This window comes from Chelonoidis abingdonii, chromosome 8, assembly GCF_003597395.2.
Source record: "Chelonoidis abingdonii isolate Lonesome George chromosome 8, CheloAbing_2.0, whole genome shotgun sequence".
Taxonomy (NCBI): domain Eukaryota; kingdom Metazoa; phylum Chordata; order Testudines; family Testudinidae; genus Chelonoidis; species Chelonoidis abingdonii.
In genome coordinates this window covers 29,197,687-29,341,398 of record NC_133776.1, presented here as the reverse complement: position 1 = coordinate 29,341,398, position 143,712 = coordinate 29,197,687, and the positions used below count along the sequence as shown (strand labels likewise).

Sequence of the window (143,712 nt, the reverse complement as noted above, 5' to 3'; positions counted from 1 at the left end):
ACTAGAGAAACTTGGCCACTGATCTTGTGATTTGATACTATGAATGACAAAGACTAATTTTTGGGTCTAGGAAAGAGAATGAGAAAGACTATATAGGCTGGTGCTTAGAGTACTCGCCTAGGATGTGGGAGACTCCCGTTCAAGTTCCTGCTCCAAATGACTTTTTAATTTATAAAAAGTGGAACAGGAGAGACAGAGAGACCCATACCAGAATCTCTCATAGTCCAGTGTTAGGGCACACTCCTGTAATGTGGGAAACTCAAGTTCAAATCCCTTCTCCACATCAGGCAGAGAAGATCTCCCACAACACAAGAGAACACCCTAGCCACTGAGCTAAAGGTTTAAGAGAGGCTTTCCTCCTTCCCTCGCAGCTGTTTTGTGAATCTAGATATCCAAAGGCCAAAATTAAAACCTAAAATCATTTTGACTCCCTAATTCAACCCAAACAAAATTTTGTTTGGTTTTTCAGAATTGACAACAAGTGGGAAAAAAATCCATTATTCACCCAGCTCTATTCTTCATACATGCCTTCTGGGCATTATTCCTTAGACAGCACGTTTGCAAGTTGTTGTAGATGGTCTGCAGTTCACTTAGGCCCCAGTTCAGGAAAGAATCGCTACTCAATCATCTGCTTACGTGTTGGCCTAAGTGCCAGTGATTTAAGCCAAGCACGTGCTTATGTGTTGTCCTGAACAAGGATTTTTCCTGAATCAAGGACTAAGTGAACAAAAAAACCTGGGTTTCAAGGAAATCAAACATGTTGGTTGGTAAGTCAGTCCCTTCCTTATTTGCTGATCATGTAAAATGAAGCTGGGATAATAGCATTATCTTAAATAGTTTGATTTGGCTGCACTCTCATCAACTTTTATAAAGATGATAGAAAACTGCTGCTGCTATGGACTTTTAATTTGCTACTGAGGACTTATGAAAAAATCTGACATTACTTTTTCAAAACCATTTTGAGATCTTCTTTCTGAACTCAGATTAATTTAAGAGCATTCTAAAATAAGTCTGAACTTAGAGCCCAGCATCCAAAATAAAGTTAGGTTTTCTGGATAAAGCTAAAATGAAAACATTTTTTAAAAAAATGTAGTGTCGTAGTACAAAAATAAAGGTTAATACTGCAATTACCATGGTGTAAAATATTTTACCTGTCAGTATCCATCTTCTCTGTGCCTCCAAATTTAATGCAGCTTTAGTTTGCTGAGCATTTGGGTTTCGAATAGTGTGCCCCTCATCCAACACCACTCTCAGCCACTTTAATCTGTGTAACACGCTATCGCCTCTGCTCTGAAATACAATTTCATTTTTGAACCTGTAACTCAAATCAAAATAGATCTTTTTGCAACTATGATAAATCAAGTCATAGACCTAACACAAAGCACAAGTGAGGTAGATTCATTAAGACAGATTTCTAATAGTAGAAAGTATATTCATTTTTATCTTACTTACTCAAAGAACAGTAAAATGAGGAATGCAAGGAACCCACTCTTTAGGATTTAAAGAATTCCTGGACATATATACCAAGTGCCTAGGACTAAGAGGATGCAAAAGGGTGACCAGAGCAAAGGCATGGAAGCCAGAGCAGAAAGCAGAGGAGTGGGAAGGGTTCTACATGATGCTAAATTAAATAGAAGGGGCCATTTCAAAGATCTGATACCCAGATATTTTAAAAGGACTGAGATTTGTATGAAAACAAACCTAGTCAAATGCATGGATTCACATATAACAGCTATTTTATTCAGGAAATTAATACATCTCTCAATAAAACAATCAGTTTTTACGTACTTTCATAGACTATGCATAGGGCCCCACCAAATTCACGGCCATGAAAAACACATCACGGACCATGAAATCTGGTCTTTTGTGTGTTTTTACCTAAACTATATAGATTTCATGGCAGTTCTGCGTTCAAAGCTGGGATCTCAGCCAGCAGCCACCGCTCTTCACCTGCCCATCTCTGAAGGCCGTGGTGGGGCCAGCAGCAGTGCAGAAATAAGGGTAGCAGTATTGCAACCCCCTCCACAACTCCTTTTTAGGTAAGGACCCCTACAATTACAACACAGTGAAATTCAAATTTAAAAATAGCTGAAATCATGAAATTTATTATTTTTGAAATCCTCTGACCATGAAATTGACCAAAATGGACTGTGAATTTGGTAGGGCCCCAACTATGCAATTCAAAAAGCTTTACTGAAGTGCCATGGCTGTGTAAAATTAAGCAGCAGAGAGGGTTGGAACCTTTAGATCCACTGCAGAGAGCTCTCCAAATTGAGCTATCAGAGAGTAACTAATAGCAGTACTATGTGGTCATCCTTAGTGTGCATCAGCACTAGAAGGGGATGGGACATTTTGCTGGAGGGTTTCACAGATTTTTTGCTGACATCAGAGGAAAGGTGAGACTCAGGAATCTTGGGTTCCATTCTAAGCTCCTGAGAGGAGTATGCTATATACCGAGAACAAACACTTCTGCTTAATTCCCTCCCTCCGCCCACCGCTGCCCTTCAACCTCAACCTCTTCTGCCCTGTCCCAGTCCGGTCTTTTTTTCATCAGGGCTCCTTGCCCCAGTCCCATTCTCTTTGTCTACCCAGTCCCAGTCCCCTTGCCCAGAAAATCCTTGCCTCACCCCTCAGGGCTCCCCATCAGTTATTCCCCTCCCTCACTTTCATTTCCCCTGCCCAACCTAGTTCCCACCCATCCCCAGCTTCCTGTCCCCAGTCTCCTTGCTCACACAATCCTCTGTCTCTTTTCTACCCCAGCCTCCATCTTCCCCTTCCCCCATATTCCCCATTCTGACCAGCCTCCAGGGCTCCTCATTCAGTTTTAGTGTCCCCCATCCCCCCAGCTCTTTGTCCCAGGTCTCTTTTCCCAACCAGTGCTTGTTCTACCTTTGTTTCCTAGTTCCTTGTCAGATCAGTCATCCCTCCCATCTTAGAGCCAATGGGGGAAGGAGATAAGTCCCAGTCTCTCCCTCAAGCTCTTCATCCAGTCTCAGTCTCTACCCACACCTATATTTGCTGCCTCTCAGCCCACCTGCCCCACTCCACTCTTAGTCCCAGTCTCCTTGCAAAGCTAGTCCCAAATTATCAATTGCCCACCCCACCCCAAGTCCCAGTTTTCGCCTTCCCTCCAGTTGCTTGTCCTAACCTGCTCTCCGCTCAAGTCTGATTTTTGTCCCCCATCTGCAGCTGAACCAGGAAGCTTCCTCCTCCATGCTGCCAGAGGACTGAGGGGTCACTGACAGCACTAAAGGTACACACTCCCTGCTCTCAGTTCAAATGCCCAGATCTAGCACAGCCCACTGCTACTCAGAACTGAAATTGTAAGGAAAACCCTGCTCAGCCCCAGGCTAGATCAAACCCAATGCAGTCAGAATCTGTGGGGAATTTAACTGCTAAAAATAATACAATAGACACATTCAAAGAATGCCTCCCACTCTTCATAAATAGCCATTTTGGGTTTGTTTGGTTTTAAATCATCAGATACAAAAAGTTGCTATACAGACATCTAGTATTTTACTTACTCCATAATCACTGGCTAAAATGTTGTAGGTTGTTAGTATTATGTCTTGTTTTGAAAGAAATGCTGGGTCTTTGCTACGGTCAGGACCATAATAAACATATATATTCAAGTGAACATCTGGCCTGATATGTTGTTCAAACTGGTCCTGAAAGAAAAGTCATTAGAGAAACTGCGATTAATCAAATGTTGCCACATAACTATACTCCTTAAGGACGGCTTACAAAAACAACTGTAGATTCTGTTCCGACTCTGTGGCATACTGCAACTACCAATGGTGGAACACAGGACAGACATAACAAAGTCAATTTTGTTGGAGTAAGAGAGGCAGAGGGAACTGTAGCAGCCAACTTAGTTACAGCAAAAACAGAACCAAAAACAAAGCAAAGCTTCATAGTCACAAGTAATTGTACTGCAATGGAGTTGAGGAAAGGGATGGAGGGAGATTTTTTTATTTATTTTTACACACACACGTAAAATAAAGCTACAATGGCATTTCTAAATAAATAAAAAAATAAAATGAAAGAATGACAAGTTAAAAATTAGTATTTCTCATGTTACTAACATTTTATTTAAAATGAAATATTTTCAAGATCTACTTTTCATCATTAGTGTTTAATTTTTGCACCTCTTTTAAATAAAATAGTTAATCTTCACTTGTCACTTTCATTTTTGTTTCTGAAGTGTTTCACCTTTGTGGTTCTCCAGCACTAACACTATGTTGCAGAATTTGAGCTACTGACAAAAAGAAGGGGTAAAGTCTAAAGATAAACTGATTTCAATAAAAAGTATCTCACAGTCCTAGGACGCAAATATGATATATGGAGAGAGTACTTTAATCTCCCTCACTCTGAGTTCTCCACACAAAGCTTCATTTGTTGAGTTTTCTGCAAGTTTCTCCATTACTGAGTAAGTATTAGGCAGCATTTTTTCTGGTAACTTTATTACAGTAACTTCACAAAATAACCAGAATCTAGAGAAGGAATTATAGCTAGAGCTAGGCAAGACTTTTCAGATAAATAGTTTATTCTCCCTATAAAAATTGCAGTTTCAGTTGATTCAAAACTATTTGCAAATTTGTCTCAGTTTCAAACAATGAAATAAAAACACTAGTTTCAAATACCATATCCACAGTCCAATTTTGTAGTTTTACAAAAAGAAATTTAAACAGACCAACAAAAAAAAACAAAAGCTGAAAAAGCAAGAGTATTTTCTCTCATCTCTTTTCTGTTATAATTATCTTTGTGTTGTAAAATCCATTGGCACAAAGCTTTGACAAAGACATAATTTTTAAGCTGAGTGTCCCTTTAACATGTTTACAAACCACAAACTCCTCTCCTGCAGTAAAAATGGAGGGTGGAATTGTGAACCTGTGTGGAACCCATTTGCTCAATAATGACTCTCCTCACAGGGTGACCAATATTTGTAGCTCTTTAATGGACATGAAATCAGTGAATAAAAGCCATTTAGTCTCATGGCACTACTATGTCACTTCAATTTGTTCTAGTATCAAAAATTACTAGGGCTATCAAATGATTTAAAAAATTAATCGTGATTAATCACCCTGTTAAATAGAATACCATTTATATAAATATTTTTAATGTTTTCCACATTTTCAGATATATTGATTTCAACTCCAACACAGAATATAAAGTTTACAGTAACACTTTATATTTATTATAAATATTTGCACTAAAAACAGTATTTTTTCAATTTACTTAATACAAATACTGTAGTGCAATCTCTTTATCATGAAAGTTGAACTTACAAATATAGAGTTATGTACAAAAAATAACTGCATTCAAAAATAAAACGTCAAACTTTAAAGCCTACAGGTCCACTCAGTCCTACTTCCTGTTCAGCCAATCGCTCAGACAAACAAGTTTGTTTATATTTGCAGGAGATAATGCTGCCTGCTTCTTGTTTACAATGTCACCTGAAAGCGAGAACAGGCATTCGCATGGCACTGTTGTAGCTGGCATTGTAAGATATTTATGTGCCAGATGCGCTAAAGATTCATATGTCCCTTAATGCTTCAACCACCATTCCAGAGGACGTGTTTTATTGCTGATGATGGATTCTGCTCGATAATGATCGAGACCAGTGCAGACAAACGCATGTTCATTTTCACCATCTGAGTCAGATGTCACCAGCAGAAGGCTGATTTTCTTTTTTGGTGGTTTGGGTTCTGTAGTTTCCACATTGGAGTGTTGCTCTTTTAAGACTTCAGAAAGCATGAGCCACACCCGTTCCTCTCCGATTTTGGAAGGTGCTTCCAATTCTTAAATCTTGGGTTGAGTGCTGTAGTTATATTTAGAAATCTCACATTGGTACCTTCTTTAACTGCAGATTTGACAAAATGTAAAGTGTTCTTAAAACAAACAACATGCTGGGTCATCATCGGAGACTGCTGTAACATGAAATACATGGCAGAAAGCGGGTAAAACACAGAGCAGGAGACATACAATTCTGCCCCAAGTTCAGTCACAAATTTAATTAAAGTTTTTTAAAAAAAGAAAAACAAAAAAACAAACCAAAAACAAAAACACAGGCGTCATCAGAATGAAAGCATGTCCTCTGGAATGGTGGCCAAAGCACGAAGGGGTATACAAATGTTTAGCATATATGGCACGTAAATACCTTGCAAAGCCGGCTACAAAAGTGCCATGCAAACATCTGTTCTCGCTTGCAGGTGACATCGTAAATAAGAAGTGAGCAGCATATCTCCTGTAAATGTAAACAAACGTTTCTCGTAGCGATTGGCTGCACAAGTAGAAGGACTGAGTGGACCTGTAGGCGCTAAAGTTTTGCACTGTTCTGTTCTTGAATGCAGTTATAAAAAAAAAATCTTCATTTGTAAGTTGTGCTTTCATGATAAAAAGACTGCACTATGGTACTTATATGAGGTGAACTGAAAAACACTCTTATTTTTACAGTGCAAATATTTGTAATAACTTTATAAAGTGAGCATTATGCATGTTGTATTCCGTGTTTTAATTGAAATAAATATATTTGAAAATGTAGAAAAAATCGAAAATATGTAATAAATTTAAATTGGTATTCTATTGTTTAACAGTGTGATTAAAACGGTGATAAATCGCGACTCATTTTTTTGAGTTAACCAAGTGAGTTAACTGCAATAAATCAACAACACTAAAAGTTACCTATTTTTTGAATAACTGCTTTATTTCAAAATTAGAAGAAGCAGTAACTTTTAGTCAAATGACATGTTACTGGAGCAATGTTATTTGTACTGTCATAATTAAGATTCACAATATATTCAAGAATTAACATGATAATGTAAAACCTACAATCCAGTTGCTTAGGACAGAGAGCGGACATATGATTAGTGTTGTTCTGGGACCCTCTTCAGAATCATTTTTCTTAACAGACTGTACACTTCCAGTACCTGAGAAAATAGAAGTGACACTTAGCAGGATAATCATTTACCTTAATCCTTTATTCTGAAAGCTTATAACAAATACAACACTAAAAAAAAAAAAAAGGAGTAGTTCCTGTAGTCCTTTTGAAGGTCCCCATCAAAATAATGTAAGCTTCACAGGATAAAAACACATCTGTATAGTTTTTCAGTTTGAAAAGAAACTGAAATTCATAAGGCTTGTGTTTATTTCTTCATTACCTTTTTTCTTTGCTTTCTTTTTTAATGGAGCAGATGGAGATGCAAGAGCAGATGCAAAGCCTGTGTCTTCTTGGATAATACAAGCAGCTGCTGCCAAAAGACCACATCCAAAATGTGTGCATGGGTAGGTATATTTTTATTACATTTATGTCACACTAAGTGAAAACTGTTAACCAAATAAACTGGTTCTCTCACTGTTTTATAGGTAGCTACTAACATGGAGTAGCTATCAAAGGGACAGAATCTACTGGCCATTAGGACATATGATTTAGCACAAGTTTCACTCCAGGAGCACATACATACATACAATACTTTAGACTTGTTTACACAAACACTTAGCTCACATCTAGCTTGGGTGTAAACCTACCCTCTGCTAGCCTGCCATGAACTAAGTGCCTATGTGGACCCTGCTGCCGAGCACTAAAAGTTCCCTAGTGTGCTGTGATTTACTCGTTTCAAAGCAGCATAGATCAAAGTGCACTAGGGAACTTTTAGTGCACGCCAGCTGTGTCCTCACAGACATGTAGTGCAGGCAAGGTAGCATGGGGTAGATTTACAACCCAGCTTGCTGCAAAGTGTTTGTGTAAATAAGCCCTCAATACAGAGTACCTATAGTCTTTCGGATTTTCTTCCATGCGGGGTATTTAGTTTGACAGATAACATATGTTCTTGTACTTTTAGATTACCATCTAAGCATTTCATCTTGTAATATAGCTTTGCCTTTCAAATGCGCTTTTTCTGTCTCTGTGCCTACATACTACTGCATGCTTGTCAGAATCTAAAGCATCTCATGTTTCCTCGCTACACCTTCCAACATCCCTTCCCTTTTACCACTAAGGAAAGGATTCTCTTCAAAGCCTGTCACATCATCACTTACTTCTTCAGCCAGAAAAGCTGTTAAGAAACATAAGCCCAGAGAAGGAATGCATCATTACCAGGCTAGCTCAATAGCCCTTTCTTAAATAAGAGTTCAAGGTTCTACTTTTAATAGATAAATTTACTCTTATAGATAGTTAAACCGAGTTACATGCTCACAGGATTAAACACATGTCTGCAGGAGTTTTACTGAAACATTTGTAACATAGATTATTTTCTTGACAAGAAGTTGGTCTGAAGTATCTTCTAGTGTACAATTTCTGCTTAAATTTCTGGTATGGAAACATACTTATACTCCAAAGAAACATACTTTTACTTCTTTTTCTGGTTACTGGGAGATCTTTTTCACATTTGGCTGAAAAGAAAAAACAAACAATTGATTTTTAAAAACTGAATTAAATTAATTCTATTTTAACCCAAGTATTTAAATACAGCTTACTTCTTGTTTGTTGTGGTAGCCACTCTTCAGATTCTTCTGAGTCACTGCTTACTGTATATTTGGGTTTCTCAGCTTTAGCTCTAAAATATCAAAATAAAAACACTTCGCAATTATACTAAAACGTAAAGAGCATGTTTTAGCCACACAGACTAACATGCAATGGATATGGCCAATATGTTTTGAAAAGTTCCTCTGAGGGTGGGGGACAAAACAAAACGTATTCTGTTCATTGTTGTACTTCAATAGGCAAAAAAAATTCTGTAGACAGACTATTTTCTCATAAACGTTAAAAAAAAAAAAAAAAAAAAAGATCTTTACACTAACCAATAAAAAGAACAAGCTGTGCCATGATGAAATGGCATGAACACAATAATATGTTTCAAACACAAATCAAGCCAAAAGCTGTCCCTTTTGTCTACAGAACAATGCATCTAAAGCAGTGGTTCTCAAACTTCATTGCACTGTGACCCCTTCTGACAATAAAAATTACTACATGATCCCAGGAATGGGGACCAAAGACTGAGTCCACTCTAGCCCCACCACGAAGAGGTGGGGGCCAAAGCTGAAGCTCAAGAGTTTCTGCCCTGGGTAAGGGTATGTAATCTTAGCCCTGGGCGGTAGGGCTCAGGCTTTGGCTTCAGCCCCAGATGGTAGGACTCGGGCTCTGGCTTCGGTCCTGGGCCCCAGCAACTCTATCACCACCCTTGACAACCCCATTAAAATGGTGTTGTGACCCACTTCGGGGGTCCCGACCCAGTTTGAGAATCCCTGATCTGAAAGTATACTTGAAACACTGACAAAAACTACTGGAATTTAGCCCAACATCAGAATTTTATGTCAAGTTTTTTTAAATAATAAATACAGAATTTCGGATTCATTTTAATTGTGAAGTCAATACCTGGCACTGCTATCATGCCTGTCGCTCAGTCTCAATCAGTGGTTTTTGATACTTCCCACCTTATAATATACACTACAACATATTTCTGACAACTGTAAGCTGCAGGTTGGGAAAGAAAAAGGAATACTGCTGCTAAGGACACTGGCAGATAAACTAAGCAATCTAACCTCGTTGTTTACATTCTTTTAAAAAAATTCAAAAATGGGAATCAAAACATCATTACTACAAGAATGGATTACAGTTACCACCTTTGATACTATTACACTGACAAGATGGACAAAAACAATTGAGAATGTAGACAAGAGTCACTTAGGAAAAAAGTCCATGATGGGCAGAGGAGAGGACACCAAACACTTACCACCTAGATAAGATCATCCTTACTCCAGTCCGACGGATGTAAAAACCAGGAATGGACTGCATCTTCTAATTTCTTGCTAATCTCTTTAACTTTATTCAAATGTCATGTAGTAAGCCAGCAAAGAGAAAAAAAGTGTGTTTCAGGATATTACCTTTTTGGTCGGGAACTAGAATATTGTGACTGAATAGTTTCACTCTTCTTCTTTACATTAGAAATGTTGGGCTCCACATTACAGCTGGTCTCTTCAGGAGAGAGAGAAAAAAAAAGTAATGAAAAGGAAAATATGGTCTTTTTGCCTGAAAGCCAAGCTACCTGAGAGCTACTTGATAAATGAAACTAGTACAAATTTAGATCACAAATAATGTCCTCAATTCCTCAGAGTGAAATTAGCATAACTGGCATTTTGAGTCACAACTGCAAATGTGAACTAAAAATACCATGAAGATTTTCCTAATATATTTCCAGCCATCTAAAATGCTGACATAGTAAAACAACCACTCACCATCTTGCCCAGCTAAATTTGCATACAAAAAAAGTGTTAACGACCGTGTGATGCAATACACCTCTGCATTCCCACCCTACACACTATTGTAATAATCATCATAGTAGGTGTGCCTTTGTAAGATATCATTTGAAAACTCATACTTTGCTGGTCAATATAATGACCTAATAAAATACATGCGGGAACACTGTATGTGAATTTAGACTACCTGTGTATGATGTTCAAAACTCACGTTCCACCAAAGCGGTCAAAAAGTCCTGTCTTGAACAAAGGAGTGTATGTTTGCCTTAATTTGCAGTTAAGTAGTAAACAAAGTCATCAAGTAGGAAGGGAAAACAAAGAAAGCTCAAACAGGTAGGAAAAAACAGCGGCAAACATCCTTCCACACAGACTCTTTGTCTCCTAGTTCCCAACTGGAAAAAAAATTTCAGGAGAAGCGTGAGGAATTGAAATTTCAAAAGAAGGGGCAAACACCCCAAGACTCTCACTCTTTCTCCCTGTCTGTCTCTGACATCACACCTAAGTTGACAAAGGAAAACAGCCATTGGACTCTGGGGGGCATCTGTACCTGAAGAGTTTGGTCAGTAGCCTTGCTGGAAGCATGTGTTGAGAAATTCTGCTTGAATTTAATATAGTTTGTTAAGTTAAAACACTTACTAGTGCCTATCCTGATTTTTTTTGTAACCATTTCTGACTTTTATGCCTCATTACCTGAACTCACTTAAAATCTCTCTCTTCGTAGTTAAACTTGTTTTATTGTTTCATCTAATCCAGTGTGCTGAAGCATCTGGGTAACTCTATGTAAGATAATAAGCTGACATATTTTTCCCTTAAAGAAAGAACAGACTTAATATATTTATACTGTCTGGGTGTAGGCTGAGCAGTACAGGACATATATGTTTCTGGCGGGAAATCTGGGACTGGGGGTGTGTTAAGGTCCCCCTGCAGTATAACCAAAGCTGGTGAGAACCAGTGGGTAAAAAGCAGGCTGCAGTTACACACGATACTCAGGTCATGGCTTGAATGGTGGAAGGCTGTTTGTGAGCATCCCATTGTGAGTAGGTGGGAGCTACTTCAGCAAGGCATTGTAAGGCACTCAGGATTGCAAGCCAGGGGTGACACAGCCCTCCACTGATCTGAATTGTACCCGAGAATGTCACAGCCTGGTTCTAACTGACATAGCTTTGACTTAGAATTTCAAGCTAAAGATACGAACTAGCTTTCTAATCAGATCCTGAAAAGTATCCTAATACATTTATTGGCTTTTGTGGGTTTATTCTAGACTCTTTATTTTAAAATTACTTTTGAAACAGATGACCCTTTTAATGTTAAGCTTAAAAAGAATACAACATTAAGGATGGGCCTGTATTTAGATACTATTTAATTTTTTTTAAATCATAATTTAAATGTCCAAGAATAATGTGTTATTTAAGTATCATATAGACAATCATGTAAGTTCATACTTAAATACAAAGCACTTTGAGAAACTCAACTTGTTCCAACAGACCACAACAGAGAAGACCAAAAGGACTCAGTTCACATACCAAGAGACAATTAAACATTATTTGACCAAGTACAGTATCAGAGTGTGGCTCTATCCAAAGCAGGTTTATTATATTAGAAATGGTGGTTAGTACAGGTTTGGTATATCCTTGTTACAAGCACTGTTTACACTGAGAGGAGAACAAATATTGTGAAATGGAGAAATATGAGACCAATATTGAGCTGATGAAGAGCTAGGAAGAAGAAATAACTAGAAATGATTTACAACAGAAAAAAGTCTTTCCTCTATAGCAGGACACAGTGACCTTTACCTTGTATTAAAGCACAGAATAATAAAACCTACATTTGTGTGCAAGATCAAGGCATAAAATTGGGTCTGACCACATTATTGTAGTAGACCCAAGTTCAAAAAAACTTATATGACACAAGGAGAAAATTCATGTAAATACCATATGGATAGCAAGGACAGTCCCAACAAAGCTATGTCAGGACAGAGTACTTCCAAGATGAGGGTTATTCTAGCTGCAGACTTGACTAATTAGGGATGTCTGAGTTTCTGGGTTACCTAAAACTAGTTAAAGTCAACAGAAACAGAGAGATATGTTGCAATGGATCCATAAGTAAAAAAGTAAACAAGGTCATCTTAAATAATTTTATCTGTTGGAGAAAAAATAAACTAAGAGAATTCCCAAGAAGAATATACATAAAAGTAAATTCAAGAGACAAAATGTAGTAGGATAGATCTGGCGGAGGAAAACTGAAGCACCTGAACTTGCAGAAGTAGTTTTGGCGTAAGTGTAAATAGTACTCAAAAATGTGTGCACTTAAATACCAGCAAATAAAAGGTGCATCAAATAAACGGTGAAGAAGAAGCATGTACTGTATTTCTGCTCTCTCCAACTCAGTAACTTTCCTTTCACGAGTTCAACCAAACAAATGCAGCAGTGCTACACTTTTACATTACTAAAAAACCCTCACAATCTTGGGGAAGAGAGTGGAATAACAAATTACTTTGACAAGTCAGATGGCCTCCATATGGCTCAGTTTAAATATGTATTTTATTACTTCTCCTAGAGCTACTGAGAGGCTTAACTAATTTGCAAAGACCTTTCACGTCCTCAGAGAATTGCTATTGTAAGCAGACTTGGTGAAAACTCAGGATTTCTGATTCTTCAGAAATTTTGGCATTTCAGAATTTGGTATGGAATGAAGCCAAAATTATCAATATTGCTCACAAGCTAGAAATTCTAAAAAGATATTGTTTTTTGGAAACACTGCCTTATGATGTTTCTGAAACAAAATTTGCTCTCGGGAACCACAGCAGAGCTAAAACTGAGAAGAACAGCGATTTCATCCAGCAGCTGCCAGAGTGACCAGGATCTGTGGCTCCAGGATAACCACACCATACTTACTGCCAAGGGGCGGGGATCCCAGGGCTTCCAAACTCCAGGGGAGCCAACTAACCCATGAGTCTGGGATCTCTGATCCGAGGCATTATGCATGGCAAGGTTACCCCGGAGCTACAGACACTCAGAACCCAACCCAGGACTTCCAGGCTCCCAGTTCTGTGGCAATAATCCTGGGATCTCTCATGTCTTCCCAGCTCCCTACCACAGAACTGGGAACCTAGGCTGAGAGCCCTGGCAAAACCCCAGTTTCTTAGGGCTTCCAGACTCTGCGCTGCAGAGCCAGGACCCAAGCCCTGGTTAGAGTCAGGACTTCCAGGTCTGCCAGGCTCTTCGCTGCGTAGGAGCCTGGAAATCCTGGCATAGGAGAGCTGCCCCAGAGCCATGGACCTTGCAAACCCCAAGGTAGCCCACATGGTGGGGCTCCTCAACAGCCTGGCTGGCAAGCTTGCAGGGTTCCATCAGGCTCTGCCAGAACCCTGCTTGTGATCTGGCAAAAGTTCATCGAACTGGACTCATTTTTGAGAGCAATTTCAAGTTTGATGAACCGACATTTTCCAGTTTGGTTGGAAAATTTCCAACTAACTCTAATTGTAATTGCATATTGCTCTTCTAATAATAGTGTTGTTGTATACTACTGAGTTAACAGACTTAGCGCTAGCACGTATTATTCATAATTCAAGTACTGTTGTGTCCTTTCACATTTTCACTGTTACCTTTCAAAAGTTCATGTCCTTCATTTTTCACACCAGTGACAACAGATTCCTAAGGAAAAATAACAGTTTATTCTGTAATGTAGTAACAACTAATAGTGTAATATGGTAGTTACGGGTTTCATCTGTCTACTTTTTTTTTTTTTTTTTTGCATTCAAAAAGATTGATTTAGTGCTAATACATTTACATTAATCAAAAACTTTAAAAGTTCTGAGTTTCACACATTCATATAGTAAAAAAAAGCAGATTCACCAAAAGGGAACTGTAGACAGGCAGAAAGAGAACTTCAAATTACACAGGTATATTGGAAGGAAAATAAACCACTAAGCTTTTCGGACTATTCTGAGCCCAAATACAAAGCATTGTGATGCAATCAAGCTTAAAAAAAAAAAAAATCCTAATTCCTGTACAGATTACAATAAAATAATCAGACAATGCTCACACTTACTTTTTCCACGGCATAATTAAATCAATGTATGGGAAAGGGAGTGAGTGCAGCAAAACTGACATTTGGATTAGATGATCCAAGAGGACCTTCTCAATCCTCCCTCCCTCCCCACCCTTTTTTTAAACTATAGGGTAAGAAAGTGTTCCACAAAGTAAATAAATCTGAGGTGTTTTCCCCCCACATTCAGACCCTCTGCTTCATATTTTTAGATATAGTCTCTGCAATGCATGGGAACTATATAAATGAGTCCTTAGAAGAAAACACACACTTATTTGAGTATTCATGACAAAAAGTAAAATTTAAAAGAAATAGGACCGTTCTATTTTATTTTATATGAATTAACCTAATAAAAATGTACTTTATTCAAGTTCTATGACCTCTAAGTTTAACTCTTCCCTGGAGTACATCGTTTCAAAGTTCAAACACACAGACTATTTTGTTTCAAAAATATATTTAAATTAAGTCCTCTAATTATATCTGACCTGGTGGTGTAACAAAGTAAGAAGCAGAATGGTAATAATATCCAGTGATACAAAAGCATAAAAAGCTCATATCAACTATAAAAATGACGAGGTAAGGATTTTTGATTACTTGCTAGAAGAAATTATTTCACACAAAAAACAAGAGTCATGGAGTGCCTATTTTTTTTTTTTTTTAAATACATCTCACCTTATGCAACTGATCGCTTTTAATCTTTTCAACAGGAAGAGGTTTGCCATCATGAAAGTTGGTAAGAATCAATGCAATTGTTGCAAGTGTTTTACCCTAGATAAAATGCAAAGGATAGAATTTATGGTTTTTCCAGAGATAAGTCAAACTGTATTCAAATTCACTAAAGCACTACACATAGTTACCAGTCCCATATCATCAGCCAGTATTCCTCCAAGAACAGTTTCTGGTCGTTCTTTTTCAGCAAAGTTTGTAAGTGTATTATAGTAGAAGCTATTTTTCTCTTCCCAAAACAATGGCAACTCCTTACTGTTCTCACGTGAAACCATCCAAGCTAAAGCCTGCTTTTGGTGTGGAAGTAATGGTGTTCCAACAGCCTATAAGTAAAAAAAGGTGATGTTATACATCTTTCACATGAAATAACCATTTTCCCATTGGGAAGGGAGAGGGGAAATAACATTTGGTTAATTGCTCTCTTAAAAAACTTTATTTAAATTAACTGATATTTAGGACAACTCATTATTCTAGCATGACACTGCTAAATTTTGAAGATATGTATAGATGTTTATATATAAAATGTGTAACAGAATTTAAGGCTTGATTTAAAAACCTACATAAGACTTTTTCAATAGAACAAATACCTCTGCTCCTTCCATTTCATGAGTTTTATCGTCTTCTTTCAGATCTTCAAACAATTTGTCAAACTCACTTTTAAGCTGCAATGCATAAACACAGAAGCTGCAATTAAACTCAACTTCTACGTTAAATAAATACTTGATGACAGAACAGATGCCAGTCACATGGCCATATGGATACCCAGATCTCCAAATGACTCCTCGAGCCACTAGAATCTGTAACTGCTGCTACTGGGGAGGTAGGTAACAAACAACATGTGGCAATGTGAAAAAGCAGAAGTAGTGGGGGAACAGACCCATTCATATCTAACCTTGGCACTAAAATGTGCATTAAAATAGGGTGAGGTATACCGGTACAGCTATGTGAAAAAATCTTCACAGTGCTAGGTACACTTGGCCAAATTTAGACTTGAAATGGGTGCAATTCAAATGATCTCTGTGAAACTCTTTAGCTCAAACCAAGGCTTTTCATGGCTCGATAATTTAAATGGACAAAGTCAAGTAAAAAACAACAATAGTGAGCAAAATATCGACAAACGTGCCCTTTAAAAGATCTGTTTCAGAGGGGGGGAAAAAAAAGACGGTTACTCACCTTTGTAACTGTTGTTCTTCGAGATGTGTTGCTCATATCCATTCCAGTTAGGTGTGTGCGCGCTGCGTGCACATTCGTCGGAGAAACTTTTACCCTAGCAACAGTCGGCGGGTTGGCTGGGCGCCCCCTGGAGTGGCGCCGTTATGGCACCGGATATATACCCCAGCCGACCCGGCCATCCTCCAGTTCCTTCTTGCCGGCTACTCCAACAGTGGGGAAGGAGAAGTGGTTTGGATGGATTGAGCAACACATCTCGAAGAGCAACAGTTCACAAAGGTGGAGTTAACTGTCTTTCTTTTCGAGTGATTGCTCATATCCATTCCAGTTAGTGATTCCCAAGCCTTACCTAGGCGGAGGGGTCGGAGTTGATGTTGGCAGCATGCAGAACCGCTGTGCAAAGCTGCCGATATCTCTAGACTGTTGGACCAGAGCATAGTGCAGGCCAAGGTGTGGACCGCATGGACCAGGTCGCTGCGCGGCTATCTCCTGGAGAAGCCGGAAGCAGATTGAATGAAGCTTGAGCCTGGTTGAATGCGCAGCTGAGGTGGCCTTGAAGGGACGATAGCCAGTCATGCATGTCGCGTATGCACGCTGTTACCCAAGAGGAAATCCTATATTCTGATTTGGTAGACCTTATATCCACTTCCCTGACTGCCACGACAGCTGGGAGACTTATTCGGACGGACTTAGTCCGTCGATATAAAAGCGAGGCCTGCGGACATCTAAGGAGTGGTAACTGCTGCTTCCGTCATGAGGTGAGGCGTTTGGAAAGAAGACCGGTGAGGAAGATGTCCTGCTTGGTATGGAAGGCACACGTACTTTAGGGTAGGGAAGCTGAGATAGATGTCGCACTGTACCTTGTCCTTGTGAACGAAGTAGTACGGCGTCCACCGTGAGCGCCGAAGTCGGAGACCTTTTGGCCGATGTAATGCCAACAGAGACTTTTTTCGCCCGACAGGTTACAGGACGACAGCATTGCCATGGCTCAAGGTGATCATGAGTCTGTTTCGGATAACTGAATCAGGGAGGGCAGAGCGTCTAGCTGGTGGGTAGAGGCGCTCTGGCCCTTAATAATCTAGTGACCATGGTGGTGGGAAAACACGGAGGGCCACCCTCTCCTGGATGGAAAGTGGAGCATAGCCGCCAAGATGCACCTTCAGAGAGGATGTCGCCAGTCCTGCTGTTAAGAACCAGAGTATCTCAGGACCGTGGAATCGAGGCCTCGAGGAGTGATCCTGTGTGCCACCACAAGAGAAATTTTCCTTGCCAGGTACGTGGTCGAGTGGAAGCTTTCTGCTACTGAGGAGCATATGCTGTACCAGAGCGGACGGGAACTCCGCTGGTTTAGCCATGCAGAAGCCACAGCCATGAGATGCAGGGTTGCAGGTCTGGGTGGCGACCTGCAGGTCCTGTGTGATCGAGGTCTGGAAAGGTGGGGGAGGGAAACTGGACTGCCCTGCGACAGGTGAGCAGGGGTGTGTACCAGTGGCTAGTCTTTTTATGGGCCACCGCAGCGCATCCAGGATCGATGCGCTCTGTCCCTGCGGAGCTTTTATCAGACCTTGTGACCAGAGGGACTGGTGGAAGGCGTATGCAGGTTGTTGCCCCACGAACAGGAGGATCGGTCCAGTGATCGCTCCCGGTGAGAGACCCTGAAAGGAGCCAGAATCCGGCACTTCCTGTTCGAGAGGAGAGGCAAAGAGGTCTCATGAGCAGAAACCCCCCCTCTTGGAAGATCGAATGGCTGACGTCTGGTTCTTATCGACCTTTCGTGACATAGAGGATCAGCTCAACCGATTCCGCCAGATCGAACCCCCGGGAAAGACGCCACCAGGAGTTCTATCGAGTGCGTGCTAACAGAAAAGTCCCTGTCGAATGGCTTTGCGACACAGGGGAGAAGAGCGAGTCCCCCCGTTTGCTGATATAATATGTGGCTGTTGTGTTGTCTGTGAACACAGAGACACAACGGCCATGCAGATGTTGTTGGAACGTCTGACATGCGAGGCAGACTGCTCTCAACTCCCGGACGTTTATGTGGAGCGTCAGCTCCTGCAGCGACCAAAGGCCCTGTGTACGAAGGTGACCTAGGTAAGCCCCCCAACTGAGGGATGACACATCCGTCGTTAAGGACAGCGAAGGCGGTGGTGGATGGAACGGTATCCCTGCACATACCAGGGAGGGAGTTAGCCACCAAATCGAGAGAGCGTAGGGTGCTCGGGGGAACTGTCACCAGGACGTCTATAGGGTCCCTGTCCGGGCGGTAGACTGAATTGAGCCAAATTTGAAAGGGGCGCAGGCGGAGCCTGGCATATTTGGTCACATAAGTACATGCTGCCATACGCCCCAGTAGGCCAAGACACGTGCGAGCCGAGGTGGTTGGGGAGGTCTGCAGACCTCGAACGATCGACGCAATCATCTGGAAGCGGGGCTGAGGGAGGTAAGCCCTGGCTTGAGTGGAGTCCAGCGTCGCCCCTATGAAGTCCAGCCTTTGTGTGGGGACCAGAGTGGACTTCTCGGCATTGAGGAGCAGCCCCAGCCGGAAGAATAGGTCCGTGATTATGCCGACATGCTGTCGGACCTGAGTCTGGGAGGCTCCCTTGATGAGCCAGTCGTCCAGATACGGAAATACCTGTATTTGTTGACGGCGGAGGTGGGTGGCGACGACGGCCATGCACTTCGTGAATACCCTTGGGGCCGTGGAGAGGCCGAAGGGGAGGACCGTAAATTGGAAGTGCTGGTGGTTGACCACAAAGTGAAGATACCTCCTGTGTGGAGGAAAGATGGCAATGTGGAAATATGCGTCCTTCATGTCGAGGGCGGCATACCGGTCTCCAGGATCCAAGGACGGGATAATAGTCCCTAGGGAGACCATACGGAACTTCACCTTGACCATCCACTTGTTGAGGCCTCGCAGGTCTAGGATAGGCCTGAGGCCTCCCTTGGACTTGGGAATCAGAAAGTAGCAGGAATAAAACCCCTTCCCTCTCTCCTCTGATACCTCCTCTATAGCTCCTGCGGCAAGGAGAGACTGCACCTCTTGTAAGAGGACTTGCTCGTGAGAGGGGTCCCTGAAGAGGGACTGGGATGGGTGGTGGGAAGGCGGGGATGAAGCAAATTGGAGGTGGTGTCCTTGCTTCACCGTGCGTAGAACCCAGAGATCTGAAGTCAGTTGGGACCATGCCTGGAGGAAATAGGAGAGACGGCTGGAGAAGGGAGGGGAAGGATCCTGTCTTGAGACTGGTACGCCGTCCTCGGGCCCACCTTCAAAAGTTGGACTTAGGCCCCGGAGGTGCTTTTGGGGGCCTGTGGTTTTGACCCCCTTGGGGTCCGGACTGGCGTCTACGGCCACCCCGCCCGCGCCTCCTACTGAAGTCCTGCCTGTGCCGAGGCGTAAAGTACGGGCAGTGGGGTTGAGGTCTGAAGGGTCTACGTTGGGTCATGGGGGTATGCATGCCCAACGAGCGCATGACGACCCTGTTGTCCTTCAAACTCTGCAACCTGGGGTCAGTCTTCTCCGAAAACAAACTCTTGTCATCAAAGGGTAAGTCCTGGCTGCTGTATTGGAGCTCGGGTGGAAGGTTGGAGACCTGGAGCCAGGAGATACGACTCATGGTAATACCGGAGGCCAGAGTTCTGGCTGCCGAGTCGGCCGCATCGAGGGACGCTTGGAGAGAGGTTCTGGCCACCTTCTTCCCTTTCTCCAGGAACGCGGAAAATTCCTGGCGTGAATCCGGGGGCAGTAGTTCAGTGAACCTACCGACCTCCGCTCAGGTGTTATAGCTGTAACGGCTCAAGAGAGCCTGCTGGTCGACCACCCGGAGGTGCAGCGCCCCCGCTGAATACACCTTACGACCCAGGAGGTCCATCCACCTAACTCCTTGGATTTTGGGGCTGGTGCCTGCTGGCCATGGCGTTCCCTTTCATTGACCAACTGGACAACTAATGAGGACGGAGGAGGATGAACATATAAGTACTCATACCCCCAAGAGGGTACCATGTATTTCCTCTCAACTCCCTTTGCTGTAGGGAGAATGGAGGCTGGGAACTGCCATAAGGTGTCGGCAGTGGCCTCGATAGTCTTAATAAAATGGCAGAGCCACCCTAGTGGAGGCATCCGCAGACAGGATGCTGATGACGGGGTCCTCGACCTCTGGGACTTCCTCCACTGGGAGGTTAATGTTGAGTGCCACCCTGCGAAGGAGGTCCTGATGGGCCCTGAGGTCTATTGGCGGGGGCCCTGATGACGAGGTCCCTGCCACAGCCTCATCCGGAGAAGAAAAGGATGATTCTCCGGGGATGAGAGGGTCCTGAATGGCCTCTTGCTCCTGGGGCGGTTTCTGCTCTAGCGGTACCGGGGAGTCTGGAGGGTGGGTCATCTGCTCCTCCGTCTCAGCTGGAGGGGGACGGGTAATGGTGGCCTCTGGTGCCCGATGTTCTGAGGCAGCAGAGCGGGTCTGGACTAAAGGGAGCACCTTGGGCTTGATGGTATGCCCAGGGTGTCCAAAAGGACCACTGTTGAGGTCCCATGTCCTGAGACCGGACGTCCTGGAAGACCCCCGTAGGCATCTCCTTATCACGGTCCTGGTCGTAATAACTGTCCGCGTGGGAGGACACCGACGTCTGCCTGGACGGCCATGGTGGAGCAGAGAAACCTGGAGCAGAAGTCCTGATGGACCTTGCTCCCCTCTTCAGCGGGGACCGGTGCCGGTATTCAGATCGGTACCGAGATTGAGACCGGGACCTGCGACCGGTGCCGGGAGGTTGACCGGGATCTCGAGTCCCTGCGGCGTGATCGGCTCCGGGAGGTACGGTGCCTGGGTCGGTGCTGGCAACCAGAGCGGTGCCGCGAATATCGAGGCAGAGAACAAGAGTCCAACCGGTGCTGTGTAGAGGAACGGTGCCGGGACTGCGAGCGGCGTCTAGAGTGGGAGCGTCATCTTGACCGGGAGCGCCTGCGGGACCGTGACCTTGAGCGGTGCCAGTCAGCTGAGCCGACAGACGGCAGTCTGGTCAGGGTCGGCTTGCCCATAGATTGGAATACCCGCACCGGCAGTGCCGGGGGTAGGGGCAGTGCCGCATCAGTGATGGCAATCAAGTCCCTCGCCGCCGAAAACGCCTCCGGTGTAGACGGCATAGTGAGCTCTACCACAGCGGGCGCCGGGGAGCTATCAGGCGCCGGACTCGACGGCCCTTGCGGGGCAGGAATCGACGGGGCCGGTTTAGGCGGTGCCACAGCAGGTATCGATGCCGGGCAGTCCGATTTAGGCGCAGTCTCTGGCTGTGATGCGGATGTTGCCGAAGCAGCAGGAGTCTTACTTCTTCGACCTCGGGGAGAGAGAGCAGTGTGGAGTCGATTTCGGTGCCGGCGGTGGCCGGTGCCACGGTAAGAAGAAACCGGAGGATGGCCGGGTCGGCTGGGATACAAATCCGGTGCCACAACGGCGCCACTCCAGGGGGCGCGCAGCCAAGCCGCCGAATGTTGCTAGGGTAAAAGTTTCTCCGACGAACGTGCACGCGGCGCGCACACACCTAACAGGAATGGATATGAGCAATCACTCGAAGAAGAACCAAATACTTCAGTGCTCATGAAAAAGGACTAATCCTCACTTTCATGAGCACCAAGTTCACTTTTTTTAAAGTACATATTTTCAACATAACTACCTACCAAAAAAAAAAAAAAGCCACCACAAACCTGTTCTGTTGTCATCTGCACAGCAGCATGTCCTGGAGCACTATAGCTTGGTCCAGCTCTCCCAGAAACCCAGCTAGATCCAAAACCAAATTCTGAACCTGTGTTCCATTTAGAACAACACACACAGCAGTTAGAGACTTGGCTTGCTCAGATGAATAAAAAACAAACGGGGAGAAAAAGGCACCATATCATCTTATCAGTCAACTATGTGCAGTAGAAACCAAGAGTTTTTACCAACTAATGGCTATTTGTGACATATGGGAAATGACTACGAGCGTAGTTCCTTGTGAAGAGTCCTATTGCTTACCAGTTAGGCATTTTTATTCTTACGTTTTGTAATGTTTTAGTAGTTTAACAATTCAATGCACAATTAGATCAACAAAAAAAGGAAAGAACTGCATAAGGTTATGCAAGTATAACATATCAAAGCATGACTTGTTGATTTCAAGAACCCTGGTACAAGGGGTTGGGGAGGGGGAAATGTTGACACGATTACATTTCTGTTATAACATGGTTTGATTTTTCACCATGCAAAAAGATGAAACTCTGTTCCACTCACATTAAGATCAGGACTATAGCACAGTTTCTTTCATCTTTGTTTTAAATATATTAAAGCACTTAATTATATCTACATGCTCAACAATTTTACAAAAAACACAACTTTACTAATGTCAACATTGTATATTCATCCACCTTTAAATTATATACCAACTCTATGATTTATCCCAGTCAGGAACAAGGAAAAGAAATGGGCCTAATACTATGCCAAAAGCCAACAGGCTCTTTTGCACACCTGCGGGGAGGCAATATTTTGCGTCAACACTATGAAAAGAATTAGCATGAACACTTGACTCCCTTTCTTTCACAAGGAGGTTAGTGATACCAACACAATTTCCAGGTCATACCCAGGCTGAAAGATAAAAGGATTTTTTAAAAAAAAAAAAAAAAAAAAAAATTCCAGAGGATAACAAATATGCTTTGCCACAACCTTCAATCACTTTTCATGTCTACAAAGTCAAAGAAAAAAAACCTACATTATAGCACAGATGGAGCACAACTGCACATTCACTATGAACTCGGATCTGGCCACTTTGGGGCTGGTGATGTTCCCAATGAATCCACAGGAATATTACATTGACTTCACTAGGAGCAGGATCAAGCCTTTAGAGTTTCTTCTAACAACTGGGGTTTTGCAAAGCTCATCTTTAAAATATTTTAAAGACAAAACAAACAAATCTATAACTTACTTTTTGAAGGAGGAGCCAATTTAAATCCATGCATTTTCAATTTATCTAGAACAGTTTGCTTATTTTCTTCTTTTCCCCAAAAACTCATTTGTACAGGCATAGTAAAGGCATTCTTTGCTCCATAAGGGACAACCCTAAGAAAAAAAGGAACATACCTCTCACTTAAAAAGTAAAACATTTTATAGAAGACTCCAATAGAGAAAATACATAATTAATACTCCCATGAAATAAAGAACTTGTTATAGTCATTAGAACATTGAAACAGTAAGTCACAAGTTCCACCAAGGAAGCAGACTCCTAAGAAAACTATCAGGCATATATCTATATAGTGAGATTCCTTTATTGTCATTCTGTGTGTCATTATGGAACCCAGAATTTCCATCGCGTCAGTGTAAATGGTAGCTGTTTCCATACAAGCACGGTTGAAAATTCTTTTTGTTCAGACAATCATCAGGTTGAATCATCAATGAGATTGGTGGTGTATTACCAATTTGTTTTAAGTTCTCAGCCATTTTGACTTTATGAAGTATACCTATGTGACATACAGCTAGAGTAAGGCAAGTATTTGTGCCATACCAAGAGTCCCTAGACCATGATGATATCAGAGGGAACTCAACCAACCATTGTTCTACAGCTAATTTTCATGCAACAATCTCAATTGGCTATATGAGGCAAACTGCACAGACGGTGGACTACTTGGCCCAAGTGCTATATCCATGCAACAGCACAAGCTTTCAGCTTCTACCTCAATATTAAATACGCAATGGGCCAGATTCTCATTTGTACAAAGGCCTGTTTTACACCACTATGGCAGCATATAACTGTGCTTAAACTAACTTTATGCTCATTTTAAGCCCCTTTACCCTACCAGAATAGTGTAAAGTGCCCTTAGCATAAGTAACAATAAGGCTCATAATACAGTCTTTTTATATGATATTAATACATTACAGATGGAGCAGTTAGTTCCACCAAATGTTACAGTTGCCTATAGCTTTCAATTATAAGATCCTGTTTTAGTTACTTTTAACTTTTTTAAACTTTACCCACTCAGGCTGAAGTTTTCCTTGTAAGATATCTGCCTGGGGCTGAATTTTTCTGGAATATTTCAGCAAACACAGTTCACCTGCTCCTCAAATTAGTTTAGGGGAAAATAACACATTATTTTGTCCATGTTTAAAAAAAAAAATCTTACAAATATTTCATTGGGGAGCTCTAGCACTTCCATGTTTTGGAGCAAGGACTTGAAATTTAGCAGGAAGCAAAAAACAGAGCTAGGGATATTTTTAAATCAAAAAAAAATTCTTTTTTTTTTTGGTGAGGGGGCAAAAAAAAACACACATTTGACAAAACCTTTTACAGATTCATATCAGTTCTATCAAAGTTGGTCATGTTAAAAAAAAACACTAGAAATGAGAAAAAAGTTAAAACATGACATTTTCTATGGGAAATTTTTCAAGTTATTTGGTTCAAATCACCTTTGTTTCAAAAATTTTACAAAAATATCAAACATTAAAATTCGCTTGAAATCAAAACAAAAAGTTCTGTTTTAGCTTGTCCTAAACATTTTATTTGACCCAACACATTTTTCCCCCCACAGTTTTCTGGAATTGCCAGTGAACCAAAAAAAAAATAAATCTGTTGTTGGCACAGCTCTAGAAGAGTTCCTTTTGCTATCCCCCATGACAAAATGTCCAAATTTAGCCAAGTCAGAAACCTACAAAAAAAACTCAGTTCCCACAAGCTCAGCAGAGGTATGTTAGAGGCTGGCACCATTATTAACAAGGTTTCCAGAGGATGCTATTCGTGAAGGACAAAAACAAAAATGACCCAAGAAGATGAGTCTGCAAAGAGAACAAAGCTGCAATTATTGTTAAAAATAGTGCGGGTGGGAGCTGGGATGGGTGAGGAGAATGGAGAGCAATCACTTGTACAGGACAGTTTACACTTTAAGAGCTCAAAATCTGAAGACAATGTCCAAATTTAATGAAAACCTAAAAAACGATTTAAATAGTTTCAGGATTTTTCTACTCATCTCAGCATGTGTTCTGATTTTTGAATTCTTGGAGTCTGGCACCAGTCACAGAAAAATGAGATTAGCAAGAATTAGCCAGGACTGTAAAATTGTCATGAAAATTTGGCAAGAAAACTTTTACATCAGTTTAACATTATATAATTGCTATTTAACATTTTTCTGATTGTTACTGCGAATCAAATCAGAATCAGAAACTGATTCACAGCCACCTATAATTAAATTTAGCAAAAAAAAAAATAAAATAAAATCACAATTTTGCCTGTGTTACAAATTGTCATTTTCCAATAAGACAGTTGCTCAGAAATACTAATTTTATTGTATGCACACGCTGAGAAAAAACTTTTTGCCACATTCACTTTCAGGAAAAAAAAAAAAGGTTTTTCTTTTACAATAAGTCTGCATAATGTATTAGAATACAGAATTAGTTCAAAATTTTCCCACAGAAGAAAAAATGTCAATGAAAATTTAATCTTTTGTTTTTGTTGAAATTTTCCACGGAAATATTTTAATTTTCTGAAAATACTGAAAGATTTCAGCCAAAAAAACTTTCTGGATTGGAACAAATATTTTGATGAACAAAAAAGTTTCCCATGGAAACGAGACTTTTTGGGGGGGAGGGGAATCATTTAGTCAAACATCCATGTTTTCCATCAAAAACAGTTTCAAACAGAAAATTTTTCACCAGCCCTACTAGAATCCTTTAAAAAGAGCCAAACCAATGAGTAAAAATTACAAATTAAGCTTTTGTCAATTCTACTCTCACTGATGCCTCTAGAATTTGTCATTCGCAGCAGAAAATGAACTGTAATCTGGATGGTTCATAAAGGGAGCCTATAGCCTGCAGCTATGACACTTAAATTCTGTTATGGCAGCCATCAGTGTTACTTTCAGTAATCTCAGCTAAAAGGATATATACTTTCATTGTTGCTACATAAAATATACTAAAAATATTAAAATTGATATTACCTTATAAAAATGAAGCGAAATATTTCATCTGCCCACTTACCCTTCAACTATTGCTAGCTTGTTGTCCATGATATACGCCAAGGGCGCTGCAAGTTCTTTTTTGATATGGCCTACCTGGTTTCCATTCACATTGTTTACTTTTACTGCATTTTTATCATAGAGGTTATTGGGCTCTCTCTGAAGTGCAACCATTTCATTATTGTTAACCTTTGGGGAGAAAGAAAAAAAGAGAGCACAGACTTGTTTAGTTACAAGTTATTTACAGAAATATCTACATGTATAGCCATTCTGAAGCTAAATTTAAAGATTATTTTAGCATAATAGGCTGTTTTTACCTCTAATAATTCTTTATTCAAAATACTAAGAACTTTAGAAATTAGTAAGAGGTGGACTTCAGAGCCCAAGCTCCATCCTGAGCAGCTACTTCAAAGTACTGTCTGCACAACTATTTTTTGAGCACTGGCACAAACCCTGCTAGGCCAAGTCTGTCAACCTGGATTGGTAGGTTCGCTGCCTGCGGGCTGGTTAGACAGACCCTATAATACTTCGTACTTATTCAATACTCCTCATTTGCAGAATTCATGGCTCGTTACAAAAAGCTAGTAAATATCATCATTCCTTTTTTACCAGTGGAGAAACTGAGGGAAAGGTATGTTAAGTGACTTGCTTAAAATCACATGGGCTAGATATACAATCCATGTCTCCTGGCTTCCAGTCCTATTGAAGTGCTATATCATCAAAAGTCTCCATCCACCAACACTGTAAAGACTGTGGCCAGCAGGACTGAGCTAGGATGTTTGCATAGTCCTAAATGAGTGTACAACTGAAGAGAGCAAGAAGGGGAGGGCACTATGAGAAAGGAAAACACCTTCCCTTCCATTAGGGTCAACTTCTTGGGGCCTGCTCTTATCTTACCTCCAGCCAGCTCCTGAGTAAATAACTAAAGCAGATCTAAGAGATACCTTAACAATCCTGAAATTTAAATTGCACGTTTAAACTACTGAATTCTTTTAGAACTGTGTAGAATCTTAAATGCACTGATATGAACAAATGAATGAGAAAACCCTAGGACTTGTCAGAAAATACTGGAAAGCTGTGCAATTTTAACAACGAAAGGGCAAAATGTTCAATTTTTTTCCACTTTCCAACTACCTCTGCTTAGTAGCACTTTATTATTCATACTGCACTTACAACCCCTGTGTAATAACGTAGTCCAACCACATTTCCTCGCAAGGTTCCAAATAAAACAGCTGAATCTGTATCTTCATCTGTCCCAGGAATGTCATCTGTACATAGAAAGTCTTCTAACCCAAACTGGGAAGAAAAATCACGAGAGGTATAATGGGAATAGGTCCTATCTCCTCCAAGATGGGTAGACTGTAAGTATTTCCAGGCAGAATCTCTGCAGAAAGACAGCATAGAAGTTATTTGACATTATATTTTAAAATGTAGTCTGAATGTTTCAGTTACTCTTGATCCCCTTTTATAAGTCTCTATTTAATTTTCCCTTTTATAGTGTGAATATATATATTTCACATCTTTATGTAACCATTCTATCTTACCTGGCAATTTTCACCTAAGTTATATCCTTAAAAAAAAAAAAAAAGTCTCCAGGACATTATAGTCTCACATAAACAACACATTGTCAAATTATTTTTACTATTTAACTGACTAGAATACAATCTTCAAGCACTCAGAAAAAAAGAGTCAACACTGTAGAGTAGGAGGTTTGAATTGCTTTTAGGGCAAGACTGAGCAGCAGGAGCTTGACTGATGTTACTGCTTCAGAATTTTTTCTGCTGAGTGGAGGATCAAAAGAGTAAGGGGCAGAAGAGAGTAATGTCTCATACAACAGAGCACCAGAATTCTGAGTTGGTTCCTCATGCTCAGAGGTTTATAATTTTCTGCTGAAAAAGGATACAGAGACTCTGCCATGGCAAAAATGCTTTCGTTTCATTCTCCAGAAAGGGCTGGAAAAAAAGGGCAACACTGCGTTTTTAATAGAATACTGCCCTAAACTTCACTGGCCCCCCATATTCCTAACTTTGTCAAAAGTCATAGAGAATATGCACAAACATGATGTTTTTCCAACCTTAATATAGTCCCACATAATAAGCACTTTACAAACAGTTTATTTCGCATGGGTTCTCTCAAAAAGCAGAGTGGCTCTTCTCATTGATAATACCTGATCACTTCTGCCTGACATCACATTTATGGACTGTCAGAATCCACAAGACAGAGCAAGAGGAAAGTAATATAAACAAATTATCATCTGCATTAGAAATCTACACTTTTCAGGTGAGATACAATGAGGTACAAAGCCAAACTGTAATAAGTCACTTGAGTTGCTTTATTGAATATAGTACAGTTCAAGTAGTGAAGTTACTTTTATAACACTTCTGAGACAACTACTCAATCTCGGCATATATAGTTATACTGGATACTCACAGTAAGAATCTTCACCAACCAGATGAAGTTTCTTTCTTATATTCCTTCTCTCTTATTATAAAGAGAAATCCTCAGTAACGCCTCAGTATATTGAACTTTTTGGCTAACTCATAAAAACATCTGTGACCATGAAATACATGTATTCACATCAATATAAAGAAAAGCACTAACACTTGCTGATCTTTACAAAAGCAACACAAAAATGAGTGCTCAGTGCTTTGGAAGGTGGTTAACAGTTAATAGCATAGCACATTATAACTTTGCACAGCAAGACCTTCCTGCACAGTCGTATTATTTACTTAAATTATCTTAAACTACTGTCAGTGAGTGTGACTAGGCTTCCAAATGTTGTGTATTTGGAGCTTTGTCTGGATCAACTTTGGTTTCTTTTGCACGTCATTCTAAAATTAGAGTAATCCATGGTTAGGTAACAACCACAGAATCAGACTCACAATTTAGCCAGGGTTTACCACAAAGTCACCTAAGCTTTGCCCACCTGAAGGCTATACTAGCAACTTGTCAATTCGAAAGCCACATCTATGTTGTGCCACATACCTTCTATGTTCTTATAGGACTAAACTGGCATTACATAGGTGTGTGACGGGGAAAGTGAAATAAGCAACCAACTCCACCAGCTACTGGCTTGACATGGAAGGGAACACATACCATACCCGTATAAAGGGTGGCTGAGCAACTGGTTCAAGATGTACTTGCTTCCTATGGAACTCCAGGTGAATCATCCATAACTCCTGCTGGGACTCCTGAAGCAGCACTTTCCTCTCTATATACACCTCTACCTCCATACAACGCTGTTCTTGAGAGCCAAAAAAATCTTACTGTGTTATAGATGAAACCGTGTTATATCAAACTTGCTTTGATCCACCAGAGTGTGTGGCCCCGCCTCCTCCAGAGCACTGCTTTACTGTGTTATATCCAAATTTGTGTTATACCAGGTCACGTTGTATCAGGGTAGAGGTGTACTAATTCAAGTAAGATGTGCTTTAAAGGAACAATCCTGCCCTGATCTGGAAATGTGGTGGTAGTGGAAAATAATGATCTAAATGCATTAATGTAATGTGTATAACTTAAGTGGGATGCCGGGATTTAGGGAGCACTAGAGCCCAGCTAAGAAGAAACAACAGCGGTCACAGAATGGGTATGGAAGGATGGAAGAGACAGGCATCTCACACCAGCAAGAAATGGTTGCTCTCTCTCCATTATAACCATCACATGTTCTCAACACTACAAATGATAACTGTCTCCATAATAGCCCGCTAACCCACTCTGGCCCAGGGTGCCCAGCTCCACCAGCCATCCCAGCCCAGGGCACCCAATCCACCCTCTCAACTCCACCAGCCAACCCAGCCCAGGGCACCCAGCCCCAACCTACCCCCTCAGCTCCACCAGCCAACCCAGCCCACGGCACCCAGCCCCAACCTACCCCTTCAGCTCCACCAGCCAACCTAGCCCACGGCACCCAGCTTCAACTTACCCCTTCAGCTCCACCAACCTCCCCGCCACCGGCCCAGGGCGCCCAACCTCAACCCATCTCCTCAGCTCCAGCAACCCCAACCCCAACCCCAACCCCACTGGCCCAGGGCGCCCAACCCCAACTCACCCCCTCAGCTACAGCAACCCCATCCCCCGGCCCAGGGCGCCCAACCCCAACCCATCCCCTCAGCTCTAGCAACCCCACCCTCCGGCCCAGGGCGCGCAGCTCCAATCCACCCCTTCCCCCAGCAACCGGCCACGCTGACCCCAGCTACACGAGCCCTGTCCCGCCTTCCCGTCCCAGCCGCACGCCGGGCCTCACCTCATGAACATCCAAGCCATGGTGCTGCTGGGGGCCGCCGCACGGCGAGGGTGCAGGCCCAGCGCCCGCCAAGGGACCCACAGACGAGCAGCCCACCAGCGACTTCTGTGCCAAGCCCACAAACACCAGTGCACAGCTCAGCGCTACCAGTCTGACCGACAACACCAGCACCAATCCCACCCAGGGTTTCACAGTCACCAGCCAATGAGAACAGGGCTGCGAAAAGGGGCGGGACTTTCCTCATGCGTTCTCTGTGCGACAAGAACAGAGCCGATGAAGAGCCGACAAATTACCCGTCGTGCGTTGCGCAGTGTTCCTCCGCCTCCCTGCCACTGCAGTTGCGAGGCAGCTCCAGACGGGCTGGTTGTTAATGAATCTGCTCTTCACCGTAAGCGGCCACCCTGGTACTGGCAGCTCTGTCCGAGGTGGCCTTCGGCTGTCTCCGTGTCCCGACACAACAGTCATGTTGCAAAGCGTGCAGAGAAGAGCTACTACAGGAGTCAAGGTCGTCTGGCTGTCCTGCCTCCTAGTAAAACAACAAGGAGTCCCACTTGGGGGGGAGTGGCACTGTTATGTTAAAGAAAGTATAGAGTCAAATATAGTAAAAATGTTGAATGGAACGGTGCCAGAGAATCTCTATGGATAGAAATTCCATGCTTGTATAGTAGGCCTGTACTACCAACTGCCTGACTAGGATGGTGATGGTGATTGTGAAATACTCAGATTAGAGAGGCTACAAAGAGAGAAACCCCACATTTGAGGTGTCCTAGGTTCAGTATGTCTCTATCTCCACTTTCACATTACAATTATTCTGGTAGTAACCCACTTGATGAGCAAACCCCACAGGATTTTTGGGTGCTGCAGGGATCTTTAGCTTAGGTACGAGGAGCGTTGTTGCAGACTGAATGAGGAAGCCAAAAAATACCCATGAGGGAGAGAGAGAGGAGGAAACAGTTTAATTATGAAAGTTATTTATTGCCAGGTAATAACCATAGGGGAGCCAAACAAACAAAACAGTTATAATATTAAATCTAACTTACATTTGATTATAGAAGTCAGGTTTAGAAAGCTATAACTTATCATACGAGTCAGGATCAGAAGGTTATAGCTAGAGAGAAAGAGGTGGGTTCTCACCACTCTGTAAAGCTTGAATTGATTGGCAGTCCCAGGTGGTGGTGGTAGCTCAGGGTCCAGAATGCTAGGGACAGGCAGAGCCCCCAGCACAATCAGTCAGGAGAAGGTGAAGTCTCAATTGAACTGATGCAGATTTTGGATCCAGGCATCAGAACACTTACTTGAGCATGGGTAGAGATTTTTGTAGGGAAACAACAATGGTTCAAGGGAGAACATTAGATTTGTTTATGGGTAAACTGATGGCTCAAGGGAGTATACTAAAGTTGTTTTGTTCACGGTAGACAATAGGAACTGATCATTCCTGGCTATGGGTGGTGTTCCTTGGAGGGAGCTCACAATGCAATTAGGGAGCTTCACTATTTTGGATACCAATAAAGGATTTATTACGAGAATTGGTCTGATAACTACTGAGCTGGGTATGTGCAGGTGTGGGTTCATTGATATCTGGAGCAGAGATCCCCTATCATGCAGTGCTTTCCTGCTTTTCTTGTCCCAGAGTTCTGTGCAGTTCTTGCCTTGGAATATCTGTTCTCCATTCTGTATTTTAATGGAGATGCCTCCCTGTCCCACCATCAACACAAATGAGGCTAGGGGAGTTTCCTTAATCCTGTCACCCTTGTCCCAGGAGTTTAGGTGTGTCTCCCACTGCCTTTTCATTGCTTTTTGTAAGTCTTCTGATTGGTTTTGGCTGAAGCAGAGGCTGTTGGGGGGAAGGTCTTTTGTGAGTCACACAGGCTGGGTACTGCGCCCTGGTTCCCCAAGAACGCAGAGCTGATAGGTGACAATGTAGGGGGGAAATTAGAAAAGCTAAGGCACAAAATGAGATTAAACTGGCTAGAGATATCAAGAGTAAAAAGAAACGTTCTACAAATACATTAGAAGCAAGAGGAAGACCAATGACAGGGTAGGCCCATTACTCAATGACTCTGTGGGGTGTGAGGGTTTGAGAGCCTGGGCTCCAGTCTGAGCCAGGAAGTCTACACAGCAATGAACCAGCCCTGCAGTCTGAGCCCCATGAACCCAAGTCAGCTGGCACAGGCCAGTTGTGGGTTTTACTTTGCTGTGTAGACATACTCTAGATAATCAAGGTGCTAAAGGAATATCAGTGAAGACAAGGCCATTGCAGAAAAGCTAAATGAGTTCTTTGCATTGTCTTCAATGCAGAGGATATGAGGTAGATTCCCACACCTAAGCCATTCTTTTTAGGTGACAAATCTGAAGAAGTGTCTCAGATCGACGTGTCAGTAGCAGAGGCTTTGGAACAAATTGATAAACAGTAATAAGTCACCAGGACCAGAGAGTATTCACCTACAAGTTCTGAAGGAACTCAAATATGAAATTGCAGAACTAATAACTATGGTACATAATCTATGCTTAAAATCAGACTCTATACCAGATGACTGGAGGATAGCTAAAGTAATACAGATTTTTTTAAAAGACTCTGAAGGCAATCCTAGAAATTATAGGCCAGTAAGCCTAAATTCAATACCAGGAAAATTGGTTGAAACTGTAGTAAAGAACAGAAATATCAGAAACAGAGATAAACATGATTTGTTGGGGAAGAGACAACATGGCTTTTATAAAGGGAATCATGCCTCACCAGTCTATTAGAATTCTTTGAGGGGATCAACAAATGGACAAAGGTGATCCAATTGATACTGCGTACTTAGACTCTCAGAAAGCCTTTGACTAGGTTCACATCAAAGTCTCTTAAGCAAAGTAAATACTCATGGGATAAGAGAGGAGGGTCCTCTCATGGATCAGTAACTAGATAAAAGACAGGAAACAAAGGTTAGGAATAAATGGTCAGTTTTCACAATGTAGAGAGGTCCCTCACAGATCTGTACTGGGACCTGTGCTGTACAGAATATTCATAAGTGATCTGGAAAAGGAGATAAACAGTAAGATGCCAACATTTGCAAGCAATACAAAATTATTCAAGACAGTTAAGACCAAAGCTGACTGCGAAGAGTTACAAAGGGACCTCACAAAACTGGGAGACTGGGTGACAAAATGGCAGATGAAATTCAACATTGATAAGTGCAAAGTAATGCACACTGGAAAACATAATCCCAGCTACACATACAAAATGATGAGGTCTAAATTAGCTGTTACCATTCATTCTTTGAAAACATCTGCTCAATGTGCAGCAACAGTCAAAAAAGCTAAGCAGAATGTTAGGGAGCATTAGGAATGGGACAGATAATACAGAAAATATAATGCCATTATATAAATTCATGCTACACCTACACCTTGAATACTGTATACAGTTCGGGTTGCCCCATCTCAATAAAAGTATATTAGAATTGGAAAAGGTACAGAGAAAGGCAACAAAAATGATAATGGGTATGGAACAGCTTCCATATGAGGAAAGATCACGAAGACTGGGACTGTTTATCTTAGAAAAGGGACGAATGAGGAGGAACATGATAGAGGTCTATAAAATCATAAATGGTGACAAGAAAATGAATAGGCAAGTATTATTTCCCCCTTCACATAACATAAACCAGGGGTCACCCAATGAAATCAAGGCAGGAGGTTTAAAACTAACATAAGGAAGTACTTCTTCACACAACGCATAGTCAGCTTGTGGAACTTGTTGCCAGGGGATGTTAGGAAGGCCAAAAGTATAACTGGGTTCAAAAAAGAATTAGATAAATTCATGGAGAATAGGGCCTTTGATGGTTATTTATCAAAATGGTCAGGGATGCAACCCCATACTCTGGGTATCCCTAAACCTCTGTGTCAGAAGCTGGATGACAGGGAATGAATCACTCATAATTGCCCTGTTCTGTTTATTCTCTCTGAAGCATCTGGCACCAGCCCATAGGCCCCAACTCCATGGGTGCTACGGGGCTAGAGCACTCACTAGGAAAAATTAGCAGGTGCTCCACACGCACTCGCAGCCAAGCTCCCCCCACCATCTCCTCGCCTCCTCCTCCCTCAAGCATGCCTCGTCCCCTCTTCTTCCCCTCCCAGTGCTTCCCACCCGCCTCCTAACAGCTGTTTGACAGTGCTTAGGACTTTACCGGAGGAGTGGGGACGCAGCATACTCGGGAGAGGAGGCAGTAAAGAGGCAGGGCAGGGGCGGGAACTTGGGGGAATTGGGGCGGGGCAAGGGGAGAGGGGAAGGGCAAGGCCAGGGGCCGGGGGGTGGGTGTCAAGCACCCATGGGGCAGAGGGGAAGTGGGCGCCTATGCGCCAGCCTCTGTTAGAAGATAGGATACTGAACAAGATGGATCATTGATCTGACCTAGTATGGCCATTTTTATTTTCTAAAGTACTTGTCTCTTGCAGGATTGGACCTGTTGACAATAGTTTTGTTATGGGTGCTCCAAGAAGTGAAACTGAACTGAAGCTGGCTACCACTGCTGCCACAGGTGTAACTGAATGAGGTGTAATTTGAATCTAAAAGCTATCACTGTAATTGATTAATGATGAGGAGAATGCAGACACAACCAGTTTTTTGTTTCGCAACACAAGACTAATTCAAAATAAAAAAAAAAGAGAGGAGAGGAGGGACAGTGGACTTTTTAAAAGCTTTTTTGGCTGCATACTGTATAATACCCCACCATTCAAGGATACATGAGATTTCAATAAAGAAACTCAAAGGATGCTTTCTGAGGTTATTAAGGAAATAATGCTATTTAGTGAAACAGTGGGTCTTTTGAAAGGGGGATCTATAATGTAACCGTCACTGATAAATCTTCCTGCTAGCTAGGAGAAAGTCACAAATACAAAATTATGGTTTTTCTCATCTGTTTATCCATTAAAGTGTTCCATTGGTTCATATAAGGATTATCAATTGGACAATCATTCTAAGTAGTGAAATTAATACATCAGAATTTGTTGACTGTATAAGGTTTTTCACAATAACTTCAGTTCTCTGTTACAGCCAAAAAGAACATTGACAACAACTAAAGTCAGACTTTTTTTTAAAGCTAAAAATTATTCATGCAATGAATGGCTTAAACAGCAACTCTCAGGAAGGACAGTTTGAAAATGGAACTACTCTGCCTTTTAGAAGCCAATTTAGATGAGTCAGGGAGCACACTGATGTTTCAAATAAGAAGGTTGCTTTCTGGACATAATCCTGTTCCCACTGAAGTTATTGGCAAAATTCCCATTTATTTAATGGTTTACCATCAAGGTCTTCAAATTCATCTCCACTTTGTTTATTAGAAATTTTCAGGTCACAGATACTCCAGCAAATTTCAACTAGCGTTTGTGCCTAGAAGCATGCAAGAAAAAGTACATCCATATGGGAGATCATAAGTATGTCTGCATATTTGTCACAGCCCTTTTAATAAAAAATTACAAAGCTCTCACAGAAATTTAGTAAAAGTTAAAGGTTACTAATTTTACCATGACTGCTCCCTGAGTTTTGATAAAGATTACCCTCTTCCTCACCCAACGAGGGGGCTGGTTACCTGCAGCAGCACCCTTAACCACTGGCTCCACTGCCACAACCTTAATCCTGGCCTGGTGCAGAGGGGAAGCCCCAGAAGCTTGCAGAGGGGTGGCTAGTGTCCTGTGGGGCTGGGCTCAGCACCCCATACTTACCCCCACTGGCAACTCCTGTGGTACCCATGTGGGCTGGACCCAGTGACCTGCCCTGGGCATTGCAACCTGGCTCGCAGGGTTACAGTGCTGCTCAGGTTTGGCCCACCCCCATTGTAAGAGAGGGTGGATCAAGCCTAAATTGTTCTGTGAGCAGAGAACTGGCCCCATCCCTATTGGGACAGGAGCAGCAAGAGCCACTGCTTTGGGGTGAATATGACACACAGAAAAAAGTCAGACAAATGGGAAAATCACACGATCCATGACTCTCCTCCCTGCGTACCCCTGTGACAAATCTGAAGCCCTAATGAGGCTGCTTATTGGAGATGGACAGAAACATTCTGATAAAACATTTTTTCCATAGGAATTTACTGATTTGTCAAAATTGGAACATTCTGTGGAGATGGTTTCAACAAAGTTCTGATGGAAACCAGGCAGGGTCTGACAAAACCCTGCCGCCCAGGTGGGGCCTGCCAGGCAGGCAGGTTTCTGTCACAAACCTGCCTGGTTTCCTGCCAGTTCACCCACCTTCTTGGTGGCTCTCCTGACAAAGTGTGGGAGAGCCTGGGCTTTCTGGCTCCTTAGCAGATCCACCTGGGAGACTGATGGGGAGTCAAAAGAGAGCCCTGGGTTCTTGGCCAATCCCAGTCTCTCCTGTGGTAGGGAAGAGGAAAAGAGGAGCCCTGGAGAGGGGGCAGTAGCCCACAGGACCTGGCTTTTCACTTCCCAGAACCCTGGGCCACCATCACCTCATGCCATCTCCTTTCCCACTTTCATTTCCAGGAGCACTTCAGAAGGAGAAATGGCAGTTTGGTGAGAACGTGGCAAGTAACCTGGGCCCCCTCATTGGGATACTTCTGGCTGTGGCTTTGCCAGGATCCCAGGGCTTATAGGATCTGGGGCCCTGAGGCAGCCTGCCATGCAGACTGTCAAAAACCTCCATGAATTGGAATTACCTTTCTCTACCCTTCTCCACTGCTTAACATGCTATTTATGATTACCTTGTGCTGTTCCCATATGTTTGTTGTAGCCACCTGTTGCGTTTCCTCTCACAACCTCTTCTTGTAAACTCTTTGTGGCAGGGAATTTATTTTTAATACATATTTGTACGGTGCCTGGCCCAACAGGAATGCGGCCTCTAGATGCTGTTACGATACAAATAATAATAATAATAATAATAATAATAAAACAGTAGCACAGGCACCAACTTTTGTTTTTCTTAGTGGGTACTCCACCCCCACTCCACCCGAAGGCCCTGCCCCCACTCCTCCCCTTCCATTGAGGCCCTACTCTTGCTCCACCTCATCCACTCCGCTCCGCCCCGCACAAGGCCTCTCTTTGCTCCACCTTTTCCCGTCTCCCTCTCTGCCTCCTCCTCCGATGCCCCCCGCCCGTGTGCGGCTCTCTTCTCTCAGGCCCCTCCCGCAAGGCCTCCCCACCTGCCTGCTACTTGCTGCTCTCTGCATTCCCCTGAACGCTTTCCACGAGGAGAACAGATGGATGGCCTACCAAACAGCTGATCCTCTGCCTCCCTGGGGCTCGCCCGAACAGCTGATCTGCAGCCAGCATCAGCACCAGCCCAAATAGCTGACAAGTGGCCAGCCCCAGGCCCCACCAAAACAGCTGATCGCCAGCCAGCCCAGAGGCTATGGTTGCCAGGCATCCAGTTTTTGACCAGAACGCTTGGTTGAAAAGGGACCCTGGCAGCTCCAGTCGGCACTGCTGATCAGGCTGTTAAAAGTCCGGTCAGCAGCGCAGCGGGGCCGGAGCTAAGGTAGGCTCCCTGCCTGCCCTAGCTCCACACAGCTCCGGGAAGCAGCTACCAGGTCTTTGCAGCCCCTAGGTGCATGGGAGGCCAAGGAGGCTCCACACGCGGCCCCTGCCCCTAGTGTAGCTCTGCAGCTCCCATTGGGCAGGAACCGTAACCAATGGGAGTTGTGGGGGCAGCAACTGCGAGCACAAGGGCAGTGCACGGAGCCTTCAAAGCTGCCCATGTGCCTAGGGGTTGCACTGCAGGGACCTGGCGGCTACTTCCTGAGAGCTATGGTAGGCGCCACCGGGACCCCGCACTGTTGGATTAGGTTCCATTCTGTTGTGTTTCCCTCAGTTGCCATTTTGGATTTATAAAAGAACAACTAGTCCTCCATATTGGGAACCCTCCTTCATGGAACATTGGCACCTTTTTCCCAAAAGTGGGAAAGGTAGGGTCATGTGACAGCCTAAGTCTGTCCAGCAACTGCAGACTACTTAAAGGTGGTGCGCCCATCACTCTGGGCTGTCCATCAGAGTGGCAGTCAATCTCCCACATACACAGCCTGCAGTTATCAGCCCCAGAGCAGACCAGGATTTGGGTGAACCCTCTGCCCCATCCCGCAGCTCTCTCTCACACCCCAAACCCCTCATCCCCGGCCCCACCCCAAAGCCCACACCCCAGCTGGAGCCCGCACCCCCCCCCCAATGCACCCTAACCCCCTGCTCCAGCCCAGTGAAAGTGAGTGAGGGTGGGAGAGAGCAAGCGACGGAGAGAGGGGGGATAAAGCGAGCGGGGGCAGGGATGAAGCGAGCGGGGGCAGGTTCTTGGAGAAAGGACAGGGCAGGGGTGGACCTCAGGCAGTGGGGAGGGAAGGGGTGTTCAGTTTTGTGCAATTAAAAGTTGACAACCCTACCAAAAGCCCGCCCAAACAGCTGTGGCTGGTGGGTGCTGAGCATCTGCTATTTTTTCCCAGTGAGTGCTTGAGCCCCGGACCACCTACGGAGTTGTCACTTAGTGATAGTAGGACTGTAAGGCCAAGCCCCCCATCTGGAATGACCAATGCAACACACAGGAGTGCACATTCCACACTGTAAAGGAGTGTAGTACACTTCACAGCTGTTTAGATACATCCAGTGCTCTGAGGCATTGTACTTGTCATTGTGCAATGAATGAACTGTAGCACATCAGTAGACCCATTTAAGAATAAAGGATAAGGATGCAGGGATCCAGAGTCATTTTCAGCTCTGTTGTTTTTAGTAAAGTTTTATTGACACTTTCTCTGGAAAATACATGAAAGCAGCTGAAACAGTTTCAAGGTTGCTCCCCAGCTACAGCGGATATGTTGAAAACTCTCTCAGTCAGACTCATTTGCAAAAAATGGAAGTAAAGTAATGGTGGACAAGGACCAAATTATCATTATTTAGGCCAAAGAATTTATATTTTTGAGTGCGGGGTGAGGGGGAAGCAAAATCAGGACTTAGGTAAATTTACTTTCAAGTTTTAATAAATGAAAAATATCTCCTCTCTCTCCTTGGTTAATCTAGTCCATTTCATACACATAATTCCCACAAGATGGCACTGCTGTGTACTTTTTCCTTCTACCAATGCATTTATTGCCTAAAATCTGTAATTACTTTGGCCGCGTCTACACTACACGATAATATCGAATTAGCTAAAATCGGTTTCATAAAACTGATATTATAAATTCGATTTCACGCGGCCACATTAGGCACAGTAATTCGGCGTTGTGGGTCCATGGTCCGAGGCTAGCGTCGATTTCTGAAGCGTTGCATTGTGGGTAGCTATTACGTAGCTATCCCCCAGTTCCCGCAGTGTCCCCCGCCCCTTGGAATTCTGGGTTGAATCACTGTCGCGGGTGGTTCTGGGTAAATGTCGTCAGTCATTCCTTCCTCCGGGAAAACAACAGCTGACAATCTTTGCGCGTTTCCCTGATTGCCTGGCAGACGCATAGCACGGCAACATGAGCCCGTTAGCTTTTTTTTCCGGCACCATATGATGTATGGATGCGCAGACAGAGGCGATACTATCCAGCGCTACAAACAGAGCTTCTTTGCTGTGCATGTAGAGAGTGGTTACAGTCTTCTGTGCGCTCTCTCCTAACTGCGGGAGAACAGCTGGCAATGAGTGCGGTTTCTCTCCCCTCTGTACTGTCCACTGCTATGATGAGTGCCCTGGTGAGACTCGGACCGGGGGCGCAAACAAAATTGGGATGAGCTTCCCGAGTCAATCTCCTTTATGGTTTCTAAAATGGTGTGTGCCTAGATAAGGGGCAAGTGATAAGAGGACAGTGTATCAGGACAGCTGCTCGTGTGTTTATTCAGGGGTGCTGCCTAGCAACCAACCCACCTGTTGCTTCCTCTCCCAACCTTCTGGGCTATCATGGCAGTGTCCCGTGCGCCATTTGTGTTGAAGTTATAAGAATGCAGGAATAGAACAGAGACTTGTTAGTGAGATAGAATGATGGGGAGCAGCTCGGGCATGACAGTCCAGGCGACAATAAGGGTGCGGGGGAGAGGTAGCCAGCATGCTGCTGCTTGACAGTCCAGGAGTACTCAGAATCTTTCTTATTACAAGGGAAGGAGTGCTGATTGAAGCTCAGCCCCAGTTGCTGTGAGGAAGACGGTTTACAAGCATTCTGTACCATTCTACTGGGAATAACTGGAGTCAATTCCATTTTTTTACTAGCTGCCGCCCGGCCAGCTATCGTAAGGCAGCAGAGACTCACGGGCTGATGGCGCGATGGATATAGTCATATTGCCCGTTACACGGGGAGGGAGAGGAAGCATGTACTGCTTTTCACGCTGGCTGATCACGTCTACACGCAGATCTTAACATAGATGGTGCTTGAAGAAGTCAAGAATTATTTCTTTCCCTTTTCTTGTCACATGGTCGGGGGGGGGAAGAACTGAGGAGCTATTCCCTGAAACCACCAGACACTGTCGTTTGACTAAGAATTGGGGCTCAGCCAGAATGCAATCTTTTTCAAGGATTCTGCTGTGGACTGTGGGATAGCTGGAGATCCTCAGTACCCTCCCTCCCTCCTATGAGGTCCATTTGATTCTTTGGCTTTCCGTTAAACCTTGTCATGCAAGCACTGTGTAGCCTGGAGATTTTTTTCAAACGCTTTTGGATTTCGTTTCTGTAACGGAGCTTGATACAACAGATTTGTCTCATACAGCGATCAGATCCGTATTCTCCGTACGGTCCATGCTGGGCTTTTTTGGATTTGGGACTGCATCGCACCGTGTGATCAGAGTCCATGCTGTGGCAACAGGAATGTATAACAAGTTTCGCGGGGTTTTCCTGTTTACTGCCACCCTGTCTCCAAGTTCAGATTGCTGTCCAGAAGCGTGTCAGTGTGAACTGTGTGGATACGCCGGAGGAATAGCGTCGATTTCCGTCCCACTACCCTGAATCGACTTATGTTAATTATCGATTTTAGCGCGCTATCCTTCGTCTGGGAGGAGTAAGAATCGATATAAGTGACATCTTTATATGATATAAGAGCGTTCTGGTCAGGGTTGTTTGTGGGCAGGGGAAAACAGGTACCATGTTAATCACTTTGACGCTGTTTTAATCGATTTAAACACGTAGTGTAGACCAGGCCTTTGTCTTTGATCCCAGTCTTTGATCCCCTCTAAGCGTTTCCTTAAACCAGATTTCTTTTTCTTATTTTATCATTAGCATATACTGTCTTATTTCTGTTTGATCAGTGACTGTGTCCCCATGCTAATCAGTGCCTTATAGTGATTAAAAAGTAGGAATCCAACATATCAGAACTTCTCAACAAGCATGACTGCAGCAGCAGACAAATGAAATAATACTGCACTCCAGTTCTCTTTACTTCCAAATCAATATATGTGATACTAGTAAGAGCATTTCACAGTAAGCGTATCTCTTCAACGTATCTCTCTCTCTCAAATAGAGAGTGAAACTCTGCTAGGCAGATGTAATATGAGGAAAACTGAAGAAACTTTCCAGATAGTAACGATTCAAGAAATTTCTACGTTAACAAAACTGACACTGATGTAACTATGTTGATGTAATTAGAAAGAAGGCCTGTCTCAAAGTTAATTAACTTTATCTGAGGGTTCTCTCTCTTTTTGAATTCACTTCACTTCCTTGCTTTGAGTAGATTGAGACTGATTTGGGCATTAGGTAAATATGAAGTTTACAACTGAACAGTTACCACCAACTATCCAAACTTTGTATTTTATTTCTTCAAAATCTCTGTTCCATCCCTGTCCTGTAGTTACTAATTTGGACTAGATTTCCTATTCCTTGTGATGGGCTTGATCCCAAGAAATTTAACCAATGGGAATTCATGAGGACTTGCAGGTGCTTAGTACCTCTGGAGGTCAGGTGAAGTTTCAGCACCCATTTGAAAATGCTGGGCTCTATGACTGGTCTCTGAATACAGTAGTGCCAACAGCTGGATGAGAACTCAGGAATGTCAATTTCCAGCTGCACATTGAATCCACAGGACCAGTCCGCTTTTTAATTTCTGGTACTAACACTCAGCTGAAATATACTACAGTTTGAAAACAATAATAATGTATTGCCAATACTGCTGGGATGCCAAGACAATTTTCCTTTAAAACTCATTGGTATTTTGGTGAGAATAATGTTTACACTTCGATTGTCAAATAAATAATGCAAAAGAACTCGGAATCTTATAATTTAGGAATTCACTGCTTCTTCCTTATTTGAAGTTATGGGGATCATTTGGAGGCACAGTGGGAACTCCAAGAGGCAATGTGCTGGGAACAAGGATAATGCCTACTGGAGTAACATGTAGCATGGCCATTTCAACATCCTGTGACAGTATACAATACGTGTTGCCCTGGAATAGAGTTGAGAGTGATGGATTGTGGCCCTTTCCCCTAAGGCTAACATCAGGTCAAACGTATCAAACCTGGCTGATAACTTTGTCCATACTACTCTGCTCTATTACACTGAGAGTTCCCTCTCGAAAAGTATAAACTAATTTATTTTTTATAATTTTATAGTAAAAATGAGAAAGTAAGGAATTTTTCAATAATAATGTGCTGGGACACTTTTGTATTTTATGTCTGATTTTGTAAGCAAGTAGTTTTTAAGTGAGGTAAAACTTGGGGGTAGGAAGATAAATCAGACTCCTGCAAGGGGTACAGGAGTCTGGAAAGGTTGAGAACCGCTGGCTTAGAAGATTGCTAATAAGATATGAAGCCTTTTACATTTAGATCCCCGATTTATATCCAGCCCACATATATAGTGACTATAAATTGTTGTCAGCTGATGGCTGTAAAATTAGCTGGTGTTTTCATCCAAATCTTAGTGGACTGGAGTTCACACCACTGAACTATCATTTAATTTGGCACTTCGACCACATATCAAGCATTATTTTTTTGTGAAATAAAGAGCTTTATATACTGTAATAGGTAATTTAAACAAACAACCTCAATATGTTTCCCTTTCAAGATGGCTACTGAAAGGTTAGATCCTGGTTCATCTCCTAGAATAGACTACAAAGACTGTACCAGTCTTGGTATGGATAAGTATGCTATGGGCCTGAATCATCAGTACACTCTGGATACTTTGAGTCACTATAATGATGCAAAGCAGCCACAAACCCAGATAAATTGACTGGCCACCAGAGCAGCACAAACTAGTTGTAGTGTATTGGTGAGCTGTACCCAATGTACATGTGATTTATGTATATGTGTGCACTCCCAATTTTAAAAATGTCCACACTAGAAGACTGAAAAGCAAGCAAGTTAATAAGCAAGTTCTATATTAACAATATAGAACAATAACAAGGTGACACTTTGTTTTTAGATGCCCTGCATCCACATAGTGCCTTAATCAGAAACACATGGGCCAGATTCTGAGTTAGTGTTAATCAACATAGCAGCTTCTATGGACTTCAGTGAAACTTTCTAGTGACTTCAATGGGATTATGAAAATTTATTCACTTCAGCTGTGGCCAGTGCTTACTGGAAACAGCTAAGGATTCATCTTCATTTGTTTGTTAAAGCAACTTGAGAGGTAAACTGCAATATAGCAAATACTCTGTTATGTTGTTTTTTCTGAAGAGCAGAAGGATGTGGTGGACCAATGCCTTTACGCAGATAATTCTGACATAAGGGTGTTTGCGATAGATTTATTCTATAAACTAAGCTCATCTGAAGCAGTCCCTTCAAATTTGCTATCTGAAAATTAAGGTAAAGTAATTAATATTTTAATTCATATTTAATTTTAAAGAGTTTAACAAGAACATTAAAATTAGCTGAGCACTAATTTTAACCTAGTCTGATAAGTATTTCTGCTAAAAATAAATAGAAAAGATCAAATGCAATGTACTGGTTGTCTTATAGCAGAAGACATAATTCTGGGATTTAGTGATGAATATAAATAAATATGATGATCAAATTATTAACATCTGAGTATAAAAGGAAAAATATGTAAATATAATTTAATTACATGAAAACTACATGGGACTTTTGTTAATTGTTGTACTGAATAATTCCATTCTCCTGTTGACTACCTATAGCACATTCCAAAAATAGTGTCCCTATATCATGGATAATGATATAGTAATCAGAAATAAGTAAATTCTACTTAATAGCAGAAATTAACAATACTTAAAGTCATGTTATTGACTATAAGGGAAATCTATCATAAAGAGCCATATTCTGCTCTCCATTATACTGACGTAATGCTGCTGTTAGGTGTGAGCAGAATTTTCCCCATTACTGTATTGCAAAAATTGCTATATAATTCTTGCAATTAGATTAATATGTCTGAGTACTTGTGTTTTAGTTGTCATCAGTTAACCTTTAGTTTCCTTTCTATTTAAAACTGCACCTACATTTTGCATCAAGATCTAGATTATATGGTAAGAGAGTTTAATATGTGCAAACTGATTCTGAATCAGTAGTTTCCATTTATTATTAGTACTCAGATTTGTAAGGGATCCACAGTACCACAAGATCAGCTCCAATTTTAGCTTCATAAAGGAAGACATGCACATAGTCTATATTTCACACTGGTAATCATCAAAAACATGATGTTTCCTGGTTTACTGTAATTGACTTTATTAATGACATTTGTGGTGTTCTCTCTACTTGAAGGGCTAGACTGTGGTGTTTAAGCCACATCTCTGTTTACAGAGCTGTGCAGAGCCAAAATGCCCAGAAGGAGCATTGGAAAGGATTGGCGGATGGTGCAGATTAGCCCCTTTTGGTATTGTGGGCAATGCAGAGGGGACTGGGCCACTGAAACTCCTTACTTGCATACAATCTAGCACAGAACGGAGAATATTATGACCATAGTCATATTAATTATGGTAAAACAGTAATTGTCACATATTTTTGCCTTTTTTCTCTTTGTGAATTGTCTATGATTTTTGCAAATTTATTCATAAATTAAAAATTAGTTTCCAAATACCTGTGGTAAATAATGTGTGCTCTGTAAGAAAGCTGCAGTAAATATTCAATTGTGATATTCAAAGTCTGAGAGGTGCTGATAATTTTTGATTGAAGGGATAAGTCACGAGTAGTATCTTGTCCCAAACTTTTGTCAAAATGAGTGAGATAAGAGATTGATGGAGAGATAAGGGTGATTGTGTCACCAAACATGTTACCCCCTAGGATGATATCTCAGAAATGATGTTATGACCTAAGCTTTTGCATTTCCAGGGTCTGGCCTTACCCCTTACATCACCTGACCCACAACTCAAAGGCCCACCTTACCTAGTGAGGGAAACCAATAGGATTTGGTGTATGGCCCCAGATCCCTAAACCATTGTCTGATACGTTGCACCACTCATAGAAATAATAAACAGATGCTAAAACAGTGACAAAGCTAACATAAAAAGAGAGAGGTTTAAAATATATGAAAAGAAACACCCATCTGTATTACCTGCACACATTCATATGTGATGTTACAGTACTTTCAGAGAAATAAAAAGAAATGTTATCATATCCCCATACATACATGCAAAGCCTATATACACTGTTCTGCATGTATACAGGACATACGCAAGACATACCCTAAAGTACAGAGACAGGCATATTTGTTTTTCACTAATTTTTAGAGAAAAAAACAAAAATGTGCTAGCTTAAAAGAACTATATGTGAGAAATATACATTTTTGTTTATTTTCTGATTTGCTACCAGTGCTACACATTATCTAACTTTAGACTAAAGCTGAGTAACGATGGAAAATTCAGGCTTTGTTTAAACTTTTTTCGGTAAAAGAGGTGATAACATTTTTGACTGTTCACACTACCCACAGTCCCCATTTTGTAAATTAAACCTGTAACTCTGCCACAATTTAAGTTAGTCATAGACAGAAATACACACAGGCATCTTATTTTATTGTGTTTTCAAATAATAGAATGTAATTTTATAAAAATGATTAAACTTGGATTTAATAAGTAAAATAAAAATAATGTTAGAGAGCTATGGAAAGCTTCTTTTTGTAGTTGGGTAGCAGCAAATACAAACAAAACATTATCAATGTATCTTAAATGCTTTAGCAGTACATATTTTGCATTATGAATGTATTTGGCTCATTTAGCGAAATACAAATTACAAATATAAAGCATGAGCCCCATAGTACAAACTTCTCACAAACACATATCTCACATTAAAATACATACCCGCAGATAATTTGTTTAAAAGGAAAACTGAGGCCAGACTGCTTACAAGAAAAAGCTGACTTTCTTCTTGACTTCTTCAGGGTTGTCAAAAGACCTCCTTGCAAGGCTAAATCTAGCCTAATACTTCTTGTCTACAGACACTGAGTCAGTGTGAGGTTAAGTTTTGGGCCCATAAACTGTGAGCAATGCACACAGGTTTACAGACCATCTTCCTCTGCTCACCCTCTCTCTTTACACAAAAGTCACATTGGATTAACATTTCAGAAACATGGGGGAAATTGCACACCAGTTTTTGTGCAAAGTTAATGCATTATACGGAGAGGCTTTACCAATTTTGCAAATACATACAGGGCCCATATGAACATCAAGAGCAAACCAGTACAAGTTCGCCCAAACAGAAACACAGGAAATTAAGTTAGACATAGACATCCATAGGAGTACAAAAATGCCACTTGTAGATATACATGATTTTATAACAATGATTTCAGAAAAATAATAAATTTACACAAATTAATTTAAAAACAGTTGCACCAAACCCTTTGGTTTTCCTCTGCAGGTAAGTGGGGTGTGTTTGGTTAACACTTAGATTGAAACATTCCTTTACTACAAACATCCATTTTTTCATTTACAGATCTTTTTGCAAATATTTTAAAGCACCTTTTTTCTTTCTTTTAACTTTAACTTTTTCATGCTTTTAGCTGTATTTCTTTCTCATTTCTATGGGTTGTGCTGCTTATCAGTCTATTGGTTTCCCTCCCTAGGTAAGGTGGGCCTTTGGGTTGGGGTTCAAGTGGCAATAGGATTAGCCCAGACCCTGAAAGAGCAACAGTTTAGCACCATTTCCAAGACATTGTCATTTCCTGTGAAATCATAGCCAATTACATCACTTCTAGTGAGGATGTCATCCTTATCTTCTCTCTCCATCAGTCTCATTTTGTCATAAATTCGGGGAAAGATACTACTATTGCATGATATGAACAAACATAACTGAGAATCTGGTTTCCAGCGTGAATACTTGAAATTTCAAGTTAGAAATTTGCTCTCTATGAATATTTGCTGATATTTTCTTGAAATTGAATTCAATTATTCTACTAGTGAATACATTCACTAAAATATTCAAAAGGAAATTTACACAGTGGAGGTTATGAACAGAACTGAAATTAATTTTGTTTTTGTGATTTTTTACTCAGTTTTCTGAGGTATTCACTCAGCTCTAGTTTACCTTTAAATGAAGAACACTTAATATCTACAATAAGGAAGTTAGGTGCCCTATGCTCTTTGAAAATCTCACGAGGCATCTAACTACATTTAAGCACCTAACTACATTTAAAAATCTGGCCCTAAGTCACATTTTCAAACATTAATGAGACTGGGGCATTTAATATGCTACAGCAGTACACTGCAGTGCTGTAACTCTACCAATATAGGGCTTCAGCGTAGATATGCAGGACAGCAATGGGAGAGGTTTTTCCGTCACTGTAGTTAATCCAGCTACCTGAGAGGCAGTAGCTAAATTGACGTTAGATTTCTTTTGTCAACCTAATGCTGTCTACACTAAGGTTAGAGCAGCATAGCTACATCTCTCAGAGGTGTGAATTTTTCAAACCCTTCATAGATGTAGCTATGCTGATGTAAGTTTTCAATGCAGACCAGCCCTTAGGTACCTAAGTCATTTTTGAAAGTGACACTTAGCCACTTTTGAAACTGTTTACCCTTTAATATGTTATCTATTTGGAATATAGGAATATAGTGTTGTTTAATCTTCTTTGTATGTTTTAGAAGAGAAATGAATGCCAACAACTCCAGCAAGGAATGCGTCTTTGAGCATGTTGATACCATAATGAAATATCTCCAGCTAGTGATCTACATACCTACTTTCATTCTTGGTTTGATTCTCAATTTGCTAGCCCTATGGGTTTTCTGCTGCTTTTGGAAGAAATGGACAGAATCATCAATCTACATGATAAACCTTGCTCTTATGGATCTTCTTGTTCTTTTCTCTCTTCCTTTCAAGATGTACTACTCCATACAAGAGGGGCGGTGGTTCTTGTGCACATTTATGGAATCTCTGTATTTTGTCAATATGTATGGAAGTATTTTCCTTATTGCCTGCATTAGCTTGGACAGATATATTGCTATCAGGCACCCTTTAAAAGCTCGGATTTTCCGATCCCCTAGGAGGACAGGCATGATATGCTGCTGCGTTTGGGTTATAGTTTGGCTTGGCAGCATCCCCATACATAACTTTAAAAACACTGATAAGTTCAACTGCTTCCACAATATGTCAGAGGAGACATGGAGCATGCCAGTCATCTTTTCTGTTGAAATCTTTGGATTTCTCATCCCATTTACTGTGATGGTTTATTGTTCTGTTAAGATCATCCAGACTCTTCTAAAATATAACAACCAACAAGAAAAGAGGGCTGAGCAAGTTACCAGTGTATGGATCATTGCAGCCAATCTCATAGTGTTCATGGTTTGCTTCACACCAGTCCATCTGGGAATCTTTCTACAGTTCCTGGTAAAGCGGAACATCATTGTGGACTGCAGTGTAAAACAAAGTATTAGCCTCTTCATTCAGCTGGCGATGTGTTTAGCCAACATCAACTGCTGTCTGGATGCCATCTGTTACTACTTTGCTGCAAAAGAGTTTCGCAAGAAAACTTACTTCAGGGATTTAGCAAAACCATTTTCTGTCTCTCAGACTAGCGTTAGATGATTGAACTTCATGCTAGAGAATAATGTCGTTTCCTCAGATAAAACTTGTCAAATAGATATCTGACAAAACTGAAGTTTATTGCTTTGAAGTAAGATTACTGCAGTAATCTTGTGTGTGTGCATGCATGTATTTAGGGGGAGTGACAGAATGTGGGCATGCATGCAAATGTGTGTGAGAGCGCATATGGACATAGAAAAATATTGTAAGCATTGTAAAACTGAACATCCTTCTTTTCTTTGAAACAAAACAAAAAAATGTAAAAAAAAAAGAACAAAAACAAGATGGCTCAGAGGCATAATAGGAAAGAATTTTGTCATCTCAAACTGTAAAATGTCTGTTAAAAATCTGAAATAAACTTGCTAAAGTAGAAGAATCCTTGTAGTACAAGTGTCCACTGAAATCACTCATTCACCCCAAACCTACCCTTACTGAAATAAACAAAAACTGTTAGGGATGGATCGAAAGCAGAACTATTTATCTGAAGGTCTTCTCCATCTTTGGAGGTAACTGTGTGCACAAATTAGGCATGCATTTTGAGTGTGCAGTTGTGCACTTGGCTTATTAAAAAACCACAACTTAAGAGTCCAGTCAAAATGTAGTCATCATGACCACTATAAGTTATCTGGTCCTGGCTTCTTAGAGTGACAATTTTCAGAATATCCAACAGGAGCAACACTAGTTTGGGATTTGTGAATGTTTCATTATCACAACTTTTCAAACGAGCGTGGGATGTTTTTGCCATTTTGACATGAATTGCCCATGTGAAAAAATGAGACTAGTGCTCTTATTGAAACATCATATAAAAGGAATTGTGGTATAATCTAACTTATTTATACTTAAGGCAAAGATATAGAACAATACATACAAGAAATTTGCTGCCTGCCTTTGCATTGTTTAACTTTGATAAGAGTATTATAAAGGCATATGACTCACGCTGCTATAATCAAAGAGACTTTCAGTGTTTAAGTTATGGTATTTATTTTTCATGACCTTTTAACCCCATCATAACAATTTGCTCTTCCTGACTATTCACATAAGAAGTTTTTAGTACTTGGAGTAAACCAGTTTTTTTCAAATTTGAAAAGAAATTGATTTCCCTGAAAGGGCACAATTGTACTGTTTTTAAAAGAAAATTGTATAGGCAGTTGATCAGTTGTATTGTCTAACTGGATGCATGCTGTAGCTGTGTTTATTTATGCCTCTATCGGATGCATATATGTTTGACCTAAGATGCATTAGCCAATACTAGAATGACTATAACTATACGTACAAAGAGCTCTATTGCACACGAAGGGCTCTATTGTAACTTGCATTTGGGGCAGATGGGAAAGCTTCTCTGCAGTGGCGGATCCCAGAGATAAAATGTGGCTTTCTTTGTGCTGCAGTTTCAGAAACTCATATTCTTGAGGATATTATGAGTCATTTCTGCCTCCATCAGCTATGTTACTTAGTAAATTGTCAGCTAAAGATTTTTGTGGGCAATAGGGTATTCTTATTTTTTTTTAATTAATACATATCTTTATTTTAATTATAGGTTAGAAAACCATATCTTCTTTGAATTTCTTGGGATGACTCTCCAATGTCATAACACTTGTGGGCTCATTTGCATCCTTCAGACTGTATTACTGCTTTCAATGCCTGTACTGGACATTTTCTTTTGAAAACAGTTTTAAAAATTAGATTTCATTCTCCAGGACGAAAATGGGGACTCACAATTGTGGCAGTAGAACACAATTGAATCACCAAAAATAAACTCACAAGAAGAGAAGAAGAGGCCACCAACTCCACAAATTTCAGACAACTAAAAAAATAATGGAAAATAATTTCTAACTCTATAATTTCTTTCACCCTAACCACTTTATTTCCTGGAAAATCCCATGAGTTCCATTACTCCTCTTTCATACTATGTAATTATCTGACAACTTATATTACAATTTAAATAATTTAGCACTCTTTTAAAATAAAACATAACATTTTAAAAGTTATAGTCATAGAACAATATTGATCCTACTTTAAAAAGTCTTGTTTATTTTGAAAATTAAATTGAGAACCATCTGTATGAAAATTCATTTTTTGTTTTTTCTTCAAGAAGATCCTTCCTAAGTGTTGCTGATGTAAGTAACAAAGATACTGGAGGCTCTTTGTAACTAGGAGAAGCAAAACTGAAGAAATTCAGTGTTTCTCAGCCTAAATAAATAAATAAAATCCTCTGGCAGTCAGGAAGGACAATCTCTGATGCAAGGCCACTGATCAGAGCTAATGCATGTGATGTCAGAGCCACTGCAGAAGGGTTCTGTTTAGTAGATTTTTTTTTTTTCACTTATCACCAGAGTAGCAATACCTGTTAGGTTTAAGGGGGATAGGTGCACAGATTCAACAGGCCAAGGAAGGAAATATTTGGTTGTTCTCACAGTTATAGGGAGAATCTTGACTTCTGGAGCCTGCCAACACCAGAAAGAGTACAGGCTGGACATCCATATATTCATACCACTGGCCAGAGAGTCCAGGTTGCGCTCTGTCCCTCAAATGCAGATGGAAGTATGCAGGGTGCAGAAGTCCATAATCAGAGGACACTCTTGAGGAGATTAAGAGAACTCTCTGTTCAGATATGCAAGGATTGTGTTTCTATCTGTAGTGAGAATTCAATTTAATTTTTAAAATTAAAAAAATTGTGGTCTGTCTACTTCAGAAAATTGGCAATAAAAATAGCATCATGGGATTGTGTCTGAATGTTTTGCTGATCAGATTTGCTCTGTGAATAAAAATATAGTTTTCCTATTTGCTAGTCTACAATTTCAGGGCAAGATCTGAAAGTCAAGCTGGGTTATTTCTTTGTTATTGCTGATCATCGCCAATATGAAAGATTTTGCTGACCCAAGATACTTTTATATAACTCCCTTGTCTTCAAATTATGTCTTCAGTCACACACGTAGATGAAAGCAGAATGTGGTCTGGATTTATTCAGAAATTCATAGCAGTGCTGACTATTTATGACCAATAGGAATTTAGAATATTCAAGCAGATCTGGTAGTACTATTCAGCAAGGAGATGCCATTTTGGCATCATCACTTTTCAGAGATGAACTGTACTTTTAGAAAAATAAAATCAAGATCAGTCTTTGTAGCTAAACTTTCAATTGTTTTAGTTATTATTTTGAGTGTAGTTTCCTTTAATGTAAATTGTTGTTAATGATTGAAAATCTTATGAAAAAATTAAATAGAGAAGCTCCAACCCCTGAAATCTACAACTACTATTTGTAAAGTTTTGTAGTTGTGTGTGAGTTTTTTTTCTTTTCTGCTTGAAGCCCAGACACACCATTTCCCATTTTGCAGACAGAGACAAACGGAACTGGCTGCCCACAGTAATCAGCTGTCAAGATTCAGAGGCAGATTAAAGTACAAGAACACCTCTTTTGCTCAGCTCAGCAGTCTGAAAATTTGTAAGATACACTTTGAATAAACTTTGATATTAAAAAAAAAACACATTGATCTTTCTGAGTCAATGCTTTTTGCCATTTGAACTTTCAGGTTGCTCTGAGCAAAATGAGAAGAGCTTTTCCTCCTAATGTTTATGCCTAACACATTCTGCCATATATAGTCACACTAGGAGCCTTAAATTCTTGCACAACAGAAACTCCCACTATGGTCCATGCCAGGTGTATTAAGATGTTAATAAAGTATCATCCTGATGAAAAAAATCAGGTGATGACAGAAAAAAAGTAAGGACCTATTTAAAATTTCACATTTTCAACTCTGCTTTCCTCTGCAATCTTGAATAAAAGTTGATTCAAATAACTAAACACTTTAATAACAGTCTGTATTTGATCTGAATTCTTTTGAATGAGATACTAGGTGCTTGTGTTCATTTGGTTTTATCTGTCATGACCCGACCCCCCCTCAAGTCCTCTCCAGTGTCACTGCATTCCAAGATACAGTCCCCACATCTTGTAAGCGGGACCTACATTCTTTGTTCCTAGATGTATGACTGTAGCATTTGGCTATAAAACATAAGTTGTAAAAATGAGCCCACCTTTCTCAGTAATCCAGATTGGTCCATCTCACTGACCTGTCCCCAGCATTATTTACCACTTCACCAGTTTGTTTCATCTACACATTTTATCAGCAATGATTTTATATTTTCTTCCAAGCCATTGATAAAGGTATTGAATAGCATAGGATCAAGAACAGATCACTGTGGGACCCCATGGGAAACACCCTGAATGGATGATGATTCCCCATTTACAATTACTTTTTGTGATCTATCCATTAATCAGTTTTTAATCCATTTAAGATGGGCTATATTGATTTTGTATAGTGCTATTTTTTTATATTAGAATGTCATGTGGGAATAAGTCAAACACCTTACATAAGTCTATTATATCAACACAGTTACCTTTATTAACCAAACTTGTGATCCTGACTACCTAACCTCCTCTCCACCCATGTGCCATTCAGCTGAGACACTTTTGCTGACTACTGCTAGATTTGATAATTTTGAGGCAACATATTCTCAATGGAGATTCCCTGACTCTAGAACTCACTTTATCAACTGGTCAAATGAGCCAAAGACTATTGATCTTCAGAACACAGTGAAAGGACCATCTATTTTCTCAGGTATATTTGTCTGAGGTTGGTTATTGTGTTGAGGGTATATAGTTAATGGTGGATGACTTTCACTATTGACAGTAGCTAACAAGTATTTTTGTGATGGGTGCTTTTACAAGGTAAATAAATATGTATAATGAAAAGTACTTTAGGCCCAAACAAGTGTATATTTTATGTGTAATGTATTTATATTGCTACATTCCTCTCTTCTGTTCCTTAGGCATGCAAATTACATTAGCTTAATTCCTAAACTCCCTGCCTGATTCACCTCTGCATTTTATGATGATGTAACTGACTTAATTCCACTATGCCATGCATGTGGTGAAACAGTGCTTTAAGGGAGGATCTACATTTGAGTCAAAGGATGGATATATTTTCCCTACCTAGCATCCTTCAAGCTGAAAGGTGCTATTACAAAGAGAGGGCAGAAAGCTTTCTGTTGTCTTTGCTCTTTACACAACAATATGAGGAAATCACAGGCAGGACCGGCGCCAGGGTTTCTCATGCCCTAGGCGCACGGCCATTTCGCCGCCCCCCGCAGACCAACGGACCCTCCGCAGGCTTGCCTGCGGCAGGTCAACCGGAGCCGCCTGCCGCTCCCCCGGCAATATGCCGCCCCCTCAATAATCCTGGTGCCCTAGGCGATTGCCTAGGCTGCCTAAATGGTAGCGCCGACCCTGATCACAGGCACACAAATAGGTTCCAAATAACCATGTTTATTAACTCTATACAAACATGCAAGGCCTAGTTATGTGTTTAAGTAATGTGCTCCTTGGCAACCTACCAGCAACTTTTTAAATACAGAGTATAGTTAGTGCCAGTAGAGGGCTCACAGCTATTTAAAGATCTACTACTCTGTTCCTATAGGCTACAGCCATTAGTGTGAGAACTGTGGGAAGTCTCCCTTATAAAGAGGGGGTGGAGAAGGGAAATGTCACCATTACAGAAAATTTGAAAGTGGCTATTATAGAGTGAGGTGAACAGTGGCTATTGTTACACAGAAAGGGAAAGTGGCCATTACAGTTTGCTGATGGCACCTCCAAGAGCCCAAGGCCTGCAAGATCATACTATTGCCAACTCTTGCCATTTTGAGGGGAGTGGTTGGATTTCAGAGGGTCTCAGAGCACTTCTGGCAAAGTTCAGCACGCTAGAAGCTGGCAGAATCTCTCCCCTCCACTGGCCACTCTCACAGGAGGGTTGAGGAGACAAGCGAGTAAAGGGACCTGCAGCTCAGCACAATTTCACCGGTTCCTCCCTTTCTATGAGAAAAACAAGCTGTCACCCCTGCAGCCCCCAGCCTGGGGAGAAGCAAAGGGGGTGAAGAACTTCTACTGGAGAAGCCCTCCAAGCCTGGGAAAGTGGAGATGGGACCCTGCTGCAGCCCTCAGGCCTAGGAGAGGGGGCTGAAGAACTCCAGAGGTGAGGTTGGGGGGAGGCTGAATTGAGGGGGGGAGCAAAGGGGTCAGAAGTGAGAGCTGGTGAAGTGATGGGAGCACAAAGAGGCTGAACTGAGTGGAGTGCGGGGGGGGGGGCAGCAGAACAGATGGAGGGCAGGATTCATACACCTAACCAGCACACGTGGGAGAGTGCACAGACCTAATTAGAGGGGGCAAGAGCTCTTCAAGAGAGAAAGGCCAAAAACACATCACAGGATTGTTGTTTTTTTAAAAAAAAAAAAACTCTTCACCTTTCGGCCAACGTTCATTCTGAGACACGCCACCAACTGTCTCAGCCCCACGTGGCAGAGGAACCCGCCCAGCCAATGAATGGGTGGGGGCGGGGCACGAGAGGCTGGCCGCCAACCAATGGGGTGATACCGCGTGGAGACAAAGCGCGAGGCGGGGGGCAGCGGCGGTTGGCCGTTCACAGTTGGCGCGTTTAGCAGGCTGAGGTGGACGTAGACTGGCGGTTTTGAGGCTTTCCCTGTTCACGAGGCACCATGGTGGGGAGCGGAGCCTCGGGGACGCGGGGTTTGGACGATAGGGTGCCGCGGTGGCGGGGCGGAGTGGGGGAGAAACCAGACAGCGGGCTGGAGGGAGCTGCAGGCGGAGTTGAGGGGATGCGTTGCGGTGAGGAAGCCGCGGCGGCCGTTAGGGAGAATGGGAAGGGCAGCAGATTTCGTGGGCGTGAAGCGCTTGAGAGGAGAGTGAGGTGGAAATGGGGGGAGCGTAGGCTGTCAGTAGAACTGTAGCAGTGCGAGGGGAGTTTGTTGGCCTTTGGTGGTTGGCTACCCGCCCAGGCAGAGGCGGACAGGGAGTCTGGGTTGTGTAGCGCGCTGCACCGTGGTAAGGGAGGACTGAGGCCGAAACGGAGCACATGGGGAGGCTGCGGAGGGCAGACTGAGGGGAAAGCGCGCGTGGATGGATGGATATTTGCGCGCCAACCAAACCCCCAGTATTCTGCGCTTGGGCAAAGTGCTCCGTTTCCCTACGTGGGGAGGAGCGCGCGCAGCCAAGCGGGAGGTGCGAGTCTACCCGGCAGCCAATGGGGTTATATTACATGTGGCCTAGAGGCGGTTGGCGGGCACAGTCTGGGAGCACATTCAGTATTTTGAGGCGGAGTATTTCGCGCCATAGTGGGGAGCCATTGGGGCAGAGGTCGCGAGGAATTGAAGCTGGGCCAGTGGTGTTGAAAAGGGGACTGGAATACAGTAGTGAGAGGAGCACTTGAGCATGAACGTTCTCAGGGAGATAAGGGATCTGGAGTGAATGAAGTGGCAACTAGGGTGAAATCAAGGAGAATTTGAAGAGACAAGGAAGCTGTTGTGTGGCCAGATGGAGAAGAGAGGGCACAGGCACAATGGAGCCCATTTTTTCTCCCTCCTCCAACCCATTTACTCCCTGATACAGGGTCCGGGGGCCATTTAACTGTTGGAGGAGGCTGATTTAAAGATGCATGGATGTGTGATACAGAAGTGAGTTATGGGATGATAGCTGTAGGATTAAAGAGTGCTCCTGAGCAGGCAAAGTGACATTCAGGGAGCTGAAGGATAACATTTCTAGATAGAGTAAGAGAAGGAGATTTGCTGCCCGGTGAGGAGGGGGGAAATATTGCTAAGCAAGTATTGGTAAACGTACATTAAGTCTGTTTAGATTCAGCAGGGAACATTAAAGGCAGATTAGGAGATTTGGTTCAGGACCCTCAAAGAATCCAATAGTGGAGCCACAGAATAAAGAATTGCCAGGCAGATGACCAGAAGTAGATTTAGTGTTTATAGTAATTTTGATTAAGCTAAGAAAGGATAACTTGTTGGGTAAATTCTGATACCATTTATCTAGTGCATCATTACACAAGAGATTGGAGGTTTGGGGGATCATTAATATAGACATTTCTGCCCTGAGTATGTAATATTATTCAATGAAAAATATGCAAATTAAAGAAAGATGTAAAGGAATCTGACAGGAACGCTTATCAATGATACTATGTATGCAGCACACTGGAAGGGAAAGATGAGATAATACACTACTTGTACAACTAATTTCATTCATAAGAGTTAAAACTGGAAGGTGGAGGAATTTTTGCATAATACTTTATTATTTAACCATTGGAACAATTTACCAAGGTTTATGTTGGATTCTCCATCACTGAGAATTTTTATATCAAGATTGGATGTTTTTGTAAAATATGTATTTTGGGGAAGGTCTTTAGCTTAAGCTGTACTGGAGGTCAGATTAGGTGATCACAGTGGTTCCTTCTGGGCCTGGAGTCTGAAATGAATCTGTTCCCTGTTTTGTCCTCTTTTACAGCGTGAGTGTATCTCTATCCACGTTGGTCAGGCTGGTGTTCAGATTGGCAATGCATGCTGGGAATTATATTGTCTTGAACATGGAATCCAGCCTGATGGTCAGATGCCCAGTGACAAAACCATTGGAGGTGGAGATGATTCATTCAACACTTTCTTCAGTGAGACAGGGGCTGGTAAACATGTGCCCAGAGCTGTATTTGTGGACCTCGAACCAACTGTGGTTGGTATGTATACAATATGAAGTTAAGAGATCTCTTAGGAGTACTTCACTATAATTTGTTTTTCCATTTAGTTTTTCAAATGAAATGGGAACAGTCCACCTTTTAGATTGTGATAGTCTTAAATGGACACTGTAAACTTAAAAATACATTTGTCTGCATATTTTTACTGTTAAGTTAATAAGACTATTGTATTTAAAAGAGGCTGAAATGTTTTCCCTTTTGTGTGGTTAGCAAAGGTAAGAAAACACACTTTTTTAAAAAAATTATGAAAATATGAAAATTCACAAAATATTGGTTGGGGGTTCGGGGCAGATATTGTACTGGAAATTATATTGACTGACCGTTAAAGTACTTTCAACTCATGTAGTAAAAAAAAATATGTTTGAAATGCTGTTCTTCTGTACTTTTTAGAAACCATATGTCCTAAAATGCTTTTGCTGCAACGAGTGTTTGCAGTTTATTTTGTCTTAAACATAACTGGGAAGATAAACTGGTGTAAAGACCTTTCATGAATAAGGTCATTTGAAGTGCGCTGGTGGCATATGAGGAGCATGTAAATGATATCTTGTTTTTCTGAAGGTGATTGCTACAGTGCAGTGGTCTCCAACCTTTTTACACCCAAGATCACTTTTTGAATTTAAGGGCAACCCAGGATCTGCCCTGCCCTTTCCCCAAAGCGCTGCCCCACTCACTCCATCCCCTCCTCTCTCTGTCACTTACTCTCCACCACCCTCACTTTCACCGGGCTGAGGTAGGAGTTTGGGAGGGGATGCGGGCTCTGGGCTGAGGCTGAGGGGTTCACAGTGTGGGAGGTGGCTCTGGGCTGAGCCTGGGGTAGGGAGTATAGGAGGGGGTGAGAGGTGCAAGCTCTGGAAGAGAGTTTGGGTGCAGGGGGGGGCTCCAAGCTAGGGCAGAGTGTTGGGGTGCAGGATGAGTTGCAGTGTGTGGTCCCTGGGAGGGAGTTTGGGTGCAGGAGGGAGTAAAGGGGTTGGGCTGCTGGAAGGGTACAAGGTCCTGGCTCTGGGAGGAGGGTCAGGGCTGGGGCAAAGTGTTGGGGTGCAGGATGGGGTGGGGGTGCTGGTTCTGGGAGGGGGGGTCAGGGCTGGGTTGGGGTGCTGGCTCCAGGAGGGGGAACAGGGCTGGTGGTTGGGGTGCGGCCTCCCACTGGGCAGCACTTACCCCCAGCAACTCCTAGTTGGTGGCACAGTGTGGTTCCCACTAAAGCAGGCTCCTTGCCTACCCTGACCCCACGCCACTCTTGGGAAGGGGTCAATGGGGTTGGCACGAGGTTCCTTGTGTGCTGCTGCCCCTCTCTGCAAGCACCAACCCCACAGCCCCCATTGGCCACCGCTCCCCATTCCTGGCCAATGGGAGCTGCGGGGGTGGTGCTTACAGGCAGGAGCAGTGTGGGGAGGGAGACCCTTGCCCCCTCCTGCCTGCGGCACTGCACTGGTGGCTTCCAGGAGTGGCATGGGGCCAAGGCAGGCAGGGAGCCCAGCTTTGCCGCCGTAGATTGCGATTGACCGGTTGGTGACCGCTGCTATAGCGGCTAGTGGACCAGTTAGCATACTGGATTGTAACTTGAAATAACAGTTTGTATTTCTAACGCGTATTTCATTTGAGGATTTCAGGTTACTTTACGAAAGTGGGTAAGTAGCGTAATCTTCATTTTATAGAAGGCTTTCCATCTAAGGCAGGGGTGGGCAAACTTTTTAGCCTGAAGGCCACATCTGGGAATAGAAATTCTGTGGCAGGCCATGAATGCTCACAAAATTGGGATTGGGGTGCAGGAGGGGCTGAGGGCTCTGGGGTGGGGCCAGAAATGAGGAGTTCAGGTTGCGGGAGGGGGCTCTGGGCTGGGGCAGGGGAGTGGGGTACGGGGAGGGTGAGAGTTCCGGTTGTGGGTGCAGGTCCTGGGGTGGGGTGTGGATGAGGAGTTTGGGGTGTAGGAGGGTGCTCTGGATGTGGACTGGGGGATTTGGGGGGAAGGAAGGGGATCATGGTTGGGGTGTGGGAAGGCGTGCAAGTTCTGGCTGAGGGTGTGGCCTCTGCGATGAGAATGAGGAGTTTGGAGTGCAGGAGGATGCTGCAGGCTGGGATCGAGGGGTTTCAAGGGCGGGAGGGGGATCAGGGCTGAGGCACGAGGTTGGGAAATGGGAAGAGGCTCAGGAGTGCAGGCTGCAGGCAGTGCTTACCTCAAGTGGCTCCCAGAAGCAGCGGCATGGCCCTGCTCCAGGTCCTATGCATTGGGGCAGCCAGGGGGCTCAACTTTGGACACTACTCCCTCCCCAAGTGCCACCCCTGCAGCTCTGATTGGCCATGAAGTGTGGCCAGTGGGAGCTGCAGGGATGGCACGGGTGGGGCAGTGTGCAGAGTGGAGCCCCTTGGCTACCCCTATGCATAGGAGCTGGACTGGGGCCGTGTCGCTGCTTCCAGGAGCCGTGTGGCGCGGCCCCTGACCCTGCTCCCCAGCGGGAGCTCAAGGGCCAGATTAAAACAGCTGGCGGGCTGGATCTGGTTCCCGGGCCATAGTTTTCCCACCCCTCATCTAAGGCATAGAAAGGGGAAGTGACTTGATTAATGGCTAAATAGGTAGAACTTGTGTGTCACAGGAATGTTAGGACCCAATGCTTTCAGCCTCAGGGGAAGCATTCCCTCATTTGGGTTATTTCTCTTGAGCTTGGCTTCCTAATATTTTTTTTTTCCAATAAAAAATATTTTTAAGGATCTTTATGGAACACGTCCTTTGACAAAGCAGCTCCTTAGAGCTTTACTGATACAGGAAGCATTGATTTCCTTTTAAAATGTCACTGCTGCTGTTTCTCCTTGCCATAATATGGAAATCACCACTTCTTAGCTCCTCCATGGTGCCCTACCCAGCATCAATGCAGTAGTAATATGTTACTTTTAAAATCAGTCTGAAATATAGCATTGGGAGCTGTTGTAGGAATCCCATTTTGCCTTCCTCCGTTATGAAGATTAAGTACAGTGGCCCAGAGGAGAGGAAGATGCACAAATAGTGAGACAAATATAGGGGCAAATATAATTACTAGTTTTGGGTCCCCTTGCTCCTATAAATCTTCTAAGATTATCACTTAAAAAAGAAGAAATAGAAAAATCTTCTTTTCCCTTTACACAAATTACTTTCATCCTTTAAAATAATGTGATTTTTTTAAAAATTGTTTTACTGTTATCACAGCATTGTATTTTCTGGGTTTAATGTTTATCTAATCGACTCCATCGCTTAGCATAACTATTGTCCTGCATGTTTTCTAAAACCATTACATACTGTTTGAGCCACTTGCAAAGTAATAAAAAACCTCCTATTCTTAAAACCCTTCAAATAAACGAAGTAAAGTGTGAGATTTTTTTTCTCATTAGAATATGGAGCTGTGTGTGTGAGTGGAAGTACAAAGTAGGTGTATCAGAGTTTGCAGTTGAGGAAAATTGGGCTCTGTATCCCCCATTCATGTTAATAGCATCTTTTTTTGTCCATTTGACATCTATGCTGAGCTACAGGCAAAGTTCAACTCAGTCTCTATCAGCTCAGTCTCTAACAGCAATCTAAAGGCATGGGATGGCTCCCAGGGTAGGTCCCAGTTTTTCCTGGTGCTCATAGGGAACATGGGCCACAACCACCTCTTTCTAGGTACATCATGTCTCCTGAAATTGTCAGGGCTTTACACGAGAGATGTGTATTCATAGCAGGAGAGGCTCTTTATGTCCCCCCGTTCCCCTCCCCCAATGCACCTACATAAGTGTCAAGTAAGATGTGCTGAGGTAGCATGCCAAAATTATTGATAGAGAATGGAACGGACCGAATTTACATCTGAATATTTTGTATTTTTGTAGATGAAGTACGTACAGGCACTTACAGGCAACTATTCCATCCTGAACAACTCATTACTGGGAAAGAGGATGCGGCTAATAATTATGCCAGAGGCCATTATACCATTGGAAAAGAGATTGTTGATCTAGTGCTAGATCGCATTCGCAAGCTGGTAGGAGTTCAAAGAGCAATATCAGTGTTTAAAATATTTGCATCAAATCTGTCTTTTGCCATACCTAGTTGTGAAACTGATGGTTATGTATATACATACATAAAACTGAAGGTTCTGGTGTGTTTCTTGAACACCCAATGCTTTCTAGTTACAGAGTTTATGTTCTGTGATTCCTTTCTTTGACTCAAATTTTATTGGCTAAACATATTTCATCAGTATTACTTAGACACAGACAAATGGATATGAAATGCAGTATTTCTTTTATGAGAACCCAGTAACATCTGTTAGTGATCTCTACTCTAAAATTTTTGCAGATGCTAGTTGTATGTTATTCCTGGCATCATGAATACTTTTAGGATATAATTTTCAAAAGCACCTAAATGACTTAGAAACCCAAATCCCATTTTCAAAAGAGATGACAAACTCTCTCCATTTTGAAAATGGGACATGGGTTCCTAAGTCATTTAGGTGCTTTTGAGAATTTTACCTGTAATCTTTTCCAGTGGTAAATAGCTGCCCAATCCAATATGAGCCAAACACTGAACATAAATTCCTAGAACCTGAAAAGCTGTTATGTGAAGTGATATTCTCAGCAAGGTGAGTTAACATTTCTTAAGTACAATAAGCCAGCAATACAATTTCATTGCATTGACGTGCAGTCACAACTCTTTTGAATTGAACTGTCTTCCTAGCACATATCCTGCAATATAATTTCAACATATTAAAATCTTACAACTACTTAAGAATGACTTAATTTAAAATCTAGGTATTTAAAAGTAGTTCTCTAATTTTAATTTACTGAAATTGTATTGTGAGGCATGCATATGAAGGCATGGTTCAATTCAAAATGAAAGTAATTGCATGAGTGGTTATAATGCTAAAACCAAAATTTTGCTAGGTGTGAATTTTTAAACCAGTTTACGAACACTGTGACAGTCTAACTATAGCAGTACTTTTATATGCAACTAATAAAATAATCCTGTTTATGTTTATATCAACTAGAGTTTTGCTTTTGACTATACTAGAAGTATATTTGCACCCTAAAAATGCAGTTTGGTTTTGAAAAGAGATTCAAATTGACATAATAGGGTTCAAGTTTTTCTCAGCATGCATCTATATCAAATTTGCTTAATTTACATATATATCAAACACCTTTTTCGAACTACCAACTCTGCAGCTTCTACCAGGAGAGTTAAATTGGGTTCTTTGTTACTTATATATCAGCATACCATCACAAAAAAAGTCTACACTGGGTATCTTTTCCCCCATTTATACCTGTAAAATCCCTTTGTTTTCAGTAAAGCTGCACAAATGTAACTAAGGGCAGAATTTGGGATTGGCTTAATTGTGTTAATACATGCAAGATAGAATAGAATCCATTTACACTCACACAGCTGTGGGCCATAATCTGCTTTAATTTACACTGGTGCTAATCTGAATTAAGTCCTTTGACCTCAGTGACCACTCCTTCCCACTTCTGTGTGGCCTTTTTTTTTTTTTTTTTTCTTTTCTCCTTTAGGCTGATCTGTGCACAGGGCTGCAGGGATTCCTCATCTTCCACAGTTTTGGAGGAGGCACTGGCTCTGGATTTGCATCTCTACTCATGGAAAGGCTTTCTGTTGATTATGGCAAAAAGTCCAAACTAGAGTTTGCCATTTACCCAGCACCACAGGTTTCTACTGCTGTAGTGGAACCCTACAACTCCATCCTAACTACGCACACAACACTGGAGCATTCTGACTGTGCCTTCATGGTAGACAATGAAGCCATTTATGACATATGTCGTCGCAATCTAGACATTGAGCGTCCTACTTATACCAACCTAAATCGACTCATTGGGCAAATTGTGTCATCCATCACAGCTTCACTGCGTTTTGATGGAGCCCTCAATGTAGATCTGACTGAGTTCCAGACCAATCTTGTCCCATACCCACGAATCCATTTCCCACTGGCAACATATGCGCCTGTCATCTCTGCTGAAAAAGCATACCATGAACAGTTGTCAGTGGCTGAAATTACCAATGCTTGTTTTGAGCCAGCCAACCAGATGGTAAAATGTGACCCTCGCCATGGCAAGTATATGGCCTGCTGTATGTTATACAGGGGTGATGTTGTTCCCAAAGATGTTAACGCAGCCATTGCCACTATCAAGACTAAGCGAACCATTCAGTTTGTGGATTGGTGTCCAACTGGATTCAAGGTATTTAGAAACTTGCCACATTGCTTAGTGTAGGAATTGTCAGTCAAACATTTAAAGGTAGTTTTCATACTACAGTGCAGTAGTGTGCACATTGTTGTACTGTTCATATGTCAGGTTACATTTTAAACATGCATGAGTAAAGCCGGCAAAAATTAGTCGCTGCTTTCATAATTTTAAATCTGTGATCAGAACAATATTTTTACAGGGTGTTGTTTTTTTGTTTGTTTGTTTTTTAAAGTCATAACCTACTTTACTTATCTAAGTGGAATTACCCTAGGAATGTGGCCATCTTTAACTAATGCACTCAAGTGCATTTTCAACACAAATTCAAATTGCATAACTAAGCTAATTGGAGGGATTAACGTTCTTAGATCCAAGTTTTTAAAGGAATATACAGTAGAATAGGGATTCTCAAACTTTTTTGTTCTGAGCTCTCCCCCCCCCCCCAGCAATAAAAACTGCATGGCCCACCTGTGCCGCAGAAACTGCTTTTCTGCATACAAAAGCCCGGGGCTGGTGTTACGGCGTAGCAAGCAGGGCAGTTTCCTGGGGTCCCATACCACAAGCGCCCCCACAAAGCTACATTGCTTAGGCTTTGGCTTCAGCCTTGGGTTGTGGGGCTGAGGGCCCCAGGCGGTGGGATTTGTGCTTTCTGCCCTGGATCCCAGCGAGTCTAATTCTGGCCCTGCTTGATTGACCCCATGAAACCTGCTAGAGGCCCCCTAGGGGGCCCCAGATCCTGGTTGAGAACCACCACAATAGGAGAAAAAGTGAGTGCCTGTGTATTTTGTACCAGTGAATGCAAATACAGGATTTTGATCCACTTTTCTTTTCCACAGGGGTTTAAAAACTTTGCCATTCAAGGTATTAAGAAATGTAAATTAACCTCAAACCCACTACTAGCTGAACAAGTAACATCGCCTGCCCCTCACATACTACTTACTCTAAATAATGCTTCAGAAACGCTTTGTCTATTGCCATAAACCGCAAGTGTCCTTTTAGGGTACACACTGGATTACTGGTACACACCTCCTGATGATTATGGCAGCTGACTTCATCCTCCTGATAGTGCACAAATTACTTAAGAAGTACACTGTGGCCTGGCTATTGCTATTAGGCCAAGATTACCTGACCCCTACCCCCCAAAAAATTGGGCTTCTAAATCTGTATTTTTGGTTCCTAAATACATGTAGTGTGTCAGCACTCTGAAAAATCAGAACATCGCTCATTAAATTAAGAACTGCTTGGTACTCAAGATTTTTTGAAAATCAGTTCACTTATTTTTTCAGGTGCCTGGATGGTGATGTAATCTAATAACAGGCTATTAATAAAAATCTTGCTCTGAGAATTTATCTACTCTAACATTTCAGCTATCAAAGAGATTTTTTTAAAACCATGTCTTTAGGGGAAGCAGATTATGAAATTGTAACATGGTTCCTTACCCAAGACAGCATCAAGTTCTCAAGACATGTCTTGGTTTACTTCCTTATCCATGTCAGCTTGCTAGTGGTTCACACCCAGCACCTGGTGGATGAATATTTAGCTGTCAAGCCAAATCAAGTGTCCATGCATTGCAGGGCACAGAAGGCCAAATACAAAAAGAACCTTTTCAGGGTTCAATAATCTTTAAGTCCACTCAGCTTCAGAAGTCTCCTTGGTCCTCCCCAGCCTCTGTTAGTAGTCTTCCCCACAGGATCTGCCCTGGTGTCCTCTCCGAAACCCTGCAAATTGAACCTGGCATTTGAAAAGGAAGATGTTCTTTCTGGCTTATGCAGTATCACCTATAGAAAAGAGTGTGCTGACCAAACTACCCTTTACTTGTCCTTGACCCAACCCCATTTTTCTCAGTGGTGTTACACACATGTAATAGAATTTGGCCCTGTAATTGGGGTTTAGTTAATTCCGTTGAAGCACAAACAGTGTATAAACTAGCCTCTTCACTCATAGATGTGCTAACACTGCAGGCTAATGAGAAAACAGTAGTGACATCTTATAGTTTTCCCAGAGTAAGAAGGTAAAGACTGAGTTTACAAAAGAACCCTGCTGGTTAAATTCATTTACTCATTCAACATTAAATAAGAGTCAAATGCTGTGACCCTTACTCAGCATGAACAACGGGGGGACAGAATCAGGGCTGTGGACAAAATTAGGTATGCTAAAAATACACATACTGGTTCTCAGAAGCTGAGAAGTTATGTGCGATAACGTTGCCAACTGAAAATGAGGCTGTGTTTAGTATTTTTCTTAAAACTTCAGCTGCTGAAATTTTCAACTTTCATTTCAAAAAATGTCTAGTCCTTATGTTTTAGAGATTAGCTCAAAAATATGAAGCAAGTGCACACTGAAGTCTCAAAACAGGAGGCGGATAAAAATAACTCAACAGTTTGATATTTTTTTTTTAAGCCAATCTCACAATTTTCAGGAGCTGGATTTAGGATTTTTGAACATTTAGAGTTGGCAATACTATGCCAGCACAGAGAATGGTAATCTCTCTTGCACAGTATTGTCAGCATGTCTTAGTTTTCTAAATAAACTATGAGAAAAATACAAGAAATGGACACTTTGAAATACTAATTTAAGTTTGCTGTTTTTTTCCCCTCAAAGGTGGGCATTAACTACCAACCTCCCACTGTAGTGCCAGGAGGCGACTTGGCCAAGGTGCAGCGTGCTGTGTGTATGTTGAGTAATACAACTGCTATTGCAGAAGCCTGGGCTCGTCTTGACCATAAATTTGATTTGATGTATGCTAAGCGTGCCTTTGTACACTGGTATGTTGGAGAAGGGATGGAGGAAGGAGAATTTTCTGAAGCCCGGGAAGATTTGGCTGCGCTTGAGAAAGATTATGAAGAAGTGGGTGTAGATTCTGTGGAAGCAGAAGCTGAAGAAGGGGAGGAATATTAAAAGATAGACTAAAGTCAGGAAATGTTTATTTCAAGTTTTTTTTTTAATTCAGTTCACTTGTTTGGTTTTCAAATAAAAGTTTAAATGTTATAACATTTTTTGTATTTTTGTTTCAGTTATTTACAAAAAGATTACAAAGCAGGAGTATTTTTTAGGCTAAACAATTAAGTAATAAAAAGTGTACTTCAGAAGTTCTTGTTAAGCAACAGGAAAAGGATGTGGCCTGATGATAACATGGGGTTTTGTGCCAACCAAAATGTAAATAACCTGTAAGGTACATCAAAATGATGGGTTAGCATGAGCTTTGCTGCTTCTGAAATAAAATGCTGTGCATTTACAAACCTCAAAAGATGCAATTTAGCAACAGCAGATACCCAGCAGAGTGACTGCTAGACCTGCAGGCCCTGGCGATCACATTTCAAACATCTGAGGGGGGCGGAGTGGAGATATAGATATATATTTTTTTATTATTATTTTTACAGGGAAGAGGCCCTGTTTCATGTAGAAAGGAGTGCGGGGGCAGCAGTGGCCATATTGTGGTTCACCGCTACTATCATTTCCTTATGCTGCCTTGGTTCAGGCTGGGACAGGAGTTCAAGATGTCCCTAGCTTTGTCTGAATCAGTTTACTCATCCTTCACGAGCATCAAATATCTTAACAGAGGAAGACATGGAAATGTCATAAAAAGAGAAGAGTGTGGGCCGTACTGTGGGTGCCCCATCCATGGGTGTGCATTGCAAGAACTTTCGCCCCCAGCTCCCTCATTCTCCTTGAGCAGAAACCAGCTGTAGATGCAATCTCTGCTGGTGTCCCTTGGGATGCAGATTATTCCAAGGGAACAGGGAGGAGTTGTCATAAATAGATAGCTAAGGGTTAATGTTCCTTTTACCTGTAAAGGGTTAACAAAGGGAACCAAACACCTGACCAGAGGACCAGTCAGGAAACTGGATTTTTCAAAGTCAGGGAGGGAATTTTTGGACTCTGAGTCCTTTTTGTTTGTGTCTCAGATATGAGAAGCTTCTCTCTTCTAACTTCTGTTTCCAAACTTGTAAGTACGGTAGAAAACAATATAGGCTTTTATGTTGTTTTGGTGTATTTACAGTGTTGATTGCTGGAATGGTTTCAAATTGGATATCTTTTTGACTCAGACTGTTCATCTCATATTTCTTATAAGCATAGCCGTATTGTCATCTTGTTACAGAAGAATATGTTGTCTTTTCTCTTTTTATATAAAGTACTTTCTTTTAAAAACCGTTGGAGTTTCTCTGTAAGGAGAAAGAAAGACTGGGAGGGAAAACACTACGCGCTGTTTTAAACTCCCTATGTCCCAGGCGGGAAGAAGCTAAGGGGGAGAGAGATAGAATCTCTTCTGTTCTGTATGGGTTTGTCTCTTTGTGGAATAGAGGAATATGCTTCTTGGTATTGTGATGTAAAGAGATTGCATCAATACTCCAGGTTAGCCAAGAGAAAGTCTGGGTGAGAGAGAGAGAGGAAGGAAGTGTTAGTCCTTTGTTGTAGGCTCAGGGTTTCTGAGTCTTGGGGTCCCTCCAGGGAAGGTTTTGGGGAGACCAGAGGGGGCCAAAACCCTGGAAATTTTGGATGGTGGCAGCGAGATCAGATCTAAGCTGGTAAATTGAGCTTAGAGGGGTTCATGCTAGGCACCCAGATTTTTGGACGCTAAGGTCCAGATTTGGGAAGAGGCTTATGATAGGAGTGTACTGTCACACTTCCTGTCTGCACACCTTGCCAGTTGCGGAGGGGAACGCATGCTACCTCAGGATTTTTTTTGTTCAGGGTTCATTCCCCTTGAACCTAATATCTGGGCACTCCAGAAGGCAGTATGTCGCGCTAAGGCACAATACCTGTGGGGCTAAGAACTGAGCTATTGTGCAAGTTAAAGGCTTAGATATTAAAAACTTGGAAGTTGAGAATGGTGAACAATAAGGCAGAATCTGTCTCTGGCCTGAGGTGGCATAGAATTCTTACTTTTCAAATAAATGGGAGGTGGCATCCCTCAAGTAAGCAAACATAGACTGGTGGCTTATCATCAGACCATCCTCCTTCAGCCAGGGCACATTTGTCCATCTTTCCTTTTAAATCCTTCTAACTCACTGAACCCTGCACCTGATGTTGGAAATGGGAGGGAATCATTCAAAGCCATAAGTCATCAATACGGTTCTTTCCAAAGGGGTATTCTAAAAGTAAATCAGTATGTGTGCACAGAAATGTATACGTGGAGCCACTTCTCACATATTCCTCCCAAGGCTCAAATTATAGAAGTTCAATTCTATTTGTGGATATAAACACGGTAATTACATAGCTATGTATTTAGTGGGTAATATGTTCAGGGATACTAGTATGCAACATTGTCCTGTTATGCATGAACACCATGGTAAGAACGTGAGTAGGTGTTTGTTACTTTGGTTATATATAGAACATTATGGGCTGAGCTGCATAGATGTGCATTGGGAAAGAGGATGCAAGAGGCCTTCCCTCACTTCCACTCACTGGGGACAGGAAGAATCTCAGTACTTGCGTTCCCAGAGTAGAAAGACTTTGGAACTCCAATGCCATTATAAACCCTCTCCTGTGTAATAAACTACAGTAACTTCCCACTTAATGTCCTCTTGCTTAACGTTTACATGCCCGCTCAATTACAGAAAATGCTCCATTCAATGTTGTGCAATGCTTCACTATAACGTTTGGCTGCCTGCTTTGTCCACGGCTGGCAGCCCAGCTATCACCTCCCCTACACACACACCTCAGCGCCTCCCGCCCGCTGGCAGACCCCACAGATCAGCGCCTTCCCCCTCCTGCCCACAGCAATCAGCTGGCTTGTGGCATTCAGGAGGGAGGGGGAGCCTGCGCACTGTGGGGGAAGGGAGGGTGTGGGCAGGCTGAGGGTTGAGCCTCCCACCCCTGCTGCTTGCAGAGTAGGGGAAGCTGCTGCTGCACAACATCTCTCAGCTTACAGCACCTTCAGCCTCCTTGCCTGCCTCACTGTCTCTAGTGCCAGTGGGCTGTGCCTGTGTGGGATAAGGCGGGGGCACCTCTCAATTATAGTACTGTACTGTATGAAAAAAATAAAATAAAATTCCCTGGAACCTACCCCCCCCCCATTTACATTCATTCTTATGGGGAAATTGGATTCGCTTAACATCATTTCACTTAAAGTTGCATTTTTCAGGAACATAAGTACAATGTTAAGTGTATCCTAGTGTTGGTTCCCCAAAAGCCTGGGAAAGGCCTCTATAGATGTTCTGTGATCAGAACTACAGTGGCACTCCATTGAGATGAACAAGCATTGTCTGCACATTTCAGAGCATTACATCTTCTGATGCACCCCACATGCCCCTGATCTGCAAAAATTGGCATAATTTGCAAGATACGGATTTTAGAAACCCCATTTTTCCTGTGTAATGGGAATTCACAGAAGAATCAGAAATGTACATAGTTGGTTAAAAGACCACTGAATAGTATGGTATGCAATAAAGTATTTCATTTTAATTGTCTGCAGTTACTGTAGATGATTTTACTAGGCCTCTCAAGCGATTAAAAAATTAATTGCAATTAACTGCACTGTTAAACAATAGAATACCATTTATTTAAATATTTTTGATTATTTCTACATTTCAAATATATTGAATACAAAGTGTACAGTGCTCACTTATATTTATTTTTGATTACAAGTATTTGCCCTGTAAAAAAACAAATTATATTTTTCAATTCACCTAATACAAGTACTGTAGTGAAATCTCTTTATCATGAAAGTTGAACTTGCAAATGTAGAATTATGTACAAAAAACCTGCATTCAAAAATAAAACAATGTAAAACTTTAGAGCTTACAAGTCCACTCAGTCCGACTTCTTGTTCAGCCAATCGCTCAGACAAACAAGTTTGTTTGCAGGAGATAATGTTGCATGCTTCTGGTTTACAATGTCATCTGAAAGTGAGAGCACGTGTTCACATGACATTGTTGTAGTCAGCATTTGAAGAAATTTATGTGCTAGATGCATTAAAGGAGGAACCTGAGCCTGAGAAGGAGCCAGAATTTACCAATGTACTCTGCCAAAGAGCCACAGTAACACGCCAGCAGCCCCCTATCAGTTCCCCCGCTCCCAGCGCCTCCTGCCCACTGGCAGCCCCTCCCTGCACCTCCCAATCAGCTGTTCTGTGGCATGCAGGAGGCTCTGAGAGAGGGAGTAGGAGCGAGGGCATGGTAGGCTCAGGGAAGGGGTGGAGTAGTGGCAGGGCATGTGGCACAGTCAGGGTTTGAGCAATGAGCACCCCCTGGCACACTGGAAAGTTGGCGCCTGTAGCTCCACCCCTGGAGTCAGTGCCTATACAAGGAGCCACATATTAACTTCTGAAGAGTTGCATGTGGCTCCGGAGCCACAGGTTGGCCACCCCTGCATTAAAGATTCATATGTCCCTTCATGCTTCAGCCACCATTCCAGGGGACATGTGTGCATGCTAATGACAGGTTCTACTTGATAACAATCCAAAGCAGTGCGGGCTGATGCATGTTCATTTTCATTATCTGAGTCAGATGCCACCAGCAGAAGGTTGATTTTATTTTTTTTTGGTAGTATGGATTCTGTAGTTTCTGCATCAGAGTGTTGCTCTTTTAAGACTTCTGAAAGCATGCTCCACACCTCATCCCTCTCAGATTTTGGAAAGCACTTCAGATTCTTAAACTTTGGGTCGAGTGCTGTAGCTATTTTTAGAAATCTCACACTGGTACCTTCTTTGCATTTTGTCCAGGGCCGCCCAGAGGATTCAGGGGGCCTGGGGTCTTCGGCGGTGGGGGTCCAGCCGAAGACCTGGAGCAGAAGCAGGACCGGGGGCCTGGGCCCTACCAGAGTTTTCCAGGGCCCCCAGAGCGAGTGAAGGACCCCATGCAAATACCTTTCCTCATTTTCTGGTGATACTGTAAATAAGAAGAGGGCAGTATTATCTCCCGTAAATGTAAACAAACTTGTTTGTTTTAGCAATTGGCTGAACAAGGAGTAGGACTGAGTGGACTTGTAGACTCTAAAGTTTTGCATTGTTTTGTTTTTGAGTGGTTATGTAACAAAAAAAAATCTACATTTGTAAGCTGCACTTTCACAAAAAAGAGATTGCAATGCAGTACTTGTATGAGGTGAATTGAAAAATACTATTTCTTTTATCATTTTTACAGTACAAATATTTGTAATCCAAAATAATATACACTTGAATTCAGTTACAACACTGAATACAATATACATGAAAACTTAGGAAAAAATCAGAAATGTTTAGTAAATTTCAATTGGTATTCTGTTGTTTAACAGTGCAATTAAAACTGCGATTAATTTTTTTAATCACAATTTTTTGAGTTAATCGTGTGAGTTAACTGTGATTAATTTACAGCCCTAGAAGTTACATTTATTAACTAAATTAGCCATTACTAAATTATTTACCAGTGAACTACTCAAACAAAGATTACAACTTTCAAAAGAAAAAAATAGGACAAAAGTGTGCAACGGAAATGTTCTTAAGAGTACTGCTTTCTGACCAGCAGATGTCCCTATCAATATGATTTTCCTTTAATGACAGGACACTGAAAGATTGCTAGGTTTAAGATGTCTCAGTTTTTAAAATTCCATATTACTTTTTACTCCTGGAAATTATATTTTCCCTAAAAAATAAAAGTAGTGAGCGAGTGGTTGTCTCAATGCAATTAAGCTGTATTCTGGTAAAGCCCATTGAAGTAAATGGAAGGATTCTCGTTTTATTTCTAAAGCCTCAAGTTCAGGGCAATAATTCTTTTCCCTCCCCAAATGGATCTCTGGGAATGGCGAACCATGGCCAATTTGGAGCTGTCGGGGGCCATGCCTGTGAATGGTCAATGTAAACAAATTGTCTCGTGGCCCACCAGCGGATTACCTTGATGGGCCACGTGCTGAAGATTGTCGACCCCTGCTATAGACACTAACTTTTCACATGGTAATTTAATTTCTTTTAAATTAAAGCTAATGTTAAAATTATATAATACACAGGTTAAGGAAAGAGTGTCTGTACATCTGGCATAGTGCTTAAATTGGCTAAAAGTACAAAGTTTGATTTAAAAGTCATGCAATACATATACTACGTAACTTGCAATAACCTAAATTTAGGTTAATAAACTTAACCATACAGTTTAGATATTAGCATCCAAATATTTAGATACAACACTCATGATAGGTTATACAGAGAGTAGCTTGTGGAAAGCAAATATAGCAATGAGTGCAGCATTTAGGATAGGTTGTCCTTCAGTAGATACAATCCATCAGAGGAGTATTCCAGTTATTTTCTCGACTTCGATTCTGAACGGCACTTCAGCTCATCTCTCCTGGTATTGTCGATGTCCAGTGATGTGTTCTAAATAGATGTCCCTTGACCACCTGATGGCATCTGACACCATGACTTGCTACACTGAGTAATCACACTGTTAAAAAATAGAATACCAATTTAAATTTATTATAAATATTTTGGATGTTTTTTTACATTTTCAGATATATTAATTTCAATTACTACACATAACACAAAGTGTACAGTGTTACTTTATATTATTTTTATTATAAATATTTGCACTGTAATAAAGATAAACAGTATTTTTCAACTCACCTCATGCAAGTACTATAGTGCAATCTCTTTATTGTGAAAGTACAATTTACAAATGAATTGCTTTTTTTTATTTACACAACCACTCAAAAACAAAACAATGCAAAACTTTAGAACCTACAAATTCAGTCAGTCCTACTTCTTGATCAGCCAATCACTAAGATAAATAAGTTTATTTACATTTACAGGAGATAATGCGGCTCGCTTATTTACAATGTCATCTGAAAGTGAGAACAGGCATTCACATGGCACTGTTGTAGCTGGCATTGCAAGGTATTTAGGTACCAGATACGCTAAACGTTCGTATACCCCTTCATGCTTCGACCACCATTCCAGAGGACATGCTTCCATGCTGAATTTAATTTGGCAGTCTATTATTAAGAGTATGATTAAAACTGCTATTAATAGCAACTATTTTTTAATCTCTGGACTGAGGGTTTTTTCAATCGTTTGACAACCTGGATATTTATCCTTGCCTCCTTTAACTGTTTTCTTTTTTAAAGTGGCTGGAAATACATCATTAGACAAATCAAACTCAGGATCTTTTCATTATACTGAAGTTTCTTTTGTGAAGGAGCTTCATTCAGTTCCAATAGGCTTTTCAGATCATATCCCGTTAACGGATTAGAGAAAACTTTTGAAATGTCATGTGCGAGAAAGTGCAATTCATGTTGATGCATAGAGAATGCAAAGATATATAATCATATGACTCTCAGCTGAAGATCCTAGTGACTATCTTGGTTGTAACTGATTCCGTATGCCTGAGGCATTGGAGAAAATCCAATCTTTTGTTTCTGTAACCAGATATCTGGCACAAAAGGAAAAGCTTTAAAAGCCAGAGGAGAGAAAACATACTAGGCACATATGATGTTTTAGGTTCTATAGGTGTCAGTAAAGCAATTATAAAGCCATCCAATGGTAAATTATATGTATTTTAGAGGTACTTGTAAATATATATTTGCTGAGTACACAAGATATAGAACATGCCTAACAAAGAAAAGAATGACTGCACTGAAAAACTTGCCATTTCATTGCTTTTAAGTTTTAAAATTCTCACCTATGCTCCTCATTGTCCAGACCTCTGAGTCGCCAAAGAAAAGTTGAACTTTTGGAGTGTTTAATTCATCATAGGAAGAACAATGAGCAGATACAGAATACTTTATTTCTACTCTATATTATTCACAAGTATTTTTGCCTTTCAGTAAAGATAAAAGAAACAGCAAGTTTCATATATGTGATTCCACTTTCTGAACTCTAGCTGAAGACCTGTGTCTCCACACCTTCATTCAGCAGCAATATCTCTGCTCCAAAAACACAATTTCCAACTCTGGTGCGTGTCTGTCCCAACCCTGCCTTAGACATATCAAAAGTCCTTTAGCGTTTGGCCTATCACTCAGAAGTATGTCTCTAAGTCTGCCTCAGCAAGGTGCCAGACAGATGTGTACCTATCAAGACACGGATAAGTACACACTGACAGACATGCTAACTCAGAGATATACGTCCATTGCTGTGATATGCACACTATAACACCCACACAAATGCGGACACTAATAGCCGCGCAAGCATACTGGGGCTCACGCAGATATACAAACACTGACATGCACGTTGAGACAAGTGCGGGCTCTGATATGCACACTAGCACAAGCAGATGTAAATCCACGCACGATGCGTGCACTAACAGTTGTGCGCGCACGCTCACACGGACGTGCATTGTTAACACACGAGCACGCGTAACTAATACACCCACAAAAGTGTGCACCCCCTAGCTGAGCACACCTGGACGCACATACACACCCTCCCAAGGCCTGCGCTCATTTGGGCTCCAATGCAGATACTGCCCCCTCGGGAAGTACCGGCCGGTGCTGACGCCTCTCCCCACCTGACCGGGACAGGGCGGTGCCTGTTGCGGAAGGGGCAGTCGCCCTGCTCTCTGAGGCTGTGTGGGAGGAGTCTGTGTCTGGGGGTCTCCGGGCTGCAGCCTGCCGTGGGCCGTGGAATGCGGGTTGGTTCCGGTGCCCCGCTCAGGAGGGCACCATGGTGCAGCTCTACAACCTGCACCCGTTCGGCTCGCAGCAGGTGGTGCCCAGCAAGCAGGAGCCGGCGCTGTTCTGCTGCGGCCGGGACGCGCTGCTGGTGGCCTGCGCGGCGGCCGGCTGCAAGGTAGAAGCGTTTGCCGTTGGCGACCAGGAGCTCTGCGAGCCGCTCGGCTGTTTCAATACGCTGGGCCGGGTGCTGCACATGGCATACAGCGAGGCGGGTAAGAGCCGGGACTGGGGCGGTACCAGTTCCGTGGGCCAAACTCCAGTGTCTTCACGGAGCCATCGTGTCCGGCTGTCGCCCTGTGGGGAAGCGGCGAGAACGTGGGGTGACCCTGCGCTGGGGGCACAAGGTGATGGGCCCAAAGCGATGTTGTCACAGGTTCTGGGTCTTGTGAATGCAGTTTCGTCGTGCAGAACTAAGGGTGATCCTGGGTGGTGCTGGAAACGGCTAGGCTAGTGGCAACCTGGTGGGGCCGATAGGGAAGTACAGCCCTTCCTCAGCTCTGTGCCACTGAAAGTGACTTGGTTCTTTTGAGACAAGGAGTATGAGGTAGCGAGTATCTTTTATTGGACCAACTGCCGTTGGTGAGAGAAACAAGCTTTCCAGTTACACAGAGCTCTTGTCCAGGCGTTGTTTCTTCTGTTTGTTCCTCTTTTGGAATACTTCAAACAAGTTTTTGACTCCTTGGAAAACAACTTGCAGTTCACCATTCAGCCTAAAACATACACCGTTGCCATCCAACACCTTGATCTTTATAAATATTTGTTTTCAGGGTAAACATATTGTCTGTTAAGTGTGAACCTAAACAACAGACTTTTTTTTAAGAGCATATGCTGCTTTTGCATTTTCTGCTGAATTTATTTTTAGTAAGAGGATATTTTCCCCTCTCCTTTCCTCCACCCCTTCAGACTAAACTCTTTCCTCCTTGCTGAGTTTTTTCCCCTGATTAAAACTAAAGATTGAACTACAGAGTGGTAAAATGATCTGCCTGGAAAAGGACGGAGGTGTTGATTACACTGTTCTTGGAGTACATTTTATTATAGTTTTGACTTCTGTTTCAAAAGAGGTCTCTGGAAACTTTACTTTTGGTTAGCGAGAAAAAGTAATACTAGGATTAGGGAATAAAAGCACTTGATCTTACATTCCTTGTGCTCCTACTGAGGTCTAGATTCAATGGTAATTTAAAATAATTTCAGAACGTATGTACTAGTACGCTCTCTCTAAAGTATACTCCAGATCTACATAAACTTCTCAAGTGCATGCTGGCCTAGATAATTCACATTTAAAGTGTTGTAATTTATTATTAAGTATTGCTGAAAATAGCACAGAACTCTGGCAAACAAATTGTATTTCATTGGAGTGGGAATCCTTTATCACTGCATTGCTTGTATGATGATGTAGGAGTTTATAAGATTAACTGTGCTTAATGGGTTTAACCCTTTTTATTAAAGAAAATTTCTAGTAACAAGAATGTAAAATCTATCTGAAATGTCAAACTTGCTTAATTCCATAACTCTTTTAGTCAAAGTGCATTGAATTTAGTAGCAATAGGATGCAAACAGCATAAATTTTGTCTCATCTACGGGTTAGTGTTACCATAGTATTGTTGGTCTTTTTTCAGGAGATTACTTGGTGACAATTGAGGAGAAAAACAAGGCCACGTTCCTACGAGCTTATATGAACTGGAGATGCATGTCAACAGGGAACACTCGAGTTTGTGTCCGCATGGTGGGTCACAAGATGGAAGAATCATACAGTGAATCTTCTAAAGTTCAGATGTCAATTGTGGAAATGCCTCTTTCAGACCCACCATTGTGCATTTCGTGTTGTCCTGTAAATGGAGATCTTCTTGTTGGCTGCAAAAATAAACTGGTCATGTTCTGCTTGAAATATCTTGTCATAAATCAGGATCTGACTGTATTGGATTTTAAACTCTCTTTAATTTTGCACATTGATAATGTCACCCCTACAGAAGTAGCATTTTGTGCCGGGTACATAGCTCTAACAACAGAGTTGGATGTTTTAATCCTGAAGCTGGAACCCATTCATAAAGGTGCAGATAATACTGAACTATATACAGATAAAGTCAGAGCACCAGAAAAGCTTGTAGATGAAGGTAAATATGGAATTTAATTTTCCTTTTCATAAATCTGGAGATTGACTTGTATTGATTTCAAAGTGTGCTCAAGGAAGTTGGTTGCTCAAAGAACTTTTTCAGAACGTCTTAGAGTGACACCATCAGCTTAATATTGCATTTGTCTGAAAATTGTGTACCTTCTATATTTACACGGAACACCAAAATGATTATTCCCCAGTCCTGCAAATGAGCGCATGTTTAGCTGTTCTTCATTGAGACTACTCCCATGCATAAAGGTATCCACTTGCATGTATACTTGCAGGATCAAGCAAAAGCAAAAGACTGAGCTGATAGATGCATATTTGTCAGCACTTTGTGTTTAGTCAGCTTCAATGCCTTCCTGTCTAGTCAATTGCTGAAAAGACCCTATAAACATCAACAGGGTGCCCTAAAATATTTTATTTTAAAAGGAATTTAAAAGTACAAATAATTCAGTCTGTATTGTATAAAAGGTGGTCTATCAGAAACTAGAATTTTTAAAAATCAGTAGTGTGGGAGGCAAAAAGGCAAGTTGACAGGTTTCCCATTTAAATTTCTCATAACTTTCAAGGATGGGTCTGAACTTCCTCAGATGACGAGATGGATGCCTGTAGTTGTTCTTCTGTTACTTGCAATTAATTGGCAATTTCAGACCTCTTTCTAGGAGCTTTTGGGCAAAAGTGATCATAGAATATTAGGGTTGGAAGAGACCTCAGGAGGTCATCTAGTCCAATCCCCTGCTTAAAGCAGGACCAACACCAACTAAATCATCCCAGCCAAGACTTTGTCAAGCTGGGTCTTAAAAACCTCTAAGTATGGAGATTCCACCACCTCCCTAGGTAACCCATTCCTGTGCTTCACCACCCTCCTAGTGAAATAGTGTTTCCTAATATATCCAATCTAAACCTCCCCCACTGCAACTTGAGACAATTGCTTCTAGTTCTGTCATCTGCCACCACTAGCTCCATTCTCTTTGGAATGCCCCTTCAGATAGCTGAAGACTGCTATCAAATTCCCTCTCACTCCTCTCTTCTGCAGACTAAATAAGCCCAGTTCCCTGTACCTCTCCTCGTAAATCATGTGCCCCAGACCCCTAATCATTTTCATTGCCCTCGGCTGGGCTCTTTCCAATTTGTCCACATCCCTTCTGTAGTGGGGGGGGCCAAAACTGGATGCAATACTCCAAGTGTGGCCTCACTAGTGTTGAATAGAGGGGAATAATTACTACCCTCGATCTGCTGGCAATGCTCCTACTAATACAGCCCAATATGCTGTTGGCCTTCTTGGCAACAAGGGCACACTGCTGACTCATATCCTGCTTCTCGCCCACTGTAATCCTTAGGTCCTTTTCTGCAGAACTGCTGCTTAGGCATGCTGAGACTGCATTCAGCACTCTATTCTAGCTGCTTCTCTCAGCTAAGTGTTATTTCTGTTAGGGCAGACACACTTCTCAGTTTCCACACAATGTTTATATAAAAAAATCTGCTAATTTCTCCAAAAATCACATTGCACTTTCTCTATATTGGGAAATATAGTTGTTCTCTGTCATTACTCTGTACTTGTATCTTCTCTAACATTTTAAAGATTGAAAAGAACCAACCATTTTATTACCAAATCCAAATCCCTACAGTTTGAGGCTGATACGAATGACATCTTTTCCCTTGAAGTATTTAACTGAACACTCTCTCATTTTATTCTTCTGTTGTTAAGATTTGCATGGCGCTGGTTTGGAAAACTGATGCAATATTTTAATTGTTTAAGGTGTAAAAGATGAAGTTCCCTCAGCCTTTTCTTCCCAGCTTGAATCAGATGACTTTGTCATCTGTCAGAAGCCTATGGAACTACGTGGGGAGGAAAGCAGACTATGCGGAATACTGGTAACACTGGAATCAACAGGGTTAGCTAAGGAAGACACAGAATATTTCCAAGTGCGGTACCTCCTATACAGGTAATAAAAATTGCACCTGACACTATATGGCATCTGAGTGCCTATACCGTGTTGATATTTTGCCTTTGGGGGGCATGAAATAAGCCATAGTTCACTTCCTGTAGGGCAGAATCCTTATAAATTGAGCAAAGCCTGAGTAAGTGGGTTTAGGTTTAAGGAAATTGCTCTGAAACACTGAGGGAAGGTATCCTCAAACCCATCCCTGTTCCATTCCTCGGGGTTTTCAAATTCACCTAGCTAGCCTGTAGTCAGTTTCTGCAGGGAAGGTGGCCCAATGGAATTACTGTGTATATAAATCTTCTGGCCGTTTCAAACTTCCCGTCCCGTCTCTGTGGGAAATGTACAGAGAGAACTTCCACAGCAGCTTCTCTTGTGTTATGGAGAAGGATACTGAGTCCCTCCCTGCATTGTTTCTGCACTGTCTCACTGATCCTAGAATTGCATTTTGTCCACAGTGTTGGAGCCTTACTCTGGTTTTGGCCCTTTATTGGTTGAGGCTGCATATTCCAATCAACAGCGCACTAGTTTCTGCTGTTGACTTGCTGTGTGACCTCATTCAAGACACTTGGGTCCTGACTTTGAAAGGTGTTGACTATCTTCAGCTTTCATCAACTTCAGCTGGATTTGGAGGTGCTCAGTCCCTCTGACATTCAGTCCCTCTCCGTTTCCAGCCAGAAAAAAAGAGACAATTAACCCTGCAGAATGTTCTGAACTCATGGGATGAAAAGCACTAAGTAAAAGGGCTAATATTTCATTTTATTAGCTATCAAAGCCATTCAAACGTTTGGGCAAGCTGAATTATGACAAGCGTTCCTGCTCAACAGTAAATTCCAAAGTAAGACGTTGAAGAAAATGATTGGGAAGCTGGATGGGGGGGAAAGAAAAGACTAGAATCTGAGATGGAAAGTACTGGCTGTAGTTCAGATGAATAAAGAAAACGGGACTAGTCTAGTTAGAACAGGGTGAAAATCCATTGCTATGTCTGTCTTGTTTACTTATTTCCCATCTGTGGTACCCAGAGGTTTTGCTGTAAACAAGCAGATAGAAAGGATCCTGTTTAGAGTTCTCTTGAGGCTGCTGTGCATATAGCAGTGGAATCTGTGTGTGCCATACACTTGCCATCACTGTGTCTCCCCTGCTGACAGCTGCTAAGGCCCTGGAGTGGTCTCTTTTCTCAAAATAGCCCTCCATCCAGGTCACTTTAAAGCAGTGGTTCTCAAACTTTTGTACTGGTGACCCCTGTCACATAGCAAGTCTCTGAGTGTGACCCGACCCCCCCTCCCCCGGTAAATTAAAAACACTTTTTTATATATTTAACACCATTATAAATGCTGGAGGCAAAGCAGGGTTTGGGGTCGAGGTTGACAGCTTGCAACTCCCCCATGTAATAACCTCGTGACCCTCTGAAGGATCCCAACCCCCAGTTGGAGAACCCCTGCTTTAAAGTGTACTCCCTCCTTGGATATCAACGTCCCAAATGGACAGTATCCCACCTGACACCAGTTAACAACACAACATCTTCTTCCCCTTCGGGCTTCTCTTGCATTCCACTTTTCTGTCAGAGCAATGGCTCCGGGGCTTCTCCTTGGAATCTTTACCAAACTGAGGTGTTCTGCTGAAGACACTCAGAACTGTAAGCCACCGTGCTACCCATCTGCCTCAGCAGGTTAGACTTTTGCTGCTGCTAAGCTGCGTGTCAGCTCCCTGACATAGCAGCTTATCTGCCTTTCAAGACTCGATCAGTCTACCTGCTGTACAGGTAACATACAGTGAACCCCAGTTCCCGTGTTCCCCCAGAGGCGTCTCTCTGCAGTGTCACAGTCCCTGTCACTGTGACATAGAAATTATTGAGTTTGCTGTCTCCAAAGAGACAGTGTACACACCAGGCAGCTAGGTTAGCTGAAGACACACTTCACTTTAATACACGTCCTTGAGATGGTTTTCTAATAAAACAAGAATAAGTTTATTAATAAGAACAGAGGTTTGAGTGATACTAAGTAAGAGAAAAAGACAGATATGGTTGCAAACAAAAGAAAAACGTTTTCTAGTGACTAAAACTTAATTCTGGCAGTTATGTATTTGCCTACAACAGTGGGCAGCTATCAGTGACTAAGGCTAAGAGGATCCAACTTCCACAGAATCAGAGGATGCAGTTTCCTCTGTCTCCTAAGTGATGGAAAATTAAATGTCTCTTGCTCCCTTTATATTACCCAAAGTCCACTGTCTCTGCCTTAAGAGCCATGAAGGCGTCCTGGGTTGTAGGGTACGTCTACACTGCACGATTATTTCGAATTAGCTTAAACCGATATTACAAAACAGATCTAATAAAATCGGTTTAGCGCGTCCACACTGGGATCCCGAAATCGATTGTTTGCGTCCATGGTCCAAAGCTACCATCGATTTCAGGAGCAGTGCACTGTGGGTAGCTGTTCCTCAGCTATCCCATAGTTCCCACTTCCGTGTTGAGAGCACAGTGCTGATGGGGCAGAAACACTGCCCGGGTGGTGCTGGGTACAGCCTACCCCTCCTTTGTGAAGGCAGCAGACAACCCTTTGGCGCCTTTTTCGCGGAGTGCATTGAGCAAACGCCATAGCACAGCAATCTTTCCCTTTTTTTTTTTCACGTGGTGGTGGGGGAATAAACTGAGGAGCTGTTCCCTGAACCACGCCAGACACTGTGTTTGAACCTACAGACATTGGGAGCTCAGCCAAGAATGCAAATAATTTCAGAGACTGCTGTGAACTGTGGGATAGCTGGAGTCCTCAGTACCCCCTCCCTCCCTTCATGAGCGTCCATTTGAGTCTCTGGCTTCCCGTTACGCTTGTCACACACGGCTGTGTATCCTGGAGTTTTTTATTCAAACGCTTTGGCATTTTGTGTTCTGTAACGGAGCTGGATACAACAGATTTGTCTCCCCATACAGCGATCAGAACTAGTATCTCCCGTACGGTCTATGCTGGAGCTCTTTTTCGATTTCAAAACTGCATCGCCAGCCATGCTGATCAGAGCTCCACGCTGGGCAAGCAGGAAATGTAATTCAAAAGTTCGCGGGGCTTTTCCTGTTTCCTGCCCGCTGCATCCGAGTTCAGATTGCTGTCCAGAGCGGTCAGTGCTGCACTCTGGGATGCGCCCGGAGGCCAATAACGTCGATTTCCCGTCCACATGAACCCTAATCCGAGTTATCACTATCGAATTTAGCGCTACTCCTCTCGTTTGGGAGGAGTTCCGAAATCGATTTAAGGAGCCGTTTAACTCGATATTAATGACGACGTCGTGTGAACGGATACAGCGTTAAATCGGTATATCGGTCATTAAACCGATTTAAAGTCGCAGTGTAGACCTGGCCGTAGACTCTGTTCCCTGCTAAGCTCACTAAGTTGTCTCCTCTGCTCATTAGCTTTGTTTACCTTCTGTTTGTAAAGCAGGGGTTCTTCATTGTCCATTACCTGTAGTAAAGCCAGTCAGACAGGAATACAGTTCTTTTTGCAGATACAGACTAACACGGCTGCTACTTTGAAACCAGTCAGACAGGCAATCCACATTTCTTTGCCTAGCCTTTGTCTGGTTTGGTGTATGCACTGCCTCTCAGACACATTTTAAAAACATATTTCCAGGGTGCACACACACAACTGTACACAACATGCAGTGATTTTTTTTAAATTATTATTTATTTTTAGGGAGCAGCGTGTCACCAGTTTACATATGATTCCTTACATGATCCCTTTTAGACACATGACAACAATGTGGTATGGGTAGCAGAGTGTCAGGCCTGATATGGCTCACAGTATGGTGAGCCCTCTGTGAGTTGGCACTGAGTGGCTCCCAGGGTTGCACAAACTCAAAACAGAAGACATGGAAAGAAACTCCTGCCTGTTTCCCAGGCTTGGACTTTTAATCCAACCTGGCTCATCCCTACCTCTTCATTCTTTTGCAGAATGCTGACTCTCAGGGACTATCTTCCTGAAGTCTTGCCCCTAGTCTGGATCCTGAACTCCACTCCACTCTAGAGTTGGCCTTCTCTCAGGCCCACTTCAAGACTCTTTTACTCCTGCTGTCCTCTCCCATCAGGGCTGGTATGTAAACTCCCTTCTGCAGCTCCTCTACTCTCTAGTACTCTGATACACCTTCTATTCTGAGCATCCTCCCTTTATAGAAACCACCCAGCTCCTCTGGGACTCCTCTTTGACTGCACCTGACCTAACCTCCAAGTACAATCAGATGTGTTAAATGGGCTCGCAGGCCCCAATCGACCATTTCACCACCTGTGTGGGGAAACACCCCATCACACTTAGCTGTATTAAAAATGTTATTAGTTGGACTTTTAAGAACATAGTGTTCTTCTATGAGTGCTCGCTCATATCAGTTCCAGTTGTGTGTGTGCGCGCACTGTGTCGGCTGTCGGAAACTTTTCCCTAGCAGCTACCCGCCGGGCTGGCTGTGGAGCCCTGAGTGGTGCCGATATGGTGCTCTATATATGACCCTGCCGGTCCAACCCCCCCTTCAATTCCTTCTTACTGCCCGTAATGATTGTTGGAACAGTGGTCTCTTGTTATCAAGTGCTACACTACTCCCTAGCTATCTTCCCAGCTCTGTATATAGTTGCCATTGTTAGTTAATTGTTAGTCATTATATAGGAGGGGTTCTTCTCCTTCAATGAGTGCCCCATGGGCCTCCTGGGCATGCTGTCCCAGGGCTTCAAAACCCTGCACCTCCTGCGGCAAGCCTATGCCCATGGAGTCTGGTCTCTGCCCTTCACAAGATTTGATGGCCAAGGCCTGTTCGCCGAACAGACCAACTCAAGACTGCATACCCTGAAAGGTTTGTGCAACACCATTAAATCTTTAGGTATGCATACCCTGGCAACTCAGAGAAAGCCATTTAAGCCAGAGCCCATCCAACAGCGTTCCTTCCATGCTAGACCCAGGCAGGATTTTGCCTGTAGGAGGAGCAGATACTCTTGGCACAGGCCATCACGCCGTCCCCTAGGTCAGGACCAGGGACAGTCCAAGCCCCCTCTGGCCCTACGCGCACCTTTTGAAGATGCGCATGAGGACAGATTACCAGTCCGCAACCTGGTCAGCTCTCCTCCCTTTCTGAACTGTCTATCCTGCTTCTACCGTGCATGGTCCCTTATTACATCAGATGGATGGATCCCCCTTATGGTAGAGGTGTGATATTCTATCCACTTCTGTTCCACCCTGCCCTTCCACAACCCTTGCCCGTCCCTCTTAAGAGACCCCTCTCAAGAGCAACTCCTTATTCAGGAGGTACAGTCCCTCGCTTTAGGAGCCACTGAGGAGGTGCCTCAAGAGCTCAGAGGCAAGGGTTTCTAATCTGGACCTCAGGGAGCTCAACACATATATCATCAATCTGAAGTTCCGGGTGGTCTCCCTGAGCACGATCATTCCCTCCCTGGACCCGGGAGACTGTTATGCTGCCCTCGATATGAAGGACGCTTGCTTTCACAGTTCAATCACCGCGTCTCACAGACGCTTTCTGTAGCACCACGATCAGTTCACAGCGCCCCGCATCTTCACCAAATGCATGGCAGTTGTGGCAACTTTTCTTTGCCACCATCACATACATGTCTACCTGTACTTGGACGACTGGCTAATACGCTGCCAATCTCGCCAGCAGGTAGATTCTCAGGTGCGAATGAACAGAGACATTCGACCGCTTGGGCATAATTTTGAACGTCAACAAGTCTGTTCTCACCCCATCCCGAACAATAGGGTTTATTGGGGTAGTCCTGGATGCAAATCAAGCAAGAGCATTCCTCCCAGAGGCCCGACGTCTAGCCATTGCACACATAATTGCTGGTCTGTGCAGTTTTCCCACTACCACAGCGATGCAATATCTCAAGTTGCTGGGTCACATGGTGTCCTCCACTTACGTGGTACAACATGCCAGGTTGAGGCTCAGGCCCGTACAGTGTGGTTGGCATCTGTATATCACCTGGGCCACGACAGTCTAGACATGGTGCTCACCGTTCTAAGGCGTACCCTCGATTCCCTGTGTTGGTGGCTGGACCTCCACATGGTGGGCATCGGAGTCCCGTTTCACCCTCCCCAACCCACTCTGACCCTGGTAACGGACGCATCCATGTTGGGCTGGGGAGCACATATTGAGAGCCTGACAACTCAGGATTTATGGCAAGTAGAAGAACTGGCCCCCTGCATATCAGTATCAAAGAACTCAGGGCTGTCTGCCTCGTGTGCCATGTGTTCCTCCTCGAGAGTGCAAACCTCTTCTGCAGCCTTCTTGGTGCATGTACCTCTCCAGGAAATCTGCAGGGCTGCCACATGGGCTTCAGTGCACATTTTCACATCGCACTACATGTGATGATGCGGCCTTCGGCAGGGCGATTCTTCAGTCTTCAATACCTTGACTCCAACCCCACCTCCGAAGTAAGGCTTGGGAGTCACCTATCTGGAAATGATATGAGCAAGCGCTCGAAGAAGAAAAGACATTACTCACCTTTTTGTAACTGTTGTTCTTCGAGATGTGTTGCTCATATCTATTGCATTTCTCCCCACCTTCCCCTCTGTTAGTCTAGCCGGCAAGAAGGAACTGAAGGCGGGGTTGGTTCAGCAGGGTCATATATAGAGTGCCATACATGCCACTCCAGGGGGCTCCACAGCTGGCCCAACGGGTAGCTGCTAGGGAAAGGTTTCCGACAGCCGTGCACACAGCGCGCACGCACAAACCTAACTGGAATAGTTATGAGCAACACGTCTTGAAGAACAACCCTTACAAAAAGGTAACCGTCTTTTTTTAATAAGTAATGATGTCTTAAAACAACAGCTATATTTTCTACAGTTATTGCTGCTTACTTGTCCTAGTTAAATGTCTTGTTGTGGTTTCTCATTGATTTCCTATGTTTTTTCTCTAGACGCTTTACTCCAGATCTGTCATCTTTCGTCTTCTCTGTTGAAGAGACCACGTTGCACTCTCTTCAGCTACTGCCTATTTATCAGACAGGTAAATATCTGCATATACACAGACTGCGTGATTTTTTTTTTTTTTTTTTGCCACAGAAGGTCTAGGAGAAAACGTGCTTAATATTCTCCTGCTCATACACTTTCTATTTTAGCAGTTACACACTTTCATGAAAAAAGGATTTCCTCTTTTTCAATGACTTGTGCTGAGCTTCCAATAACAAAACTAGAGCCCCACACTTTCTTTAATGTTGTCCTCACAAAGTTTATGCAGAACTTAATCTGTAGAGTATTAGTAAAACATTGACTTAAACTTAATCTTTCTGTGTGGTAAGCTGACATTTTATGGCACAAGAGCATTGCTCATAAAGGTTGTTTAAATTACTGTTAATGTTATCATAAGATGCTAGGCTACCTATAACCAACAGTAGAAACTTCATTTGTATAGTTGGAATGGAGTAAACATTCCAAATCCCGCTAGATAGGAATGTAAAGTACATGATAAATCAAATATTAGCAATCACTTTCTTTTATTGTTATGTACAGAAAGTTCCATGTCAGTCAATGGAAAAACTGCAGCCAAGAAAGAATTGCTGAGTGTCTTCTGTTTTTTCTCCTTGCCGCATGTTGGGTATCTCTATACCGTTGGGAGCTTAGTAGAGCTGCTTTCTACCTACCAGTACTCGGAAAAATCTCTGCAGGCAGTTCTTACCCCACAATTCCTACATGTTATTACAAGGTACTATGTTATAACTTTTGATTCTTGTGTTCACTGATCTGTGCTTTTCATCATCTCCCTAAGTTAAGTCTTCTTCACACCTTTCAATGCAACTTGCTAGGTTTGCTTGTATGACAGTGCTTCTGCTTCCTCTCTATGGCTCAATCCGCACAAGGGAAAATTTTGAATACATGTGTACTCTGGCAATAACTAAGCAACCAAATCTTCTTTTTAATCAATATTGTCATTTCTCTGCCTTAGTAACAGCTTGCAGTGTTTCACAGTACGATGCAGTGCAGCAGCAGCTCGTGAGGAGGACCCATACATTGATACAACCATGAAGGTGCGCTCCTAATAGTCTCATGACAGATGCAAAACTTAAAAAACAAATGTGGGTACCACAGGGCATTTATCTTCCTCATACTGCTGTATGCCTTCTCTTTACATCTTACTTAATTGCTTCAGCCTATAGAACTTAGTAACACAAGAAAGCATTAATGATTTGACTTTAATATTTCACAGTGGTACAATCCTCTGTTCTACCAGGTGTGGAAGTTGTAGCTGAAACAGAATATACTATTGCTCCTTAAAATCCTAAATCATTAACAGAATATTTATGTGAATTTATTTTTGTAACTTTTAACTAATAACTAATAATAATGGAATCTGACTGCCCACTTTCCTGCCAAGACCTGAATTCAGGTTCAAAGCTCACCTTGTGACAGCTGATTACATTTCTGAAGCCTAAAGTGATGTAGCAAATATACCTGGAAGCCCTCTCTTCTCAGCTGTTGTAGGAGAAACATAGGCCTCTGAGTATGAGTCTTGGCAAGTAAGGTTTTCAATCCATTAGAGGCTTAGACTTCCCATTCTTCAGACTGTTTCAGTATTAAAGTGTTGAATTATGCAGGACTGAATTAATATCTATATATTTATTATAAGGGCAGACAGGTTGAAGCATGTTTTAAGCATATTTTTTCCTATATGCTTTTAAAATATATTGGTTGGCATGGAATTGCTGAGAGAGGGAAGTTGTAGAGCTATGAACAGGCACTCTACCATGAAATGGATGGTGTTTTTCAGTATGAGAGTGACTTTCATATAAATGGTGTATACGAGTCTGAACTGAGAGTGTGTGTGACTAAAATAACCTCGGAGAAATCTTGGCGATTTCTCCAAGAAGCACATAATCTACTTGATTGATAGTCAATATAACCAGGTATAGTTGCTTGACTAAGTAGATTCACTTTTTGCCTGTTTTAATCCTTTGGGAACACACCATCTTCTCATTCTCCTGAAACTGTTCATCCAAAATGCTGTTCACTCTGACTCATTTTGCCTTAGGCCCAATATATAGGATAGAATAGTGCTTAAATGATAGAGGTAGAAACCAGTTTAAGAGTTGAGCAAATCAGGAATTAAGTTTTCTATTACAGAATATTGTGTGTTAATGTAAATGTTTTTGTTAGTTTATATACTATAGGCGTCTCATGTTGGGATTCCTGTAGTTAAGGTTGCCTGACACTTTCTGTTATAAAACCCTGTTGTTCAGGGTGGATTGTTTGTGTGTTGTTGTTTTTTGATTTTTTTTAAATCCCTGATTTTAATCACAATTTAATTCAGCAAACAGGAAACTGATTTAAATAATCAGTTTTAACCTTGTTTTTCATTTGTTCTCATTGATGGGTACAATCATTAAAGCATGTTGATTTGCAGCTAATGTAGCCTTTACACTAAATTTGGTACTTTTTACTAACCAATCAGATGCACTGTATCCATACACATTTCTTTAAGCAGTTATATAGCTGAATAAATGCATGTTAAATCTTAATTTTTGCATTTTTATGATGTTATAGTGAATGATGGACTTATTTACTAAATGATGATTTCCCTCTTTGGGACTTGTCAAACTACAATTGGATAGGAATTAAAATTGGATTGAAGTTTCACAAAACCAGCATTTTAAAATGTACTGGTTATATCAAGCTACTTTAAATGTTCAGGGTACGCACACCTTCTTGTCAACTGTCTAAAATGGGCCATCTTAATTATCAGTACAAAAAAATTTTTTTTTCTGCCTGCTGACACTAGCTCATCTAAATTAATTAGCCTCTTACAGTTGGTATGGCTACTTCCACTTTTTCATATTCCCTGTATGTATATATATCTTACTATATGTTCCATTCTATGCATCTGATGAAGTGGGCTGTAGCCCACGAAAGCTTATGCTCAAATAATTTGTTATTCTCTAAGGTGCCACAAGTACTCCTGTTCTTTTCTGAAGAAAAAGTATGCTTATCAAAAAATGGTTTTTGCATTTAAAAAACTAATTTAGTAAACAGTTAATAAGTTCCTTCATAATTAGTTAATGGACTGTTTGTTTCTGATTGCCATGGGTCAGATTTTCAAAGCTATATTGGGAACATAGTAGTGTTTTTCAAAAGTGCCTAAGCAGATTACACACCTAACTGTCATTGAAAGCAGTGTAATTTAGGTGCCTAACCTGCTTAGTCCGTTTTGAAAATACCACCAGGTGCCTAGATATCTCTGAAAATCTAGCCTCCTGTCGTTCAAATTCTAAGACTTAGTAGATCTGCCCCTCTTCCTCACGGATTTTATTCAAACTGGAAGAAGAAAGCAACCTTTCTTGCTTTTTCAACTAGTCTAAATGAAGGAAATATTCTCTCTGCTAGATAAACTGAAAATACAATAAACAAAAATAATTAAAATCAAAATCTTTCCTCACAACAAAAACTGAAAATATTTATTTGGAAAATTTAAATACCAATGTTTACTCCATTGTAAAGACCAAAAATAACATAGATACTTTCTGCAGTACATGACATTGTGACATATTCTTGAAACTTAAGTTGACTTCAAAGTTAGATGTCTTCCCCTGATTCTATATATGATTTAAAAAGCAGCACTCTTGAACTCATTAAAAAAATTGAGGTCTCATTGATACAAATTTTTTTAATTTGAATGATAAATAGTTTTATAGTGAGTTTAGTCATTGACATAGGTTGTCCTAAATTTCAAATGTTTTTAAAGAGGTTTATTATTTTAAAATAAACCTGAATAAAGTCATATATTAATCTTTTATCCACCCTGCTGTTTTCAGTTCCTTAGAAAATTGCTGCCTGAATGGCTTAAGTTTGGCAAAGTTATATGTGGAGTGCTTCAGGCTGAATTTTTTGGGGAAGCTTCAGCTAAACTTGTTCAGCCACTTCCAAGAATAATGTTAGGGAAATACATGTTTTCCCAATGTTTTTAAAAAAGGTTTGGTTTGTTTGTCTTTACAACCCTCACTCTATGGGAAACTGTAATTCTGGCATTTCTTAATTTTTGAGTTCTTGGTTTTGTAACAATAATGTTCTTTTAATGTAGTTTTTTTGTATGTAATTTTAAATAGTTTAAAATGTAACCCTATTTATGAATTCAGATTTTTTTGTTTCTATCTTGTTAATTATAGTTCTTTAACCCTAAAGTAATCCTTTTCGTTACAGGCTTGCCCACCTGTGTCTCTAGATGTCTGTACATTAAGAATGCAGCTTTTTATAGGGCTGAAAGCTATTTGTCACTTCAACAACCATGTAATACTTCTGACTAAGGCAGATAGTGAGGATATTACTGAAAGAAGAAAGCCTCCAAGAAGGGTCCTGTAAGTACTATATTTCAGTGTTCAATTTCATGGAAGAGGCAATTTTGGCTTGTTAGGGTTGAAGGAGTGTATATGAAAGGGCAGTATCTGTTGGAAATATAATTAGTCTCGGGATGAGAATAGTAATCAAGATTATGAATTTTTATTGAGCCTTTGCACACCAAATGAAATGGTCCTTATTCCAAAGGATTGTCTTGTAAAATTGTGGGAAGGGTAGAGGAAGGCTTATAAATGTCTGTAATTTAGCGTATAAATTACTCAAGATGCTGAAAAATTGGTACCCTCCAAAGAGGCAGTGTGTTACGTTATTAGAAATAAATATGCTTTTATCCCTACTGTCTTTTACGTTAAATACACATTATAGATAGATTTGTGTTTCTGCATGATAAATTCTAGAATTCCGAAATAGATGTATCACAGCACAGAACAAGGTGTAGTTCTTATACATTCTCTTGTGGGGATTTTTGGGGCATACATTGCCAAAGGCGGGGGTGTATTCTGAGGAGGACAGTGTACATCTGTCCCAGAGAACAAAGTCTAATGAATCATTGTAGTGAGGTATAACAAAAATAGCAGCAGTCTTTGGGCCAAAATATGCTCTGTTGCACGTATGAAGTCATTAGGGCTGCAAAGTTCCAACCGAAAGCTGAATATGATGCATGACGCTCTATATCGCAGGGGCTTTTAATAGAGTTCTCTGCCACAGCTATCTGAACAACACCTTTATGAATCCAGTTGATTCAAACATGTAACTGTATTTCAGCAGCTATATTCAGTTGAAAAGAAAGGTATCTAAATTACTTCACATCATATCACATAAGAATATGGCATAAGTACAACTATCCAAGAATAGTGAACTAAGTAGTGACCTCCCAGAATACTAGAACTTCAAAATGTTAGGGACCTTGCCAATACCTGAGATGAAAAAAATAATTTTCAATTTTTTTTTGTTTTTTGACCCACTGTCTTATAGTGACCCCTGAAGTGGTAGAAGTGTGCTGAATGCTGTGTGAGATGCATGTAAAATCAGATACAGATCCTCAGCTGGTATAAATCTTTAGCTCCATTGAAGTCAGTGATGTAAATTGTACAGCTAAGGATCTGTCCAGCAGTTCCTGCCCACAAGACCTTATAGCCTATGGTCTTGTCTACACAGGGAGTTATTTAGGGATAGCAATTGAACTCTCTACCTTTATCCAAATTAACTTTCAGATGTAGACAAGATCTAAAAGATATCTATGCACATGTGTGTGAGTTGTTCCTGATTCTGTTTGCTTCATGCAGATACCAGTTTAGTAAGTCAGTGATATAAAGCTTTTGTGTTCAGTCACATAATTTTTATTTGAACAGCAATGGCTCCATTCTTTTACTTCTCTCATTTCAGTTCCAGAAAGGCTGACAGTGTCAAACTCAAGACTCCACTTGAGTCAGAACCTGGCTGGAATTTATATATTGTGAATACTATTTCAACCATCCAGCTTTACAAAGAAATGGTATTCCTCGATTCCTGTTTTGATTATTGTTGATAAAAGCATCATGTTGTGGATTTGATATCTGAGATACTTCATTGCTCAAGATAGCCTATCATGTATTCATGCATATACTGTAGTATGTAATCAGTCAAGATTTAAAATTGTTGTTTCTGCCAACTTTAAAACTGTTTATAAACATTTTGCCTTGTGGGCTAAAGACCTAAGTATTTCTTTAATTTGTTCTAGGTAGACTACAGTAAGACATATGAAAATGTAAGAACGGAGAGTTGCATCCATCTTCTAAGTGAGGCTCACTTGTTGGTCAGAGCAGCTCTAATGGATCCCAGTCTGATGGAATCAGAAGAGAAAGAGAAGCTCCTGGCAGCATTCAGAGAAAGTTGTGCTCACCTAGGAGACTGTTACAGCAGGTTTGTACTTTGAAAGGTATTAATTTTGGGTTTCCCAGGGTGCCATCCTAGGTCAATTTTAAGAATGTTGGGATCACTTGTTCTCATCACCATTTTACACTCGTATTGTATATACAGTCTCTGAGCTGACTGTAAAGATTTTTATCTGTTTGGTTTCTCATTCATTAGACTTGTAGTCTTGGCTTAAGTATGGAGTAGAAATGTAAATGCTGAAATGTCTCCTGTCTCAAACACTTTATGGATCAGAGTGAAATCTTTTTTTTTTCTGTAAGATTATTGCTGCAAAGGTCCGCAATTCTTTTTTCCCCCATTGCTTTCAGGTTTAACACAAAGGATTCCCATCTTGCCCTGCCTTACTACAAGATGTCTGGCTTATCCATAACTGAAGTTTTGAAGAGAATAGACTCGGTGGTAGAGGGTGGAACACAGAAATATGAAAAAGGATTTATCTTTTACTTAAATCATTCTCTTTATGAAGATTTAAATGAAGAGTTAAGCAAAGTAAGAATAGGAACTTTCTCTTTAATCTACTGCTTATTTCCTATCCTGAGGAACTTGGGACACTTTTATAAAGGAAGCATTGCTTAAATTTTGAAATCTCCATATCTGTTGGCTCAGGATTATTCTCCTTTGCATGTGAGAGGCACAAGGGGGCCCATCCTAGTTTTTCTGACAAAATATAAACAAGATGTAATTTCTATAAACACAGAGATTACCAATGGTATTTCCTGTTCAGGACTCTCCTCAGAAGAATGTATTGTGTTTTTTTTGTTGTCATGATGCATAAATGTTTTCCAGAGACAGGGTTCCAGCCAAGTCTGGGGATACTAACATGCTAGGAAAGTCTCCGTCCAAACTTTTTTTGCTACCCCTATCAATGTAATGAACTGAGCCTAAGCCACATCTTCAAATGCCACCTTTAAAGGGTGCTGAAACTCCATGCCTGCTCTCCCAGCCCTTCAGAGGAATTTTGGTTGAGTTGACAGAATGTCTCTGCCGACATGCTGTCAGGTAGCGTTCCTTTGCCCCTAGCGCTGTGGCTTACCAACTGTGTTTGAAAGCAAGTCTGTATCATTTGTACACACCAGTAGTTTGATTTTATTTATTCATTCCAGTGTATATTCAGGAGGCTAAGCTTATGTTAAATGGCTTTTATTTTAATAGGAATCAGCAGCCAAAGTGCTCCAAATATTCCATCTTGCTGAACCAAACCAGCTGCCCCATGTGCTCTGCAGTCCGTGCATGAAGAATGTTTGTCCCTCGATGGCAATGAAGCTTTTGCAGAAAGTGGAACTGATTGTGCCGTCAGTTGTATTGACTCTAACCAAAGCTGCCATGGCTCTGAAAATGGGAGACTTAGAGGCATATAAAAATGAGATGGACTGTTATACAGAGGTACAGAATGCTGCCCATGTAATCACCTTCCCATTTAGTACCAGATTCTCTGTTAAACCCAAACCAATTGAATTGGGTTTATGTCTCATGGCAGGGGGAAGTCCTGCTCTTTCCCCACACACTTAATGGTCTTTATTGGGCATCTGGGAGGAGGTGGGCTAAGGGGTATGTGTTGAGTTTGTTTAGGTTGTGCTCCAGGGAAGCTTGAATTCCCATTAATATACGCATGGGCATATCGTTAAACTATTGCTTTAATATTAAATATTATTAAAATTAAAATGTTTTAAATCAAAATACAGTAAATAAATTAAATATTATTTGGAGCATAGTAGCCTCTGCAGCCCTTGCAGTGTCCCCCTCCTCCCCCACCCCACACACACAGTTTCCCCGCTAGAGCATAGGTTGCATTGTCCCACCTGATCCTTGGCTTGCACACCGAAAGTCCTTGGTGTTCGTGTGTGAAGAGCTATGGCAGGATGTCCATGCCATGGATGTAGAGTTCCCTGTATCCAGTTCACTGCCCTCTTCTGTTAGACTGTAGTCAAGGGACTTTGTGCTTATTGAGAGAGGAGGAGAATGTGTTTTGGTGCAGTCATAGTAGGAATCCTATTTAACGGAAGGAAATGTAGTGCAGCAAGGCTTTATATCAGTTGTTGATGGGATGGATTTACAGACTCTTTGAAGGGAGGTCATTATACTCTGACTAAATCTGATCCTGATGTTGATGTTTCAGTCCAAATCACCATGTGTGAGGTTAAAGGCCACAAATTAGTCGAGGTGGTCGGGGCACTTAAAGATGATTATTGCAAGAGAGGAAGAGATATTGGACCTGCATCAGGCTCTTGAGTTAGCTCATCCCTTTTATATTTTTTAATCCGGTTTAAAAATGACTTTGGAAGGGAAGTCAGAAGTGTCTAATTTTGGGGAGAAAATAAGCTCATGGGTGCATCACAGCCCGGGGTTGTGCCAGAACCATCACTAAATACATGCTCAGCCTTGATTTCTGAACTGCAGTGTGTGGAGGTTAGGATATATTAGAAAATCAGCTACAGTGTTGTTCAGCACCACCTGCTGTCTCTTCCACAGCAAAGTATGATCATCTCTTTCTAACTGGATGCAAAAGTACTGATGAAGTAATATAAATGAGGAACAAGGTAGGTCCTAGAGAGTAAAGAGAGCCTCAGATGCCAGGTTAGTCTATGATGAATTTATGCTTGCTGCATAAATAGCAGCAGCTGATGAATAAAAAGGGGCTATTACAATATATACTGCTGCAAAATAATTTTTATTATTCATGAGTAGCATTTTCAAAAGCACCTTATTTATTTGGGAGCACAAGTCCCATTGAAAGCCATTTGGGTGGGGTTTTCAAAACCATCTAATACATTGGTTTTGGTTTACAGTCAAGTCTAGTTTTCTCTGTGTGTGTGTGTGTATATGTGTGCCCTGTGTGTGTATATATATATATATAGAGAGAGAGAGAGAGAGAGTAAAGTTCAGACTCATGGAGCTGGAAGATCCCTAAGACAGGGAGCAAGAACAAGGGGAATAAAATCAACAACATTAAGGGTAAAGTATGGAGGACCAGCGCAAACTCCTTGTGCCATATAAGGCACATGATGGGCCTGCAACCCCGGCACACCTTGGATGCCAGCCATGTATAGGGCGGCACTGTGGGCTACACATGGCTGAGATCCAAGATTCTATAGACCCAGTGGCCCAAGTGCCCGCACAAGTGGTGCAGAGTTTTTGAAGCCATTATTCCTGTGCATAGCTTGAAGTAGCAGCGGTGGAGAGCTGCACTACATGGCTTGGCCCAGTGAGAAGGAATATAGTTCACTTCCCATATCCTCCCTGCATTTCACCTACATACTCCAGACTGCTTGAGTAAGCCCTGAGTTTTGGAAGGATTGAATTCTTTGCCTAACTTGTAAATGGCTGTGTCTGTAGATGAGACTGGCATATGGCTTTATTGGGGAACCAAGACTTCTGATGCAGCAGAGAGATGGCCGGATTGTTCCAACCGAACTTGCCGTTCATCTGAAGGAGACATGGCCTGGGTTGCTGGTGGCTTCGATGTTGGCTTTACATGAGAACAGTAAAATCGAATTGGAAGAAGCAGACTCTTACTTCGAGGTTTGTCTGTTTGCAGGGTTGTTGAATTTTTTTTGTTTTGATTTAACTTCTACAAAGCCCAGGCCTGGTGTTAACAACTAGCGGTGACCAAAACAGAGTGGTCCTTGGAGTTACAGCAGAAAAAACTTTATGAAAGCCCAGCGGCTTCTGTTACTAAGCTCAAAGGAAATTTTAACTGGAGTAAGAAACTGGTTCTTTTTGTGAATGGCCCAGCCATTAAATTTAGCCAAAGAAATGCATTAAATTTGTTTGCATCCCTCAGTTCAACCAAGCACACATTGATCTTAGAGACTGGAATTTTCAAAGGGAGGTAGGCATCTGGTGCCTATCAAAATTTAATAGGAACTGAGTAAATAACTCCCTTCTGAAAATTGCAGCCAGGATTAATACCATAGCATACAAATCCTTTTCTGAAGGGTATCAAGTCAGATGTGACGCTACATAATCTTCTATGTACATATTCAAAAACACTCTACAAATGAAGTAAATAGTCCTCTCAAACCTGAGAGAGGTGGGCCTATCCTCACATTACAGATAGAAAAACTAGAACACGTGGCTTATTCCTGGCCTCAAAAGAGACCTCTGTCAGAGCACGAATTAGAACTAAGGAGTTCCTTGCTCCACAGATCTTGACTATTCTTCATTATAAAGGTTTCAGTCATTTTAGAGCCAAATTACATCCATCCTCACCGCACCTCCAGGCCTTTTGTGATCTTTCTTCAATCAGTCTAAATTTTCATCGTGAAATTAAAGATCTAACAGTGTAGTTAAGGTTAATGTAGTTGGTTTCAAGTTTAGGGGTTCAGTGTAAATGCAATAATCAAGGTCCTCAACCTGTCTGGCCAGCACTTAAAAGCCCAAGGAAAGGTTCAGTGGTGATGGAGTCCCCCTTGGTGCAGTCCTCCAAACTCCTCACAGAGCCCTATGATTAGCTCCCACTGGCAAGTGAACTGGGGAGGTGCTTCCTTTAACTTAGCCCCAGCTCTCTGATTAGAAAGACTCTTCAAAGGGGACTTGCTTAAGTGTGGACATATTTTAGATGGCTCCAGCATTTCGATTCTTTAAACACTTTACAACGTGACCACCATTGATAGCAGAATAAAAACTCACAAAGGAATGTGTTTCTTGCATACCAAACCTATATATTAAGGAATCAAGGTTTAAATCTGTTGCATGCACTTCTGCATTATCCATCACCACAGTATCTGGCATCCCATATACTAGAAATACATCAGGATTACACAAAAACAAGAACACACTCATCTATGACGAGTAGAGGGAGACTTAGTCTTCGTCCATTGAAACTTTTGTTCATTCAGACTTCTGTTGCTGCTGTTATTATCTTACCTTAGCACCTAGGAGCCCTAGTCATGGACTGAGACCCCATTGGGATAGGTACAAACACAGAACAAAGTCGGTCCCCTGCCCCAAGGAGCTTACAATTTAAGACATGACACTGTTGGATATAGACAGACGAGGCAGTACAGGTAAACAATGAGACAACGTAATAGTCATCTTGATTTTCATTAATATTTGAATCTTCTGTGGTGCTCAGATGCTGTATGGGAAGAAGGAAGGTACAACCCCTCAGCTCTTAGTAGACTTCTGGGAAGCCCTCCTTGTAGCAGGCTCTGAGAAAGAAATACTCCAGAAGCTCTTATTCAAGCTTACTTCACAGTATATTTGGAGACTATTGAGGAAGCAGCTTCCTGATACCAAACCACTGAAAACAACAGAGGATCTGGTAACTATAAACTGCAGATACATTTGCATGAGACAGACAATGAATGTAAGGGAATATTCAGTCACAAAACCATCTTGCAATGCTTTAATTCTGGACAAATTGTCCTTAAAAGTAGTGAGAATGTGAGCAAATAAACTTATGTGTTGAGTTACCAAATGCTAATTCTTGCAAAGAACTGCTGGCTTTTGATTAACAGGTCCTTAATGCTGCTGTTGTGGGAGTTTCAAATTGTCTTGTGGAAAATGCATGCAGCATATTTGTCAGTTCCAGTTCCTGACATCAAGGGGCACTGTCATGAAACTATATTACCTGTAGTTTGACACTGCAGTGTTTCAAGGATGAACTTGACCCAGAACACAGATAACTGATACATGTAAATTACTTTAGAATATTTGGATTTTGATCATCTGTTAATCTGGAGCTAAATGAGAGATCTAACTTCAGGAGAACTTGGCTTTCCCAGCCCTTTTATGTGGAAAATTGAACACAGTTTTAGATACATTATCTAAGAAACAAGCAGGGAAGGTTCCAACTGAACTGCTCACATAGTAATTTTAACTGGCTAATAATGGAGTAACAGAGGCTTTGGATGTACAGTTAAAGCCTTGCATTGTTTGATGGGTGGTAGGAGAGGCTTCTAACTAACAAATGTGAAATAAATCATTGGACCGCATTAGGTTTCAAGGCATACTTCATTCACTTATTCTAGTTTGAATATTTACCCAAGATAGAAACAATAGCTGCTTTTCTAAAATGGCATCCTTTATTCAGAGATTTCCTTCACTGGAATAGGTTTCATTTGTGACCGTATTGAGTTGAAATACTTTTTCTAGATAAACTCCTGTAATCATTATGGGTTAATTTTCCCTTGGGTGACCTTCATAATGTCATCGGGACCTGCATGTGATAAGTATCCTGAAGATCTTTCAAAACTACAGGTATGATGCTCTTACATCTTTACTCTCTACAACTTAGGCCTCTACTCCTGTGAACACCTAATTATATCCTTACCTTTAAACATTGGAGTTGACCTATCAAAGTCATGCGTGCCCAAGGGTTTGCAGAATTAAGGCCTTGTGAATGTCTATTTTTCTTTTACCTTTTGTGTATTTTTATTAATTTGTGTAAAATTGGATTTCAGTGCTTCAGTCATGCAACCATTTAAATTGTTTTCTTTGTTAATGGGTGTTAGGTTACATGTGTGAATAGAAAGTAATATTTGGCTTGGTGTAGCAGCTGGACTTTATTCAAACTCTGTAGAGAGCTGCCAGAATGGGTAGAAGAAGCTTCTTTGGGGGTCAAAAGAAAGAAAGAAAAAAGAAAATATGGAGACATATCTATCTCATAGAACTGGAAAGGACCCTGAAAGGTCATCGAGTCCAGCCCCCTGCCTTCACCAGCAGGACCAAGTACTGATTTTTTTGCCCTAGATCCCTAAGTGGACCTCTCAAGGATTGAAATCACAACCCTGGGTTTAGCAGACCAATGCTCAAACCACTGAGCTGTCCCTCCCCCAAGAGTGAAGGAGTGGAAGTGGGTGGAGATAATGGAATTTTTAGTATATTTTGTCTACATGAGGGGTCCTGGACATGTTCTGGTGTCTGGAAAGTCCCCTCCTCGGTGGTAAGGAGGAGACTTGAACTTGATCCTGAGTGGAACTGGTCAGAAATTCTCCAACAGAGCATTTTTCCAATGGAGAATGCCCTTTATTCAAAATCAAAATGTTCTGAGATGGTTTGAGGTCTGATGGAAAGCAGCCAGGCTTTTATTGGAAATGTGTGAGGCTTCCTGCCAGCTTGCCTTCCTGGCCCCTCAGCAGCCTGTTAGGTGGGCTGATGGGAGCCAAGAGCTTGGTAGCAGCTAGCTCACAGCTTCACATCAGCCTGGGCTCCCAGGATTTCAGGGTCCCAGGCAGTCAGCCAGGCAGACTACCTGTGAGGCAGGGACCCCAGGGCTTTCACAGAGAATTTTAATTTTTTTGGTTTTCATTCCAGATTGGAGCAAAACTAAATTGTGAAATATCAAAATCCTTTGCAAAATGGAATTACCTGTCTCTGTGTTGCTCTTGCCTGAGCACTAACATGCCCTTAGTTGCATGCTGTTTCATGACTTTCAGGTTGTCCCTTTGGCTAAGCCATTAACCAGCCAAGACATGTTCAGGGGTGGGATATTGCACGTGTCCTGCCATGCTGTACAGAGTTAAGGTGGTTTAGTGGCTGGAATGGGATAAATATAGCATGAAATGCATCTTTCTTGATGGTGAGGGGAGTTACCACCAACTCACAATAGATATTTTTAAAAGGGTGAGATTATTTGGGGCTATCTCAGTACAACTTAAGAATTCTGATTGATATTGTGAAATTGTATTATGAAAATCTGCTGTGTCATGAGTGCTGTATGTATGTTGGGTCCACCATTGCTGACAGGGCCTGTAGCTCGTATGCATCAGGCAGATACAATAAGAAGATACTTAGGACTTAACCCTATTTAGATCCAAACATGTGGGACAGTGGGTGATCTGTGTCCTTAGAAAACCAATTTAGTTTAGTTTACTCCAGAAGGAAGCAGGGAAGGTGGGAGTAATGGAAAGTTTCCAGGAGAAGAATAAAAAGGTCAGGTGATCAGGAAAGGGTTAAATAAACACATAGGAAGAAGCAGCATGAGCCAGGAGAGAGCAAGCTCACATAAGATCCCTGAGCAAGAGAGACCAGCTAGCATGCAGCAGCCTTCGTGAGGAGGGACTCCCTGCCTGCCTGCCTTCCAGATGATTCCCCAAGGGCTCAAAGAGAAGAGTAAGCTAGAAAGTGAGGGGTGTTTCAGTTTCAGATGTTTGTTGTTTTGAATGAGCTGTACTCTCCTGTGCTTTACATTATTAAATACAAGAGAACATACGGGTGTGTTGGGTCCATGCAGCCTAGGGCAGGTGGGCCAAGGAGCCCCATTTCCAAGAGAGGGTAGTTGAAGGTCAACGCCTATAAAATGTGCCAGAGAGGCCAAATGAGGAACCAGTGCTGTTGCCTGCTGAGGCTCTAGGAGCTTTAAACATCATGGGGATCCAGAGCAGCAATGGTTTGTATTCCCCTCAGAGCAATCCTAGTGGGTAGCTACCTGGGGGAGGGAGGGGGAGAGGGTGCTCACTAGGATCTGTGACTCATAATAAATTGAGTAATATCTCAGCTGTAGGGGAAAAACTGTAGTTTTAAATCAAGGGGGATGGGGTGAACTGTCAGTACCAAGGCTGTGTACTACTTGTAGAGCAGTGGCAGCTCAGATGACTGACTACAGGAACTACATCAGGTTTAGTGGAGGCCTTATTTACAATGGTCAAACAATCCAGCATAAATTCTCAGGTGATTCTGATTCTTAGGGTGGGGAGAATTTAGTTCACGTTGGGTTTAAATGAAGTAAGGCTGTTTAAATCTCTTGCTAAATAGCCCAGTGTGTTGCTGATGAATATAGATATCATGTAAACCTGTTGTTAAAACAATACTTCTGTCAGTCAAACTGAACCATGAAAGAGGAATGGTGCAAAGGATGGGAGAGGAAATGATCAAAGAATTATGTAAATAATGGTCATGTAGGCTTACATTCTACTCAGTATTTTTGGCCTAATTGTTTAACCAAGCAGTATCAGAAAGACTTAAAACTATTTCTTTTTAAATTAATTGTGTGTGCATGTGAGCATTTTGTCTGTTTTGACATCCAAATGGCAAGTTTTCCTCTTGTCCTCAGTCTCTTTTATGTGGTCCGTCAGTCGACATAGCTTCAGTTCTGCCTTTCTTGGAGCCATTATCAGAAGACAGTAATGCTGGTCTCAGTGTCCATGTTCTTTGCACTACGAGGGTAGGAGAGTATGAGAAATCCATTGACAAGCTCCTAGAGAAGTGTCCTGAAGCACTCATACCGTATGCCCAGCATGAGCTGAAAGATGAAAATCGGGTGAGCTTTTAAAATGCTAATCTAGTAGTTTACTGTAGTCTTTCTTTCTCTTTCTTTTCAGTAGTTGTTAGCTGTGCATAGGAGAATTTGTACTACACTGCAGAGATAATCAAATGGCACAGATTTCTATTAGAATTGAAACTCCCATCCTTAACTTACTCTGAGCCTGAAACTGCCTGCATTGAATTTTATGGCCAAATTGCCATTGACTTTAATGGGAGCAGGGTTGGACCCTTTTTGCCTAAACGTTCTAGCACCAAAAGTCATAAATACCTGTTGCTTAGACACTTGCAGTGCACAAGCTTAATGAGACAAGATAGGAGTTTCATCCTTACCCTTAAAATTCATAGATTTCATTGACTGAGTTCAAGTCACATTCATATAAATGTCCAATTTTTGCTTTTGTGTTTTTATGATGGTAGTTCTTACTGCAGATGCTCCTGGTCAAAGTTACTTATACTTAGAAATATGGATTATACATGGAATTTTATTATAGACCCTCTTTCTGAAAAACTCTTTGGGCTGAGGTTTTCCAGTTTAGTTTCATCCTGAAGGTGTGTGATATTTTATTTTATATTAAGGTTGTGGAAAAAATATTAAGATGGCTGAGTTACTTGCAAGCAGAGAGGGGAATAATACACTGATCTGCTGTAAACAGAGAAAGCTGAGTATTTTTGGCTTACAAGTAACTCAGAAGTAGCTGAACTTTTTCCTGTGAAATTTGCCACAATAAAAAAGATCATTATTAATGTCTCAAAATGCCATGATTAAATATGTTCCCTGCTCCCTAATAACATCTGAACTGTATTCTCATTGCCTGATGTTGCACCACTGATGAGCAGGAACTTGAGTCTATTCATGCTTCCTTCCCCCGTGGCCTATAATATTTGAGGAAGAACTTGATCTGTCCAATTCTGGTCAAGGCTCCAGCAGTACTGCCATGGTTTTTCCCCAGTCCTTGCCAATTAACTGATAACATAAGAATAACCATACTGGGTAGGACCAATGGTCCATCTAGTCCATCTAACAGTGGCTGGTGCCAGATGCTTCAGAGGGAACAGAAGAGGGCAATTATCGAGTGATCCATCCCCTGTTATCCAGTCCCAGGTCTAGCAGAGGTTTGAGGACACCCAGAGCATAAGGTTGTATCCCTAACCATCTTGGCTAACAGCCGTTGATGTGCCTATCCTTCTTTAGCTTGTCTATTCTTTTTTTTACCCAGTTATATCTTTTGGCCTTCACAACATCCCCTGTCAATGAGTTTCACAGATTGACTGTGTTGTATGAGGAAGTACTTCTTTATTATTTTTATTCTTTTTTTATACTTTTATTAAACCTGCTGCCTATTAATTTCATTGGGTGCCCCATGGTTTTTGTGTTATGTGAAAGGATAAATAATACTTCCTTATTCACTTTCTCTACACCATTCATGATTTTATAGACCTCTATCATATCCCTCCTTAGTCATCTTTTCTAAGCTAAACCTTCCCAGTCTTTTTAATATCTCCTCATGTGGAAGTTGTTCTGTACTCCTAGTCATTTTTTTTGCCCCTCTTGGTACTTTTTCCAATTCTAATATATCCTTTTTTTTTTGAGATGGGATAACCAGAACTGCAAGCAGTGTTCAAGGTGTGGGTGTAGCATGGATTTATATGGTGGCACTGAAATTTTCTATTATCTGTCCCTTTCCTAATGCTTCCTAACATTCTGTTAGCTTTAACTACCACTGCACAATGAACAGATGTTTTCAGAGAACTATCGACAATGACTCCAAGATCTTTCTTGAGTTATAACAGCTAATTGAGACCATCATTTTGTATGTATAGTTGGGTTACGTTTTCCAATGTGCATTACTTTGTACTTATCAACACTGAATTTCATCTGCCATTTTGTTGTCCAGACCCCAATTTTGTGAGATCCTCTTGTGACTCTTCACAGACAGCTTTTGGACTTCACTATCTTGAGTAATTTTTTATCATCTGCAAACTTTGCTGTTTACCCCCTTTTCTAGATCATTTATGAATATGTTGAATAGCACTTGTCCCAGTACAGATCCTTGGGGGAGTCTACTATTTCCCTCCCTTCACTCTGAGAAATGTTCAGTTAATAGTGGACATAACTTCTGCTGAATATATCAGCCAAGGGGGGAGACACTCCAATAGATGGAAATGCTGGAACCCCCAGTCAGTACAGCTGGGGCTCGCTCATGTATGTTCCCTTTGGCCCTTGATCATGAAGTGGAACAGAGAAAACCAATATCTAGGGTAATTGTAGCCTTGCAATACTGCAGGCAAAGAGAAGAGAAAGACACAGAGTTCGAAGAGAGATGGATAGTGTTTTCTTTCCTCTCCTCAGTCTTTCTAAACACAAAATTAATAGCTTTTTGCATTATTAAAATTTAAATGGTGTATTCATGCAACATTAAGATTATTGGAGGTAGAAGGGGTATGTCAAGAAACAAAAGAGCATAAAGTTCTCATAGACAGCTTTTTTACCCGCACTGCACCGGGCTATAATGAGAGACTTATCTTATTTGTTAAATCCATAACCATAATACTGCATTCACGTTTTTTTCCCCCCTGCACTAGTTTATTTGAACCACATGCACAGCCTGTCAGAAACAGGCACAGCCTTATCTTCAGTGGCACTAGGGGGTGCTATCATCACTCTAATTTGCTGGGTTAAAAAGGATCACACTGAAGTCTGAAAACATTGCATTTCAAAGCACTGTGCAGACTAATTAATTACTAGCCCATCTCAACTTACACCACTGTTTTTTGTACCATCTTTGATGTTAATTCAAAGTACTTATTAAAAATTTGTGTTCACAACCTACTATTCATAGTCACCACTAACTTATTTTTCTTCTGTGGGTTTATTTTTGGATGAATTAGGCTCTGTGGTGGAACAAACTGCTTCCTGAACTTTGTAAACGAACCAGATATGTTGGAGATGACTACTCCGTTCTCATCTCATCACTGAAAGGTAAAGAACTTGGTTTACAACTGAATGCCATACACGAAAGCCTTTGTACTGCATCTAAAGTATTTGAAAGCCGTTTCCTCTAGAAACAGCTGTGACATGGCATTTTACCATCATTCTTTTTGGGGAGGAAGGTCTTTCTCTACACATAATGTAACTCAGCAGAGATTAGCAGAGTAGTACTGTGAAATGTGCAGTAAGCATTTACACACATCCAAAATTGTTGCATACATCCTTATTTTTTTAAACTAATTATTAGGTCTGTCAATTAATTGCCGTTAACTCACACGATTAACTAAAAAAGTTAACTGAAATAAATCATGATTAATCACACTGTTAAACAATAGAATACAATTAAAATTTATTAAATATTTTTGATGTTTTCAACATTTTCATATATATTGTATTCTGTGTTGTAATTGAAATCAGTGTATATTATTTTTGATTACTAATATTTGCACTGTAAAAATGATAAACAAAAGAAATAGTATTTTTCAGCTCATCTCATACAAGCACTATAGCGCAATCTCTTTGTCATGAAAGTGCAGCTTACAAATGTAGGGTTTTTTTGTTGTTGTTGTTACATAACTGCACTCAAAACCAGAACAATGTAAAACTTCAGAGCCTACAAGTCCAATCAGTCCTACTTCTTCTTCAGCCAATTGCTCAGACAAACAAGTTTGTTTACATTTACAGGAGATAATATTGCCGCCTTCTTATTTACAATGTCACTGGAAAGTGAGAACAGGCATTTGCATGGCACTTTTGTAACTGGCATTGCAAACTATTTATGTGTAAGATGTGCTAAAGATTTGTGTGCCCCTTCATGCTTTGGCCACCATTCCAGAGGACACGCTTCCATGCTGCTGATGCTCATTTAAAAAAAAAAAGGTGTTAATTAAATTCGTGACTGAACTCCTTGGGGGAGAATTGTATGTCCCCTGCTCTGTTTTACTCGCATTCTGCCATATATTTCATGTTATAGCAGTCTCGGATGATGACATGTTGTTCATTTTAAGAACACTTTCGCTGCAGATTTGACAAAACGCAAATGTGAGATTTCTAAAGATAGCTACAGCACTCAACCCAAAGTTTAAGAACCTGAAGTGCCTTCCGAAACCTGAGAGGACAAGGTGTGGAGCATGCTTTCAGAAGTCTTAAAAGAGCAACACTCCAATGCGGAAACTACAGAACCCAAACTACCAAAAAAGAAAATCAACCTCTGCTGGTGGCATCTGACTCAGATAATGAAAGTGAACATGCATTAGTCTGCATTGCTTTGGATTGTTATCGAGCAGAGCCCATCATCAGCATGGACATGTCCCCTGGAATGGTGGTCGAAGAATGAAGGAACATATAAATCTGAAGCACATCTGTCATGTAAATACCTTGTGACGCCGGCTACAACAGTGCCATGAGAACGCCTGTTCTCACTTTCAGGTGACGTTGTAAATAAGAAGGAGGCAGCATTATCTCCTGCAAATGTAAACAAACTTGTTTGTCTGAGCAATTGGCTGAATAAGAAGTAGGACTAAGTAGATTTGTAGAATCTTAAGTTTTACACTGTTTTTTTTTTTTTAATGCAGGTTTTTTTTATACGTAATTCTACATTGGTAAGTTCAACTTTCATGATAAAGAGATTGCACTACAATACTTGTATTAGGTGAATTGAAAAATACTATTTTGGTTTTTTTACAGTGCAAATATTTGTAATAAAAAATAAACATAAAGTGAAAATGTAGAAAACATCCAAAATATTTAAATAAATGGTATCTATTATTGTTTAACAGTGCGATTAATTTTTTTTAATCATGATTAATTTTTTTACCCATTGACAGCCCTACTAATTATGCATGACAGGAATCAAAGATTATTCCAGATATAAATATGGGGAAAGACATCACAGAACTATCTGTTGAAAGTAATGTGCAATTACTTATTTCCATAGCCAAGCCAGTGAAAGGAATACCTGGGGAAATAACTGCCTGGCTTGTATTGAGAACTGTACTGGTTGCAGTGACTCTTAACGACAGTAAGGACTGTTTCTCTTCATAGCTGAACTCTTGGCTGAGGGAAGCCGTGTTGTGTTGCTTGTGGTCACTAGGATTACACGGAAGGAAGCAGTCGAGTATTTGTTCTGGGAGATTTGAATCCTTAGCCAAGGGAAGTGACCCCCTGACTCTTTGATTTTCCGCTTCCTGAGACTGGAACTTTTTTCCCCTCTTCCTCTGGAAACTTGGCTGAAGAGGAAGTGACCAACCGTGGCAGCTGCCGTGGTCCCCTTACTCATTGTTATGGAGGAAATAAATAATAGACTAGTGATTTGACTCTTTTTATATCCAATTCAGAATGCTGAATAAAATTAGTCATTTTTTTCCATGATAACACCTGCACAATGTGTGAATAGAGGAGTGTCCCTACCAGGTTGCCATAGAGACCATGGCAGCACTCATTGTCAGAAGCATAAAAGCGGTAAACTTCTGTTGTCAGATGCAAATTGTCCGACCATTATCTCATTGTAATAGATACTAGTTGGCCCAGGAGAGCCTATAAGTAAATAGCTTTGTCTCATAGGTTGCTCCCAAAGTACTAACTCCTGTGTTACACCACCAGCATAGCTCTATTTTAATGCTTCCTTTCAATTTTATACAGCACTGAAGATGCTAGATGAGACCTACCTAGGATTTGGTATTGTACGTGGCGGTGATTAGTTCAGATAGATGTTATAGTGGTGTGTTTCATCACTTCATCCATAAACATCCCTGAATTGCTACCTTCACTTCTCAAACTGTTCCCCAGTTGCCAAATGTATCCGCTGCTATTTGCGTCTTTCTCTTAAATCTACTGTAATCACAATATTTAGATAACTAAATCAGCAAAATAAGTTAAAAATCACATCTATAATGTGTTGCACTTAATGTAGATGATTTTAAACTTAATATTCTTTCCCTGTGCAGAAACTTTATCAGTTATTGCCATGGAACTGGAGCTAAGGGATTTCATTAATGTTCTACCAGACGATGGGACTGCAGCATTTTTCCTGCCACATCTACTTCAGTGCAGCAAAAAGAAATTGACGACTTAAACACAATGCAAAGTGTGGACTTGAAAGCACTGGAATAAATAGGAAAAACTAAATAGTAGAATTGTACATGAAGTATTGTGGGAGTCCATCTACTTGCAAACTACCTGGGTATATTGTAAAAACTGGCCCTTCTGGGTTGTGGCTTTATTATATTGTATAATGCGATGACAATCACCACTTCAGGTTGAGTATCAATTTTGTAGATGAAAGAAAAGTGTTTTCAGTGATAAAATGTCACTGATACTGGCAAATCAAAAGGATCCCTCTTTATCCTATGGAACTGAATATTGTGGTGTTCAGCCAAATAGTTAATGAATTTCAGACATTTCCTGAATGAGAATGTAAACTCTTAATGGAGAAAAATATAGCCAGAAGGAATATTGTACTACTTAAAGTTGCACAAAATTCTATCCCACTGTAGTGTTCATGTAAAAGTAAAGCAGGGACTGGAAGCTATCACTCTTGGATCCCGTGTCTTCAGCTAGTTAGGCCTCAATCCACAAAAATAGTTGAGCTCATGGGTGTCTTTAAACATGTGCATAATCTCATTGACTTGTTCTTCCAACTGGAATTTCTAGAGACTAGTCATGTGCTCATAGATATGCACATGCTTGAGTAGTTAAATTGAATTCAGGTTGGAAGAACAAGTTAAGAGGACTGCTTGCATGCTTAGAGGTATGCACATGTACAAGACTTTGCTGGATCATGTCTTATTCATCAAGTGTGTAGAAAGTGGTTCCCCAGAGAAATAACTGTCTTTCTGTAAGTAGATGACAGATGTTTCGGTAAGGTGTCACAGATATTTTCTTCTGTTAGTTTCCTCTTCTCACATCACTATATTCAGTCTCTAATGGACAACAAGCATCTTCACCTCTGGTTCACTTCTTTCTAGCTATGTTATTTTCTAGATGGACCACCAAACTAGCTGTCTGATGTCTTTGTTTTTACCGTGTATTTTGAAAAGGGGTCTCTCAACTATAAGGTCATTTTTTTCCCCCTGTGTTCTGAGTGGAAATGCCTTGGTCTTTCAAGTGTAATGCAATGGGGAAAAACTACTATCAGGATGATTGTATGAACAGTGATAATTAAAGTTGAGTATTTCATTTTCATTGTATTAAACTGTTTTTCCAATATTCTTCAATGGTAAGAGAAGCATTCTTTTATACAATGTTACTAACAACTCTATTCTAAACAGCTGTGAGCTAATTGCAGTCAGACTATGACAATAAGGATCAACCATCTGAGAATCTAATTAGCTGACTAATTGGATTTCATATTGTAGTAGAGAGAACCTGGGCTTGGGGCAAGATTTCAGGCCTAACCCAGAGGCTGTGAACCAAAGTCAGGCCATGTATTAAAGCACATGAACTTGACAAAGTTGTTGCTAGTGTACTAGCAACTAGATATTTACATAAATATATTCCAGCTAGTACTGATACATCCCAATCTAGTACAAGATAAGATGGTTTGAGAAAATAATGAATAAGGATGTTTTATGCAAGATATCCTGAACAAGGGGAGGTAAAAACAAATGTAATGAATTACATAAGGTGATATGTAAACTATATTCCAGTTGTTTCTCAGCCTATAAATGTCAGGATACTTCGTCTAAATCCTTTGTCCAGCTGAGAGGGCAGCTGAAAGTCCTGCTGCTAATTGAGCTGGGTCCATTGTAATAGGCATACGTGTGTTAGTGTACCTGTAACCATGGAGCCTGGGCACTAGTACCGTTCTTCATTGACAATAAACTTGGCTGAGCACCTTCGTCACCGAACTGTGCCTGTGGTTTCTATGAGTGACATCAAGGTCTGCTAAATTAACATGTTGCACTGTCTCCAAGGACAGAAGCACTGAGCAGCCGTAACAGCGTTACTGAGGCAATGACATTCCAGCCTGCAGCACTTAACAACACTGGGTAGTACTATTGAGGTCTGCTGAACCACCTATCTGTGCAGAGCTGGACAGCACACTGAAAGAACATACACACAGAAGCCAACTGACAACACATGTAACCAGTCTCACAAAAGCACGCTAGTCTACACTGAAAACTTACATTGACATAGCTATGTCTCTCAGGGGTGTGAAAGATACGGCTGTCAGGAGTGTGAATTTTTCACACCCCTGAGAGATGTAGCTATGGCAACCTAGTCCCAGGTGTAGACAATGGTAGGCCAATGGAAGAATCCCATCCTGGGATGGGTGTCCAGGAGAGCTGGCAGTTTTTTAAAGAAACCATGCTAAGAGCACAGGAAAATACCATGCCGATGTGCAGAAAGAACAGCAAGCGTAGAAAGTGCCCAGCATGGCTTAACAGGGAACTCAGTGGTGAGCTGAAGCAAAAGAAGGAAGCTTACAAAAAATGGAAGCTTGGACAGATGACTGGGGAGGCATATAAGATTATTGCTCGGGCCTGCAGGGATAGAATCAGAAAGGCCAAAGGGCAATTTGAGTTGAAACTAGCAAGGGATGTGAAGGATAATAGGAAGGGGTTTTACAAGTATGTAAGCAACAAGAAGAGGACTAGGGATGGTGTAGGTCCCTTACTCAATGAGGCAGGTATCCTAGTGGTGGAAGATATGGAAAAGGCTGAAGTACTCAATTCCTTCTTCACTTCAGTCTTTACGGGCAGGATCAACTCCCAGACTACTACACTGGGGAACGCAGAGAGGAGAGGAGGCGAGCAGCCCACTGTGATAGAGGATCAGGTTAGGGACTACTTAAAGACGTTAGACGTGCACAAGTCTATGGGACCGGACGAACTGCATCCGAGGGTGCTGAGGGAGTTAGCTGATGTGATTGCAGAGCCGTTGACCATTATCTTTGAAAATTCATGGCGAACAGGAGAGGTCCCAGAGGACTGGAAGAAAGCAAATATAGTACCTATCTTTAAGAAAGGGAAAAAGGAAGATCCAGGGAACTACAGACCAATCAGTCTCACCTCAATCCCTGGAAAAATCATGGAGCGGGTGCTGAAGGAATCCATCCTGAAACACTTAGAGGAAAACAAGGTGATCAGAAGCAGTCAGCATGGATTCACCAAGGGTAAATCATGCCTGACCAACCTGATTGCTTTCTACGATGAGATGACTGGACTTGTGGATGGGGGCAAAGCTGTTGATGTTGTATACCTTGACTTTAGTAAGGCTTTTGACACGGTTTCCCACAGCATTCTCATCAGCAAACTAAGGAAGTATGGGTTGGAGGAATGGACTGTGAAGTGGATAGAAAACTGGTTGAATCAACGGGCTCAGCGGGTAGGTATCAATGGCACACTCTCTAGTTGGCAACCAGTAACAAGTGGTGTGCCCCAGGGGTCTGTCTTAGGGCCCGTTCTATTCAATGTCTTCATTAATGATCTTGATGATGGGATAGCTTGCACATTAAGTAAATTTGCAGATGACACCAAGTTGGGGGGAGTGGTGGACACGCTGGAGGGCAGGGATAGGATTCAGGGAGACTTAGACAAATTGGAGAAGTGGGCCACAAGAAACCTCATGAAGTTCAACAAGGACAAGTGCAAAGTCCTGCACTTAGGACAGAAAAACCCCATGCACTGCTACAGGCGGGGGACTGTTTGGCTAAGTAGCAGTGCTGAAGAAAAGGATCTTGGGGTTACGGTAGATGGAAAGTTGAACATGAGCCTACAGTGTGCTCTTGTAGCCAAAAAGGCTAATAGCATACTGGGCTGTATTAGTAGGAGTGTTGCCAGCAGATCGAGGGATGTGATTATTCCCCTCTATTCGGCACTGGTGAGGCCGCATCTGGAATATTGTGTCCAGTTTTGGGCGCCACACTACAAAAAGGACGTGGAACAATTGGAGAGAGTCCAGCGGAGGGCAACAAAAATGATTAGAGGACTGGAGCACATGACTTATGAAGAGAGACTGAAGGAACTGGGCTTATTTAGCCTGCAGAAGAGAAGACTAAGGGGGGATTTGATAGCAACCTTCAACTACTTGAAGGGATGCTCCAAGGAGGAGGGAGCTAGGCTGTTCTCAGTGGTGACGGAGGACAGAACAAGGAGCAATGGTTTGAAGTTGCAGTTGCGGAAGTCGAGGCTGGATATTAGAAAAAACTTTCTGACTAGGAGAGTGGTGAAGTATTGGAATGGGTTACCTAGGGAGGTGGTAGAATCTCCATCTTTAGAGCTATTTAAAGTCCGGCTAGACCGCACCCTGGCTGGGATTATTTAGGGAAAATGGTCCTGCCTTTAGCAGGGGGTTGGACTAGATGACCTCATGAGGTCCCTTCCAACCTTTTGATTCTATGATTCTATGAATTCTTCTGTTCATCCACCTCCCTAAAATGTGGTAGGTCAACTACAGCAACGGGAGAACCTTTCCTGTTACTGGAGTGAGTGAGTCTCTACATTGAAGCGCTACAATGGTGTAGCTGCAGCTGCGCCACTGTAGTGTTTTAAGTGCTGGTATACCCTTAGATTCCCAGATGGCTATTGGAAAGTGTCCTCCAGATTCCAAATACTTAACTTCAGGCTTGTCTACATGAAACACTTCACTGCAGCAATGGGAGGGGCTTTCCAGTTGGCGCAGGTAATCCACTTTCCTGAGAGGTGGTATCTAAGTCAACAGAAGAATTCTTCCACCAACTTAGCACTGTCAGCACAGAGGGTTAGGTCAATTTAACTACATCAGCCGAGCGCATGGGTTTTTTCCAGTCACATAGCTGGGTTGATGTAACTGCTGAATGGAACCCAGTCCAGTGGGTGCCCTCTGAGTATGTCTGACAGATCGGGTTCTGCCTGTGATTTCGATAGCTGAATGCCTTTCTTCCCTGGGTGTGTGGATAGCTCTGAGGCTTAAGTAGGAGATAGGCACATGGATGCCTAGAGGGAGAAGGATAGGCATCCATGCCTGCTCATGCAGAGAAGCAGAAAGATAGGCACCCAGGGACCTTTTACCTTGAAAAACTTAGGTGCTGAGTGAGTTTAGGCACCTTCAGTGTTGGATGGGCATTTTGTGGATCATAGTGGAGCCAAAACTGGGAGTTAAATGCCTAAGTACTTTTGTGGATTCCACCTCACCTGCTTCTTTGTTATCAGTTCATTTCCAGTGATGCCTAAGACACCTGTGACTCTTGAACTCTGGTGAAAGTAGCTAGGACAGACTCTGTGAAACAGATTTTATGTTTTAATTTGTAATCACACACTGTGGTGGGGTTCACCCCACACCAGGCCCTGAAGGGGTTAAGGTGGTTAGGTTGACCAATTAACTGTCTAGCCTGTACCTGGAGGAGGAGTCAGGAAACATGAGGACTAATGAAAGGATGAAGCTTACCTGGACAGGAACAGCCAGGGCTTGTATAAAGCAAGGTAGCTGAAAGCAAAATGAGACTACAAGGAGGAGGGCTGTAGTCTCTGAGGGACAGAGGGGAGTTGCCCAGAGGGAAGGGACTACCTGGAGGAGAGTGGGGAAAGAGCTTGAGGAGCATTTTAAGAAGTCCAGGGAAACAGCAGCAAGGTGTGGAACAAAGCAGACCTTAGCTGTTGGTTGGGTTTCTGGGGTGGAACCCAAAGAAAAGGGTGGGCCTGGGTTCCCCTACCAGCCACTAGGAAGTTGCACAGGCTAGGCAGTGAATTGAAAGATTGCCTGGGACAGCCAATACAGAAAGACTTTGGTACACACCCCGTGCCGCCTCCTCCCCCAGGGGCAAACTACAGTGACCTGGTCAAAGGGCCAAGCCAGAAAGAGGGAGCCATCAAATCCTGAGACAGAGTGAGCACCCAAAGGAAAAGGCATCAGACTGGCAGAGCTAATCCCCAGCAGGAGGTGCCCCAGTGGTGAGTAGAGCATGCTGTGACACAGATATGCTGGGAGTTGTGATAAGTGCTTATTTACATATCCCAGTTATTCAGGTGGTAAATGACGACAAATGCCACTCTTATGCAGAAGTAACAGAAACAGCATATGGCTGTACCAGGAACCTTCTTGAATGTTCAGTGGTCAATTATACAAGAGGCTTTTTTATTTATGCAAAGAGTAATTTATAGGCTATGTATTCATATAGCTGTTCCAAACTATGGTCCATGTGTTACTAGGGTTCTTCTTGATGGTTCAAATGAAACCTTTTGTGAACCAAGTTGAGAAAGGAAGTGGTCCAGATGTCCTGTCTTAAGAAGTGCTTCATCAAGTGAAGACTTTGGAGAATCTTTGAGATGAGCCAATTCCTTCATTCTGTTGTGATTTTTTGTGTGAACTGCTCAAACATCCTTGGGAAGAAAGACTGTTGCTCTGCAAAGGGGAAAAGTGTTTCTGTAAAACCTCATATCAATGCAACAAGCTATTTTTTGTGTGTAAGATAAGCCTAACACAAAATGATTTATCTCAGCGCACCCATTTTTGAGAGAAGTTAGGATCCAAATCCAAAACCCCACCTTAAAGTGCTGGGAGTTCAAATTGACTCAAGTCATAACATACAATCCAAACTCTGTATCATTATGAGGAATCCATTTTACTATGTAGGTGTGTAGGGTAAAACAGATTTTACATATCTCACAGTATATTGTGTAAATCAACTTTTACTTGCTGTACGGGTTTGGTATAAGCTATACTTGTACTCTGTTTTCTAAACAAGATTTATGTACAAAAGTTAGATGCATTTTCTGGTATTCAAACTAAATCATGTACACATTTAAATACTCAGAGTGGTAGCCATGTTAGTCTATATCAGCAAAAACAATGAGGAGTCTTTGTGGCATCTTAAGAGACTAACAAATATATTTGGGCATAAGCTTTCTTGGGCTAAAACCCACTTCAGCAGATGCATGGAGTGAAAAATACAGCCAGCAGTATGTATATGTTTTATAGCACATGAAAAGCTGGGAGTTTCCTTACCAAGTGGGGGGTCCGTGCTAGAGGCCAATTCAATTAAGGTGGAAGTGGCCTAGTCTCAATAGTTGACAAGAAGGGGTGAATATCAGAGGGAAAATTACTTTTGTAGTGCTAATGAGGCCAATGTGATTAAGGTGGCAATGGGCAACATCCAACAGTTGACAAGATGGTGTGAGTATCAGCAGAGGGAAAATTACTTTTTTTTAATAACCCATCCACTCCCAGTCTTTATTCAGGCCAAACATGATGGTGTCCAGTTTGCAAATTAATTCCAGTTCTGCAGTTTCTCATTGGAGTCTGAAGAAAAAAAATTCTTCAACAAAAAAACTTCAAAAACAGACTCCAATGAGAAACTACCTGCTTTCTGGTATTTTTGATTGCGGTGTTTACTATAAACTCAACATCTTTTATCCCTTTCTAGCACAGGAAAGTTTTTAGGAGTGCTTTTTTTAAAAATGGTGCTCATTTGATTTCAACATAAGATTTAATTATTCCTCAAATATCTATTCATGGTGTTTGTTTTAAATAGGAAAACTTGTTTTTAATGAAGGCCCATTCTGCAAACCCTTTGTGAGCAATCACATGTGAGACAGATTTTTGTCTGAAGGATCTCAACTCTCATATACTGTATCTGGGGAGGGAAGGGTAGATAGGAAACTTCCTTTTATTATGTTGATGGCCAGCCTTCTCCTTAACTAAAATACTCTCCCAAGCATACGAGATTTTTCCTGTTTCTTTGATCTGTTCTTCTGCCCACTGTCATATCTTGTACCTACAGATCCCTCCCAGACATTCATTTTCTCCAGTTTTGGAGGAAAGTATGGGAGTGGGAAGAGGAATCAGGCTTTTTGTAAAACAATTGTTTTAAAAATTCTATATTCTTTACCTTCCAGGCCCAGGCTAACCTTTTCTAAATGAGTAACACTCCCTTATGAAAACTTACTGCTTTTAAAAAAATATTTTTATAGGGGCTTTTCAATTTTACATACCAAGCTATGGGAAAAATATTTATATAAATTCATGAGAGGGGCTCTAATACTATAGAAATGGCATTACTTAGCTATTGCAGCATTCTGTCTCGTACATAAGAGTGAACACTGAAGGGATAATGTTTTTATTCTCACTTTCACTGACATGAATCTGGTTTAATTTGACTGCCTATGGTCCTAATTCTTTAAACACTTCAATGGAATTATGCATGCATGTGGTAAAGGTCATGTGCCTTGGTAATTGCAAGAATGGGGCCTTTGCCGAGATTCACAAATGTAACTGAAATGATGATCTAAAGTGTAAAAATACACTTTAGATCATAATGTGTGCCCTGTTGTTTGTTTTGTATTACTGTAGTAACCTCTCCCTTTGATATCCATAAGAGTTAGCAGGAAGATTTTGATAAACCTTAATTGTAAAAACTTCATTTAAAAGTTTGGATTTTTGTTAGAGATCATTAGAAACCAGGGTAATATTTTCAAAAGGGCCTAAATCTCACTGAAAATCAATAGGATTTAGGTGCCCAAGTCACCTAAAACTAATCAGCACATTTTAAAAGACAGTTCATGAATTCTATGTGCTCCACGCAAATATTTGACTTTCCAGTTTACAGTAACTTTTTTCTTTTCTTTTGGCGTAGAATACTAAGATGTGAAAAAATTCTCTCACACTTGGGAATAAATAAGATACAGATTGATTGAAGGTTTCTGGTACAGGGCCAAAAATAGAAATATAAGTTTGTGGCCAATGGAATTGTACGTGTTCAGCTGCTTGTGGAATCAAGTCCTTTATCAGCTTTAGTTGCCCCTGCTTACACATGGGATGAGACTCTCATCTCCACTCTGGGCCTTTTAATGCCTGAAAAGATTGTCAGAAAGGCAAAAAGAGGATTTAAAATCCTGTGATACATTGGGGAATTCCTCCCTGGAAGTGAGAACGCCAGCTGCAGGCTGTGTTCCAAGGCTGCCTGTGTAAGCCTTAATGTAGGGGTTGTGCTGCGGTAGGACCTTGGCATGTAGAGCTGTGGAGATTCTGGGCAGTGTTACCCATACAGCAACCCAAGGGGGCTGCTGTAACTTATTGTTGGTATGATAGTGCCTAGGAGTCCATAGTGAATAGGTGCTGTACAAACACAAAATAAAAAGGACAATCATTGTCCCAAAAAGTTTACACAGATAACCACCCCCTTCTCTCCTAGGCTGTGTAAATTACAATGGGGGCTGACCTGACCCAGGTTTCTGGAGCACTCCAGAATCAGGAGTGCAGGGGTTGCTTAAAGCTACCTTCTCTCTGGTCATGAATCCTGTGCTACACCTACAAGAGCACAGAATTTCACCCAGGGCTGAATTTGGTCTTCTGTAATATACTTAGGCCATCTCATCTCTCTTCTTCTCCATGGGCCTGATAACCTGCTGCTCAGCACCTCTTGGGACATACCCTATATTCAGTAATACATCCTTAAACATGTCCCTCTGATTGATCTAGGTTAGACATTCTTACCTTCTTTGGGGAGCACTGTGTAGGTAGTTTCCATGCCACCATGGATATGGTCAGTCACATGACAGTGCAGTAACCAGGTGCCAGGGTACTTTGGAAACATTTCCACAGTTTGAAATGTGCCAGGGAAAAGGTCAAAGACATCAGCCCGGTAAACTCCAGTTTGCTTCAAGGGGAAGAGTAACAATAGCAATTACATTTATGTAATGGATAAATACACAGTGTTGCATCAATAGATGGCTGCACAATGGGCTACATTTTCCTAAAATATTTCACAGGTGCTCACTCTCTCTCAGAAGTTATTCAGTGGTCTTAACAGTACTTCTAATGGGAATAAGATGACAAAATTTTGGCCCAGGATGTTAGAAAGACAAGGTGGAAGAAATTATATCTTTTCATGGACCAACTTCTGTTGGTGAGAGAGACAAGCTTTTGAGCTTACACAGAGCTCTTTCTCCAAATATGTCAACTCCAGAGCAGCCTCACTTCACAGATCCATTAATTCATATGTTCATATCCTTTCAAAATTTCTAACTAAAAAAATGTAACTAGGACAACTATGTGAGGGGGTAGGGGAAACAGTTTTCATAACGTGAGTGTGGCAACTTGGAGATAAATTATGGAAGTAGCATGAGACATATACCTATACTAAATCCCATTATCAAACATCATCTACCCTCCCTTCATATAAAGGTATTTTGGTCTGAGCAAATATTTTTATATATAAATACTGTAACTTGAATTTACAGGACTGTGGTTTAAGATTGTAACATCTCATTCTCTCATAATCCTCATGAAAAGAGTGAACACAGAAATGAACATAAAAAGAAATTTTACCTTGTAATCAAAGCTATGGCCATGGAAATGTGCTGTATGCATGTCTACTTCATTCCCCATTCCCATCAGATACCAGCTTACTTTATCTCCAACATGCATTGTAAGACCATGCAAGTTTCCAAACAGTTTTCCATTAATGGCTGGGGAGAGAGTGATACAAAACACATTTTGTTTTATTGTTATCTAGGTTTTAATGGCAGAGGAATCTGAGAGTTTAATGCTAGTGGTAGGCAACCAGAACTACTTTGATTGTCCCTTTAAAAAAATAAAGGCACTGACTGAATGTACTGTCCCTATCAAATAAGGAAACCTATGAGGATAGGATCTAATGATATGATACATCCCACAGTTGCTCAGTGGGAAAAGAGGCTTGGAGAGTACTCTACCCTAGCATGGGGCTGATACTGCAAGGTCTTGTGAATCTTCATCTCCTGTGGAATACAGAGTCAAAGTTATCAGGAGATGCTCAGTACCTTTCAGGATTAGGCCTTATATTATCACTTGGCCCAACATGTTTGTTCGCTGATGAAATTTAACAATTTATGTTGATTTTAGGGATTAGGATTTCAACCTGGATAACTTTTTTATGGGTAAAAAATTAGAATATGATAAAACCATATTTTCTTCTTCGCGTGGTTGCTCATATCCATTCCAGTTAGGTGTGCGCGCTGCGTGTGCACGCTCGTCGGAAGATTTTTACCCTAGCAACTCAGGCGGGCCGGCAGGTCGCCCCCTAGAGTGGCGCCGCCATGGCGCTTGATATATACCCCTGCCTGCCTGTCCGCTCCTCAGTTCCTTCTTACCGCTGTGTCGGTTGTTGGAACTGTGGAGCGCGGCATAGCTGTCCTCCACATCCCTAGCTTCTCTTTGTTCATTGTTTCTTATAGTTATAGTTATAGTCAGTTATAGTTAACGTATATAATAGTTTATAGTTGTATATAGTTAGCAGGCTTAGGGCTCTCGCCTTCCCCCGTACCTGGTGCCGGGCTCATGCCCGGTTCGCCGGGGTTCAAACCGTGCTCAGCCTGCAAGAAGCTGATGCCCATGAGCAATCCCCATGACTCCAGCTTAAAGTGCCTCGGGGAATCACACATTTCGGAGAAGTGCCGCATTTGCAAGGCCTTTAGGCCAAGAACCAAGTAGGAGAGAGACCAGCATTTAAAGACTCTCCTTATGGAAGCGGCGCTCAACACTTCGTCCTCGGCACTGAGTGCTGGCTCGGCTCCGGCACCAGTCCGCACCGGGCCCGAGAAAACGCCCCCCCGGCACCGGGCCCCAGCAAAAGACCTTCGATGTCTTCCACTCCGGCCAAGCAGACTCGAGCGGAGCTCCCGGCACTGATTCCTGCCGTGGCACCGATGCCAGGGATTCCGTTGACTCTGGGCCTGGGAGGTCCGTCAAGTCCGGTCCCTCACAGCTCCCCTATAAGGTCCGGGGTCGAGTTAATGGTCCCATCAACGCCTGAGACGTTCTCCTCGGCCAGGGACCTCATTGCGTTAACCGAGTCTGTGCTGCCTCAACCCCCGGTTCTTCCGGTGCGGGTCCTGCAATCTAAGGGCAAGCCAGCGGCCATGCAAGCGCCGTCTCTGGACTCACTGAGCCAGCACCGATCCCCATCGCGGTCCCAGCACCGTTCCCGGTCCCGTGGGAGATCTCGCTCGAGCCACCGCTCGCAGTCCCGGCACCACTCCCCGTGGCGGTACCGGTCGTACTCGCGGCGCCGGTCTTCCTCGCGCCGGTCCTGATTCTCCCGGCACCGCTCCAGCTCGAGCCATCGGCACCGATACTCAAGAAGCCGCTCCCACCATCGGCGTTCTAGATCCAGGTCGACCTCCCGGCACCGAGCTGGTGGTAGGTCCCAGTCTCGTTCGCGGCATGGTTATGGCTCCCGGCAACAATCTCCGGCACCGAGGAGATCTCCGCCTTATGGAGAGAGGGACGCTTATCAATCCCATTCGGCTCCTCCCTGGCCATCCCGTCAGCCATCGGTCTCCTCGCAGACAGACAGTGCATACGTCCTGGACACTGACAGGCCTGCTGCTCTATTCCATGAACCCCAACCTCAGGAGCATGGACCGCAGCAGTGGGGATTCTGGACTCCCTGGGCATACCACCAAGCCCAGGGCCCTCAACAGATTCTCCTGTGCTCGACTGCCTCCGAACACAGGGCTCCGGAGGCGACATTATCCCGTCCTCGCCCTTCCCCTACAGAGGAGAGGTTGTCTCACCCTCAGGACCCTGAGCTCCCTCCAGAATCGGACGCAGTGCTTCAGGCAGAGCCGCCTGCTGATCCACTCCTCCCGGGTCGCTCCTCATCATCCTCCCCAGATGAAGCGGTGGCTGAAACAACATCTACCAGCCCCCCGCCGCTTGATCTCAGGGCACATCAGGACCTCCTCAGGCGCGTGGCACAAAACATGAACCTGCAGGCTGAGGAGGTCTCAGAAATTGAGGATCCGGTAGTAAGCATACTCTCTGCCGATGCACCCACTCGAGTCGCCCTTCCATTCATCCGGACCATTCCGGCCAATGCTACGACCATCTGGCAGTCCCCTGCATCCGTTCCCCCCACTGCACACGGAGTGGAACGCAAGTATATGGTGCCCTCGAAGGGCTACGGATACCTCTATGTCCACCCGCCCCCTTGTTCCCTTGTCGTGCAATCCGTCAACGAGCGGGAACACCACGGCCAACCAGCCCTGGCCCCAAAGTCCAAGGAGGCGAGGGGCATGGACCTGCTCGGCCGAAAGGTCTGTTCTGCGGGCGCCCTCCAGCTTCGGGTGTCTAATCAACAGGCTCTCCTTAGCCGCTACACGTACAAAACCTGGGCGGCGGCTGACAAGTTCAAGGACCTGCTTCCGCAGGATGCACGTCAGGAATTCTCTGCGATCCTTGAGGAGGGCAAGAAGGTCACGAGAACTTCCTTGCAGGCCTCTTTAGACGCTGCAGATTCCACTGCCAGGACTCTAGCCTCTGGCGTTACCATGCGCCGCATTTCCTGGCTCCAGGTCTCTGGCCTTCCTCCGGAGCTCCAGTACACGATCCAGGATCTCCCATTTGAGGGCCAGGGCCTGGTCTCGGACAAAACTGACCCTAGGCTGCAAAGCCTAAAAGACAATAGGGTCATTATGCGTTTGCTGGGGATGCATACTCCTGTCACCCAACGCAGACCCTTCCGGCCGCAGCAACCACACCGGCCCTACCCCCACCCCAGGCAGAGGCAAGACTTCGCCAGGCGGCGGAATAGAAATGGCTGGCGTAGACAGTCAGGCAACCAAGGGGGACAAAACCAGAGCTCCTCTAAGCCTTCCTCTGGCCCAAAACCTTCGTTTTGAAGGTGCTCCCGAGGGCGCTGTACCAGTTTCCCTCACGGATCTGTCCCCTCCTTTTTCCAACCGCCTTTTGTTTTTCCTCCCTGCGTGGTCCCGGCTAACATCGGACCGCTGGGTCTTATGCACGTTGGAACTTGGATACCACCTGCAATTTGTTTCATACCCGCCCTTCCGTCCCCCTCCCTCGTCCCTCTTCAGGGACCCCTCTCACGAGCAATTCCTCCTCCAGGAGGTGCAAACGCTCCTCGTCAAAGGGGCCATAGAGGAGGTTCCAGAGAGCGAGCGGGGCAAGGGGTTTTATTCCCACTACTTTCTGATCCCCAAAGCCAAGGGAGGCCTCAGGCCTATCCTCGAGCTGCGGGCGCTCAACAGATACCTCGTAAAGTTGAAGTTCCGTATGGTATCCTTGGGGACCATTATCCCATCCCTGGATCCTGGAGACTGGTACGCCGCCCTCGATATGCAAGACGCCTACTTCCATATAGCCATCTTCCCACCCCACAGGAGGTTCCTTCGCTTCGTCGTGAATGACTGTCACTATCAATTCGCGGTCCTTCCGTTCGGCCTCTCTACGGCCCCACGAGTATTCACCAAGTGTATGCTGTAGTTGTCACCCACCTTCGCCGCAGTCGCATACACGTATTTCCCTACCTCGACGACTGGCTGATCCGAGGTTCCTCAGAGACGCAAGTCCTCAGCCACGTCCACACGGTCAAGCGGCTTTTCGTGAGCCTAGGCCTAATGCTCAATGTCGAAAAGTCAACTCTAATCCCCACTCAGAGGATAGAGTTTATCGGCGCCATTCTGGACTCCACCCTGGCCAGAGCCGTTCTCCCTCTATTGAGATTCCAAACCTTGGTGGCCATTATTCGACGACTGCAGGCAGCGCCCTTGACCTCAATATGCACTTGCCTGACTCTCTTGGGCCACATGGCGGCCTGCACGTTTGTCACAGGATATGCTCGGCTCCGCCTGGCCCCTTCAGACCTGGCTCATTGCCCAGTACCGTCCGGGCAGGCGTTCCCTGGACACGGTTGTCACTATTCCCCGGGACGTCCTAGGCTCCCTGCAGTGGTGGCTGGATCAGTCCGTGGTGTGTGCGGAGCTCCCGTTCCATCCGCCCCAGCCCTCAGCGTCCCTAACAACAGATGCCTCAGACCTGGGATGGGGGGCCCACCTCGGTACCCTGCGGACCCAGGGCTAGTGGTCACCTCGCGAGCTAGCCCTCCGTATCAACGTACGGGAATTGAGGGCGGTCCGCCTTGCTTGTCAAGCGTTCCATCAGCAGCTTCAAGGTCGCTGTGTTTCGGTATTCACCGACAACACAACGACCATGTATTATGTAAACAAACAGGGCGGCACGAGGTCTTCCCCCCTGTGTCAGGAGGCCTTGAGGCTATGGGACTTCTGCATAGCCCACTCCATTCACCTCATTGCGTCCTTTCTCCCGGGGGTTCGGAACACCCTGGCGGATCATCTGAGCAGATCCTTCCTTTCCCACGAGTGTCCCTTCGCCCGGACGTCGCTCTTGTCGCTCTTCCGGAGGTCGGGCGCATGTCCACCGGGAATATGGAACATCTTCGCGAGCCGTGGCAACAGGAAATGCCAGATGTTCTGGCTTCGTTCCAATCGGTCGCACCCGGACTCACGGTGGCAGAAGCCTTCTCTTATCCTTGGACGCACACCTGTCTACACATTCCACCGTTTCTCGGCCACAAGGTGCTCTGGTATCTCAAGTGCTGACATAAGACCATGTGCGCAGGACAGGGCCGCCTCAGATCATGATAGCGCCTCCAGCCGTGGCCCCGTACAGGCATTGGTTCTCCACTGCCTGCCTGACCTTTCCTGGCACGACCCTGTCCCCTGCCCTTTCACCTGGTACCCTGATCACTCAGGACCACGGCAGTGCCTCTGGTCACCCAGCACCTTCAGTCGTTGCACCTCACGCGGGCCTCTGAGTGTTGACCCAGGCGGAACTCCGTTGCTCTACCCCAGGTCGATCAGGTGCTCCTGAATGCAGGCAAGCCCCGGAAGACATAGAGCCCAAACGGTATTAGCCAAATCGGAGAGCCGTTTCACATGCTGAAATGCTACGAATCCGGAAACTTCCTTCCCACTGAAGTCTCACATCTCTAATATCCTTGACTACCTCTTCGGTCCTTTAAACAGCAGGAGCTGGCGAGTGTCATCTCTAAGGGTTCAACTATGGCGGCCATTTCCAACCTTCCACCATGTAGGACAGGGGATTGGACCGCTCGGGGTGCTTTCCACCCAGTGGTGCAGGCTTCACTTAGCGTCATGGCAGCCGTCTTTACTTCCCAGGTTCGGCCGCCCCTGCCCACCCACCTGCCGCTACCTAAACCTTGGTTCTGACTCAGACTCATTCCCCCTCGCCGTACTCGAACCTTTGGCAATTTGCTCCCTTCTCTTCTCTCCTGGAAGACCACTTCCTGGTGGCCAATCACCTCCGCCAGCAGACGGGTGTCAGCAGCTCCGGGCCTTCACGGTGGATCCGCCCATATACATATTTTCCATTAGGACAAGCACGTGAGACCACACCCTGCCTTTCTCCCCAAGTGGTCTCGGCCTTGCACTTACCAGAGAGATCTTCCCCAAACCCCATTTCGTGTCTCGCAGGAGCAAACAGCTGCCTCAATTGGAGCGTGCTTCCCATTATGCCCTGCCGTCTCAGCAATCCAGAGATTGATCGCAGCCTTCGGCTCCGCCGTGCCTACATGCTGCGACCTCTCACTCCGACCCCACCCGCCTAGGTAAGGCTTGGCGAATCACCTAATGGAATAGATATGAGCAATCATACCTCAGAAGAGGAAAGACGCGGTTACTCAGCGCTTTGTACTGTCTGTCTTCGAGAAATGCTGGTGCCTCATATCCATTCCCAAACCCGCCCTCCTTCGCCCACTGTTGGAGTAGCCGGCAAGAAGGAACTGAGGAGTGGACAGGCCAGCAGGGGTATATATCAAGCGCCATGGTGGCACCACTCTAGGGGGCGACCTGCCGGCCCGCCGGAGTTGCTAGGGTAAAAATCTTCCGACGAGCGTGCACGCGCGGTGCGCACACCTAACTGGAATGGATATGAGCAACACATCTCGAAGAACAACAGTTACAAAGGTGAGTAACCGTCTTTTATATTTCAGTATTTTTATTAAAATGGAACTGATGCATATGTTTAAGTGCTGTCCAGATGAATAAGAGTTCTTGCCTGTCTGAGTAAGGCTTGGGTCCAATAACGGGGCATCCATTAAAGCTTGAAAAGTCACATATACACCCAGAACCAAAAGATCACAAGACTTCAGAAACAAATTTGACACCCAGAGATTTCAAAGATACAGTGTAATGAAATTGGGAAATGTACCATGCATTTTATTGCTTTCAATAAATTCCTCCTCTTCTTTGTTTACTATGCCTGGATTGGCAGAATAAGTTTTGATATTTTCATCCAAGTACCAAGACTGGTTTTCATCAAAAACCATAAAAAGAAGAGCAAATTCAACTCTCTTTTGCAACAGAAATGTGGGCAAATACTGCTTGGAACAGACGACAAGTGTCCCTATTAATCCACTGTAGGTATCCTGAAAACACAAAAACAAAATTCTCATGGGTGCCTTATCTAAGTAGAATGAGCTTTAATAGCTGACTGAAATATTCAGTAGTAACAACATCACTACTGAGACTGAGAATGCACTTTTGTTGGCATTTGGTAATTGACAACTGAACAAGGAAATGTCACAGATAAAGAGGAGAGTTATTCATTTAATCCTGGGGCAGCACAAGGTGCAATACAGCATAAACAGCAACTGTTTCTTCTCTCCGTATATTGTAATTGTTGCTAGAGTTAATGTTACAAAACAGCTTCAGTTTTAATCTTGGTTTAACTTGCTTGTCTCTCTTTCCAAAACTTATTAGAGATATTTTTTGTACTTTGTCTCCATTCAAGGGTGACTTCAACTAAACACATATGCAATGACCTCTGCTTTCAGATTATTTTGTTGTTGTTGTTTTTTGGCACTATTGTGCTCAATTTGCATGTGGCAGTTTTCCATGAAAATGACCAATTACATATTTGCTCCATTAATTCTCATCAGAATTAATCAGCTCTTTCTCTTTCAAGGATTTTTAGGATGGTTGCTTTAAATATTAGTTTAGGCTAACCAGTATAATAACAGGAATGCAGTGACTCAATATGGAATTATTATGCCCTTTAAAGTAACAAGTCTGTCTAAATAGCAGCAGTCGCAGGGGCTTTAATTTTATCAGAGAAAACAGAAAATGGAAGAGTTCAAACTCCTTTCCTTTTCACTGTAAAGGAATTTATTTAACTGTCATTAGAAATGTACCTTAACTTTATCCACAACTGAGTAATAAGCCCAAGGAATACAGGAGGGATCTCCTTTCCCAGAACCCGATCGGTCAGGGATTTTCCAGACATATGTTCTTGTTTCACCTGAATTAAGTAGATATTAGTGTATTTTAAACGTGTATTCACTTTGTTCACCCTGTCCACAATTTTATTTATCCAAATAAGTTGATGGCAAGTGATTCAAAGGATGTTGTCAAGGATTTTAAGTCTAAAAAATTGACCAAGTTGATGGGTTCTCCTCCCCCCCACTCTCCAGTTGACAATCAAATCATGCTTCCCAGGACATTTTAACAAACAACCTAGTGCAAGATACAATTCATTGCCCTTCAGGAAAAGTTATCATCTAAGAAGTTGTCCTGAAACAGATGGTATTTTAATTTTACAGTTTATTTTTGCATGAACTTCTTCTTGAGTGCAGCTGTGGCTGACTCATTTTTTGTTATTTCCTTTCTGCGGATACCTGAACTCTTGCTCAAATCCCTTTGTGTGATGGCACTATTCAATTCTGCCACTTCTTAGCAAAGTAACTCTGTTTTCTATGAAGAAGACAGAGACCCCAGAATAACTTTTGAAATAATATAGAAATTGCATAGGCCAAATCATGTTGCTCTTACATGGCCAAATCTCCTATTTTTTTCAATGGGAGACTTGCCTGTTTAAGGACTGTGGACTGTGAACTGTGACTGCAGGATCTGGCACTGTACTTCTAAGGCCAAGTCTACACTAAAAAGTTAAGTTGACCCAGCTATGTCACTCAGGTTGTGAAAAATCCAAACTCCGTAGTGACATAGTTAAGCTGTCCTAACCCCCGGTATAGATAGCACTAGCTTGATGAAAAAAATCTTCTGTTGACCTAGCTACTGCTTCATGGGAACTGGATTAACTATGGCAACAGGAGAATCCCCTCCATCACTGTAGTGCAGTGGTCCCCAACCTTTTCCGTGGGCCAGGCACCAGACAACTAGCTGCCGAGGACCGTGGCTGCCGGACAAGCAGCCACCGTGAAGCAGTGTCATCAAGAGGCATCACCACCGAAATCTGGCCGAATTTGACATTGCCGCTTCTTGGCAGCATTTCAGCAGCTGCCTGTCCAGTGACCATTAAGCTGGCCCGCAAGGATGCCCCGGCGGGCGCCATGGCACCTGTGGGCACCGCATTGGGGACCCCTGCTGTAGTGAGTGTCAGCACTGAAGTGCTCTAGCAGCACAACTGTAGTTGTCACACTATAGCATTGTAAGTGTAGCATAGCATAAGATACAGTGCAATAATTGTAAATGAGGAGCATTACATGCTAATTAACCAATAGTTCTATGAAAATATTATAACTGATTGTATTTTCATGAAAGCAATACCAGCTTAGTAAAATTGCAGTGGCTGAGCAGAAGAAGGGTTTTTTTGTTTGTTTTTCCCCATCCTAAGCCTTATTAGCCAGCTTGAATTTTGCTGTGAGCACAGTAGAGTAAGTGATATAGTTTACCTGGCTGAGTTACAGCAACAGTGGAACTGTCCGTTTTCACTCCGTGGGCATGTATTGAATAAGGTCTCGTGGCCAAATTCTTAAAAACAATTGTAACTTTGTCGCCTACATTTGCAAGAAGCAATGGACCTGTTGGATTGAAAAGAAAGACAGATCTTTCCCAGCTCGAAAGATGGTCACACCAGTAAAAAGGCCGCTTCTTGGGTTGTGAGAACATGCAGCAGAACTAGGCATGAGGTCTCCACTCTAATACCTAGCCCAGGAAAACTGAGTCAAAAACTGGTGAATTATTCATTACGGAAAGAGTAGATTCAATAAGCACAATCATGTGTGTATAATAATTGTAAATTGTTTATTAGACTCAGATTAAGGCCAGAAGGAACCATCCTGATTATCTAGTTTGACCTCCTGCACATCACAGGCCGCAGAACCTGTCCCATCCACTCCTGCAATAGGCCCATAACCTCTGGCTGAGTCACTGAAGTCCTCAAACCTTGATTTTAAAGCTTTCAAGTTACAGATAATCCACCACTTATACTAGTTGTAACCAGCAAGTGACCAGCGCCCCATGCTGCAGGGGAAGACAAAAAAAAAACGGGGTCTCCACCAGTCTAACCTGGGAGGAAATCCCTTCTTGACCCCAAGTATGATGATCATTTAGGCCCTGAACATGTGGGCAAGGCCCATCATTTGGGCCCCCAAAAAGAATTCTCTGTAGTAACTTGGAGCTCTCCCCATTTAATGTCCCATCTCCAGTCACTGGAGATACTTGCTAATAGACTCAAATGGTATATGCCACTGTAGGCAACCTTATACTATCTCCTCCATAAAACTTACCAAGCTCAGTCTTGAAAAAAGTAAGTCTTTTTGCACCCTCTGACCCCCTTAGAAGGCTGTTCCAGAACTTCACTTCTCTAGTGATTAGAAACCTGCATTTCATTTCAAACCTAACCTTGCTGATGGCCAGTTTGTATCCACTTGTTCTTGCGTCAACACTGGCCCTCAATTTAAATAACTCCTCCCTCCCTGGTATTTCTCTCAGATGTATTTATAGAGAGCAAACACATAACCCCTTGGCTTGCTGAACTTAATTTTCCTCTAGTAAAGCATGTTCTCCATTACTCTGATCATCCTAGTAGCACTTCTCTGCACCTGTTCTATTTTGAATTAATCCTTCTTAAACATGGGGAGACTAGAATTGCATGCAGTATTCCAGGTGAGGTCTCACCAATGCCTTGTACAGTGGTAACAACACTTACCTATCTCTACTGGAAACACCTCGCCTAAGGCAGCCTAAGACTGAATTAGCCTTTCACAGGCACATCACATTGGCAGCTCATAGTCATCCTGTGATGGACCAGTATACCCACGTCCCATTGCTCCTCCTCTGTTGCTTCTGACTAAGTCCCCAGTTTATAGCAAAAACTCTTGTTGTTCATCCCTAAGTGCATGACCTTGCACTATTTAAATCTTATCCCACTTCTATTACTCCAGTTTTCAAGGTCATCCAAATCTTCTTCTTATATGATATTCCAGTCCTTCTCCATATTGGCAATACCTCCCAACTTTGTGTCATCAGCAAATTTTATTAGCACATGCTGTCTTTTTGTGCCAAGGTCATTAATGAAAATGTTAAAAAGATTGGCCCTCAGACCTATCTTTGTGTAACTTCATTAGTAACCTCCCTCCTGACAGTTCACCTTGCAGTATGACCTGCTGTTAGTGTTACCAGGTGTCTGGTTTTCGAGCCATTAAAAGTCCAGGTGGCAGGGCTAGCAGGCTTCCTACCTGGCTGCATGCAGCTCCATGCAAGTGGTGATATTTGCCTCAGCTCCTAGGTGGAGGGATGGCCACCCAGGCTCGGTACACTGCCCGGCCCTGAGCACCGGTTCCCATTGGCCAGAAACCGCAGCCAATGGGAGCTGCAGGGGTGGTATCTGCAGGTTGAGGTAGCGCACAGAGCCACCTGGCTGCGTCTCTGCCTAGAAGCCAAGGGACACCTCGCCACTTGCAGGGAGCTGTCCGATGTGAGCACCACCTGGAGCCCACATCCCTCACTTCCTCCTGTGCCCCAGCCCCCTTGCCTCAGCTTGGAACCCCCTTTCACACTCCAAACTATTCTGCCCCAGCCCAGAACTCCCTCCTGGACCCCAAATCCCTCATCCCTGGCCCCACCCTAGAGCCCGCACCCCTAGCTTTTGCTCCAGCCTGGATCTACCTCCCACACCCTGAACCCCTCATTTCTGGCTCCAACACAGAGCACGTACCCCCACACACACCACAACTGCATCCAAAAGCACAGATTATAATGTAATGTGATAGTTGAATGTGTACGACAGCAGCTTAAAAACAGCTGCTGATTTCAACTAATGGATATTGACCTGACCAATATTTTCAAACTTGTGTCTGAAGTAACTCACCTAAGTCGGTAGCCTAATTTTCAAAGGTGCTGAGCATCTGCAGCTCTCATTGAAATCTGTATGGATTTAGCTATCCAATCTTAGGCCAGATTTGAAAATAGTGCTGTATATACCTCAAATATAATGCATACTTTCATAAATTGGGATTACCTCTTCTACTGCAAACACAGATCCAATCTCACTTACATCTATGTAAATCTGGACTAATTACATTCAAGTCCTATGGAGGTATACTGGTGTGAGTAGAAGCAGGCCCGCTGTTGTTTTGCTTACTCTCTAGTTTGTCTTGTAGTCTGGAAATCACTGTATTCTGATAGATTGTCTGCATTTCTGTAAATTTATTATGACCATACCTAAAATTTCCAGATGCTGCTGCTCCTTTGCCCTTTCCTTGGGCGTGCTGAACATCCTGTCAGTGTATTCTCTATAAACAACTTTCTTGTACTTCGAGCCAATGAACTTTTCTTCTTTATTTAAAAATGGATTTCCAGGGCTAGAGGAAAGGAAACAAACTCAGGAATTCAGTAAAAGCCTCTTTCTGTGTTCCTGCAGCATCCTTCACGACGGTGTGTCAGAGCCCTGTACACTTAACCATAATAAAGCTGCAAACACAGCTATATGCTACAGTAAATGTACCACTGAACTGGCTATTTCTACTGTACAAATACGTTTTGTTGTGATGTGCCTCTGGCCCATAAAGAAAACAGCCACTGGGAAGAAGCTAGAACCTCAGCAGAGATCAGGAGGCCTACAACCACAAAGGCTCAAATTCAGCAGGTGAGCATTGACTTAAATGGACCTGACCAACTTGTGTATTTAAACATTAGGTCCCTGCCCATGTATCTGGCTGAACTGAGACCCTGGTCATTTTGTGTGGGGCTAGGCTGATACAGAAGCTGTTCTCCCCAGAAGTGGCTTTGGCACCTAAACCGCCTCACTCTAGAAAGGGGGATTCTGAGCTTTGGATCACAAGCAGACATGGGTGCTCCTGCATCCCTGGTTTGAAGTGGTTTCCATCATATACAGGGTTTACAGTTTGGTTGAATGGCTCTTGGCACCCCCACAATGTAAATTGTTCCAGCATCCCTACAAGCAGAGAGAGGTGCCTTGCTGCAGCCTGCAATTTGGTGCCTGTGACACTTTCTCAGGGTATCCTGGACTGTGGGTCACCATGTCCTCCCTGCCTCAGCGAGAGAGTCTTGCTGGTATTAAACTTAGTGTGTGTCTTAGCTCCCTGGCCATGTCTGCTAGTAACCCAAACAAACTCCTTGGGGCTCTGCAAGCCCTTGCTTTGCCTTGGAGATTAACACTTGCGGTACTCTGGGCCTTGGACAACTCAGAAGTGTCTCTCCCGCTGTTGTGTCCAGTCCCCTCCATGGACACTCTCAGTAATTATCAGGCTTGTTAGTATACACACATCAGCTTGTTCGATTCAACTGAGTATCAGTTCCATTATAACACCTCAGCACTGTAATCTGTTTATACTGAAAGCAAGTATAAATTATAAGCAAAGGTTCAGATTTTAAGAGTGAGACAGGGTAATACATTACAAATAAAACAAGTATAACACACTTCACTAGATTAAAAATCATAACTCCTAACAAGCTAACCTTGTCTAAAGCAAAGTCTATTGTCTAGAACCCTCTGTGGTTCTAGTCTCTGTTGCTCTGCATTCACCATGAGCAGGTGGATGGGAGACATAACTTACAATGCTTAATTTACAATTGACTGAGAGATACACGTCTTACATTCTGTCTGGGAAAAAGCCTGTTTATCTGCTCTCCCTGGTTAGACTTTAAAATATAATTACAGTGTTTATACATAATTTTTTTTAAATATCAGTGCATGCTTTTCACAACAATATCCATGACCAGTGTGATACCAGCTTTCATTTGATACCTTACAAGATGCTATTTATGGATGAATGCCGTGAAAGCTTTGTGTTGGATGTAGTGAGTTTGTCAGGCCAGTTAGGAGTTGCTGACAGAGTAATGCAGTTGGCACCAATGGACCTTTGTGTCACAGCACTGACCCTGTGGGAGAAGCCAGGCTTAGGAACCCTCCTGATGGCATCTCCTATTGGCGGACTTAGATGGCTTCCGACCTAGCACACTGGCTTTTGTGGATCTCATACTTAAGTATCTATCTCTTCCCATTCATTGTACAGGGAACCTGGGCACCTATAACTCAGTCTTTGTGGATTACAATAATTTTCAAGTATCAGAGGGGTAGCTGTGTTAGTCTGGATCTGTAAAAAGTGAGAGAGTGTCCTGTGGCACCTTGTAGACTAACAAAAGTATTGGAGCATAAGCTTTCCTGAGTGAATACCCACTTCATCAGATGCCAAAAAGGTGCCCAAAAATTAGGTGTTGCAATTCTCAGTGTCTCAATACCTAAACCCCTTTGTGGTCCCAGACTCAAGTGTCCCCAAGGATAGGAAGAAACCTGCAGAGCTCTGCAGGGACTGAGAGCTGCTGGAGAACAGGGTAGTTAATTGAGAAAACAATAAAATGGGGGGCAGGGGAACAGCTGAATGGAAATAGGAGCAAACTAACAGGTGTAAATATAAACAATTACTTAGTGTATTTCATTAGCCTTGCCTGGAACTGGAAGCTCGACAATTTTTAGTAGGCAATGAATCCCACAGCTGGGATTCATAGTCACAAAACACCCTCGCTCTGTCGTGTAATTATGATATGTTTTGTACAAAGTATGTCGTGAGGTATCATAGGAACGGTCATGATCCGCTGAAACCCATTGTTCTGTCAAAATATTTATATTATTAGTGGGTGTGAAATTCAGATTTTGCTGTAGGGTTGTTGAAATATGTTTGTAAATTTGGAAGTCTCCAAAGGTGGTGAGCCACACCCCAGCAGGTGTTACAGGACCATTAATCAGCAAGGGAGTTGTAAACAAAGGTTTTTATAATTCTGTCAGAGAAGCATCACACAATTGGGATTGCTCAATCCTGTGACTCAAGGCCCACCAGGAGATTCCAGGGCTAGTTTCCTGTGCCTCTACCCTCCCTTGCTCCCCCCCCAAAAAGAGTTAGGCTGTGTCTACACTGGCACTTTACAGGACTGCAACTTTCTTGCTCAGGGGTGTGACAAAACACACTCCTGAGTGCAGCAAGTTTCAGCGCTGTAACGCGCCAGTGTAGACACTGCCCCAGTGCTGGGAGCCGTACTGCCAGCACTGGTAGCTACACCCCTCATGGAGGTGGTGCGTTGTTTGTTTAGAGCACTTTAGCGTTGCTAATGTAGATGTGCCCTTAGTCTCAAATAGATTGATGATGGGGTTTTTGGATATTCATTATTACCTTTCCTCATGGAATTCATGTCTCTCATGTTCCCATGTCCTGTTGGGAGAATAATCCCATTCAACTTCCACTGCTGCAATATAATAAGTCTTTTCGTGCAAATATAGGGTTGGAGACAGATTCCACCAACTGCATTTTTGCACTTTGTATTTCTGTTTCATGCCCCCGATGTAGTGATCTGTTGTCAAGCACTCCACTTCAAAAACCCCTAGAGAGAGACACACACATCACAAGCAAGGAGATTAAAAGAAAACCTGCACAGACAGCTGACACATAGGTTGAGGGTTCCTATGTCTGTGCTGTATCACCTGTGTTGATTTAGACTATAAACTATTGAAGCACAGACTATAAGCTCTAACAACATGCAAGGTGCTTGTCCAGTGGTCCTACTCGTAGTAAACATGTGTAAATACTGGCAGAATTGAGGCCTTAGATTGTGCTGTCTCTCACCCCTCTCAGAGAAATAGGCACTGAAGGAAGGTGCCAATCTGTCTGTTTAGCAATTCCCAGGAGAGGAGTCAGTCAAACTGGGCACCTAAGTAGCTTCTCACTCCATACACAACAGCTACATGTGGTGGGGGTTCCCCCTTATTGATTAGAGCTGGTTGCCTAGGATGTGGGAGACCCAGGTTTAGTTTTAACCCCCTCTCTGCCAGAGGTGGGGGAAAGGATTTGAGCAGGGGTCTCCGACCCCTCCGGAAAGTGTACTCACTAATCACTGAGCTATGGGATATTCTGATGTGGGGCTCTCCCAGTTTGTCCTAGTAAAGAGCTTTCGCTGTGGCTAAATAATGAAAGAGTGATTTGGAGCAGGGGTACTAGAGCCAGGACCTCCCACTTCCGAGGTGGATTTCCTAACCACAAAGTCATTTTTTTCTCTCTCTTTCTGAGACCCAATGAGTGTTCCATTGTGAATAAATACTTAATAGCCAGAGGCTGCCTACCAGATCTGGCCCTGTGTGCAACATAGGCAGCTAAATGCCTGACTTCCCCTGGTTTGTGGATTGCTCTGGGGCTTAGGTGGGAGATGCCTGGAATCAGGCACCAGTGGTCCTGCCCAGAGACAGAAACATAGGTACTGAGGGAACTTCTATCCTGAAAGTTAGTCACTGAGTGTTTAAGAGCCTACAGCTTTCACTGTGATTCCAAAAAACCCTGCTGGAGACAAAATTAGGATTTAGGTACCTAAACCCAAGATTTAGGTGCCTGAATCCGGGCTTTAGGTGCCTAAATACCTTTGGATTTGGGCCAACATCTAAAACTGTTCTCAGCTTTACACTTTCTTTCAGTCATCACGTTCTGTAGTAAGCAATGCTCCTTAAAGTTGTGGTCCTCACACTTTCATTCTGGGGAGCACTTTGGAACAGAATTATCTTCTCTTTGCTTAGCAACTCATTGCTGGGCTCAAATTGACTAGATTGTGGCCTGATCTACACAGCCAGCCAGGCAAGGATAGGAGGACACTCCACTTCCTGCTCTTCTGTGCCACTGCATAACCTTCCCAGGGCTGGCTCTAGCAATTTCGCCGCCCCAAGCACGGCGGCACGCCGCGGGGGGCGCTCTGCCTCTCGCCGGTCCCGCGGCTCCGGTGGACCTCCTGCAGGCTTCCCTGTGGGGGTTCTGGTGGTCTTGCGACTCCAGTGGACCTCCCACAGGTGTGCCTGAGGATGCTTCACTGGAGCCGCGGGACCAGCGGACCCTCCACAGGCAAGCCTGCGGGAGGTCCACCAGAGCCGCCTGCCACCCTTCCGGCAACTGGCAGAGCGCTCCCCGTGGCGTGCCGCCCCAAGCATGTGCTTGGCGCGCTGTGGCCTGGAGCTGGCCCTAAGCCTCCCAGCACCTTGGGTTTGGAGTCAGAAGGACCTGCACACCCACTACATACCTCCAAACAAGAAGGCAAGGCATGGGTAGAGTTTTGATTCCAGCTATATGCTAGCCAGCACAGCCTAGCTGGTGCAGGGAGAAGTGGGGGAAGCAATCTGCTACTAGTAATGGGCAATAGGGAACAGGGAAAGACTTGTGTCTGCCTGAGGTATGATTCCTTCCCTGTACTGCTTCTGGGAAGCAAAACTACCCACACCTTTCACAGGGCATAGTGTACAAGCACAATCTAGTGCTAAAATGTGTCATTTTGCAAAGCACTGGGAGGGCTCCACTGGCTACTGGTGGTCCATGGTTCATTGTCAGAGAACTACTGCCGTAAAATGATCAACAATGAATTTCCTGGTCTAAGCTGCTAATATTACATTTGCTATGGTAGATGCCTATATCAGAGGCAATGCCACAAAGACCCGAGTGCCCACACTAAAAAGGAAGCATAGTAAGGATGGTCATTTATTCACCTTCAGAGTCAGGCGTCATAATAGCTGTAAGAGTGGTGTGTGGAAACAGGTTTGTTGTGTCCCTTCTTGTTCCTTTAGTTAGGAAAGTGTTTTCTGAGAAATAGATCCCATGGATATCAACCTCCGATCCCAAGCCAATCAAATGCCAAGAAACTGTGTTTCCTTTACACATCTCAAGGCCAGGCTGGTTTCCATACATATATCCATTAATAGCTAGAGGAAAGTTGTGAAAGCCAAAAGTATTCTGATTAGTGCATGTAACAAATTTTCTGTTGCACCCATATTTGGTAACACACGTCAGATAATGTGATTTCCTAGTCCGGCAAGATGTATCCTTGTCCTCTTCTATTATTGTCAGAACATAGCAACTTCTAAACTCTTATTTTTAATAAATAAAATATTAATTTTTTTTTGAAAGTATGAGTCTGATGAAAAGCTGCTGAGAAAATGGGACATTTCAATTCAACAGATCAGCTTCCTATGTGTATTCAGGAACACATTTGCAGACTTTACTGACTAAAATACAGTTTCACTGCTTTTTACTCCTCCTATCACTTCAGGGCTAATATAGCTAAGAAAGAATGAGATGGATTCTATTCCGTCTTGGGTATTAAACTTAACTAAGGCCACGTCTATACGACGCGCCATTTCGGCGCGTTAAAATCGAAAGCTCGGGGTTCGATATATCGCGTCTCGTCTAGACGGGGATATATCGAATCCAGAGCGCGCTTACATCGATTCCGGAACTCCACCAAAACAAACGGAGTTCCGGATTCGACATGGCGAGCCGCGCACATCGATTCGGCGCGGTGAAGACGGGTGAGTAACTCGATTTTAGATATTCGATTTCAGCTACGCTATTCTCGTAGCTGAAATTGCGTATCTAAAATCGATTTTCACACGTCGTGTAGATGGGGCCTAAGTGTCAGTTACACCTGTGCAAACCTAGCAATGGCAATAGAGCTGCACAAGTGTAACCGATGGCCTAATTTCAAGGCAATGGGGGTTGCACAGGTGTCAATGAGAATTTGGTGATGAGGCACAAAAAATAAACAAATGCTTGATGCCCAAATCCCAGCTAGAGTGTGCAGGGCTAGTAATTTGGGGAGGGGGAGAGGAACAGATCTTGAAATCTGAATGTATTTGATCTAGACAATAAGGGACAATAAGCATGAAACTCAATCATGCCATTGCTAAAGACTCAGTTTGTGGAGTAGCCTTCACTTTAAGGTGAATTTTTAATGCTGTTGGAAGGTGCCAGAATCAGCCCTTGAAACTAAGATCTTTCATTCATCCACATAGCTGTCTGCCTCTGCTGTATGTTTTCTCACACTACCCAATCCATGTCCTTCAGCCCACCCTTGGAGGGACACCCCTTAGGGCACTTGACACTTCATGCTCATTCAGTCTTCTCTCTCTCTCTGGTGATACTGCCATGAGGGGTGAATAGCAGTGCTAGTAGTGGTGTAGATGCCTGTCTAGAGATCATGGTCTTGTTCCCTGAGACATTGAACAACTGTCAGCTGGGGCTGAATTGTGAAGCAGTGGCCTAACAGCTTATTACCGTACATGAGGGGAGTTGTAGACTATAACTGAGTACAAACACATCCTCAAACTGTTACTTAAGTGACCTATTTCCATCATACAATGGATCCACTATAAAAATGTTAATCCTTAATGAATGCTTAATATTCAGTTTGCATTAATTAGTATACAATAATATTCTTCATATATCTACACCAGTTAGTTGAACTGTACCAAGCACATTCTTGTCCCTTGCTGCAATCTGCTAGGGCAGAGGTGGGCAAACTATGGCCCATGGGCCACATCTGGCCCACGGGACTGTCCTGCCCGGCCCTTGAGCTCCTGGCCCCACCCTTGCTGTTCCCTCTCCCCCACAGCTATGCTGCCAGTGCTCTCGGCGGCAGGGTTGTTTGCTCCTGCCACGCAGCGTGTCTGGCTCTGGCCGGGCGGCGTGGTTGTCAGACATGCTGCTCCAAGCAGCATGGTAAGGGGACTGAGTGGGTGGATAAGGGGCAGGCAGTCCCGGGGGGCAGTCAGGAAACAGGGAGCAGTTTGATGGGGCAGGGGTTCTGGGGGTTGGTCAGGGGATGGAGAATGTGGGAGGTGTGGGGGTTGAATAAGCATGGGAGTCTCGGGGACAGGGGTGTGGATAGGGGTCAGGGGACTGGGATCAGGGGGGTTAGGTATCGGGTGGGGTCCCGGGGGCAGTTAGGGGAGGGGGCTCCCAGGAGGGGGCAGTTAGGGGACAAGGAGCAAGGTGGGGTTGGATGGGTCTGGTGTTCTGAGGGGGGCAGTCAGGGGTGGGAAATGGGAGGGGGCAGATAGGGGGCAGGGGCCAGGCTGTTTGGAGAGGCACAGCTTTCCCTACCTGGCCCTCCGTACAGTTTTACCAATGTGGCCCTCAGGCCAAAAAGTTTGCCCACCTCTGTGCTAGGGAGACATTTTTCATTATATTTATACACTGTTGTACTGCAAAAGAGCTTTTTACAAGTAATTCCTTAAAAATAATTAAACTACATTTTCAAAATAGTCGCAATGCAGCCTCTAACTTTCTACATAGAAACATGTAGCAGTGTAATTCTGCACACAATAGAACTTGCTTGAACTGAGATAAAGGTGTGTGTGATACTGACAACATGCTATATAGAGAATTTTCCTATTTAGTTATAATAAAGTTAAGTCCTTACAGTGCATCTTGTTGGACTCCTGGAAGTCCTCATCTTCCTTGTCAATGTCGTTAGGATTTATTAGAAACATCAAAATGTTGTCATCCAAATACCAGCTCAGATTCTCATCAAACACTGTAGCAAGTAGGAAAAACTCCTTGTCTACATTTTTCTGTGGATAAGAACCAGAACACACAGAAAAAAAAAAAAAGAGTAAAATAAAGGACTTCAAAGGGCTTCTATTGGTAAATTGCTTTGTGAATATATTTATCATAAGGGAGGCATACATAGAACCTTTCATCTGAGGAACTCAAAACTCTCTACCACCCGACCTGGTCTGTATCTACTCTTCTGCCAACCTGTCTCATTACTGACCTGCAGAAACCACCCTTAGAGATGAGGGGGAACCTCAGTATCTGTATCATTCAAGTCCCTGGCCTCCCTGCTGAGATTTGCCAGACAGGATGCCATTTGGTGCCAGTGGCTTTGTGATATGTACATCAGCTCATCAGGAATTGGACTAGAATCCGCATTTCATACTGTCCAACAAACACCCATTAAATAGTGACAATCAATAGTCATTGCTTATCATGATCTAGAAATAGCCCATTCCCAGTTCTCTAGTGAATAATCCCACCACCCCAAACAAAAAAGACACACACACCCCCAAAAGGCCCCACCCCCACCCCCCAGGAAAAGCATGTTTAGCCTGGCAGGCTTTTAAAGTCACAGTTCAGGAGGGGAAAGCAGATTGGGTTAGAGTGATGTAAACACTTTCACTTTCTCCTTGAGTTACCTGTTTCCCAGAGGGAAGCAGAGTTCCTTTCCTGCATACTAAGAGAGGGCCCACAAGGCCAGAGTTGGTGTCTTTGACTGAATCTGCAGCTGAATAGTAAAGCCAGGTTAAGCAGTCTGGATCTTCCTGGGTGGGACCCACATCTTCTGATACCTTCCACTCGTACATATATGTAGCACCAGGACTCACGTGTGACGAAGGAGCTTCAGTGCCTGTTACAAAATCAGCATTAAAAATCAAAGTTCAATAGCTAACCTCCTGGTCATAAACACAATTTCTTTGATCACAAATGCATCAAAATATACAACTGCTCGTTCTCTGCAGGAATCTCCTGGTTTCCATATTCACCTCCAGAGATGGTATGGTACAGTGCACCCTCGTTGCCCTTGCTGTAGCTCACACCATGAGGCTGAATGCTGAATGGGTGGCTGCCATTGTTCTTGAAGGTCACCCTGATGATGTCGCCCACTTCTGCCTTGATGACGGGTCCTTGTAAAGAGCACAAATTTCAATTGTCAGATTGTTTTGATCCAAATGTACCCTGATCTTAGCCAATTGAAAAGTGCTTTGGGATCTAGAATACACTGCTGCACATGCAGCTGCAGGGGGCACTGTACTGGAGTCCAGTACAGGCAGCTGGGTTCCAGCTTTCATTAAGGGAGAAGCTATGGGGACTGGATGGTTGTGGGGGCAGAGAGAGGCTACTTTTGAAGGAAAGGAAGGCAGAGGAAACTGAAGGGAAGATGGGTACAGTAACAAGAAGGGTTGTGGCGAGTGTTCTCTTCAGCTAACCGTAGCCCTAGACAGTACAAGGAATGAGAGAGGTACTGTCTGACCCCTCTCTCTCTTACAGCAGGTGTAATTCGTCCTAGGCAACAGCACATATAACCCCAACCCTATAATCCTTTTGCTGCCCGAGCACATCCTCCAACTCCTGCTGGTATCCTGCCCATCACAGACACCAGCTCTACCGCAACCTTCCCCCATTAGTTCATGTGCTTCTTCACTCACCCCTCAACAGAAGTAACCGAGTCAATGAAAGCACCACCTGCTCTCCTACCATTCATTCTTCTTCGAGTGATTGCTCATATCCATTCCAGTTAGGTGTGTGCGCTCCGCGTGCATGTTCGTCAGAAGACTTTTTACCCTAGCAACACTCGGTGGTTCGGCTGGGCGCCCCCTGGAGTGGCGCCGCTATGGCACCGGATATATACCCCAGCCACCCTTCAGTTCCTTCTTACCGCCCTTGTTGGTCGTTGGAACAATGGAGCGCGGCTTAGCTGACCTCCACTTCCCTAGCTACTCGTAGTTCTCGTTCGTTATCGTGTATATAGTTATAATCCTTTTATTTATATATATATAATATGGTTATACGTTTTTTCTTTACTAGCATAGTTAGTTTAGTAATAGTTAGCGGGGTTCAGGGACTAGCCCCTTCCCTGCACCCGGTGCCAGAGCCCATGCCCGGCTCACCGGGTTTCAAACCGTGCTCGGCCTGCCACAAGCCGATGCCCACAGGAAGATCTGCACAGCTCCTGTTGAATCCTCAGGGAAATCGCTTTGACAGCTAAGTGCCCGTTTGCAAGGCTTTCAAGCCGAGACAAAAAAGGAGTGGGACATCAGGCTTAAGGCACTCTCATGGAGGCGGCCCTCACCTCCACTTCCGGCACCGACGCCTGGTCAGTCGGTGAGGCAGAGCTCCTCCGTGGCACTGGACCTCGCCGAGTCACCCAGGACTTACGGCACTCGAATGTTCGCCAGCACCCGGAGTCGACTCACAAGCCTCCTTCCTCCCTGAGATTGAGAAGGCCAAGACTCCTGCCTGCTTCGGCACCGACCGCACCAAGCCAAGAGAGTACGCTGAAGTCGGAACCACTCGGCGCCAACACCCGCGCGGCAAAAATAAAAAAACGACTAAATCAGGCTCCGCTCGATTCCGTCCCACAAGCCGTCGAGTCCAGGCGCCTGTTAGCTCCCTGGCGCTGCCGCGTAGAGCTCACCATGCGCACACAGAGGCGTTCTCAGCGGCAAGGGCCTGATCGCCCTGACAGACTCGCACGCCTCTACCCCACCCCGGCTTGCCGGTGAGTAATCCAATCCATTAGGCAAGCCGACCTTGATTAGACCAACCCTCTGTCGCGCAGCTGACCAGTCACTGCCTCATGATTGGCGGTCCGCAGCATGCCCAGTCCAGACGCACCCCCTCCGATCCCGTTCGCAGTCCGGGCACCCATTCTACTACCACATGGCGCCGGTCAACCAGGCACTGGTTGGTAACCTCTCGTGCACCAGCTCTAACCCGCAGCACACCTCCAGTTTCACTGGCACACTCCGGCACCGAGCCTCCCAAACCATTCCATGACACCGGATTCGAGATTCCGTCGACCCTCTCCGGCGGCCGATCTGGTCGAGGTCGCTCTCATCCTGGGACCTATATGCATCTTGGCACCTGGTCCCGATACCAAGGGAGCCGGGTCCGCCCCCTGGGAACATCCGCACAAGGCTTCTTCGCTCCTCCATGACCATACCAGGCATACGTTGAAGTTCCTCCCCACGAGGACAGCTAACTATGGCCAAGACCAAGCGATTCGTGCCCACCGGAGTGTTTTCGAGAAGCCGGTCTCAGGCACCCAGGACCTCACAGTGGTCCTTTTGGACACCTGGGCATATCCAACCAGGCCCAAGATTCCCCACTATTCCGGCCTGCTTCCGCTTCCTCAGAGCACCTGAGCACCAGACGCACATAGTTCTCGTCCTCCTCCACCCGGATTGGAGAACATACTCCACCCCCGGGGTTCCCCGTGCCACTGGGAGCAGGACCTGCCGCAGGAGCAAGCGCCATCACAGACCCGCTCGTCCTGCGTTTCATCTTCTTCCTCTCGCAGATGAGGCAGTGGCAGGGACTTTTCCTCCTCGGGCCGCTTCCAATAGACCTAAGAGCCCATCAGGACCGTCCTCAGGAGAGTGGACTGCTAACAACATGAACTCCAGGTGGAGGAGGTCGCGGAGGTCGAGGACCCTGTAGTGAGCATCCTATCGGCAGATGCCCTCACTAGGGTGGCTTTGCCCTTTATCAGGACCATCCATGCTAATGCAGACACCTTATGGCAGTTCCCAGCCTCCATCCCCCCTACGGCAAAGGGGGTCGAGCGCAAATACATGGTACCCTTTCAGGGGTACGAGTATCTATATATCCACCCTCCTCCCTCCTCGCTGGTTGTCCAATCGGTCAATGAGAGGGAGCTCCATGGCCAACAGGCTCCAGCCTCAAAGTCAAAGGAGGCTAGGTGAATGGACCTACTCGGCCGCAAGGTGTATTCAGCAGGCGCCCTACAGCTCCAGGTGGCAAATCAGCAGGCAGTACTGAGCCCTTATAGCTACAACACCTGGGCAGAGGTGGGTAGATATACAGAGCTACTTCCCCCAGAGTCCCAACAGGAATTCGCTGCATTCCTAGAGGAGGGGGAAAAGGTGGCCAGAACCTCCCTCCAGGCTTCTCTAGATGCGGCCGACTCGGCATCCAGAACTCTGGCCTCTGGTATCACCAAGAGACGCATCTCATGGCTACAGGTGTCCAACCTACCGCCTGAATTACAACATACCATCCAGGATTTACCCTTCGACGGTAAGGTTCTGTGCTCAGAGAAGACTGATCCCAGGCTACAAAGCTTGAAAGACAACAGGGTCATCATGTGCTCCTTGGGCATGCATACACCTATGACCCAACGCAGACCTTTCCGTCCCCAGACTCACCGCCCATACTTTGTGCCCAGACACAGGCAAGACTTTAGTAGACGGCGCGGGCGAGGTGACCGTAGATGCCAGTCTGGACCCCAAGAGGCCCAAAACCACAGCTCCTCAAAACCACCAGCGGGGCCTAAGTCTACCTTTTGAAGGTACGCCTGAGGACAGCGTACCAGTTTCAGGACAGGATCCTTTTCCTCCCTTCTCCAGCCGCCTCTCCTACTTCCTCCCAGCATGGTCCCAATTGACCCCAGACCTATGGGTCCTATGCACTGTGAAACAAGGATACCACCTCCAATTTGTTTCCTCCCCGCCTTCCCACCCTCCCACCCGGTCCCTCTTCAGGGACCCCTCTCACGAGCAGTTCCTCCTACAAGAGGTGCAGTCGCTCCTCGCCATAGGAGCAATAGAGGAGGTGCCACAAAACGAGAAGGGCAAAGGGTTTTACTCCCTGTTCTTTCTGATCCCCAAGTCGAAAGGAGGCCTCAGGCCCATCCTAGACCTGTGAGGCCTCAACAAGTTCATGATAAAGTTGAAGTGCCACATGATCTCCCTAGGGACCATTATCCCGTCCTTGGATTCTGGAGACTGGTATGCCGCTCTCGATGTGAAGGATGCATGGTTTCACATCTCCATTTTTCCTCCACACAGGAGGTACCTTCGCTTTGTAGCCAACCACCAGCACTTCCAGTTCACAGTCCTCCCCTTTGGCCTCTCCACGGCCCCAGGGGTGTTTACAAAGTGCATGGCCGTAGTTGCCGCACACCTCCGCCGATGTCGGATACATGCATTCCCGTATCTGGATGACTGGCTCATCAGAGGGACCTCCGAGACACAGGTCAGACAGCATATAGACATTGTCAGGGACCTATTCACACGCTTAGGCCTGATGCTCAATGTGGAGAAATCCACAC

At 43.0% G+C, this 143,712-nt stretch overlaps 5 protein-coding genes and 1 long non-coding RNA gene across 12 annotated transcripts in view; 3 read left to right on the top strand and 3 right to left on the bottom strand.

Annotated features, from left to right (window-relative positions):
• The window catches only part of HLTF (helicase like transcription factor), a 67,170-nt gene extending 36,612 nt beyond the window's left edge, over positions 1–30,558 (bottom strand). For 3 of the 5 annotated variants that reach the window (XM_075068475.1, XM_032806206.2, XM_075068476.1), the window contains exons 1-16: positions 30,399–30,558; positions 27,329–27,539; positions 26,178–26,344; positions 23,140–23,273; positions 21,893–21,990; positions 15,615–15,689; positions 15,159–15,350; positions 14,974–15,069; positions 13,859–13,907; positions 9,883–9,973; positions 8,476–8,555; positions 8,347–8,391; positions 7,161–7,250; positions 6,832–6,929; positions 3,525–3,668; positions 1,152–1,290 (exon numbers count right to left, since the gene is read on the bottom strand). In XM_075068475.1, coding sequence (XP_074924576.1) covers positions 1,152–1,290; positions 3,525–3,668; positions 6,832–6,929; positions 7,161–7,250; positions 8,347–8,391; positions 8,476–8,555; positions 9,883–9,973; positions 13,859–13,907; positions 14,974–15,069; positions 15,159–15,350; positions 15,615–15,689; positions 21,893–21,990; positions 23,140–23,273; positions 26,178–26,344; positions 27,329–27,539; positions 30,399–30,418 — 1,729 coding nt within the window. In that variant the 5' untranslated portion in view covers positions 30,419–30,558. The remainder of the gene's footprint in view (positions 1–1,151; positions 1,291–3,524; positions 3,669–6,831; positions 6,930–7,160; positions 7,251–8,346; positions 8,392–8,475; positions 8,556–9,882; positions 9,974–13,858; positions 13,908–14,973; positions 15,070–15,158; positions 15,351–15,614; positions 15,690–21,892; positions 21,991–23,139; positions 23,274–26,177; positions 26,345–27,328; positions 27,540–30,398) is intronic. The other 2 variants (XM_032806207.2, XM_032806208.2) reach the window with 2 other exon arrangements.
• Positions 30,559–48,296: 17,738 nt separating this feature from the next.
• On the top strand, positions 48,297–49,285 carry LOC116839919 (G-protein coupled receptor 55-like). The gene has a single exon (XM_032806203.2). It carries the CDS (start codon positions 48,297–48,299, stop codon positions 49,227–49,229), a length of 933 nt encoding a protein of 310 aa, XP_032662094.1. The 3' UTR covers positions 49,230–49,285.
• An 8,291-nt stretch (positions 49,286–57,576) lies between these two features.
• On the top strand, positions 57,577–66,913 carry LOC116839928 (tubulin alpha-3 chain). Its single transcript, XM_032806213.2, has 4 exons — positions 57,577–57,802; positions 61,652–61,800; positions 63,320–64,000; positions 66,605–66,913. The coding sequence occupies exons 1-4, from the start codon at positions 57,682–57,684 to the stop codon at positions 66,899–66,901; spliced, it is 1,248 nt and encodes a 415-aa protein (XP_032662104.2). The 5' UTR covers positions 57,577–57,681; the 3' UTR covers positions 66,902–66,913.
• A 5,942-nt stretch (positions 66,914–72,855) lies between these two features.
• LOC142047191 (uncharacterized) lies at positions 72,856–75,401 on the bottom strand. The gene is made up of 2 exons (XR_012656368.1): positions 75,313–75,401; positions 72,856–73,350 (listed from the first exon to the last, which is right to left on the bottom strand). It is a non-coding gene; the product is annotated as an uncharacterized LOC142047191 (long non-coding RNA).
• Positions 75,402–75,427: 26 nt separating this feature from the next.
• Positions 75,428–109,264, top strand: HPS3 (HPS3 biogenesis of lysosomal organelles complex 2 subunit 1). Of its 3 annotated transcripts, none has more exons than XM_032806246.2 (17): positions 75,434–75,783; positions 77,188–77,682; positions 79,444–79,630; positions 86,523–86,611; positions 87,115–87,307; positions 87,548–87,629; positions 90,793–90,947; positions 92,332–92,440; positions 92,666–92,847; positions 93,168–93,348; positions 94,012–94,242; positions 96,193–96,378; positions 97,934–98,122; positions 98,956–99,060; positions 101,855–102,061; positions 104,956–105,046; positions 108,001–109,264. In XM_032806246.2, exons 1-17 carry the CDS (start codon positions 75,561–75,563, stop codon positions 108,126–108,128), a joined length of 3,033 nt encoding a protein of 1,010 aa, XP_032662137.1. In that variant the 5' UTR covers positions 75,434–75,560; the 3' UTR covers positions 108,129–109,264. The 3 variants fall into 3 exon arrangements, with proteins under 3 accessions (XP_032662138.1, XP_032662137.1, XP_032662139.1); XM_032806248.2 differs by lacking the exon at positions 75,434–75,783 and adding an exon at positions 75,790–75,915; XM_032806247.2 differs by lacking the exon at positions 98,956–99,060 and having other exon boundaries at positions 75,428–75,783.
• A 4,824-nt stretch (positions 109,265–114,088) lies between these two features.
• Positions 114,089–143,712, bottom strand: part of CP (ceruloplasmin) — a 50,371-nt gene continuing 20,747 nt past the window's right edge. Inside the window, exons 8-19 of the mRNA XM_032806245.2 lie at positions 139,403–139,543; positions 139,055–139,266; positions 138,280–138,430; positions 135,569–135,781; positions 133,227–133,434; positions 130,261–130,400; positions 127,488–127,616; positions 125,988–126,094; positions 125,006–125,222; positions 118,301–118,440; positions 117,467–117,629; positions 114,089–114,376 (exon numbers count right to left, since the gene is read on the bottom strand). Coding sequence (XP_032662136.1) covers positions 114,315–114,376; positions 117,467–117,629; positions 118,301–118,440; positions 125,006–125,222; positions 125,988–126,094; positions 127,488–127,616; positions 130,261–130,400; positions 133,227–133,434; positions 135,569–135,781; positions 138,280–138,430; positions 139,055–139,266; positions 139,403–139,543 — 1,883 coding nt within the window. The 3' untranslated portion in view covers positions 114,089–114,314. The remainder of the gene's footprint in view (positions 114,377–117,466; positions 117,630–118,300; positions 118,441–125,005; positions 125,223–125,987; positions 126,095–127,487; positions 127,617–130,260; positions 130,401–133,226; positions 133,435–135,568; positions 135,782–138,279; positions 138,431–139,054; positions 139,267–139,402; positions 139,544–143,712) is intronic.

Excerpts from the sequence above, each read along its gene's own strand:
- HPS3 (XM_032806246.2), top strand. The coding sequence starts at position 75,561 with ATGGTGCAGCTCTACAACCTGCACCCGTTCGGCTCGCAGCAGGTGGTG. Across the intron at positions 75,784-77,187 it reads CATGGCATACAGCGAGGCGG|GAGATTACTTGGTGACAATT; the intron begins GTAAGAGCCGGG and ends GTCTTTTTTCAG. Across the intron at positions 87,308-87,547 it reads TTCCTACATGTTATTACAAG|TAACAGCTTGCAGTGTTTCA; the intron begins GTACTATGTTAT and ends TCTCTGCCTTAG.
- LOC116839928 (XM_032806213.2), top strand. The coding sequence starts at position 57,682 with ATGCCCAGTGACAAAACCATTGGAGGTGGAGATGATTCATTCAACACT. Across the intron at positions 57,803-61,651 it reads CCTCGAACCAACTGTGGTTG|ATGAAGTACGTACAGGCACT; the intron begins GTATGTATACAA and ends GTATTTTTGTAG. Across the intron at positions 64,001-66,604 it reads GGTGTCCAACTGGATTCAAG|GTGGGCATTAACTACCAACC; the intron begins GTATTTAGAAAC and ends TTCCCCTCAAAG.
- LOC116839919 (XM_032806203.2), top strand. The coding sequence starts at position 48,297 with ATGAATGCCAACAACTCCAGCAAGGAATGCGTCTTTGAGCATGTTGAT.